Source organism: Balaenoptera acutorostrata, chromosome 1, assembly GCF_949987535.1.
Source record: "Balaenoptera acutorostrata chromosome 1, mBalAcu1.1, whole genome shotgun sequence".
NCBI lineage: Eukaryota > Metazoa > Chordata > Mammalia > Artiodactyla > Balaenopteridae > Balaenoptera > Balaenoptera acutorostrata.
This window is the reverse complement of record NC_080064.1, coordinates 38,910,106-39,018,867: the sequence shown is the minus strand read 5'-3', so window position 1 is coordinate 39,018,867 and position 108,762 is coordinate 38,910,106. Positions and strand designations below refer to the sequence as shown.

The 108,762-nt window shown below is 46.5% G+C and overlaps 4 protein-coding genes across 10 annotated transcripts; 3 read left to right on the top strand and 1 right to left on the bottom strand.

Moving 5' to 3' along the window:
- Positions 1 to 1,381: 1,381 nt before the first annotated feature.
- TEX38 (testis expressed 38) lies at positions 1,382 to 2,727 on the bottom strand. The gene is made up of 2 exons (XM_007164764.2): positions 2,624 to 2,727; positions 1,382 to 1,989 (listed from the first exon to the last, which is right to left on the bottom strand). Exons 1-2 carry the CDS (start codon positions 2,658 to 2,660, stop codon positions 1,382 to 1,384), a joined length of 645 nt encoding a protein of 214 aa, XP_007164826.2. The 5' UTR covers positions 2,661 to 2,727.
- A 3,661-nt stretch (positions 2,728 to 6,388) lies between these two features.
- Positions 6,389 to 32,313, top strand: ATPAF1 (ATP synthase mitochondrial F1 complex assembly factor 1). The gene is made up of 9 exons (XM_028164129.2): positions 6,389 to 6,762; positions 11,181 to 11,289; positions 14,397 to 14,447; positions 15,634 to 15,696; positions 18,438 to 18,488; positions 19,670 to 19,717; positions 23,207 to 23,302; positions 24,990 to 25,097; positions 31,396 to 32,313. Exons 1-9 carry the CDS (start codon positions 6,440 to 6,442, stop codon positions 31,588 to 31,590), a joined length of 1,044 nt encoding a protein of 347 aa, XP_028019930.2. The 5' UTR covers positions 6,389 to 6,439; the 3' UTR covers positions 31,591 to 32,313.
- A 17,739-nt stretch (positions 32,314 to 50,052) lies between these two features.
- On the top strand, positions 50,053 to 58,643 carry MOB3C (MOB kinase activator 3C). Of its 3 annotated transcripts, none has more exons than XM_057542921.1 (4): positions 50,053 to 50,185; positions 53,751 to 54,219; positions 56,384 to 56,489; positions 56,814 to 58,643. In XM_057542921.1, coding segments are annotated over exons 2-4 (525 nt in total). In that variant the 5' UTR covers positions 50,053 to 50,185; positions 53,751 to 53,801; the 3' UTR covers positions 56,815 to 58,643. The 3 variants fall into 3 exon arrangements, with proteins under 3 accessions (XP_057398904.1, XP_007164567.1, XP_007164568.1); XM_007164505.2 differs by having other exon boundaries at positions 56,287 to 56,489; XM_007164506.3 differs by having other exon boundaries at positions 50,058 to 50,189; positions 56,287 to 56,489.
- MKNK1 (MAPK interacting serine/threonine kinase 1) lies at positions 50,056 to 103,784 on the top strand. Of its 5 annotated transcripts, none has more exons than XM_057542899.1 (15): positions 50,056 to 50,189; positions 71,286 to 71,467; positions 77,882 to 78,043; positions 78,900 to 79,006; positions 81,179 to 81,280; positions 83,678 to 83,775; positions 86,520 to 86,599; positions 88,159 to 88,232; positions 90,298 to 90,402; positions 93,489 to 93,544; positions 96,574 to 96,669; positions 98,795 to 98,989; positions 99,668 to 99,832; positions 101,076 to 101,119; positions 102,479 to 103,784. In XM_057542899.1, exons 4-15 carry the CDS (start codon positions 78,991 to 78,993, stop codon positions 102,711 to 102,713), a joined length of 1,266 nt encoding a protein of 421 aa, XP_057398882.1. In that variant the 5' UTR covers positions 50,056 to 50,189; positions 71,286 to 71,467; positions 77,882 to 78,043; positions 78,900 to 78,990; the 3' UTR covers positions 102,714 to 103,784. The 5 variants fall into 5 exon arrangements, with proteins under 5 accessions (XP_057398882.1, XP_057398891.1, XP_057398895.1 ...); XM_057542908.1 differs by lacking the exon at positions 102,479 to 103,784 and adding an exon at positions 101,310 to 101,464; XM_057542894.1 differs by lacking the exons at positions 50,056 to 50,189; positions 101,076 to 101,119 and adding exons at positions 61,614 to 61,732; positions 101,310 to 101,467.
- The last annotated feature ends 4,978 nt before the right edge of the window (positions 103,785 to 108,762 follow it).

The window sequence follows — 108,762 nt, the reverse complement described above, 5'->3', positions numbered from 1 at the left end:
GGAAGAGTGAGCCCCTGCCTCTGTATCAACCAGAGAAGTTCCACTTAACACCTGTTTTTTATTTTGAGATTCAATGTAAGAGCCTGTTTACAAGAAATATTCCAATGTCTTTGGAAAAAAAGAAGGAAAAAGGCTTGAAATCCATTTCAAGATAAGGGGTCATATAGGGAGGGGCTGGGCTTTTTTCACACACAGGAAAAAAAAATTTTTAATAGCTCTACATAACCGCTAGATTCTGAGATTGCACACATACTCACACACACACACCATCTGGGTGGCCTTTCCTCACAGGAGGAAAAAAGCTTAGCTCATTTACAAATATGGTAAGATGATTTTCTTATTTCCAAAGTGAAAGGGAAAATTTTATATCCTGGAGCAGAGCTGGGTTTTCTTATCTTTGAACTGGGACCAAATAGCCAGTATTATCTTTGTCTCTCCTTTTAGAATAGTTTCCAGAAGGTACAAAAATTAATATTTGCACACAGTGGATCTTAACTTTGGGAGAGACCATGAATCCCTTTGAGAAAGATTAAAGAAAAAAAAAATACATTTTTTAGGAGGTTCATTGACCAGCCCTTCCCCCAAGCCAACCCTTGAACCAAGTTAATTACACCCCACACACACAATAAATCATTTTCCAAGTGTCTTCAAACAAGACATCATTAGGGAATGGACACCATGGTATATGGTGGGAAGATCAGGAAATTTGATGCTAGACAGACATAAATTTGAGACCTTGCTCTGCAACATAAAAATGATACGGCAAATGCCCTTGGAAACTTCATCTGTAAGAGAAGGATTGTGATATCTGTTTGGCAGTGTTCTTGTATTAGAAATAATGTAGACAACCACACAAGAACGCAATACATCTTAGATGTTAACAAAGAATGCAGTTCCAGCAGCAGTGCAGTGTGGCTCATGGGTTTCATACTGACTTGTTTGGGCCACTACCAATCACCATCGCCCATGCATCCTCAGTGGCTGTCACTCTTGTCACAACTGTGCTTAATGTCCCACAGAATGGCAGTGCCTTTGGGTACGTAGCCCAGGGTCTGGCATACGGTTTTGTCTTTAAATACTGGATAGAGGGATGTTGAGCCCATCACAAGTACTGGTTCAGCGTGTCTCCCCACAGCCAACCCTCAGTTCCCATTGGTATTGGTGAGACTCTGACCTTCAGCTTGGTTTGCAAAGTGCCCCCCTCAGACATTTTCCCTCCTAACAGCAAATGAGACACAAGGGAGCCTTGTACTTTTTTAAATCTTTGATTATGTGGCATCTAGATGGGCCCTGGCCTCTGTGTCAGTACCACCTCCCTGAGGTCAGCTCCATTTCCTGCACTGCCCCGCTACCTCCAGCTCCCATCCTCAGTGAGAGGAGGCTACAATTCTGAAGCAGACAGCTTGGCATTTAAGCAGTGGTCCCTCTGGGCCAGCGTGGGGAGGGAATGGAAGTGGACGTTCCTTTCAGGACAGGTGGCCAAAGGGTAGGAGGCTGAGTGGTTCAGCATCGGGGGTAGGTTACACAGCGAGAGGGCAAAGGGCACCTCCTGAAAAATGGGAATCGGGAATGGGGGCCTGGCCTGGGGCCGCAGCACCGGGGAAGGTAGGGGCTGCTGTGGGATCAGCTGCACTGCACGTTGCAGGGGGCTGGGGGCCTCCACCTTGGGGCTGCTGTCTTGAGTAGCATAGCTCCTGCTCTCAGGGACATCCAACTCCCACGGGTGATCTGAATTCTGGGTGTCAGTCTCGGTCTTGGTGGCATAAGGGGGAGGGCCCGTGTTGATGGCTGCGTTCATGCCATAGTGCCGTCGCTTGTTAATCCAGTACAACAGCGGGCTATAGGTAAATGTGGCCGCTCGCATCACCTCCATCCACTCCTGGGCACGCTCTTCCCGCCGCAGGTTCTTCCTCCAGTGCAGAAAGAGAATGCAGCCGCCAGTTATCACAGAACACAGCCCCAGGAATCCAAAGTACAGTGACACCCACACTAAGGAAGGCAATAAGAAAAAAAGCAAGCTGGCTGATAGTTGTAGCTTGGGGTCTCAGCTGTTTCACATTCCTCTCCTCAGCCCTTTCACCAATCGTTCCCTCCACTTAACCACTCTCTGCATTCCTGCCTTTTCTCCTCATTGACTGGCCTCATCATTCTTTTATTCAGTCAAAGCAGGATTTCCAGGGAGGTTAAGAGGCCACCTTTCACTCTTCACAGATAAGGGAAGCTAGGTCTAGAGGGGCACGACCTGCCCAGGCTTACTCAAGCCTCTGGTTCCCAGCCCTGGCCCCATCCGATCCATCAGAATGAGAAGCCTCACTAAAGGCAAAGCCCATCAAGAAAGTAAAAGTTTACCAGTCGACGGGACACCAATGTCCCATCCCATTCCACCACACCCCTAACCATTCAGCTGTGATGTCCTGGGGTATTTGTGGTACCCCCGCTGGGCCGGCAGAGAGACATGGTCTATGCCCTCAAGAAATCCATAGTTTTCTAGAGGAAACCCTGTCCTAATCATGCTTCCACGCAGGCAGCCATCACCCCCATCCATGCAAAAGGTCTTCCCTGAGTGCCCCCAAGCCTAGGTCATAAAGCAAGGGGCAGGGATTTGGGGAGGGAGCACATTTACCTCCAGGGAGGCTGAGGTCCTCCCTTTGGGAATCCATAAGGTCAAACCTTGGTACCTAGCTAGCCGATGGCTCTGGGGAGAAGGAGCTCACCTACCCATCTGTCTAGCCAATAGGAGTCCCCAGAATGCCCAGACCCCACTGTTCCCTAAAGGTGGGTCACCGAGTTCTGAACACTGAGTATCCAAGGGCAACGCTTGTGAAGTCTAATGGAAGGAACAGACTCTACCAGTGGTGTTTCCTAGGCATAGTGCATCTCTACTGCTTCTACCAGGGAACTGACCCACCCTCTGAATTGTCAGCCCCCTACCTCTGACCCACAGAGCAGCCCCCAGGGAAGGGCCCTAGATTCCTCGGGGGCTTATTTTGTCCCTAGGCTTTAAGGAATAGTTGATGGATCCCTGGGCAGGGAGCACCCAGAGCAGTGGGCAGCCCTGCCGTCAAGTCAGCTATGACTGACTTGTCAGGAGACAACCCGCTCAAGGGAGCTATGTGGTCAACACCTCCTTCCTTGGCTCTTACAATTTCTCTTTTGTTTCTGTTTCATTACCTTCCTTCAACAAGTATTGGCAAGTGCTTCTGGGGCATCAGGCCCTATGGGAGCTCCCCACCATCTGGCCCTACATGTCTTTTCAGCTTCACCTTCCTCCCCATCCTTCACACACCTTTCCCTTCTGACCAGACCCTGCTTAACAGACCCTGCTTATTCACATCTCTGGAGCTTTGCTCACACTGCTTCTCCACCTAGGAGTGCCCCTCCCCACTCTCCCCCCACTGAACACCTACTTATCCTTTCAAGGCTCAGCTCAACACCCCCTACTCTGTGACAAAGTTCTTTCAGTTGGCTTCCTAGAATCACACCGTCTCCAGTTTGAAGGCACTTTGAGAGTTGTCTAGTCCAACTCCCAGCACATGATTGAGCCCTAGAGGCAGATCTCCCCTACCCAGCACTAATCCCTGGGGAATTGCTTGGGTCAGGGACTTGCCCACACTTCCTGAAGCAGCTTGATCCATTTATGGGCAGCTCAGTTAGAAAGCCCTCCCCTAACTAAACCCACGTCAGCCTCCCTGAAGTTTGCACCACTAGGCCTAGCTCAGCTTCTGGGCACCATCTAAGTACTTCCCTCTTTAAGCCCCCAGCATGGGACTTGGGGCACTAATGAGCACAGATTTCTTTCCAGGTTCCACTTACTCTGGGCTCTACCTCACTGGCTTCTGCTTTTCAGTCTCCTTTGCTAGTTTCTCCTCTTTTCCCTGATCTCTAAATGTCAGGTGCCCTAGGGCTCAGTCCTCAGCCCTCTGTCCACATTCATTCCCTCAGTGATCTCACCCAGACTCATGGCTTTAAATAGCATATCTATCATATCTATACTGTCAACTCTCAACGTTGTACCTCCAGTCCAGACCATTCCTCAGAACTTTAGACTCATACTCCCAAAAGCCTGGCTGACATCCCTCCTTGCCAGTCTGTTATCTCAAACTACCATGTCCAAAACCAAACTCCTGATGGTCCATCTCCAAAACCTACTCCAGCCTCCTCCTCTCTGTAAGTGGCAACTCTCTCCCTCCAGTTGTTCAGGCCAAAAACCTGACAGTCACCCTTGACGCCCTTCATTCTCTCACACCCACATTCACTCCAGTAGCAAAATCTTCAGGCTTTGCTTTCAAAACATACCCAGAATCTGACCATTTTTCCATCACCATCACTTTAATACAAGTACCACCCTCTCTCACCTGGTCTCCCTTTAGAGTGATCAACCATCCCTGTTTGCCTGGGACTGAGGGAGTTTCCAGGACATAGGACTTTTGATGCTAAAATCAGGAAAATCCCAGGTAAACTAGGACAAATTAATCACCCCGGGAGAGCTTGCACCCTTGTCCCCCATGCCCTGTATTCCACCAGCAGTCAGAATTAGCCTTTTTTATATTTTTTATTTTATTATAAATTTATTTTTTTTAATTTATTTATTTTTGGCTGTGTTGGGTCTTCGTTGCTATGTGCAGGCTTTCTCTAGTTGCTGCAAGCGGAGGCTACTCTTTGTTGCCGTGCCCGGGCTTCTCATTGAAGTGGCTTCTATTGTTGCGGAGCACAGGCTCTAGGTGTGGGCTTCAGTAGCTGTGGCTCACGGGCTCTAGACACAGGCTCAGTAGTTGTGGTGCACAGGCTTAGTCGCGCCACAACATGTGGGATCTTCCCGGACCAGGGATCGAACCCGTGTCCCCTGCATTGGCAGGCAGATTCTTAACCACTGTGCCACCAAGGAGGACCCTCACTCAGATTTAAAACCAAAGTCCTTAACCAAAGCCTACAAAGCCCTGAGCGATCAAACTACCCCTCCCCACGCCTCCTTCGCACAATAACCTTCTTGCTGTTCCACAAGCAGGGCAAGCATGCTCCTGCATCAAGGCCTTTGCACTTGCTATTCCATCTGGAAGGCTCTTCCCCCAGATACCTACACAGACCATGCCTTATTTCCTTCAGGTCTCTGCTCAACTGGCCCTTTATCTCTGTCTTAGCCTGCTTTGTTTTTTTCATAACATGTATTATCACCTAACATTATTTATGTATGTATGTAGGTATGTATACATACTGTGTCTCACCCCACTAGAATGTAAGCTCCATGAATTAATGTAAACAAGGAAATAAATACATAAGAATTTCAGGTAGCCTTAAGTGCTCTGAAGAAAATAAAATAAGGTAGTGGGATAAAGAATATAAAGTGATGGGGGTGCATCAAGAAAAGTCCCTTTGAGGTGCTGACTTGTGAACTGAGCCCTAGATGACGAGGAGATAGCTATGTGCAAACGGAGCCGCCAGTGCAAGGATGCTAAGGCAGGTACAGGCTGGCCCACTTAAAGGACTTGCTAATCTCAGGGTTCACCACACTACTCCCAGCACAGGCCAGGACCCAAGGCCCATCTCCAAAAGTGCAGGCTGGACTGAGCAGAGTTGAAGGCACTGTCCCTGCCCCTGAGAGGTCCATCATTCAAGAGGGGTTTCTATCAGGTAAGACCCAGACAGGAGGACTTTTATGAGGGCAGACTGATCAGTGCCATCACAGGGGGCCTGCTCCAGGCCTGGCCCTGTGCTGGGCGCAGGTGAGACCAGGTGTTGATGTCACTGTCCTTGACCCCAGGAGTTCACTCACACCTGGTTCAGGGGGTGAAGAAGATGGTGGCATTGGGTGGAGAGACAGCATTCCAGGTATAAAGACTTGTCAAGGACAAATCCAGGTGTCTCTTTGGGGAGAAGCGTAGTTCAGTTTGGCTGGAGTTCAAGGTGGGTGTCAGGAAGCAGAGGAAGAAAAGGCTTCGGAGGCAGCTGGCATCTTTAAAAGAATTCAGCCCTTGGACAAGTCTGGGACAAGTCTCTTAATGATTCTCAGCTTCAGTTTCCTCGTCTGTAAAATGGGGATAAAACCTGCCTCTCACAGTATGAAGCAGATAGTGTCCTGCACATAGAAACGCTCAATAAAGAGAAGCTGCTACTGTGATTACAGCTGATGAAAGGGCCTTCGATGCTGAAGGATGACTACTCCAGCATGTGCCTAAAGAATTTAAAAGGGAGCAAGCTCGGTGAGGACCAGTAAGTCCGAGCAGCTTTCAAGAGGAGACTTGGCCCGCAAGGGCTGCTGGTCGCAGGCTCGGCGAGAAGGTTGGGCGGGGGCGCTAGAGCTGCAGAGCTCGCGGGGCGCGGGCGGGGGCCGGGGCAGGAGCGGCGAACCCCCTGCCTTCCACCACGCCCTTCACCGGCTCCCGGAACCTTCAGCGCCCGGAACCTCGCTGCTGGAGCACGGGCGCGGCGGACCCGGAGGACGATGGAGTGGGCGCGCGGGCCGCGGGCCGAGGCCGACGCGCCTGGGGAGGAGGAGGCGGAGGCGGTCATGGCTGCTGTGGTGGCGGCAGCGGGTGGCGCGGGCCCGGCCGTCCTGCAGGTGGCCGGCATCTACCGCGGCCTGTGCGCGGTGCGCAGCCGCGCCCTGGGCCTGGGGCTCGTGTCACCCGCGCAGCTGCGCGTGTTCCCGGTGCGCCCCGGCTCGGGCCGGCCCGCGGGGGGCGCCGAAGGCAGTGGTGTCGAGAATGAGATCGAGGCCAACCCCTTCTACGACCGCTACCGCGACAAGATCCAGCAGCTGCGCAGGTGCGGGCCTGGCCAGCGGCGGGCGGGGAGGAGGGGCGGAGCTCGACCCGCGCTCCTGGTGTATCTGTATCTGGCGCTCTCAGCCCTTCCAGCAGCCCTGCCAGAGGACCACTGGCACTGTCCCCACTCTACAGATGGTTATCTAGGCTCAGAGAGGCTTGGTCACTTGCCTAAGATCACACAGCTAGTGTGAGAGCCGGGAGTCTCTGCGAAGCCCCAGTTGTCTTTCTGTCTGCTTTAGTTCTCAAAACGCTGAGGTCGACTCTTACGACAGCCCTTAAGAGGCAGGCAACTCTGAGAGACCTGTCCTCATTATCGAAATGGGAAAATGGAGCCTTCCAGAGAAGGGACTTGACTTGCTCAGGGTCACCTATTGAGTCAGCTGAGCCCTGTCCTAGGACTCGGGTTCCCAGGCTTCTAGCTGAGGACCCTGACTGTAAGGAAAGGAGATTGGGTGGGAGCAGAGCATCAAAGATTAATAGTGTTACAGTTGGCTCTCAGTTGAACTCTCTCATTAAGATGAGAAAACTGAGGATCAGAGAGAGTAAGAGGCCTGCCAAAGGTCATACAGCTGGTTGGGATTTGTCTGACTTGGAATCGGGGTTCCTAACACTACCCTTCACCTTCCAGAGAGAAGAACCTGGAGATTAGAGGAGGTTGAGGTGGGTATAAGGGGGCCGTGGAGGGTCCAAAGAGTTGAACTGGGAAGAGCTGAAAGAGATCAAAAGTGAAAATTGAAGGGACTTGGGAGAGAATCTGGCAGGGTGGGCAGACAGTTGTCTTAGGAAAGGAAACCTAAGACTGATACTGTAACTTCTTTGAGTTCTAGCTCATCTCTACTTCCACAGCCTTAATTTACTCTATCATCTTCACCCAGAATATTGCAGTCATCCTCTAACTCAGTGGTCCCCAACCATTTTGACACCAGGGGCCGGTTTTGTGGAAGACAGTTTTTCCACAAACTGCAGGAGATGGGGGCGGGATAGGGTTTCGGGATGATTCAAGTACATTACATTTAATGTGCACTTTATTTCTATTATTATTACATTGTAATATATAGTGAAATAATTATACAACTCACCATAATGCAGAACCAGTGGGAGCCCTGAGCTTGTTTTCACTTGCCTCTCACTGATAGGGTTTTGACGTGAGTCTGCAAGCAATTGATTTATTATGGTCTCTGTGCAGTCAAACCTCTCTGCTAATGATAATCTGTATTTGCAGCCACTCCCCAGCGCTAGCATCAGCGCCTCAGCTCCACTTCAGATCATCAGGCATTAGATTCTCACAAGGAGCGCACAACCTAGATCCCTCACATGCGCAGTTCACAGTAGGGTTCGCGCTCCTATGAGACTAATGCTGCCGCTGATCTGACAGGAGGCGGAACTCAGGCGGTAATGCGAGGGATGGAGAGTGGCTGTAAATACAGATGAAACTTCGCTTGCTTGCCCGCTGCTTACCTCCTGCTGTGTGGCCCAGTTCCTAACAGGCCACGGACTGGTACCAGTCCGTGGCCCGGAGGTTGGGGACCCCTGCTCTAACTAGTCTTCCTCACTTCTGGTCTTAGACCCATCTACCCCCAGTCCATGTCACTGCTACTATAATGATCTTTCTTTGAAAGAATGACAGAATAACTGAATGAGTATTTTTGCTCTCCTTCAGCAGAATTCAGATATACTCAAGTATTTGTCATCTTAAAAACCTTTTCTTGACCTACATTCCTCTTCAGCCTTTTCTCACTGATCCCTTTCACAGACGAGCATCTCAGAAGAGTGGTCTACTAATATTCTGAATACTTCACAGCTCCTGTTCATTCTTATTCATGAACAAATGAATGACTGGTTTTACTTTCCTTCCCCACTAGATCATTCCTGTGTCAGTATTTACACATACTACTGCTGTCTCCTAAAGAGTGGCTTTCCAAGGCCACTCCATATCCTTAGTGTTCCATGCAAGGCCCTCGTGCTCTAGTACCTGCCAGTATCCCTAGCTTTATCTAATACCAAAACTTCCTTTTAGCTCTATGGCCCAGTGCAAAGGAATAAAGGACTGATGTTGGGGGCAGGTGTTCCAGGTAAGGGGAGCAACAGAGCCTGAAACCACCTCAACCATTTGGGAATATCTGAGCAAATTTTCATCATAATACCTGTAGCACTCTAATGTACTTATTTACATGTCTTTCTGTCCTACTAGATAGTAAGCTCCTTGAGGTAGGGACTCTTTCTTATTTATTTCTGTATCTCTGAAGACTAGCAAGTTAACCAACAGGCGAGAGACAACAAGTCAAGTTTGCTGAATGAGTGAAAGGGAGAGAGGAAGGAATAAGTCCTAGAAGAAGTTGAGTGAGATGGGAGGGAAAACTGAGGCTACAAAAAGGAAAAGAACATGAGGTAGAGGAAAAGGGAGGTATGAAGTGAAAGCAGGGCCAAAAAAGGATCAGTAGAACCTGGGCCAAGTCAAGGAAAGAGGCAAGACAGAGCTTCGCTGTGAGGCCCAAGACCAACAGGTAGGCTATCGTGAGATATTTTAAAAGGAATTATAGTCCTCGATTGGTTAGTGCTGGAGCATACTCACTAAAACCTGGGCTCTTGGAGCACTTATAACCCCAGTTCAGTGTGAGCCAACGACAAGACAAGGCTGTGTGCCCTGCTGACCCCACTCCAGTCCAGTACCTGGGTTTTTGCATCACACTCTACACTGTTGAGAGCTTTAGGCCCACTGTATCTAGAGTGTGCATAAACGAACATGCCCAGAGAGCAGGTCCACAGTAAGGAATGATTTACAAATCACATATATGAAGAGGGGCTGAAAAACCTGAAGAAATTCAACCTAGAGAAGAGAAACTTAGGAGGTGACATAAGAGCAATTTTCAGGTACTCATAAAAAGAATTAGACATTTTCTCTTGTTCCTGGGGGAGTGAAAGATACAGAGAGGTAGACTTAGACTCAGAATGTTTTAATAATAAAAGATGTCCAGGGTGCGAGTACACAGGGCTCCACTGCCTGGGCCACCCCTCACCGTCTCCATCTGCTCACTGGCAACACTGACCTAGGCCCTGGTACTTGCAGCCCTGGCCAGGCAGGTGCCACACCCTACCAGGTGAGGCCCTTGGTGCAGCTCTTCATCGAGGAGGAGCTGGCCTTCTCTGGAAGGGAGGAAGATCTATCCAAGTACATGGCAGTGAAGGGAGTGGTGTTCAACATCACCTCCAGAAAGGAGTTACATGGAGGAGGAGCGCCCTACGTTGCCTTGACCAAGAAGGACCAGAGGGGTGACCAGGATGCCCTTGGAGCCTGCAGACGTCACCCATGACACTACAGGTCTCATGGCCCGGGAGCTGGAGCCCCTGGATGACATCTTCACCGAAGTGTACACAGCCAAATATTGTCAGCTACACAGCCTGAAGCATTCTTAACAGATGGCAGCCCCAACCTGGACTTCACGCCTGAAGACCAACCCCATTTTGACATAAAGGACAAATTCTGATGTTCCATCAACTGGAGCAGGTTCTTTGGAGAGAGGGTCAGGGAGAACTCAGGTGCTAAATCTGCAAAATAGGATGCCTGAAGCCTCTGAATTGCCGGGATCTGAATAAATAGAGATTTGCCTAGTCGGGGAGGGAAGGGAGATGTCTAAGAATCAGATATGTTCCAGTCAAAGCTTGACACCTGGGATTCCTGCCTGAGGATTCTTTCATCTAACCCAGCAAGATGACCACAAAGTACCTTTCCCATCTTAAGGATTTAAATTCCAAATACCCAGAGTGTAAGTACCTGAGGGAGCAAGCCCTGTGTCACCCTAGGGAATATCCTGCAGGAGAAAAATGTTACACAGGCCCCTTGAGGATTAATAACAGTTGAATAAGTGGATTTCTTTTTCCACTTTTTTGATTTGTAGGCCTGTGCTCAGGCCTAACTAAATTAAGACAAATCCTTCAGCCTCTGACTGTCTGTGTCCTCTCTCTGTGAAAGTGGAACATGGTGCTTTGTTATTTCAAAACCCAGAAAGGCGGGCTTCCCTGGTGGCACAGTGGTTAAGAATCCTGCCAGTGTAGGGGACACAGGTTCAAGCCCTGATCCGGGAAGATCCCACATGCTGCGAAGTAACTAAGCCCGTGCGCCACAACTACTGAGCCTGTGCTCTAGAGCCTGTGAGCCGCAACTACTGAGCCCACGTGCCAAAACTACTGAAGCCCGTGCGCCTAGAGCCCATGCTCTGCAGCAAGAGAAGCCACCACAATGACAAGCCTGCACACCACAATGAAGAGTAGCCCCCGCTCTCCACAACTAGAGAAAAGCCTGCGTGCAGCAACGAAGACCCAACGCAGCCAAAAATAAAAAAATAAATAAATTTATTAAAAAAAAAAAAATGTCCAGGAAGGCCCAGGTGGTTTATCCTTTGGTTTACCTTTGATCAGGTCTGACCCAACTGCTTTTGAGTCCCGACTGGAGAAGTGCAGTGAGTTTCGGAAGCAGCCAGTGGGGCACTCCAAGCAAGGTGACTTTATCAAATGTGTGGAACAGAAGGTAAGACCTGCCCCTTTGGGTGTTGTTGGCTCACCAGTGCTCTACATCCCCACCACTGACCCTTATCCTGGGAGTGGGCTCATTGATGGGATCAGCTCCATCCATAAATGGTATTCTGCTCTTTCTGGCAAGGTACTGTAGTCATGGTGGAGATATAAGGGGATGAAAAGGGTAATCTCTGCTCCCAGGGGGTATAGTCGAGTGGTCAAGGCAAGGCACACATGTAGGGATCAGGGAGGAAAAAGTGCTTAATACATGTTAGCTCTTATTACCCTTAAACAAGAATCAGAGCTGGGGAAAAGCATGTTGAAAGCTGTGTATAGTCAGCCCTCCCTATCTGCAGGTTCTGCATCCACAGATTTTGCATCTGTGGATTCAGCCAACAGCTGATAGAAAATATACAGGGGGAAAAAAAAACTGTAGAAAGTTCCAAAAAGCAACACTTGAGTTTGCCACTTACAGGTAGCTATTTACATAGCATTTATTGTATTTACAACTATTTACATAGAATTTACATTGTATTAGGTATTATAAGTAGTCTAGAGATGATTTAAAGTGTATGGGAAGATGTGCGTAGGTTATATGCAAACACTACACCATTTTATACAAGAGACTTGAGCACCTACAGATTCTGGTGTCTTCAGGGGTCCTGGAACCAATCCCTGACTGATACCAGGGGACAATTGTATAGGAAGATTAATCTAATGCAGTGCTTCTCAAACTTTTTGACCATGACCCACGGTAAGAAATATATTTTACATTGCAATTCATTACACATATATGTATATAATTATAACTGAAGCAAATGCTTACTTTCACTATTGATACATGCAATACACTCTTATTATTATTTTCATCTTTTAAAAAACTTTGGCCACAGTCCACTAAATTGATTTCACAACCTATGATTTGAAAAATACTAATCTAAGGTGGTGCACAAAACAAACTGGGGTGGGAGAGGCCAAAGCCAGGGAGAATATGTCCAGGTGTGGGCTGCATGGGCCTGAAATAAGGTAGTTACAGTGGAAAATTGGGGTTCTACATTGTAAAAGGAGAGATGTTTATTTTACTTGGAAAATAACTTTTTTTGCCTTGGGTATCCTAAATTTTAAGAGAATCCACTCAGTCTTTTAATAACTGGTTGAGTTAATTAGAATAAGAATAGTTAATGGGCTAATCATTACAAGGTTGGGGAGCAAATTCAACCTGTGATAAACGTAGTTTACAATTTTATATGAACAAATTACTTTCTACTACAAGTATTTTATCAAATGTAATTTCCTTTAGCAAACATTTATAGTGTCAATGTTACAAATCAATAGCTATGGGAAATATTACTGTATTATAAACTTTCAATATTATCTGGGAAAGCTTTTTGCCCCATTTTGAAACAAGACTTAGAAATTCAGCTTTGTGATGACAAGAGCAGAATAAGTAAAGATTTAATTTAAATTATGGCAACTTTAGGTAAATATTCACTTACTGTCTTTCTTATCTAGCTAGAGGAAGGCTAGTGGCTAATGGCTCCATGTCTAAAGCCTTTTCTTTACTTTGAGTCATTGGTTCCCTACCATGTGATACCCAACATCCCCTTTTTATAATAAATTGTATTTAATTCTCTCTAATTCTACCCTGAAATGAAATGTAGACAATATAACCCACCTACACACATAATTTCAGGGGGAAAAAATAAATATAATGCCTTAACTGTAATAAAGGGAAGTATTTTTTAAATAAAATACAGATTTCAGCATGTAAGTTCTTGGGCACAACTATGCTGTGAGACCTAGTACAGTCATCAGGTTCTTTTACCTCTGTATGAAATCGCCATGAATACGCAAGCAGCAAATGCAGACTGGTACGGGATGTTATGTTGGTAATTATAAAAACTCCCAAACCATAAGCAGTGTTGTTATCAGTGACCCTCATGAGATTCCACAATGTACAGTCTTCTCTTAAGTTACATAGTAGTTGCATTTCTGAAAAATTCAGTATTGAATAAAACTGTTTTACAAAGGAGAAAGAAAGAGAAAGGAAAGGAAGGAGGGAGGGAGGAAGGAGGGAAGGTCTGGCTAGAATTGGAAAGTTGTGTGGGGTGAGGGAAAATTCATTATGTAGAACTCATCTGCAAAATTGCAGCTCATTTAGCACCGCTGCCTCTCCCATAAATGCAGGTGAAAACATCCAGTCAATTATTGTGATAACAAAAAAACAGGTCCCCATAGGTTTCCAAAGCATCTGCAGTAGACATGCTTTAAATGTTTCATTAATTGCTCTTGAGACTTTGGGCACATAGGGTGTATCCAGTAGGTTCTTCTACAGCACGCTTTTGTCTAATTTGTGGGTACTGGTTCTACGGACATCATTTATGAAAGGTTTGGATTCATTAAAGCACAGAGTAATGAAAAACAGGGTTTAATGCAGAAAGTATGTTTCAGCTTCAGAATCCCAGGTGTGGATTGCACTCCTCTCTGAAAGGCACAGAAATTGAATGGAAAACTCAGAACAACACATCCATACTGTCAGAAACAGCTCAAAATTGGATTTCCTGGCCATGGCCTTTATCTGAGAGTGGGCTAGGAGAGAAAATAATCACTTTCAGTTGTTCTTGGCCTTTTTTGAGGGGGAGTCTAATTTGAGGGAGGGAATACTACGATGGAGTACTGGAAAAGACTCAGTAGTCTGCTGAGGTTGCCTGACTTCAGAAGTGCTGTCACAGATAAGAAGCAGCTTGGAAAATACATCATTCCATTCTTACCTCCTCTGTGGCTCACTGGGAAGGAGAGCACAGGAAACCCAAGTAGGCTTGTTCTGGGAAGGATTCCCTCATCCATGGTGGCAGGGATAGAATGGACTCTCAGTACCAGTAGATGGTGTTTACTAACAGAGAACTCCTTTCTCATCTCTGTATCTCAGAATCAGTCAAAGAAAAGTTGTCTCACAAACAGTAACTCTTAGAACAGTGTGTACAGTTACTGTATAGAGTGGAGAGAAGTGAGTTCTGAGGTGCAGCATTACTAAATGAGGTATTGGGCACCTCACCTAGGGAGGGTAGTCTTCTTAAGAGTAAAGTATAGATTAATATCCTGTCCCATTGTATATTTCAGACAGACACATTGGGGAAACAGCATATGAGCAGAGGATTCACCAAGGACAAGGTAGGTTTCTAATTAAATATCCAAGCGTGAATTCATATGGAACATCTATAACAAGTGGCTGCAAGTTTGAACATATTTACTGTGGTTCAGTGATTTTGTGATTTTCTAACTGTGGAGATGAGAGATATTTCTACGAATTTTTGTTATGACCTTGATACGACTCCTAGTATAGTGTGGGTCCTGGGGGTGCTAGAGGAAGTGTGAAGGAAATGTAGTGTACTACTTCCTACTTTGTATAGGAAGTAGATTTTTTTTTTGGCCACGCCGCGCAGCATGCAGGATCTTAGTTCTCCAACCCGGATTGAACCTGTGCCCCCTGCAGTGGAAATGCGGAGTCATAACTACTGGACCGCCAGGGAAGTCCCAGGAAGTAGTCTTAAGTAAGTAAGTCAGAAAGAGAAAAACAAATACAGTATGCTAACACATATATACGGAATCTAAGGGAAAAAAAAAAAAAAAGGCCATGAAGAACCTAGTGGCAAGACGGGAATAAAGACACAGATCTACTAGAGAATGGACTTGAGGATATGGGGAGGGGGTGGGGTGAGATGTGACAGGGTAAGAGAGTGTCATGGACATATATACACTACCAAATGTAAAATAGATAACTAGTGGGAAGCAGCCTCATAGCACAGGGAGATTAGCTCGGTGCTTTGTGACCACCTAGAGGGGTGGGATGGGGAGGGTGGGAGGGAGGGAGATGCAAGAGGGAAGAGAAATGGGAACATATTGTATATGTATAACTGATCCACTTTGTTATAAAGCAGAAGCTAACACACCATTGTAAGGCAATTATACTTCAATAAAGATGTTTAAAAAAAAAATCAAATAAAAACATGTTTACTCTGTCATTTAACTTGCAAATAAGGAGCCACTTCTGGCAGAATAGCAGTTAAAGGTAACAACCAAACTTTCTCCTCTTAGGAGCTGCAAAGTGCTGCAACGCATATTAGTGAGCGTGAAACATTTGGGAAGTACCAGTAGATATTCCCTGAAAATAGAACTGTGAAACCTGCCCTGGGGGCTCCCTTTTCTGAGCATGTGGGTTTTCTTATACTCATTCTCCACTTATTGAAGATCTGCTTTACTGTCCTCCCATGTTGCTTCCCACAAGGCTTACAGATAGAGTTAAACTGTTTTATTTTTTTAATTGTGGGTGTTAATTGCCTTTTATTTTCTCTTTCAGACTCTCAGTTCAATCTTTAACATTGAGATGGTGAAAGACAAAACTGCAGAAGAAATAAAACAGGTAATGAATGAAAATGAATTGGCATACTTTATGAAAATGTGTGCTCTGTGAACCAAATCTGAAAGTAGAAAGGAGCATACATTTCCTGACACCTCTTTCTAGCCAAAATGAAAGGCAATCATTGAAAGCAGAAGTGATGAATTACATGAAAAATAGTGCATACAAAAACTTGGTCTCACTCCTATATATCTAATCAACTCACATTTCCCCTTTCTTTTTCATTCCTGTTGTCCACATCTTATTTAAAATCATCACTACTCTATGCCTGGATGACTACCTTTCTAAATAGGTTTCCCTGCTCTTACTTCTCCCACCCCCTCTCCCCCTATCATATCCTCACCAGTTCAATCCTCCTAAAGTTCTACTTCACATAGTGTATTGGTTAAGAACACAGACTCTAGGACCAAGCTGCCAGTTTTAAGTCCTAGCTCTGCCACTTACTAGCGGAATGACTTTGATAAGTTAGTTCACTTTTGGGGCCTCAGATTCCCTATCTGTAAAGTGGACATAGTAATAGTACTTACCTCATGGAGTTATTTGGGGAACTAAACGAGTTAATATTTATGAAGTACTTGGAACAGTGCCTGGCACAGAATAAGTGCTATATTTGTGTTTTTAAATAAATAAGTAAAAATAAATATTATGTTAGTAACCTGCTCTCAAATATTCAGTGACTTCCCATATTCCTTTGCTTGACATTCAGAGTCCTCCATTATTTTAGGACCTTCTGCAGGAAGCTTCCTGGACACCTTCCTTCAAAGCACGTGTGATCTATTCCGCTTGTTTGGTCATTCCATATACCAAGCATTCCATATTGCTTGAATTAGCATTTGTAAATGCTATTTACATTTTCACATCTGATTCTTTTCTCTCTAATTAGAATATAATAAGCTATTTATTGGCATTCCTTATAGTTCCATGAATTATATTTTAGGTATGTTGAGAGAATCAAAATAATAATAAAAGCAGTATACTATGTGTCAGGTACTGTACTTAGTGCTTTATATACACTATTTCATTGTATTCTCATAACCCCCTTATAAAGTAGGTGCTATTATTCCCAATTTACAGCTGAGGAAACTGTAACTTAAAGACATGAAGCAACTTAGTGGCAGAGCTAAGACTCAAACCCTTGTCTGTTTGACTCTACATCATATTCCCTTATGGGAAGCTGTGCCAATTACTGTGGGTGTCCTTGAGCGCTGTGTCATTCATTTCAGCAGACAGTTATTAAATGTCAGCCTCTCTGCCAGGCATAGAAATAAATGAGAGAATCCCCAACTCTCAAGGGGTTTCAGCCTAGTGGAAAGACAGACACAAAAACAAAAAGAGAACAGCGCAGAGTTCTAACTTCTGTTAATAGAGGCTTAATGCAAAGTCTCCAGGAGACCTCAAACTGCCTTTGGGAAGAAGTGCCAATAGAAAGTGGACACCAGGCATGTCCTTTGGGGAGAGAGAAGCCAGGCCCAGGAGGCCTGATCATCATATGACAAATATCATTTAGACCTATATTTTTAGATAGGAATTTGTGTTCATTAATATAATTTTGAGTAACCAAGGTCAACTATGTTAGGGAACATCTGTCAGTCTCATAAATTCAGTGTTGATTCATAAACTATCTACTAATATAAATTAAATAAAAATAAGCAGGATATGCTGTCCTTAAAATGAGGAGAAAGTGTTTTGACATGCAAAAAAAAAAGAAAAAAAGAAAAGCAACCTTACTGCATTGATAGAGTGATTTGCCCAGGTCCTAGGAGGTAATAGTCCTTCTGTGCTTTGTGTTGGTGAGATCACACTTTGATTAGTATCTTCAGTTGCCCCCCTCCACCCCCATTTTCATGGGAATGTTGACAAAGCAGAGCAACTCTAAAGGAAGGTGACCCAGTCTTCAACACCAGCTCCCTCAGGTGTCACCTTGGCTATGATGCCTTCCCCAACTTCTATGCCTTTGCTACTGCTTGTCATTCTCTGCTTAGAATGTGTCTCTTATCTTCTCTCCTACCTGTTTATCTTCCCAGACTCCCTGTTCACCTGGCTAACTCCTGATCATTCTTCAGGATACAGCTCAGGTGTCCCTTCCTCTGGCACTTGTTCCCTAACTTGGATTAAGTGCATCTTTTTTGCCCTCAGAGCACCTTGGCTTTGGTTTGCATTGTAATTCTGTTGTGCTAAGCACAAACATTATTTCAGTAGTCTTCACAGTAATCCTCTAAGGTTAATATTACTGCTATTTTATTGATGAGTATATTGATATAATTTAGTGATTTCCAGTAGTTTTCCCAAAGTAGCATAGCCAGCAAATGATAGGAGCTGGGATTTGCATCCAGATCTGCTTGACTGCAGACCCTGGGTTCCGAATGACTGATCCTGGCTCTCTGAGAGGGCCCACAGTTGGCCGGACAGTGCGGGTTTTGGGAGAGGAGAGAGAAGATATGATAAAAAAAAAAAGCTTGTCTATTACACACAAGGCACACCTTGGGAGAAGTGATTAACAAGGTCTCAGAATCTGTTTCTCTGATAGGAATTTGTTATTAAGAGTTACAGTTTGATCATCTAGAAGATTCGGTGGTATTAAATCTTTTTTGTAATCATGTACTAGTAATAAAAGTATTAACGTTGGGATTTCCTCCCTGTTATCAAATAGCATATTACTCTGAGCAATGAAAGCTGTCACCACTTCTTGGTACAGGTTGAAAGGATTACTGATGTGTCACAGACACTCTCTCTTTTTTGTACAGATTTGGCAGCAGTATTTTGCAGCAAAAGATACAGTCTACGCAGTTATTCCTGTAAGTAGTTTGGAGGGGAAAATGAAAGTGTTATAACAAGAAGGTCAGGGCTCTAACCTTAGCAGGCAGTTGCTTTTACTTTTCCTATGTTTATTGCCTCTTGAGAACTTACATTTATAGCTCTGAGGGTTTTTATTATGCCCTGAGCACCAAAGATTGGGAGCTCCATATGGTATATTTATGGCTTTTGTTTTTCATCTTTCTGGTTTAGAAATGTCTCTTTGAGTCAAGTCTCTGACAGGGAGCATGGTGTAAGTTTATGTTGCTGAGCAATTTCCAAGTGTCTTTTATTTCTTTTTGGTGTTTTCCAGCCAAGCTGTTGGAATTTAGGACAGGGCCTCTGGCCTAGCTTTCTTCCCTTCCTGTCTATGAGTGACCTGTACCTGAGCTCACTTGGAGCTTCCTCCTAGTCTTTTTCTGGCATTTCCCCTTAGCAAGTGGCATTTTTTTTTTTTTTTCCTTTCTCAAAGTTGCTTTCTTGGAGATAGTAACGGGCCACTGCTTGACCATTAAGATCTGTGACTGGAAAGGAATGCTGCTGACTTCTTCTGGTTTATGTCCTGCTGCCTTCTACCAGAAGAAAGCATTTAATGTACTGGGTTATCAGCTAGTTCTTTAATTGTTCTTCTCTGAAGAGGAAGTAGCTTTAGGTTAAGTTTATATCAAGCACCCAAATATATACTGAGCTTACACGTGTAAGTTTAAGGAGGAAAACTTACAGATGGAAAAATAAAGCCAGACCTTTTGGTTATTGTGAGAGTATTGCTATCTTTTATTTTCTTCCTCTTTTACATATATACCCTTTCCTTTCATGAGTCCAACATTCAGAAGAGTCGGCACTTTTCATGATATTTTAGGTCTCTAATGCTGACTCATTGTTTGAACAGGCCTTCTTATCTCTCCCTGGACAAACTCAGTGACCTGTTGTCTCTGACACTGGGCAGAGTCCCCTGAAGAGTTAGAGCATTTGCAGTGTCCACTCTTCACACATAATTCTGATATTGAACAGGAAAGCATACCTCTGCTTTTTCCTCTTTGTTGTAAGAGGGATTTGTAAATGATGGAACTTGGGATTGTTTTAGTTGTATTTTAGTTCTAGAGTTCAGTCTTGGTGAATTTAAATGTGATTGTGGCCTTTTATGTTTTCTTGTTTTTGAATTTTATTCTTTTCTAACCTACAGAAAGAGAAGTTTGATTTGATCTGGAACCGGGCTCAGTCCTGTCCAACAGTAAGTGTCCAGTGACCATATGAGGATTGCTTATCAGTGCTGCCAGACAAGGATGTTTCCTAACCAATCTCTTCATGCTCCATAACATCTCATATGTTACAGTTATTTAACAAAGATGCTCACATGTTGATTGTACTGATAAGTAAGATTTTTAGCCTTATGAAATCATGTGGGTTTGGCCCAATAAGCGTGTGGCTGTTTAGCTCTCTGAAACATCTCAGCCCTTTCTGATGTGGATCTTAATTTATTAATATAAGTGAATGTTGGAAGCAACACCTGAGACCTTAATCTTTTCAGCCTCCTTTAAGTTTCTCTTTTATTGACAGTTTCTTTTCAGTTTTGGCCATGCTATTTTGATTATATATACCTAAAAGGAATTATGAAATTGTTGCTGGGGTATTGAGCTGCCAGAAGACCTAAGAGAAAGGGAATAGGTGAGATGGATCAGCCGACTTGGTGTCTATACTAATTTCTAAGATTCTCAAAAAATGCTTCTAAACATTGCTGAGAGAAAATAAAAAACATCTAAGTAAATGGAGAGATATACTGTGTTGGACGACTCAATATTGTTGTCATTTCTCTCCAAATTGATCTCTAGATAAAATATAATCCCAATCAAAATCCTAATAGGCTTTTTTTTTCTTTTTTTTTTTTTAAATTGAAAAGCCAATTTTAAAAACTAATTTGGATATCCAAAGGACCTAGAATAACAAAACAATTTTGAAAAAGAAGAACAAAGTTAGAGAACTTACATTACCTGATTTCAAGACTATGTTTTCATAAAGCTACAGTAGTGAAGACAGTGTGGTAACAGCATAAAGATAGACAAATAGATCAATGGAACAGAACAGAGAATTCAGAAGTAAACCAATGTATGCATGGTCAGTTGTTTTTCAGCAACGGTGCCAAGGTAATTAAATAGAGAAAGGATAATCTTTTCAACACATGTCCAACAAATTGTGCAAAACAATTTGAGTATCCATATGCAAAAAAAATGAACCTCTACTCTTACCTCACACAGTATCCAAAAATTAACTCAAGATCTAGAAAAAAAAAAATCTTAGATTGAATCTTAGTGACCTGGGCTTGGCAGAGATTTAAGTATCGATACATCACAAAAAGCACAAAACCATAAAAGAAAAAATCAATAAATGAGATTTCATCAAAATTAAAATTTTGTCTTTGTATACCCATGTTCATAACAGCATTAGTCACAGTAGCCAAAGGGTAGAGGCAACACAGGTGTCCACTGATAGATGAATGGATAAATAAAATGTGATATATACATGCAGTAGAACATGATTCAGCCTTATAAAGGAAGGAAATTCTGACACATGCTACAACATTCATGAACCGTAAAGACATTATGCTAAGTGAAATAAGCCAGTCACAAAAGGACAAATACTGTATGATTCCACTTATATGAGGTACCTAGAATAGATTCATATACAGAAAGAAGGACAGTGGTTGCCAGGGGATGAGCGGAAGGCAGGGTGGGGAGTTATTGTTTAATGGGTATGGAGTTTCAGTTTGGGAAGATGAAAAAAGTTCTGGAGATGGATGGTGGTGACGGTTTCACAGCAGTGTGAATGTACTTAATGCCAGTGAATTGTGCACTTTAAATGGTTAAAATGGTAACTGTTATGTCTATTTTACCACAATAAAAAAATTAAAAATTTCTACTTTTCGAAAGACAGTGTTGTGAAAATGAAAAGGTAAGCCACGGACTGGGAGAAAATACTTGCAAACATATATTGACAAGTTACTTGTATATAGAATATACTAAAAACTCTTACAACTTTATAAGAGGACAAGCAAACCAATTTAAAAATGAGCAAAAGAGTCAGACAATTCACCAATGAAGTGCAATGGAAGTTATAAGATGTTCGACATCATTTGTCATAATGGGAATGCAAATTAAAACCACAGTGAGATACCACTAAGATGACTAAAATTAAAAAGATTGACCATACCAAGTGTTGGTGAGGATATGGGACAGCTGGAACTCTAATATATTGCTGGTAGTAATGTAAAATGGTACAACCACTTTAGAAGACAGTTTGGCAGTTTCTTTAAAAGTTAAGCATATACCTGCCGTAAGACCCAGCCATTCTACTCCTAGATATTTTCTCAAGGGACTGAAAGCATATGTCCATTCAATGACTTGTTTTTTATTTTTAATAACCAAATACTGAAGATACCCAACTCCATCACAGGTGAAAGAATAAAGAAATTGTGTGTGTGTGTACATATACATCATATACAATACATATATAATGGAGTAAGATTCAGCAATAAGAAGGAATGAACTATTGATATATGCACCAACATGGATAGATCACAAAACAATTGTGCTGAGTGAAAGAAGCTAAACCAAAAAGAAGTATAGATTCTGTGGTTTCATTTATACGAAATTCTAGAAAATGAAGACTGACCAGTAGTGACAGAAACCAAGTCAGTGGCTGCTTAGGAACAGTTGGAGAGAGGGAGATACGAATTACAAAGGAATTTTTAGAGATGATAGATATGTTCATTGTGTTGATTGTGGTAATGGTTTCACTGTATACATATGTCACAACTATTCTAATTGTACACTTTAAATATATGCAACTTATACTTCAAGTATACCTCAATAAAGCTGTAAAAAAAGTGTTTACCCATTAGGTAGGCACTGACGTTATCTCATTAATAATAATAAAACAGAGCCTTAGTGGTTAGCAGTAAGGAGACAATTCCCTGACTACTGCATATTGGACTGATGATACTTTGTTTTGTTCTGGCACCATTCTCTTCGCCACTCCTCCCCAATTCATCTTGAGCATAAAACTTATTATTTCTTGGTGTTTAGAGACATGCTTCAGTATCAGCCTCAGATAGTAGAATATGAAGTGATTACAATAATTGTGACAAAAATTAATGCAGCAGCATTAGAAAGTTTAGAAATTGAAAAAGACCCAAAAGTTCATCAAAAGAAGGATAGATAAAATTGTGGTAAATTTCTGTAGTCACATTCCATATCACAGTGAAAATAATGAATTAGGAGTTATATTTATCAACATGAGTAAATCTCAGACGTATGATGTGAAGTAAAAAAAGCGAGTTGCAAAAGTATACATATAGTTTGATACGATTTAAGTTTTTAAACATGCAAACAGTACTATTTCTTGTTTATGGATGTATACCTATACATTAAAAGTATAAAAAACTGAAAGGGAATGACAGACACCAAATGCAGTTTTAACTGTTATACTGGAACGGAATTATAATGGGTTTACAGAGAGAGCTTCAATTGGATCTCTAATGCTTTCTTTCTTAGGTGGGTTGGGTAGTGTATGAGTGTTTGTTATATTATCACATATGAATTTCATAATTTAAAAAAAGTTTTTAAAACCAAACTTTGAAGAAATGGAGTGAATGACACAGGTGGTTGGACATAGAGCAAATGATTTTATTTATTCATCTGTCTCCTCATGTATTTGTTTCCCACAGTTTCTGTGTGCACTACCAAGAAGGGAAGGTTATGAGTTTTTTGTCGGGCAGTGGGCAGGTACTGAACTCCACTTCACTGCACTTATAAATATTCAGGTAGGTGGCCTGTGCTCAGCCCCTAGATGAAGGAGGCCTACCCCTTTGTGGTATTATGAGCCCTTGCTGAGGCTTGAGGACACAGAATATGTACTAACTACCAGCAGGATTTGCTGTAGCACTGATGAATTGTCATACTTTGTTGGGCTAGCTTTTTAGGCCCCACTCACTACCTAGAAATTGAAATGATCCCAAAACACATTCTCTGACTATTTCTGGCTCTCTCCTCTCTTCCCCATACATCTATAACATTTACTGCATGTACCTCACTTAACAAACAAGGGTGAGTCATGATGGTTATCTTTATAACCTTAAGGTAGGCTCTGTGTCTTACATGTGTTTTATTAACCAAGTCAGCACTTTCTAAGGTGCTAGATGCATAGTTTTCATTTCACAGATGTCATTTTGTTTGCTTCCCTCCTTCCTTTTTCTTTGTTTTACTCCCAAGTATTAGATTAAGAAGTTTGATCCAAAGCATTTGAAGCTTTTGAAATAAAAGTATTTTAAATGAGATCATCACTAGGGTTGACATTCTATATTTGGAGGCTGAATCTGGCAAAAACAAGAATGTATTATAATGGCTTTGAAGTTGGGGTAAAGGGAGCACAAAACAGAATGAGAATTTGCTCATGACTGTAGCCCTTGTGATTGTATCCAGAACTTGTATTGTGTTTGTTTTAAAAAAAAAAAAAAAGTAGAAAGAAAAGAAAAAAAATAGTGGGCTCAGAGAAGTTAGTTCACAGTGCTAGTAAGTGGTAGAGCTGGGTTTGCTTGACTCCAGGTTATTGACTCCAAAGTCTATGAACTTAACCATTATGCTGTTGTGTTGGAAACTATGCTAGGACTGCCTTCGTGAAGCTCATATACAAGTATAGGAAAAAGATCCAGAAACATAATTATGACCAAAATGATAGTGTATTTGAAGTATGTTCGAGAGAACTGAGGCTGAACTATTATTAAGAGTACCCTAGCAATAATTAGGTATTGATAATTAAAAGGACTTTTGCTGAAATTTTAAAGATGAAACCCAGAGATCTTCTGAATGTACAGTTATTTCCTTCTGTACTATGTGATGGCTTAGGCTTTGAACCTAGCCTCTCTTCCTAGTCTGGAGTGAGGTCTAGTCACCACTGCCCTGTCCATTCTTCATGAAATTATGATGTTCCCATTCTTCTTTCCCCCCTTCATCCCACCCAGATTATATTTTAAAACTGCACGTTACAAATCTGGCCCGTGTGCAAACTCTCCAGCTGTTTGCTACAGCTTAAAAGAGCTCAGTCCTCAGAGCCAGCCAAGGGGAGTAGATTTCAACTGTGAAATGCACTAGTCCATAAAAGCGGCAATTACACAGGCATATTGCTTTCTTTAGGACTTGACTTGGTAGCTGCTTGTGCCGTTTTGTTTTTAAATATATGGCCGTGATGTAGGATTCACTGCCTACTGTAAACATTTTCCGGGAGAAAAGCCAAACCTTTTTCAATTGAAGACACAAATAACACTGTGCAAGCTGTCAGTTTCGATGTGCCTTGGCAGACCTGGCCACCGCCACGTGCCAGTCCTCCGACTCACCAGCCACCCAAGCGGCTGTTAAGAGCCAGAATTCCCTCCAGACTCTCTATTGCTGTGAAGTCGCAGTTTTGTTGTGGTGGCACCTTATTGAGCCTTGATTAAGTGTTCCTCCTTACAGACCCGAGGGGAAGCTGCAGCCAGCCAGCTGATTTTATATCACTACCCTGAACTTAAGGAAGAAAAGGGCATAGTGCTGATGACAGCAGAAATGGATTCCACGTTTCTGGTAAGAATCAACTTTTACCTTTTTGGATTTACCTGGTGACCCTGAAGGTATTCAGATACAGTTATATGGTATCTGCACTTGTTACCTTTCTAAAATCCAGTAATTCTGACTCCAAGACACATCTGGCCCTAGGGGTTTCAGGCAAGAGACTGTGGACAAGTAAATGGCTTCTTAAATGTAGGGAAGAGTTCAAAGTCTAGAATAGTTCTTAATCTTTTATCTTCCTCCACACTGTTCACATGTACAGCATTCATCATACATAGTGAATTTCCTTCCTCCTTTTCCCATTTCCTGGGATAGAGCATTGACCATATGCCCATTGGTAATGATGTCTGTTGTGTTTGTTCTTTACATATCCAGGGCCAGGAGCAGTTTTATGATTACTGTTCAGCCTGTTCGTGTAGTCCTTGCTCATGTCAGTCTCATTTATCTGGCGGGGTTTAAGTTCAGGATGTCCTCAAGATAGTGGGCACTTAGTGCCTCTTCCTCCTGAGGTTCTTTATTACAACACCCACTTATTTTTCCTCTGTCTCTTAATCAACTGCAAACAAGAAAGGGAAAAGTTATGGTACTCAGCTAGTATCTCATAGTAGCAGTAAGCCCCAAGTCTAGGACATAATTGAGACTCTACTTCCTTGTCTGTTATTCCTGTAACTGTTCAGTCCCATTTCTCCCATTCTTCCTTCTACCCATCACACTCAACTGGAAGTCACCCAAAATCCTACCCAGAAGAATGGAGTTGCCATTAACTGAGACAAACAAGATTGCAGGCGGAAGAGGTTTGGGAGGAAGATCAGGAGCTCAATTTTCAACACGTTAAATCTGAGATGCCTATTAGATATCCAAGTAGTAGGCAGTTAGATATATGAGCTTGGAGTTCAGGGGAGAGGTCCAAGCTAGAGAGATAAAAATGAGAGTAGTCAGCATACAGGTTTTTATTTAAAGCCATGAGACTGAATGAAATCACCAAGGAAGTTAATGAAGGTAGAAAAGAGAAGAGGTCTAAGAACTGAGCCTTGGAGTGATGAGGAAGCATCAGCAAAGAAGATTAAAAAGGAAGAGTCAGTGAGATAGGAGGAAAACTAAGATGGTAGAATCCCCTGGAAGCTAAGGTAAAATGTTTCAAGGAACAAGGGTGCTCAACTAGCCAAATCTCACTTGCTGGTAGGGCAAGTGAGATGAGGACTGAGAATTTACTAGATTTCACAACATGGAAGTCATTGGGGACCTTTATAAGGGCAGTTTCAAAGGAGTGGTAGGACAAAAGCATGATTGGAGTACATTTAAGAAAGAATGGGAAGAGAAAGAGTAAGCATAAACACGTCTTTCAGGGGATGTTTTTGAGAAGGGAAGGAGAGAATGGGGTGTAAGAAGTGGGGATGAGAGTGTGTTCTTGGTTTTGTTTTAAATGAGAGAAATAACATTATATGTATATGCTGATGGAAAGATCCAGTAGAGAGGGAACTATTGATAATGCACGAGAAGGAGGCTGGAGAGTTGTTGAAGTGGTGTTCTTGAGTGGGGTGAGTCTTGGGAATGAGGGGTTGATCTTTGCCAGAAGTGTAACAACAGGAGAGAAACCAGGATATAATGACACAAATACAGTTAAACGAATAGAGGTGGTGGTAGTTTGTAAGAAGTTCTCTTCAGATTGCTTAGTGAAAAGAAAGATCGTCAGCTGAGAGTGAAGATGGAAGAATAGGTGTTGGACTTTTGAGTGGAAACGAGAAAGTGTGAAATTGTTGTCTAGGATAGGCCCATGAGTTGAGAACGTGTTCTACATCTTTAAGTAGTTGAGGAAACAAACAAACAAACAAAAAACTAAAAAAGAATGATATTTCATGGCCTGTGAAAAGTATATGAAACTCAAATTTCAGTGTCTGTAGATAAAATTTTATTGGAACACAGCCATGCTTATCATTTACATGTTATCTATGGCTGCTTTACCTCTACAGCAGATAGTTGAGTAGCTGCAACAGAGACTATAGGGCCGTAGAGCCAAAAATATTAACAGTGTCTCCCTTTCCAGAAAGTGTTTGTTGATGTGTGATCTAGGAAAATGGAAGAGAGAATGGCTGTGCAGGTACAAGCACAGAGAGGGAAGATCGAGAGTTGGATTTAACTAGGATTATGGTTTAGCCAAGTGATGTAATGAAGTAAGATAGGGACCAGGAAGTTAAAAGTGAATGCAAAGGAATGATTGTAATTATTGACAATGGGGTGCAAGTTGGATAAAGAGGGAAGTGGAAACATGAGAAAGGTTAGAGACAGAACTGCGAGTCCTACTTGAGTTAAAGGATTTTTAAGTTTGGGAGTGAGTGTTAAATACAGGAAATAGTAGACACAGTACGGATGTTTCAAGTTGAGATTTGGAGGGGATATAGTTATCAATAATGATAAGGTTTAAAATTTGACCACAGGAGTGAGTGACATAGATATTGTACTGCATTTTCTGATCTTCAGCAAAGCATAATATCTAACTGTATTAGAAGTGGACTCTAGAGGTCAGAGGAGACCCTTTCTGTTTTAGCATTTATACCACCTCACCCTAGTGGTCTCAAACCCATAATTATTAAAATTTGCTTCCTAGCCTTATAACATTTAACATCATACCAGACAACATACATTTGCCTTGTATAAGTCAACTTGACTATGAGTTTCTAATGTAGTACAGAATTAGACATGTTAGAATTTAGTGTAGAGATACATGATTCAGAGATGGGAAACCTAGAAATGTAATATAAATATATGATCCCCTGCACACTCATGCATGAGTTTGCACTTTAGGCATAGTGTTTCCAAATACAGTAAAGCAAGTGGATAGAAACACCTGGAAACTAGAGGTTTCTTCTGAACTGATGAACTTTAATGATGAAAATTTAGTATAGTATTAGAAAGCCTTATTTGGGTCCACATGTGTGTCAACAGATTATTTCATTGGAAGGTAGTAAGTGTTAGGATAGAGACATGCACAGCGTTGGGGGAGGGGGCAGGGGGAACGTTCCTGGCCCAGAAGGAGGAAGAAGCCTTCCTAGAGATGACACCTGAGCTGAAACTCAAAGATTAGCAGGAGTTTAGCAGGGTAAAGTGGGGAGGGGGAGGGGAATGTTCCAGGTGGTGGAAATAGAATACATAAATGCTAGGAGGCATAAAATGACTTGGGGTATTACAAACAGTTTGCTATCACTGGTATGTTAAAAATAGAGGTTTGGTGGGTTGTGTTTAAAGGATCAGCTTTATCCTGTGGGCACAAAAAGATCATTAAAGGGTTTTGAATGGGGGTTGACCCATAAAGAGTTGGATTTTAAGACCATTAACCTTAAGTATTTGCTTCCTAAATATTTTTTAGTTCTAGCCTGGTCAGTGTGATCATTTAAAATGCAGTTGCAATAGTCTGGGCAAGAAGTAGTAAAGACCTAAACTAGAGCAGTGGTAGTAGGGATGGAGGAGAGAGAATGACTCCAGAAATATATAGGGAATAAAATGGGCAAGACTTGGTAATTTGATTGTAGCTATTAAGATTGAAAGAGAGGGAGAAATCAGGTTTGTTAATAAACCTCCTTGTTGAGCAACATAGGGAATTAATATGTTTATCTTCTTGGGTCTTGGAACGGGAAGAGACTACTGTTTCATGTTGAGAGAATAAAAGGCAGGGAATGAATAAGTGGGCAGGGGTTGGGGTGCAGGGGAGCTTTCCATAATCCTCCATGAGAGACATTTGCACATATCTCCATATCTTAACTCTCTACCCACCATTCTAGTGGTCTTCAAACTAGTGGTCAGAGCCCTTTATCCACACAGAATCTTATTATGTAAAACCCCAGGATATAACAGCTGAAAGAGAGGTGAAGGGACCAGAGGCACCTCCACCTAGGACTCTGCAGTTTGAGCAGCACTGTTCTAGAATATACACAACTGAAATTACCCTTACCTCCACCATCCTAAGCCTCAGATAAAAGTTGACTCACAGGCCCTACAGTTCAGGGCCTCAGAGAGTGGTGGGATCTGCCTCAGATTATGCACTTGCTTTAGAGATGGTTTGTTCTTGAGGCATGTTTGAATATAAGAAAGGTAAAAATGATGAAGTAGAGTTATCAACCTTGATCAGTCTTAATTATTTGCCCCACCAGAAATACTATCAGGGTGAAGTGGAGGGAGTACCAGCCTGGGAGTCCAGAGGTCTGGTCCTTGCTCTGCCACTTGTTAGCCATATGACCTTGGGTCCATCCCTGACCCTCATCTGCTTTGGTTTCCCGGTCCATTAAATGAGGACTGGGTGATCTCTAAGGCCCCTTCCAGCTCTAAAATTCTATTAATTTGAAATAGCCAGCATTTTGGAAAATGGCTTTTGATTGAAGATCCAGTCTCAGAGATCAGTGCCTGCTTGTGAGAAATGACCTGCAAGGCCCATGGGAGGGAATGGAGGTGAAGCAGGCTGTGGTATTTATAAACCTATTTTCATCACTGTAGCTAGACATAGCACACTTTTGACAGTTTTAGTAGGAATTCCATTATCGTTTGGGGTTGGGTTTCGGCTGTGTGAACATTGTAATCGTGAATAAGTGCCTCTGATCAGCTAGCACTAGAGAATGTATAGGAAGCAAAAGTAAGAGTTTTTGAAGTAAATCTCTTGTAAGGTTTCAAGAGTGTAGCCTGTGTCCTGACCCCACTTCTGTTACATAGAGTGATCTGGTCACCATTTCCCTGCTACTGAGCTTTAGAGAAGGTGGCCCCTTCTTTTCCCTGGGGCTTTGCGGGTTGATTAGTTAGAAATGACTGCATAACAAATTACTACTCCAAAACTTAGTGGCTTAAAACAACAAATATTTATCGCCTCACATTTTCTGTGTGTCAGGAGTTCAGGAGCTGCATAGCTGGGTGTTTCTGGCTCAGAGTCTCTCATGAAGTTGCTGTCAAGATGTTGGCAAGGACTACAGTCATTTGAAGGCTGATTGGGCTTGACGATCCACCTCTGACCCCACTTGCATGGCTGTTGGCAGGAGGCCTCATTTCCTGGCCACACTGGCTTCTCCCTAGGCTACTTGAATGTCCTCATGATATGGCAACTGACTTTCCCCAAAGCAAGTGATTAAAGAGAGATAGCAAGACAGAAGCTACAATGTCTTCTGTGACTGAATAGCAGAAGTCATTTTTCATCATTCCACTTTAGTCCATTTGTTAGAAGCAAGTCACTACGTATAGCCAACACTCAAGGGAAGAGAAACGAGGCTCCATCACAGGGAAGAAAGAGTGTCATAGGGAATCCCCTGGCGGTCCAGTTGTTAGGACTCCTCACTTTCACTGCCAAGGGCCTGAGTTCAGTCCCTGGTCAGGGAACTAAGACCCCACAAGCCACGCAGCACGGCCAAAAAAAAAAAGAAAAAAGAAAAAAACATTGTGTCATAGACTTTACGGACAAATTGTAAAACTGCAGCTGGCTTTAGCACTACTTTTTTTTTTTTTTTTTTTTAATTTTATTTATTTATTTATTTATTTATTTTATTTATGGCTGTGTTGGGTCTTCGTTTCTGTGTGAGGGCCTTCTCTAGTTGTGGCAAGTGGGGGCCACTCCTCATCGCGGTGCGCAGGCCTCTCACCGTCGCGGCCTCTCTTGTTGTGGAGCACAGGCTCCAAACGCGCAGGCTCAGTAATTGTGGCTCACGGGCCCAGCTGCTCCGCGGCATGTGGGATCCTCCCAGACCAGGGCTCGAACCCGTGTCCCCTGCACTGGCAGGCAGACTCCCAACCACTGTGCCACCAGGGAAGCCCCAGCACTACTTTTTTGACTGAGGTGGTATGAGGAACAGGTTTTATTCAAGAGTATGTCTGGTTAGTCAAGAACTTAGTAGTAACTCACAAACTGGTTCATGGAACTGGGTAACTATTGCTATTTTTTTCCCCCTTGAGATAAACTTAACAGTTACTAAAGAACTGAATGAAGAGGGAAATTTTTAACATATGCATTAATTTATTAGCAAACATTCACCAAATTTCACTGGGTGCAGGATGTAAAATAAGCACATACTTTGAGAAATTCACACAAAGGAAGACAGACAAAAAAGAAAAAGAGGGGAAAAAAAGGACAGATACAATACGGTATGATACATACTATGTTAGAGGGATGTGTAGGGTAATTTGAATACACAGAAAAGGGGCACCTCACCAAGACTTGGGATGTCAGGGAAGCTTTCTGCAAGCAGTGACTCCTGGGTGAGGGCCCCCAACTGCCATAGGACTTAGACACAGAGCTTCATGGCCCTGTGCTGGAAAGGACCTGACTGTTCTTTTTACCTTTCAGAATGTTGCTGAGGCACAGTGCATTGCCAACCAAGTTCAGCTCTTCTATGCCACTGATCGAAGAGAAACCTACGGGTTAGTGGAGACCTTTAACTTCAGACCAAATGAGTTCAAATATATGTCTGTCATCGCTGAATTGGAACAAAGCGGACTTGGAGCAGAACTGAAATGTTCTCAGAACCAGGATAAGACTTAGAGCTGTAAGGTTGGTTTACAGAGTCTGCTCAGCCCTGGATAGTCCTGAGCCTACCCACCCCTTGACCTCTCGGGAGCTCAGCATCTATAATGAGCAGTCTCTAAGGAGCTGCCCTGTATGCCTATTGCAAGAAGTAACATGGAGGTGAGCCCCATTACTTGATTGTCAGGAACAGAGGTACCCAAGCATTCTGATCATTATCTCCCAGCATACTTGAGGTTTCCTTTTTAAGTGTTTGAGGTCATAACCAGAGACAGCCAAGGATCCACAAGATGGTTGATTTGATTTTACACACTGTAATAGTATATTTGTTTTCTGGACATTTTGACTGCACAGCTCCCAAATGATTAGTTCCTCATCTTTATAAACTGTGACAGGATAATAAGCTTGAAGACCTGCTGTAGTTAGATGTGGGCTTTACATACTCTTCCCACTTGGGTGGCCAAAGGCATAACCCAGATATCCTGTTAGACTCTAGAACAACCAGATATTGCCATCAGGATTAAGACTCCGTCTAGATGCCCCCAGAGATGGCTTTAGTGTAGCTGGTTTGAAGTATCAGCAGATTTCAGTTATAGTTAAACGGGTACAGTGCCTGCTGCCTGCATATTTTTAAACTATGGCTTGTGGCACCTGCTTCTCTAACTCTGCCTGTTGGAAGCTGTGTATTTGGAGGGGCTGAATCAAGTGCAGTATAAATAAATCAACACTTTTGTAAAGAGAGGATGAATCCAGATTTGCTTTTTTTTTTCTTAACAACTCTAAACCACGCCAGTATTATAGAAAAGGTTGGCGGAAGCAAATGTACCCATATTGGGTGTGGTAGCAATAAAATAAAGTCTGGCTTATAATCTTTGTTACACTAAAGAGTGAAATCTAAGCTGTGTGCTATCCATAGCGTCAGTACTGTGGGCTGATTTCATCAAAACTCATCTTTGGACTCAGCAGTTGCTTGAAATGCCAGAAGTAAGAAAGAAGCTCTCCAGCGCAGGAAACTCGGGTTTGGTTAGTAGTGCCACTGTCGTGGCTCCAAGCTCCGCGATAGAAGCGGGCGGCGGTTACGCACCAGCCTTCTGAACGCGAGGCCCCAGAGCGTGTCCCCGCCCCCGGTATCGTCGTCAGCCGCCTCGATTATAATACCTTTCCTTTTCTTCATCTAACATGCTCCACTTTGCTGCTCCTGCCTGTGGTGTGGCGAATGACAAAATACGGTGAGTGGGAATGTAACCAGGATTTGCAGTTTGTGTGTGTGTTTTCTTTATTACAGGAGACTTTTTATAAGTTGGGCTTGTCCCCAAGTCCTTTAAATGGGGTTGGACTTCCCATTATTTTCTGAGCTGTGTTTATTTTGCTGTACTTCTGAGTCTGTGTGTAGAAAGAGACAGATAGTGTTTGTTTAACCTGGAAAAGTTGCTGGTCTTTCACAATTTCTCTTAAGGCTGAGCTGTTTCCTAATGCAAATTCAGGCCTCTGTTCCTGACAGTTAATTTTTTTTGAGAAACTTGAGTCTGGATGTTTGGAGTCCCAGGAATCTTTGATATCAGGTGGAGTTACTTTCATGGATATGTTTCCTTTTCCCTCCAGATGGACCCAGGCTTTAGCCATAGTACCTTTCATAACACCTCCACCAGAAGGTGAGAAAACGATGGGGAAAGAAGTCAGAACTGGATGCTCATTTTATTGTTCCTCCCAGTTTGCCCTGAATCCCCCACTCGCCAAAGAAGGATGTATCCATGGCCAGTTACATTGGACATGATCAGAGTACCATCTGGCTGTTCTTTATATTTACCTAGCAAGATCTGGCAAAGGACTAAAAGAAAATTGTTACATTAATCAGTCCCCTGGTACAACATGGTGTTATGGAAAGTGGACAGGCTTTACGGTTAAGTGAATCTAGATTCAGTGTTGGGATTCATTAGCTCCAAATGTTGAACAAATTATTTAAGCTCTCTAATTCTGTTTCTTTATCTGTAAAATGAGAGTAATAATATCTATCTCACAGGATTATTGTGAGAATTAAATTAACTTATATAGAGACTATATAGAGCTTAATAAATGTCAACTCCCTTCTTCCTCCCTTCTTGCCCTACCTCTCACCGAAGGCCAATACAAATTAGCATTTCAGATGTGCAGATCATTCTTCATTCCAGTTTCATAAGCAAACCTTATCTCACAGGTTCTCAAACTAAGTTGCAGTGGAAGTACCTAGAGCACTTTAGAATGCAGACTCCCAGGTCCCAAAGGCCAACCTGCTGAAGTGCTGGGAATCTGCATTTTAATATGTGCTCCAGATGATTCTGATGTAGATAACTAGCCAGCCACACTCTGAGGACCACTACCTTATCTGTTCTTCACAAAAAATACCCATTAGCCAGGTCTCTCGTTCCTGCGGACATGAACCGTAGAATCCGGTGCCTCTGCTCTTTGCCTCCTGTAGGGGTCCCCTCGGCATACGCTACATTATATTTACTCATGTATGTATCTTTCCCCCAGACTGTGAGCTCCTTGAGGGCCAGGGTTTATCTCCATTCTCAGCACCAAGGACATGGTCTGGAACAGAGAAGATACTCAGGTTTTTGTTGAATAAATAAATGACATGGATTTTAGCCAAAACATTATCTTGTTCTGTATATGCTTATATTTAAATAGTTTGAATTTAAGAGGCTCTCTTGACACACAAAGGTCGAAAACTTAACTGAGTAGGAAGATAGCAAGTTAAACACAAATTCTCTGTATCTCAGCTAACCTCCTGCACGTCTTTGGTGGGCTGTCTGCTCAGTGCAATTCAATAGTCGCTCACAGAGCACTTCCTCTGCAGCCTCTGAGTTAGGTGCTGACACAGTGGAGTGAGTACGATGATCCCTGCACTCAGGCTGTGTTCCAGCCAGCCACCACCTGTGTCTCTTGCCTCTGATTCTGTGCCTCACATCTAGCGCCTCGTAAGAGTTTGCCTTGTCTTGTTCTGATGATGTTTATTCTTTCTTCCCCAAGCAGTTGGGAAGCAGGAGCCACATGGTCTGTTTTTTGCAATCTCTGCAATACTGACCTGTTGTTCAGTCTTGGAGAAGAAGTACAAAGGCCCACTCCCCCAGCCATTTAATTTAGAATCAATTCAGCATTCACTAATATTTATGGAGCACCTATTATATGCCAAGCACAATTATAAGAAACTGGGGAATACAGCAGTGAAGGGGACAACTAAGGCCCCTGTTCTCATGGAGCTTATATTCTTGTGGAGAAGACAAATGAATAAACCAACAAGATTATTTCAAATACTGAAAATTTTAAAATATGATAGAATGTGGAGTGAAGGCAATAACTTAATGGTCAGGAACACCATCTCTGCAGAGCTGACAGCTGATGCTTGAGCTGGGGAAAGTACCAGGTAAAGAGATCAGCAAGTGCTGAGGCCTTGAAGCAGGGCCAAGCTAAGCATGCTTGTTTCTGGGCACAGATTTAAAGGTTCAGTCCAGCGTTGATAAGCTCAGAGTTCAGTGAGGCAAGACACTGACATGAATACTAACTACAATACAAGGCAAACTGACCAGTGCCATCTCAGAAGAGGGGCAAGGAGGGTTAGAGAACACTACTGGGTGCTGTGGGGAATGCAAATCTTGCTAGACCATGGTACCTGCCCTGAAGCACCCATGGCTTAACAGGGAATAAAAGGTAGATGATATTAAAATCTCAAAGAATGTATGTTCCATCCAAGAGACAGGAGGCACTCTGAGTTCAGAGTTGGTCTCAAAATATATACACGTTAACAATACCACTAACATCTATTATTGGGGGCTTATCAAGAGCCAGGCATGGTACTGAGCCCTTTACTTGGATTGTCTCAGTCCTTCCAACAACCCAATGAGATCGGCAGGAACCTGCTGGTTGGTGGGATCTGCTGCTGCTCTCCTTGCACGCCCTGCCTTCCCCTACCTCCAGCTCAGAAAAGAGGGCAGCTTCCCAATCACCCCAAACCCCAGCTCCAATAGCCAGCTCAGGCCTTAAGAAGTCATGGGTGTCTCTTGAACAAGCCCTTGCTCTGAGAAACAGGTGTGCCAGTTATCCTGCCAACAACTTAAGAACAGAATGCGCTCATTATAACATTTCTGATTCATCCAAACTTTCTTTCAAGGGACATCATGTTCTACCTAAAGGAGGACCTTTTTGTGCTCTGTTTCATACCACATGGAACATTTTGGTCTTGGCAATTCTCTTAATGTGGCAGGGTGGTGGCAGCACTTTTACCCCTATTCTGCTAAAGGAGAGACTTGGTGCACGAAAAGGCAAGAGATGACCTGAAGGTCGCTGCATGAGGAACCAAGCCAGGAATAGAAGGCCGTGCTCCAGACTTCACGGTATCCTTTGTCACGCCCACGGAGCAGGCTCATCCCTCAAATCCACAGGGCAACTTCTGAGCCCTCTGGGCCCCAGGGACTGCAAGAGCTACAACAAAATCAGTTCATACGACTTACGCGTCCTCCCAAGCTGCCTAGAGCTTTCAGAACAAAGTCCCTTTGGATCACCTCACAAGAGCTTTAAGAACTGGTCTCTGGTGACTTCTCCAGGCGCATCTATTGCTAGGCCCCTCTGACTCCCTTAGCTCCAGTCAGTCCGCATGACCGGCAGTTCCCCAAATACACTGTGCTGTTCTTCCCTCTGCTCTGATCTTAGCATAGACTTTGCCAGCTTTTCCCCCGTCATCAAGTTAATTCTTATTTGTCTTTCAGAGCTCCACTGAAGCATCTCTACCAGAGCCTTCCCTGGCACTTAACCCCCTCTACGCTGTCCCCACCTGGTTGTGTACTCCCCTGAGCTTCCCCAGCATTTTGTGCTCTGCCTTTACAAGGCTGTCTCTCCCATAGACTGGACACTCCTCAGAGACACAGATCATATCTTACTGGACATTGTATTCCCAGGGTCCAGCATGAAGCCCAGCACAGAGAGAGAAGATACCAGTGACTGTTGAATAAATTCCTCTTGGATGACTGCTCAGCTCAGACCACCTGTGTCCACAAACATCCTTGTACAATGAGACCCAGCCCTGGCAAACCCATCGTGATTATGCCCCAGGCCAGCCCCAGGCAGTGGCCATTTCGCTTGTTCTTACTGCAGAGGCTGCATGTGAAAACAAAGCCAAGGAGCCAAAAAAGGAGGCAGCCAGTCCAGGGTTTGTAAGCAGAAGGAACTAAGACAGCGAACAAACTTGGGGAGCAAAACAATTATTTTTACCAGCCTGGCACATTCAAGCTCCTGTCTTGGCTTACCAGGGCTTAGCATTAAAAAGATCTCATACGCTTTCTAGTAACTAGTTTTCAACTGTACTTCAAGAACATCCCAACAGTTCCTAGAGGTGGGGATCCCGGGAGCCTGGTCCTTATCCCCAACTCAACCAGAGAGAAGCAAGGTTTTTTGTTTTTGTTTTTGTTTTTACTGGGCTTCCCATAAGTTGTCATTTGAAGAAACCGTTTCCAAGAAAGACCGAAAAAAACCTGGTCAAGTTTAACCTCCCACCCACCACAGCAGCCCTGCCTACAGCATCTACAAGCCATTGGGCAACTGTTCGAAAACTTCCAGGGACTGCAGGCTCTCTACCCTGCTAGCTGACCTGGGCCCTGCAGAGACAGCTCTGAGTGATTGCAAGTTTGTCCCCACCATGCAATGAAATCTAACCATCTCTCCCTCCCCTCACGGGGCTTTGTTCTGCCCCACATAGCTGGAGCCTCCCAGAAAAGTCTGTTGGCTTTTCTACCCCACAGCATCTCCTGCTGATGTGTGAAGATAGCTCTCAAGTTGCCTTGGAGTCTTTTCAGCAGATGGAGCAAACTTCTGTCTTTCCTTATATGACCCAAAACCCCAGCCCCTGCTTCTGGACCAACTCACCAGTGTCTGCCTCACCGTTGGGGCCTGGAGTTAAGCCAAAGATAATCTTGTGGGGTGACCAGAGTGGATTTAGGATGGAAGTCCTTTGGGAGTTGGCCTGGCCCACTCCGAAGTCACCTCTCCACTTTGCCTCTCCACCGTGCCCTCCCCTCACCCTCATCCCCACTTCCACCCTCAGCTGTCTTCCCAGGATCTGCTGTCAAACATGGCTTTTCCTACCTGGAACTCTTGACTTTTGGGTCTCTACACTTATCCCTATATCATTTCATCTGGCTGGTTTCAGCCCAGCATTCCCATCACATCTTGACTTGAACCTTGCCTGTTGCCCGGAACCCGTGTCCCTCCCTACAGATGTGATACTCGCTTTTCCTTGGTGCTCTTCTACATCTGCCATGACAGTAATCAGAGGTAATCAGAGGTGTCCCCTCAAGTATTTCACTTACTCCACCCCCTCCCCCCACACACACACAAAAATCCTTGCCTTGGTTTGAAGCATCATTACTGGGTCATGTTTGACTTTTGGTCCATTGTGATCCCCAGATCACTTTTGTTGTTATTGTTCCGATATTCATGATTTGGCGTGAATCCCCACCTTGCATTCTTATTTCTTCAATCTACATTTATTTTTGCATTTTGGCCCTGCCTCTGGTCAGGTGGGAAGAAGTTGACAGATCTTATATTTTGACACTGATTTCGCAGGGGAAAAGAGGAAGCACAGAGGTGTTTTCCTGAGTCTCACTTGGTGCATGACTTCCAAAAGACTGAGATATTTGCTTCCACTACCTAAGTTTCTTCCATTTGACGTTTTTCAACAATACTATGAGGATAACTACTCTCATCTTACAAATGAGGACACTGGGGAGACAGCATCGTAGATGTTAAGAGTAAGGACTAAATTAGAATCTCAGCTCTGCCTTTGGACAAATTACTCAATCTCTCTGAGCCTTTTTTTTAAAATAAATTTATGTATTTATTTTTTGGATCTGTTTGGTCTTCGTTGCTGCATGCGGGCTTTCTCTAGTTGTGGAGAGTGGAGGCTACTCTTCGTTGCAATGCAGGGGCTTCTCATTGCAGTGGCTTCTCTTGTTGCAGAGCATGGGCTCTAGGCACGCGGGCTTCAGTAGTTGTGGCACACGGGCTCTAGAGTGCAGGCTCAGTAGTTGTGGCGCATGGGCTTAGTTGCTCTGAGGCATGTGGGATCTTCCCCGACCAGGGCTCAAACCCGTGTCCCCTGCATTGGCAGGCGGATTCTTAACCACTGCGCCACCAGGGAAGTCCTCTCTGAGCCTTTGTATTCTCACCTGTAAATTTAAAAATTAATGGTCCTATCTCAAATTTAAGAAAGAATTAAATGATATATGTAAAGTACTTAGCTCTATACTTCACACATAATAAAAGTGCAGAGTAGTAGCTGTTAGATTAAGTACTTTACCTTTTCAAGGCACACGTCTCCTATATAGACGAGGTGGGAACTTCTGCTTCTGGAACATAGATCTTCTACTTCTAGAACACAAGTTTCTGTTGTGCTATTTTTCCTGCACTGTATTGCCATTTTCAGAAATTCTCTTCCAAGAATTTAAAGAGGCTTGAGCAATAGTAATCATGCCAGAGAGCATGACATTAGGAATTGGGGAATCTCAAGGCTGGATTCACAAGCTGGCGGGCGGGAGCAAGGAGGGGAAGGCTGGGTTAAGCCCAGACCAGAGCATACAGGTTGGAGTGACCACTATTTCTCTCTCCTTAACCACCAGCTGGCTGGACCCAGTGCCCATACCTGGACAAAGAAAGGGAGGCGTGAATGCAGGACTCAGAGCCCGGGAGCTGACATCTGGGTCAGGAGCCAGGTGGCACTTGAAGTTCCAGGCCAAGGTGCAGGGCCTGCCAGATTATTTGGCTTATCAGACCAAGTTACTCCTGATTACAGACCACTACTTACTTAATTCCTTGTCGACTCACTGCACATAACAGTTTACAGCTTAAAGAGACCAAAGCCTGTAATTTACCCACCTGGCTGGGCATCAGAAACACCTGAAGAACTTGCCAAAGATGTCGATTCTTGGGCCCCACCACTGAAATATGGATTTTTTTGGTCTGGGTGGGGCCTAGAAAACAATTTTTTTAAAACTCTAGGTAATTCTGAGGCTCAGCCTGGTTTGGGAACCCCTGCAAAAATTAGTGATTTTATAGCTGAGGAAAAAGACCCCAAACCAGGTGAAATGACTTCCCCTACATCATACAGGGTATTGGTAGCAACATTCCTTCCATCCTTTTGTTGCAAATTTTCTCTGCACTTTCGTCCCAGGCAACACAAGTGGAAGATATATGAAAAATAAGGATTTGATTATTGTCTGCTTCTAGGGACAATTTCTGGGAAGAGGCCAGCTGTTCCTAGCATGTCTTGGGTGAGGACCTTGAGGGACAACAGAGGAAAGCAGAGGCCTTCTGACTCTTGAAGTCCAGATAGCTTCCTCGTTCAGTTGTGAGAGCTGAGAATTCCCCAGGCCCATGACCCCTGGAGCCCAGTGCTGGATTATCTGTTGCACTGGATTATTGTGCCTGGCCCCTGCAGCTGCATGGAGAATTGTGTGTTGCCTGTGTAGGCTGAAGCTCTCCATCCATCGTATGTGCATTTGCTCTCGCCTGTGGTGAGGCAGCAGAGGCGGATGATGTATGGAGAGCTGGGCAGGCAGCAGTGATGGAGAATGGATGGAAACTCAGCTACAAAGCTCAGCTGGGAGACTCACACCCCACTGGAGCTGGGATTGATTGGCTGGAACTTTCTCGCCCTTCTCACTTTTTCTCAGAGACAGCAGCCTGCACTGTGTCCTCTGGGTGCCCGGGTGGAGAAGGAATTGCTCTCAAGGTCAAGGAAGCTCTGGGTATCTCAGAGGTGATCTACCACGTGCCTTATTCCCAGAGGCAGGCGACCCTCCACCCTAGAAGCCAAGTGACCCTCCAGTAGCCTTCTGTTTCCTGAACCCCTTCTCTCTGTACTTGGTCTCCTTCCTATCTCCTTCTCCTTTTCTACCCTCGGCTCACACTAAATGACGTTCTTTCTTGGGTGCTATCTGTATGGAGTATGACCTGTCCCAGCAGATTTTGCCAGGGTATCAAAGAGTAAGCAAGAAATCTAAGGTGGTGTCAAGGTTACTGAGGATGGTTGATGATCTTAATGCTGTTAATTGCATTAACACGGATCCAGGTACAAATGTCTGCGTTCATCTACTTTCCCAGAAGAACACTTTTAGAAAAGTGCCTACCCCCTTTCAAATTTGTTCTCCTTTCCCTAACTTACAGGGCGGGTCATGTGACTACATCTGCTAAGCGCTCAGGCAATGTTGGGCAAGGGGGTGGACCATGAATGGAGTTGGGAGGCGTGGGTTTGAGTCCCAACTCTGCCACTTTCAGGCTGTGCCCCTTGGCCAAGTCATTTCACCTTTTGCTGCCAATACTCTCCTCCCATGGTTGTTGCAGGACTCAAAACCTGGAGTGATGAAAGCACTTTGTAAACCAGAAAATTCCATACAACAGTCAGTTATTGCTACAGTGTTCCAGGGGAGAAGGTAAAATAAATAAGAACCCACTTTTAAGGGTTTACAATCCAAAGGGAAGACAATAATCTCATGGGCTTAAGCAAGGAGCATTTCTGCAAAACACTAAGAACTTTCTGTGCCAAGGGCTCCCCCCTGAGGAGGGTTGGTTCCAGGCAGCTGGCATAAGGCAGGAAGACTTCCTGGAAGAGAAGAGCACACGCCCTTAGTTCTCTTAGCCTTGGGCAATGCTGTGCTCCTACAGATGCTTCTTGAAAAAGGCCCAAATTCAGCCCATGACCAGCTGGATAACAACTTCGGGAAGTCACAGGCTGTACTTGCCATGGAATCCAGACTCCACGGAGTGCAGTGTGGGTCTCCACCAAGAAGTAGTTCCTGCCCACTGCCTGAATTGCTGCTTGCTGGATGTGGGGGACACAGTTTTCCCACTTCCAGGAAACGAAGCCACGATGGCACCTAGGGGTTCTCCCAAAGAGAACTGCAGGGCAGAGTTTGGGGTGTCATCCTAACATGTCCAAGGCGTTCTTCCCCCTTAGGGGGATCGTCTTTCTCTCTTTCATGCCCCTCCATCCCTCCCTCTGGAGGGAAGGACAACTTAACAGCTACAGAAAGACAAATCTCCCTCCTTCCCAGGGTTGATGAGAGGAAGAAAAGAGAAAATGCATCTCCAGCACAGGTGTAGAGAAGGTTCAGAGAATGTCTATCATCATCAGTATTTATCGGTGGGCTGATCCCTTTTGCTCCCTGCTCCTCAGTTTTCTCATGTACTCTGTTGAGCTTAGACTGAGTGATAGCCAAGGACCCTTCCCCTTTAAGAACCACCCCCTCTCTGACCTGCTGCTTACTAAGCATCTTCTGCAGCCTCAGTCTTATGAGCTATGAAGTGGGACACCTGGGCCTAGTGGAAGTTCCTCAGAAGACTGAGGCTTTGTCATCACCTACAAAGCAAGGGCAATATCTGCACCTGGCCCCAGTACAGTGCCTGCCATCTAATGAGCCCTCAGTAAATACTTATGGAATAAATGAATGAATGAACAAATGAATGAAATAGATATACTGTTTCCACTCCACCATGCTGCCTCTGTAAGATGTTAAAACTATACTAATTTACCACTTCTATTATTAGAAGACATCACCCTAGCCCTCTTGGAAGTCCCCCATTTTTACCCCACCCCACAAGTACCAATAGTATGGGGAACAGGAAGAGGTTATCTTAGTCCATCAGGCTGCTATAACAGAATACCATAGATGGGGTGGCTTATAAACAACAAATTTATTTTTCATAGTTCTGGAGGCTGGGGAGTCCAAGATGAAGGCATCCACAGATTCAGTGTCTGGTGAGGACCTCCTTCCTGGTTCATAGACAGCTGTCATCTCACTGTGTTCTCACATGGTGGAAGGGGGAAGGGAATCCCCTGGGGTCTCTTTTATATGGGCACCAATCCCATTCCTGAGGGCCCTATCCTCATGGCCTGATCACCTCCCAAAGACTTCATCTCCAAATACCATCACAGTGGGGGTTAGGTTTCAACATATGAATCTGGGGGGACACAAGCATTCAGTCCATAATAGAGGTTCTCAAACCTTAGTCTTCTATATAAACACCACTGGGGCGCTTGCTAAATGGCAGATTCATGGGCTCACCCCAGAGACACTGAAACAAAATCTTTATGAGAAGAGGCCCAGAAATCTGCCCTTAGTGTGGTTCCTTTTTTAAACATTTTATTGTTGAAACGTTCAGACATTGAGCCAATAATAGCATGAACCCAGGTCCCTATGATCCAACATTTAAAAATTTCAACACATGACAATCTGGTTTCATTTATATCCCCACCCACTTTCCCTCCAAATCCTGGATATCATATTGTTTCATCCATATATACTTCCATTTATATTTCTAAAAGACAAGTACTTTTTAAAAATTCCTAAAATAAATAACAATAATTCCTTAATACTATCAAAAGTGCAGTCATATTCAAATTTCCCCAATTGTCTCATAACTGTTCTTAACATTATAGGAATTTTTATTGAAATCAGATTAAATTTATTCATTAACTTAGGGGAAAATCAACATCTTTTTTTTTTAATTAATTAATTTTTTGGCTGCGTTGGGTCTTCGTTGCTGTGAGCGGGCTTTCTCTAGTTGTGGCGAGCGGAGGCTACTCTTCCTTGCAGCGCTCGGGCTTATCATTGCGGTGGCTTCTCTTGTTGCAGAGCACGGGCTCTAGGCGCCTGGGCTTCAGAAGTTGTGGAGCTTGGGCTCTAGACTGCAGGCTCAGTAGTTGTGGCGCACAGGCTGAGTTGCTCGCAGCATGTGGGATCTTCTGGACCAGGGCTCGAACCGGTGTCCCCTGAATTGGCAGGCAGCCTCTTTACTGTGCCACAAGGGAAGTCCCAACATCTTTAATAATGACAGTGTTTCTATCTGAGAATGCTATCTTTCCATTTGCTCATCTTATTTTGTATCCATCAGTGTTAAAGTTTTTTCATGTAGGTTTGCATCTCTTGTTAGATTTATTATTAGTTATTTTTTGTTGCCATTGTAAGTGGGACTTTCTTTTTCCATTATATTCTCTAGCTAGCTGTAGTTTGAATATATGAAAGCTATTAATTTATGTATACTTTTGTACTCTGCTACCTTACTGAGTTCTCTTATTGTTTATAGTAAATTTTTAGTTGACTTCTTGCGTTTTCTAGGGAGACAACCTTATTGTCTGCAAATAATAGCATTTTCCTTCTTTTCCATTTTTACACTTCTAATGTCTTTCTCTTACCTAATTGCATTGGCTATTACCTCCAATATAATGTTAAATAATAGACGTGGGCATCCTTATCTTGTTTGTGACTTTAGTAGAAATGATTCTTGAATTACCGTTTAACAATTAGCAGTTTTTAAACAATTTTTTTTTTTTACTAGCAGCCTTTTATTTATTTATTTATTTATTAAATTTATTTTATTTATTTATTTATATTTTTGGCTGTGCTGGGTCTTCGGTTCGTGCGAGGGCTTTCTCTAGTTGCGGCAAGTGGGGGCCACTCTTCATCGCGGTGCGGGGACCGCTCTTCATCGCGGTGCGCGGGCCTTTCACTATCGCGGCCCCTCCCGTTGCGGGGCACAGGCTCCAGACGCGCAGGCTCAGCAGCTGTGGCTCACGGGCCCAGCTGCTCCGTGGCATGTGGGATCTTCCCAGACCAGGGCTCGAACCCGTGTCTCCTGCATTAGCAGGCAGATTCTCAACCACTGCGCCACCAGGGAAGCCCAACAATTAGCAGTTTTTAAAAAAATAAATATTAGTACCATAACTACTCCGTTTGGCTCTGAAAAACATATATTTTATCACGTTAGGAAAAATGCCCTTGATTTCTATCTTATAGAGTTACTTTTAAAAATCAAGTGTTGATTTTGTCAAATGTTTTTCCAATACATATGGAGATGATAATTTGATTTTCACCCTAGATTTATTAATGATGAATTTTATTAATAGTGTTCCTAATTTTTTGGTGGTTTTTTAAAAAAAATTTAAGTATAGTTGATTTACCATGCTGTGCTAGTTTCTGATGTACAGCAAAATGATTGAGATATATATATATATATATTTTCAGTTTCTTTTCCATTAGAGGTTATTAGAAGATATTGAATATAGTTCCCTGTGCTATACAGTAGGTCCTTGCTGTTTATCTATTTTACATATAGTAGTGTGTATCTGTTAGTCCTATAACTTTTCTTTTTACAGTTGGTTTGTTCAAATCAGGATCCAAATAAGATCCATACCTTGCAACTGGATAGTCTTTTAAGTCAGTTTTTTTAAACTCTTATTTTTTAATAATTTTAGACCCACATAAAAGTTGCAAAAATGATACAGAATTCCTGTGTACCCTTTACCCAGCCTCCTCCAATGATAACCTTACATAACCATAGTAGAATTATCAAAACCAGGAAATTGGCATCAGTACAATACTATTAAAACTACAGACTTTATTTGGATTTTACCAGTTTTTATATGTACTCATTTTTCATTTTTTTCCTTTTTTATATAAGTCTATGAAATTTTATCACATGCATAGGTTTGTCAGGATACAGAACTGGCAGGATACAGAACTGTCACCCACAAAGTCCTCTGTGCTATGTCCCTTTTTCAAAATTTATTTTATTGAAGTATAGTTGATTTACAATATTGTGTTAATTTCTACTGTACAGCAAAGTGATCCACATATATATACACACACATATATATATGTATATATATTCTTTTTCATAGTCTTTTCCATTATGGTTTATGTGCTATGTCTTTACAGTTGCATGCACCTTGCCAACTCTTACTTCTGGCAACCACTGATCTGCTCTCCATCACTATAATTTTGTTATTTTCAGAATTTATATAAATGAAATCATATAGTATATTACCTTTTAAGGTTGGATTTTTTCACTCAGCATAATGCCCTTGAAACCATCCAAGTTGTTACAAATATTAATAGTTGATTTGTTTTTATTGCTGAGTAATATTCCATATTGTCACTTTTAACTAATAGGTGTCCCCTCATCTCTTTTGTTTTCTTGCTATTTATTTATTGAGAATCTATCCTAGAGAATTTTCCTCATTCCGGATTTTGCTGATTTCATCCCCAGTGTCATTTCACTTGTTCCTCTATTCCCAATCCTTCATATAACTGATAGTTAGATTTCCAGGCCTAGTCAGAATCAGATGGTTCTCTGTAAGGAACCTCCATCCCCACTGGCAACTCTGAGGCACATGTTACTGAACACACTTGGCCAAAGGATACTGCGGAGGAAGGAAGAAAATGCCATGGGGACTGGGGCAGTCTGCGGAGGCTTGCCTGTAGGAGAAGGGCTTTGAACTGGGGTGGTGCTCCAGGGAGGCCGCTTCAGAGGCTGAATGTGAGGCACCACTGTGGCGGAGGAGGGGTTAGGGTTGGACAGAACGTCCTGTGCAGGCTTCGTGGTGGGTTCTATGGAAGGCTGAGCCTGGGACACTGGTGAACCTCCCCCCACCCAGCTATCACCTCCACTCCTGGGGCACTTCTGAGCTGAGAACAAACCCAAGTGTTTGGAGGGCGTGCACCTGGGGGAGGGGGCAGTGCCTAGCAGGGCCATGTTGGGGGTCAGGTCGGGGGGCTGTGAAATTGTCCTAAGCTCTTATGCACCCCAGGCTTCCACCACAGCCTCTAGAGGTCTCCTTGCCTCCAACTCAAGAGGTGGATGGGGAGCTGAGAGGGAGGAGGACCTTGGAGCATGGGCAAGGTTCTCAGGGTCAAGAGGGCACTCCTGCTCTTCAAAGGGACTGAAACCCTCTGAAGCCCATGTCACAGGGGAGCTGTGCCATTTTCACTTGCACACTTCCCTCCGGAGAAGTGAGTGTAGCCATCCAGGCTGCATGGTTGGAGAGCTCTGATGTGCCCGTGTCTCCTCGTGTTATCCTGGTCTCTGCCCCGTGCCCGCCAGGACCACAGAAATAAGTGCAATCCCTCTTCTACACAAAAGCCTGCAGGGTGCTTGAAGGCAGCACCCCCAGAAAGACTGGCTGCAGCCTTCTGCTGTTTACGAGGACTAGCACATCTGGTCCTCACAGCTCTTCCATGGGAGGCTTATCATTACTATTTTTGCTGTTGTTTCTTTGTTTTGTTTTGTTTTGTTTTGCCATGCCACTCGGCATGTGGGATCTTAGTTCCCCGACCAGGGATCGAACCCATGTCCCCTGCAGTGGGCACGTGGAGTCTTAACCACTGGACCCCCAGGGAAGTCCCAGTTGTTTTTGTTTCTGTATTACAGAAGCGGAAGTAGGCTCAGAGAGGTCTTTGATGTACATGCTTCTCAACCTTGTCTTCCCCTGTCACATTCTCTTGAAACTTGTCTTCTTCAAGCTAAAGGAAGTCCAACCTTAATTCCTCTTACTGCCATGAGGGTGTCCTTTGTTTTTCCTCAGTGTGCTAGGATGGAAGACCCAGGATGGGAGATCCTGCCTTCTGGGCAGGGAGTGGCAGAAACTGAAATAGAAACCTTTTCTTGGGCGAGTGAGGAGAAGGTGGGCCCCATCAGACTACAGGAGCAGCCAGATGCCTGGTGGGGTGAGCTGGGACTACTGTTGCTCATTCTGGGAGAAGTTTGGGATTGGGGGGCCTTTCCTGGCATTGGAGGGGCTGGGGAGTTCCCAGGGAGAGGTCACTCCGTATCAGTGGAGTCACTGGGTCCAGGCCCACAGAAGCAGGAGCAGGAAGCTGGTCTTGATAAGGCACTTGGAATGGTATGGCTGGAAGATGTTTTGTGGTACAGATGGGGAAAAGTGAGGCCCAGAGAGAGGCAGAGCCTTTCCCAGAGACAAGAGCAGGGCAGGAACCCAGGTCTAGACACCACTCCACTGCCACTTGGCTCTCCCATCAAGGAGCCTGGGCTGTGCAGTGGGAGAGGGTACATCTTCAACTAGGTCCTTGATGACTCCTGCCAAGCTTCAGAGATGGCCTTATGTGAGCACTTATCATACTCAGGACACAGTGTCAGGAAACAGTGCCTGTCCTGTGTAGGTATGCAGTACTATGGTATTACAGCATGCCATCAGAGAGGGCAGGAGTAACCCAAGGACACACAGCTAATACATGGTAAAGCCCGGACCTTGTTCTCCAAGGTCTGGGTCTTCTCAGCCCCAACAGAGCCTCCTGGAAGAACACAGTCTCTCTAGCCCAGACTGAGAGTCACAGGAAGGGGGTACAGATGTTTGTAGGATCTGGGCTATCTCTGGCTTCTCCCAACCCTTCCACCTGCCTCCCATCCCACATGCCAGCCTGTCAGCTTGTATTGAGGCAGACACCCAGGGGCTCTGTTGATAAGCTGGGAACTTCTGAAGTTTCTTCAAAATGGATCATCTAAATTTCCCACAGTGTAAGATTCCATGCTTTTCACTCTTCAGCAAGCAAACTCCTGCCTATCTTATAAAACCCAGCTCAGAGGTACAGCAAATGACCATGTACAAAGCCACAGAGGGAGTCCCATCACATTCCAAAGAATCTTACAGTCCGTGATCTCTGACCACAATGAAATACAATTAGAAGTCAACAAGAGATATAAACCTCCCATAGGTTGAGAAACTAAACACTTCTAAATCATCCTTGGGTTAAAGAGGAAATGACAATGAAATTATGAAATACTTAGAACTGAATGATAAGGAAAGCACAAGCAGTTTCTACTTCCTTTGTGAAGTCAAAGTCTCTGGGCCCACGTGCTGAGTATCTTCCGCTGCCCCTCCAGATGCACTCCAACCTCCTCCTCCAAGCTCTAGGTCCCAGGATGCCGACCTCTATGGGCTGCATCAACTGGTTCCCTTGTCCTTGGCTTCTGGTAGGATTTGGCCAATGGGGAAATCTTGCCAGAAATCAGAGGGAGGGAAGTGGGGCCCCTTTTTACCCCCAGTCCTTTGCAGTATGATTGCTGTGGGCTGGGTATGTCCCTCGGGCTCGGGCCACAGCTCTGGTCAGTAGTGCCATCCTCATGGCTCCCACTTTTTCCCTTCCCTCCAGCCTAGGATAGACAGCAAAGGGCTACTAGTCCTTTGGTGATAAGCTATCCCTGTGGTTTCCCTACACCCTGTCTATACCTCTAAATACTGCTTTCTTTAAACTCTCCTCAAAGCACCCACTTTGGGTATTCCATGTGTTTCACGCCGATAACTCCACACTTACCAAGTGCTCGCTGTCAGTCCATAGCCATGTTCTCACAACTGGATGACTAAGCTCTGACCCTGTGTTATCTCTGTGTGTTGACCCCCCAGCTGACCTGTCAGCACCTGAGGTCAGCAACTGGGTCAGCTCCGTCACCTGATCCCCTGCTCTCAGTGCACAGCCATGCTCAATAAAGGGTATTAATTAGGATATCAAACAAATGAAGGACTAGGTTTGAATTCCTTCTGCATACACTAGAGCATGCAAATGTTGGCCTATAGAGGATCTGGGGCTGAGTTAAGACTCAGACATCAAAAAAAAGAGAGCTTTAGACCGGGATAAAAATAGGTATTCAACAAAAGAAAGAATCTTCAGTTCTATGAGCTAAGATTTTTAAGGATCCAGTGTGTTCTCATGCCATCCAGCAAGCAGAAGATCCAGACACAAGGGGAGCCCAGTGGGGCTTCTGTGCCATGTACATGCCCATCTCCTGCCTCGAGCTCTCCCTTATCCCTGCCTGCTCACCTCTCATACCCCTCCAAGGTGACTTCTGTAGCCCATCTGTCTGCCTTGGCTCTCCCACCCTAGAAGGCCTCGAACCTTCCCTACCACCCTAGGGCAGAGCCAGCCAACTGGTCCCTGGGCCTGGGGCGCACCGTGTGCATTTTGTGCTGCTGCAGAATATTTGTCTGCCCTCAGGGGAAGAACCCAAGTAGAAAAGTAGCAAAAGCAAATCAGGTCTTGAAGGCTTTGGATTTGGCTGGAAGAAAGGAAGGAAAGAAGATATCCCAAAGTGGGAACAGCTGGAACAAAAATGTGGTGGGGGGAAATGGGGTGACTTCTGCCAGGAGTGAGGAGAATCTGCCCAGCCTGAGCCAAGACCCCAGCCCTGGTGGGGGAGGTGAAAGTCTGTGATTTGAGCACTCTTGAGGGCCAGTCCTTTCAGTGCTGGGGTAAGGGACTCAGCTCATTGTACCCAAGGCATTCATTAAGTGCCTGCTATGTGCCAGGCACTATGCCAGGAGCTGAGGGTATGGGAGTGTATAGTGATCTCGAGCTCAGGGACACTCGAGACACAGAAGATTCTAGGAGGGCAAGGAAACCACCATTATCCAGCTCCAGACAGAAGCTGGGCTTGTCCCCATTTTACAGTCGACGAAGTTGAGGCTGCCTCCTTGGCCCTCCTGAGAGGGCCAGCTCTTAGTCCTTTGCCCCTGGGAAGCGGGGAGCGATACAGACTTTCCGGAAAGGCGGGGATATTGGGGTTGGGGGGGGTCCCCTCTCCCCGCCCCTTCCCCGCCCCCTGGCCGCAGCGTGGCCAGGCAGGGAGGGCCGGGGCGGAGTTGGCGTCGCCTGGGGGCGGGAGGGCGACGCGGGCTCGGCAGGCAGACTGGCGAGAGGACCGGCGCGGCCGGCGACGAGCAAAAGGAGGGGACCGCCTGCTGGGGATGTGACCTCGCGGCCAGACAGGACTCGCGCTAGCCCACCCGGCGGACCCCGTGAGTGAGTGCCCCTCGCGCCCCGCCGCGCACACGGCCCAGCCTAGTTTCCACTTTCATTTCTCCGGCCGTCCCGGCGTGGCACCGTCCCGAGGCAACCTGTGCCCAAGCAGGCTGGCCACAGCCCTCGGTCCGGGTCCGAAGCTCTGGGCTGGAAAGTCGGGGCTGAGGTTAAGGCGAGTCGGTTGAGGAGGGCGTGTCTTCGGAGGCGGAAATTTCAGGCCTGCTCCTCTGGGTCCTACGACCCGTCTGTCCTGGCAGCTGGGCTGGGGAGGGAGGGGCGTCAGGGGTCCTGGGAGAGGCCGAGGAGTGGTCGTAGGTGGCCAAGCGCCGCGGGGAAGAGCTGGGAGTCCTCGCCTCTACTTTTCTCTTGGATCTCTGCCCTCAGCCCTCCCGCCTGCCCCCACCCCCAACACACCAACACACACACACACCCACACCAACACACCCACACAACACATACACACCACACACACACCAACACACACACCAACACACACACCACACATACACCACACACACACACCAACACACACACACCCCAACACACACACACCCCACACACACCAACACACACACACCCCACACACCAACACACACAACACACACCCCAACACACACACACACAACACACACACACACAACACACACACACACATACCCCCCCCCCCCACACACACACACATGCACTACTCTAGGCTGGATTCTGGTTTCAGACTGGGGCCAAGACCCTGGGTCAGGCCTGGGGGAGTGGCAGGTGTGGCTGAGCATCAGAAGCAGGCAGGGCGCCTCGGTGGTCTTCATTTGGGAAACCCAGATGCTCACCCAGGGAGCGAGCCATCACTAGCCACTTCAGGAGTGAAAGGACAACCAGATTTAGGAAACGGGGGCCGAGAGGGGGAATGGCCATGGTTCGGAAGTTCAGGGAGGGGACAGAGATTCTGTGAGAGTTAGAAACTCAGTAAAGGGATGGGAGTGGGAAGTGAAGACAGACAAGTGGCATGGATACAAGGGCATCTATCCATCCCCCCACCCCCAAGCTTTCACTTTCCTGGGGAAAGACCCAGGCCTTGAAATTCTGCAGCAGGAAGGTGGGACTCTAGCTCACTGGTTAGGACACCAAAGTTGCTGTGGGGTGTGGGGAAGGCTCAGTGTGCTGGGGGAACAGGAATTAGGTTGGTCTAGTTGATGGGAAGATGCTTCCCCTTTCCCTCCACTCCCTTCCTTTCCCCTTATTTCCACCAGACCAGCGACCAGCCAGTGCAGGAAAATGGCCCTTTACTAGTTGTCATGCCCCACCTTATCCCAGTGTCCAGTTCTGCCGCTGGAGATCCCCTGCCTGTAACTTGCTGTGTGAATGCAGTCTCCTCAAGTCCCCTTAGTGGGCCTCAGTTTCCCCATCCATACAAGAAGTGGGTTGGGCCAGTTGATTTCTCAGGGCTATTTCAACCCTATGATTCTTGATTTTGAGCTTTCCTTAAAGCCTGAGCATCCGCTATGTGCCAGGCCTTGACCGAGGCTGGGGGGTGGGGCTGGTGGGGGACCAATGGCCAAAGAGTAATCTCCACCCAAGGACAAAGAGATCTGGGTTCAGTAGAGGGGCTGTGGGAGGAGGTAGCATTCAACCTGACAGTGTGAGTCAAGCCAAGGGACCAGTGTAAGAAAACACACAGAAGCAGGAGTTGGGGGCGTTTTCAGGGATCAGGAAGAAGCCCAGGGTGGTTTCTGTAGGGAAGTGAGGCAGGAAAGCTAGGGTGAGGTGTTGAATGCCAGGGTGAGGGTCTGTTGGTAGCTGTCACTGAGGGGGGCTGTGCAAAGGTGGAGAGCCCAAGGACCCAACCTAATTGCAGTGTGAATGATTTTGGAAGCTCCTGCCCCAAGCAGAGTTTAGAATGCAGGCTGCAATTCAAGCATGGAAATCTCCTCTTGGATCAGGAAGTCCCACACTGGGGACTTCTTTGGGTGAGAAGTTGAGCGGTAGGGGATGGATGACCTACCACATCTTTGAGGTTTTTTCAAGAGGACAAGATCCTGCTGGGAGACCTGCCCCTACTCTCCAAACTCCTCTCATTTTACTTGACTTTCCCTTCTTGGCCTGTGTGTTGTGTGTTTCAGACTTCTCCACTAGCTTGACTTGTCTGACATGATGATCCACATGTACCTTTGGTTACACCCAGTTGTCACCTTGTTCCCACCCTCCCTTCCTCAAACCTGTCCCAGTATTTCTAGAGATGTGAGAAAGGAAAATACTCCAGTGTCAGCTCTGAGGTCAAGGCCAGGCTTTGTGGCTGTATTCAAGCCTCAGTCTAGGGTCGGAATCCAGGACTCAAATTGACCAGGGTCAGGGCCAGGTCAGAGTTCAGCCTGCAGCCAAAAAGCTCAGTGTTTAGCCTACACTCAGCCTTAGTGCTCAGTCTGGGGTCAGGATCAGTGCTCATGTGGCTAAATTCCAGTGGGTACTTGGCTCTGCATTTCCCAAGAGCTCACACACTCACAGGGGAGATGAGGTGACTACCCTGGAAGTCCCAGGAACTTGGCCTGTGAGTGACCGAGGAAGTTGTATGGTCCAATCCATACCTGCTGCAGGGGTCACCCAGCAGTGGTGGATGAGACTAGAACCCAGGTCTCCAGCCTCAAAGCCTGGGGCTGTCCCCATCACTGTCCCCAAAGTCTGTTCGGAGACTGAGATCCTTCAATTCTAAGAGGCAAAGCAAATTCTTCTGAATTCTGGATGGGCCCAGCTGGGTGATTTGACTGCATTTTCCTACCTTCCAGTGCCGGGCACATAGTATGTGCTCTAGGAATGTCTACTGAATGTCAGGTGCAGTGGGAGGGGCCAGCGCTGTTCTGGTTTGTGTTTCAGGCTGGAGGAGGTTAGCTTGGGAGGAAGGATCTCCAGCCACTGCTGGAGGAAGTGGTGCCCTTCTAGACCTGCCAGTTCCCCCTCCCTCCAGTGCCTGCAGCCACACTCAGAGGCCACCCAGCTGGCCATATAAGAGCTCTTTCCTTTCAGGGTAATAAAAGGAAAGGACATTTTTGGTAGAAAAGTCCCTCCTGCTCCCTGGGAATCCCCGGTGGCCGGATGGACTGCGGGATATCTCAGAGGAAGCCGAGGGCGGGGGCTCTCCCCCTACCCCCAGGACAATGCAGGCCGGCTCTCCCACGCTGTACCAACTAGCCCATGGGATCCCCAGAGGTCATCTTGTGCAGGCCCCTGCCTCCTGCAGGGGCCTCTGCCTGCAGGAAGCCTCTGCCAGCTCTCTAATGGTTCACAGCAAGTCTGAGGAGCACCTGTCTGGAGCCCAGGCCCAGCCCTCTCTGAGACACAATGAAAGTGGAGAGGAAATTAAACAAGATGGGAGGGCTGTGGACGCTTGGCAGGGGGAGCTAGGGTATCTGGAAATAGGGCAGGATGCTGGACTGTGGGGATGAGGAGGATTTAGATTCCAGGCAGAGAATTCCAGGCCAAAAGCCGAGAGGTGGGAGGGAAATGATGTGTTGGGAAGTCAAGCCCGTTTGGTAAGGACCTGACCACCATGCTCCCCCATGCCCTTGGCCCTGGCAGGGCATCCGTAGGGCCTGCCCCTGGACCCCTGGCCCTCGACCCATCCTGGCCATGGCGCTGTGCCTGAAGCAGGTGTTCGCCAAGGACAAGACGTTCAGGCCGCGGAAGCGCTTCGAGCCGGGCACACAGCGCTTTGAGCTGTATAAGAAAGCGCAGGCGTCGCTCAAGTCGGGTCTGGACCTGCGCAGTGTGGTGAGGCTGCCACCGGGCGAGAACATCGACGACTGGATCGCCGTGCACGTGGTGGACTTCTTCAACCGCATCAACCTCATCTACGGTACCATGGCCGAGCGCTGCAGCGAGACCAGCTGCCCGGTCATGGCCGGCGGGCCCCGCTACGAGTACCGCTGGCAGGACGAGCGCCAGTACCGGCGGCCGGCCAAGCTCTCGGCGCCGCGCTACATGGCGTTGCTCATGGACTGGATTGAGGGACTCATCAACGACGAGGATGTCTTTCCCACACGCGTGGGTGAGTGCCGCCTGGCAGGCAGGTCAGGCCTGGCCAGGGAGGAAGGGAGCCAGCGGGGCCCATCGCGCAGATGAGGCATTTAGCTTGATACAGCCATGTTGTAGAAGAGGAAACGGAGGCTCAGGGAGATCGTGTCTGCTCAAGATCAGGCATCTTGAGCTAGGGCGGCCTGGCTCCCAGTTTGGGGCCTCTTTTTGTCTGAAGCTTGAGTGTCCCTCCAGGGAACACCCTGGCAAGACCACTATGATTCTCAAAACCTTCCAGAACAAGTGGCTCAAGGTGCTCCTAGCAGGGCGCCCTGCTTGGGCTGATCTGACTTGCTGCCTCCTGGGAGTCCCCTCTGACTCCTGGCCCCAGGAAAGGGAAGGGGGTGGGGCCCCATGGGGGCCAGACGGTATCTCCTCCTCAGTGGGCTCTGAAGGCAGAATTTTCCCTTGTCAAGCCCAACCCATGGAGCCTTTTCTTTTCTCAGCTGGGCAGCCTGGGCAGGTGAGGGTGGGGAGAGGAGATGAATGATGTCATCCTGGCCCAGCTTCCCCACCCAAGGGCAGCAAGAGATGGTATTGGCTCAGGAGCTGAGTAGGCATGACCCTGTGTTCATCCCAGCAGCCCCGCCCCACCTGGCCTCCTGTTCATCTGTGTTAAGGCTATGGGAATCAGAGATGGGTGGGGCAGGGTGGTCAGGCCCAGAGGGGAGAAGTCTGAATGCTGAGGGCCTTGAGTCACAAATCAGTGCCCACGCCCCTCCCCAGTCGGTGGCCTTCCATTTCCTGCACTATCATGTCCAACATGGGTATCTTCATTTCACATGAGAGGAAACAGGCCGAGAGAGGGACAGTGCACTGAATCAGGAGGGACTCAGAACCAGCTCAGGTCTCTTGAGGCCCAGGGCCCCGCGTCTAGATGGACAGGACAAGTCTGAGGGACTTGGGCTGGGCCTGGAAGGGCTCACAGGGAGACAGGGCTCAGCCCCACCCGAGAGCAGTGAGGAAGGGGAAGGGCCTCATGGAGTGGGGTGAGTCAGTGTGGGCCTGCGTCTGAGCGCTTGTTCCCTTCTAGCCTTCACCCCCAGACCTGTGAGATCCCAGGTGCCTGTGCCTTAATCCTGGGATGGCTCTGCCACAGCAGAGAAGAGGGTGTAGCCACCAAGATCTCCACCGTGAGCATGGGGGACTGTACAGAAATTGTGCCTTTTTCACAGGTCCTGGACCTTCTCTCTGGCAGAGTCTGTGGCATTTTTCCCTGAGGGGTGCTGCAGTGCAGTGCAAAGAGGGCTTGAATCCTACCTCCAGTCTGTACTAATTAATAGTTGTGTGGCCTTGGGCAAGTGGTTCCACATTTATGCACCTCTGTTTTATCATATCTAGAATGGCTGCCATACCCATTATCATACCAGGCTAAAGGTGCAAAGGACCCAGCACAGGGCCTGGCTCACAGATGGAAGGTTCTTGTAAGTCTTATTGACTATTTGAAGGACTGAGAGATATACGAACTTGTTCATGAAGATTTCGTAATTCTCAGGATTGGCGTCTGGGGCCTGCCGTGTGAATGTTGCGAAGGGGAAGGAGTCGGTAGGGCTGGAGAGGCAAGTCAGGATCAGATCATGAAAAGCCTTGAGCAGGCACCAAGCTGGGAAGTTAGGACTCAATCCTGAAGGCCCATATTTTTAAAAATGGACCCCAGATATTGATGAACTCCCCTTGGAATTGCATCCAAGGGTGTTGTGTGCGAGCACCTACAGATGCACATGTTTCTGGGGAGAGTTTTGGCATAACTTCCATTATAGTCTAAGAAGGGTTGGTCAGTGACCCAACAAAGTTGCAGAGTCCTGTTCAGGGTGATGGGAAAATCAGAAGACGATTTGTATTTCAGCAGAGGAGAGGCACAGTGCTTCATTAAAAAGGGAAGTATGGGAGAAAGCAAACTTTGATCTCTGTTTCCCACAGGGAAGTGTGCTAGGGAAGAGGCCATCTTGGGCAAAGGCTGCCTGTGTGGGGGAGGGCAGGGTTGGGCAGAGTTTCATCATCAGATTGCTGATGCCCCATATCTGCCCATCCCGCCCCCTAGGAGTTCCCTTCCCCAAGAACTTCCAGCAGGTCTGCACCAAGATCCTGACCCGCCTTTTCCGCGTCTTTGTGCATGTCTACATCCACCACTTCGACAGCATTCTCAGCATGGGGGCCGAGGCGCATGTCAACACCTGTTACAAGCACTTCTATTACTTCATCCGCGAGTTCAGCCTGGTGGACCAGCGGGAGCTGGAGCCACTGGTGAGGCCAAGCCCCCACTGCCCTCCCCCACCAGGGCTAGCGTCTGAGTTTTGAGATCCGAAGGCTACCTGCTTTAAGAAAATCCAATATCCAAGTGGATATGTTAGGGGACCGCAATTCATTTAACAATGGATTTTGTACTTTAATAGCGACTTCATTCAAGTATCAGTTTACAAACACAGATCTGCAGCCTGGAGTTGGGAGGCGGTGGTGGCGGGAAGGGGCCAGGCTCAGGCAGAAGAGTAGCCGGGCCCTGTGGTTTGGAAACGGGCTGCCTGGCAGGTTGAGCTCTGACTGACCCCTCCCCACCTTGTGTCTCTGCAGAGGGAGATGACAGAGCGGATCTGTCACTGAGCCCAGACCTGGACCTTGTTGCCCATCAGATGGACCATCTGAACACAGAGTGGCCAGGGAGGGGACCCTCAGAAGTCTGGTAGCAGAGGGACCTGAAGGCCCTGGGGCCCCTCCACACACACAAAGCCCCTGGACTTCTGGTTCTCAGGAGTCTGCCCACATGTCTCCCTGACTGTTTGTGAGTGGAGCAGGGAAGAGCTTAAAGGTGGGCAGACAGGTGAAAAGGAGCAGCTAAACCCTTAGCGTGAAGTCTAGTCTGCTCTGACACTTGACCCTTCCACGGTGGTTGCCAAGCCTGTTTGGGGAACGTGGATGTGGCTGAAGTGACGGCAAGAAAGATGCAAGAGCATGAGCAGCCTATGTGTGAGTGGACATGGATGACGTGTATATCGGTGTGTATGTGTATGATTTTGACTGTGGGGTGTGTCTGTGAGAGCTACCTGCCTTAGACTGTTCCTGGCACATAGTAGGCCCTCCATAAATGTTAGGTAAATTGATGGATGGATGAATGGATGGATGGAAGGGAGGAAGGAAGGAAGGAAGTAGGGATTAGGGCCATCGGACCATGACCACTTAGGAATGATGACAAGTCAGTCTTCCCATTTGGTGTGTCTGACTATGTGTGTAAGTGCACGAACTGTGGTTGTACATGTAGCTCCATGTTTGAATCTTCCAGGTTACCATCTTCCATCAGCATGAGTTCTGGGGAGCTACTGATGGGGGCAGGTAGGAAGGGGGGCCCCGCCCTGACTAATATCCTGGCCCACCATAGGTTCTGATTTGCTCAGCTAGAGATGCCCAGGAGCTGTCATTTCCTTCATCCCCCTGCCTCCAGGAGGCCTGATTATAGATAGCCTCATGGGCGTCGGGGGTGATTCTTCATGTCCACAAAGATCCCCAGTCCTTAAATCAGGAATCATACACTCCAATCTAGCTTCCTGAATCTCCAGATGTGGTTGTGAGGATCTGAAGCCCGGCACAAAATAATCCTCCAACCCACAAAGCTAGTGAGCTTGAATTGGGAAGCTCCAGAGCCTTATCTCCTGCCTGGGACATTGAGGACCACATAGCTGTGAATGGACTCTTCCAGGCTTGGAGAGCCCCCATCCTGCTAGTACCTGCCTCCTTCCCAACCATCCCTGAAACATTCCAGCTGGTTGGATCTCACAGCGTAGCTATCCACAGAGAAACTGGCATGTCCATTCAGCACTTATTACTCAGCACTGCCATGCCCAGCCCTGCGCCCAGACCCACAGGTGGGGAAACTGAGGCAGGGACAAGGCCCTCCTCTCCTAGAGACTCCAGGCTGGGGGGCCAGGATGGAGAGCCAGAAGGAATCTGAGGATCATCCAGTCTCACTCACAGAATCATCCACGTACATGAGAGAAAACTGAAGCCAGAGGAGAGGCGGGAGAAACTGTCCAAGGCCTCCCAGCAAAGCTTTTGTGGAGCTGGAACGGAAACCAGGGGTTCTGACTCCCACCCCAGGCCTGTGGATTGCTACACAGGGAGATGAGATGCACTCCAAAGGAGGGTTTGACAGCCCCTCTCCAGGATACAACTGTTCCTGCTTTGAGCAAGGATTTCTAGCCTGATGTCAGAGTGCCCCACCACCCCTGTGGTCTGCTGGGGTTGTCTGCTGAGCCTAAACCTCCAAAATCATGCCCCTCTCCATGGCCCCGCAGCTGCCGGATCTCTGGGGAAGCAGATGGGGCTCCTGGGTCCAGCCAGCTGGACCTGGGACAGCTGCCTCCAGAGAAGTTCCCGAGGGAAGCACTGGCCCAGCAGCTTTGCCAGAAGCTCTGGTGTGAGGGGGGCGGGGGGGGGTGTCAAAGATTCTGCCAAGGAGGACTGTGGATTGGAAGATGGAGTCTAGGCTATGGCCAGTGCTGATTACGCAGCAGGGGGCGGGGGGGTGTATTTTTTTGTGAAACAGAGGGAAATTTTATTGTTGTTATTTTTGGTAAAATAAAGGAGGCAAACTAAAGGCCCTGGTGGGAAGCTGTGGTCTGGGTGCCACATGGCTCCTGGGCAGGCTGTGGAAGGAACTGGGCCAGAATGGGGCAGGGAGGGCTTTTTGTCCAGAGATCCTGGGCCATGTGGAGGCCTGGCTGATGTGGTCATGTCTGGCCCAGCTCTCCAGGGTGGAGTCACCAAGGTTTTCCCAGGGCTCTGAGAATCCTAGACCCAGAATTCCTGGGCTAGGCTAGGAACCTCAGAGTGGAGAGGGCTGGCCCTTACCTTCGGGGAACTCAGTCTCCTGGGAAAGTCTTTCCTGTTTCAGCTCAGGTCACCTGGCACTGGCTACTCTCACTCCATCCCCTTAATCTGGGTGGTTTATTGGAGCTAATGGGTTAAGGAACAGGGCAGAAATACAGCCCTAACTGTAATCACAGTAGAGGAAACACTTCTCAAAAGAAGGCTGTCTGTCGGGTGCTGGCTAGAGCTCCAAGTGGTGGCAAGACATGGGGCTGACTCCTGAGCTTCTTCCCCAGGAGACACCTGATGCTCTTAGCTCAGGTCTTGCCGTCAGTCTACTGCCCCTTACCCTCAACTGCCCAGCCAAGAGTTGAAAACCAGCTTGGTTCCTAAGAGTCAGCAAAGGCCCACCTAGAGCTCTTCCTTCTACCTGAGGAGACAGCCTGGCTTTGTGCAGTGCCTCTCCTGGGAGACAGAGACCTGGGTTCCAGCCCCAGCCCAGCCCCCAAGGTACTCTGGCATGTACTTCATGATCAGGTGTGGGAGTGAGGGACTTACTGATCTCTAAGCTCCTTCATTACAGTCTGTGGATCATTCACAATAATAACTAATACTATGTGTTAGGTGCAGCTCTAGATGCTTGACATATAATAGCTTGTTGAATCATTTGTCTTTGGCTAGTTGCCTAGCTCCCTTCCTGGTGCCCAGTATCCCTCCTTTCATTGCTGTAGGATCTGTAAGGCCCTGCACTCTGCAGCCCCTTCTTCTGGCTTACCAGAGGAGGCCCCGGTCCAGCATTCTAAAAGGTGGCTCTGCTTGCATACCTCCTATGACAGGTCACGGACTACTTCCTCAATTACTGGACAGCTTAGACTCTTAGAAACTTCAGGCTCTGGGATCATAGTTGTTCTGGAATACACCATATGAGTGTAGGCTTATCTCAGAACTGTGTGGCCAAGGCCTGCACCTTACATGACAATGTCTGAATACATCAGGAAGCCCTCACAAAACTATTTTGAGAAATTCAGAGACAGATGCTTGGAGAAGACTAGACAGAGAAAGGAGAAGATAAAAGAGAGAGCTGAGGCCTCAGCTACACAGAGAAAAGAGCCCCCCATAGGGCAAAACTTGGCAGGAGAGGATCCTGGGAGAGGCAATGTATTGAAGGTAGTGGGATAGTTTGGCTCCCTTCCTCATTCCCTGCTCCAAATATTTTTACGGCTCTTGAGCCAACAGGAAAACAAAGCCGTCTGCAGCCTAGCTGCCCAGCCATTCTCCCCACCTTGGAGCAGAGCATTCACCTGCTGAGTAAAAGATGCCCCACCACCCTTGGCCCCCAGGAACACTGCAGCCTCTTGGAAGTTTCCTGCTGTCACTCCCACTGCCCCATCATCAGGAGCTGTGTGGAGTGTGTGGTGAAGGGAGCCACAGGCATGGCTGGAGCTCCATCTGATTTGGGGAGCCCTTCCTTAAGCCATTCTTCCTCTGAGCCCCCCAGAGCCCTCATCTCTGCTGTTAACTGAACTTGGTTGCCATGCAGGGAACACAGCAATTTTGAGAACTTGGGTTGAAACACAGACCTAAGGATCATCTAGCTATTGAGACATTCAGGGAACAGAGATGGGAACAGGCCAGCGCGGCCTCTGAGGACTTGAAGCTTGGATGGGCCTGGAAGGCGATGGTGGGGGAGGTCAACTTACACAGGGGCTTTCAGGTTGAACTGAGAGATTCTGGAAGTGACTTACTTAATACAGAAGCTTGGGAGAACCCGCCCCCACTCCAGCCGTCACCCAGACTGGGAAATCTAGCAAAGCCTTGAATGTTCCCTATTGTTCCAGACCTCCTTCCATCATACAGATGAGAAGACTGAGCCCAATAAGGGAAAGGGAACGAACATTGGTCGGGTGGATGATGGGAAGGAAGTCCAAGAGGCTCTTTCACGAGCATTGCTCGCCAGACCCTCACAGCAATCCTGAGACAGGCAGGGAAAGGATGTTTACTTCCATTTCACAACGGAGGAAACACACTCAGTTAGGGCCTGACTTAACCCCAAGTCAGCACTCTCACTCCCTCATCACACTTGCAGCCTGGGGGAGGGTCGGGGGCTGGTTGAAATATTAATTTATTTGCAGGTAGTTTTCTGCAAGAAATGAACTTTTTACGTTTTTTTATTTTAAACCACCATTACCCACTGGGGGTAATACTTAAGGAGAAACTCTCACGGTGAAATTACAGGCACGCAAACCTTTTAAGAAATTTTACAGAATTCGTTCTCGTTTTTAAAAAGACTGGCAGCATTTCCCCATATGTAAAAGGGATTTTAAAAATTCCTTCCCGGCATGCAGAAGCGCTCGGTAAATATAATTATACCTGCTGCTGCCGGGCCTCCTCCTTCCTGGCACTTCCCGGCTTTCCCGACCTCCACGCAAGAAAGGTGCTGCCAGAAGGAGCTAAGCGCCCCCCCGCCCCATCCCAGCAACCTCCCCGCCCTTCTCCCGTCACGCCTGCGCAGTTTGCTTAGCCCCACCCCACACACTCTTGCTGGGCGTAGCCATCAGGGCGCAGGCGCAGCTCCTCCCTACACGCCGTCGGGCCCACCCCCTCGGGGCTAAGATCGCCTCTTCCGTGTTCTTGGCTGAGCGAGCTGCTGGCTGGGAGTGTGCGACAGGCCCTGCCGGGAGTCAGCTGAGGTAAAGTCCAGAGAGCGAGGTTTCCCTGCCAGTGAAATGGTGCGGGGAGGGGCGGGGGGGTTTGTGACTGAGTCGTGTGCCTGGGACGGAGCAGTCGGGGCTTTCAGAACTGTCCGAGGTCACGACCAGATTCTGCTGCGGGGGGCGGGGGGGGGCAGGGACAGCCGAAGGGGACGCTTCTTTAGGGCTCTCCTTTGGCAGGGCTCCGTCTGGGACGAGCTGTGGGTGCAGCGTGTGCTTCCGGTCCGGGCTCAGCCTGTGCCTAGGGTCGAGGCTTGGGTTGTGACAGGTGTCTGAGGTCGGAGTTCAGCCTGCGGCCAGCTTGAGACTCAGTCCCTATCAGGCTGTATGGCTGGGCTCAGGGCTCAGGCAGTCCAACGTCATGAATAGTTTTTCATGTGAGGAATTTATCATATCTGTGTACTCCATTATTTTAAAGTTAGATGTTTTCATTTAAAAACTCCTGACATAAGTGGGTCGCTGTACAGTGAGGAGAGAGAATAGTGTCAGGTAGCGTCTCTCTCCTTAGGGAGTTTCCAGGCTACCTGTCAGATGGTCAGTAGCAGATCAGAGGCCATCGCTGGTGACAGGATTGAAGTGTTGGAAGTGCTTGAGTTTGGGTCAGGCAGTCCTGGGTTCAGATCTCACCTCTGCCACTTCCTAGCTGTGTGTTCTCGGGAAAGTCATTTCCCCTCTCAGAGCTTTAGTTTCTCCTGTATTAAAAGAGCTTAGGAGAGTCCCTGTGAAGGTTGAACGGGATTACGTGAGTCACCTTGTATGGCACCTGTCATGAATTGGGTGCTGAATATTTGGCGCATGAAATGGGTGTGATATCTAGGAATTAGGTCATTTTGGACTGGGGTATTTTAGAGAGGCCTTGGGGGAAGAGTTAAGGTGACTTAGGTCTTGAAGCCTTAGTGGGATTTATAGGTGGAACTGACCTTGCAGGTTGGGTCAGTGCTTACTGACCAGTGCCCATGTGCCCAGCACTGTGCTGGGCATTTCATATATATTGTTTCCCTAGATCCTCAGCCTCTGACCAAGTGCTTTCAGCCCCACTGTACTTAGCTTCAGCCCCTGTAAAGAAGGCTTGGCTGGAAGTGATGTAAAGAGGAGATCCAGGGTTGGTTTTTTATGTGGAGCTGGGCCAGCTGGAGACTTTGGTGCTCCCTCCCCAACTTCTCCCACATCAGCTCTTCCTGTTCTGTGATCCATAGGGTTAATTGGGTTTTTGACTTTGTCTGGAAGGCCTGTTATGCTAGCAGATTTTGATGGTTAAAGGGCCTGGCAAGGGAACACCTCTTAAACTCAGATTACATGAAGCTGAACCTGGGCAGTGAGAAGCTCTGTGAACAGGAGCTGTTGGATTCTGGCACATACTTATGAAGCTTCCCGTAGTAATCTAGTAATTTGGTTCCTTTTGCATCCTTTTCATGGGTGCCCATGTGATCTTCCTGAGACAGTGTTCTCATCATGTTATATCTCTGCTCAGAAACCTTGGTGGGCCTCGTTGCCTGCCATATAGACTTAGGACTCTTCAGCCTCATGGATGAGTCCCTCCATAATCTGTTCCCAAATCTCCCTCCTGCCCTGTTTCCCTTTGTTCTCCCAAACCTGCACCCTGTGGCCCAGGCAAAATAAACTACTTTTTTTTTTTTTTTTCTCAAGTACTCCCTGCATGTTCCTTTGCCTATATTCCGTCTTCCTGAGGTTCCCACCTCCCCATCTTTCAAGGCCTGTGTCTCATGTAGCTTGTCATTGAAGCTTCTCTGGTCACCCCTACTGGATTAGTTGCCCCCTTCCCATCTTCCGTAGCAGAGGCTACACCTCAAATATAGCTCTTATTACAGTCTGCTTTGGGATGTGTCACCCCATATGTACTCTGACTACAGTGGTGGAAAGGGATCATGTCTGTTTCATACCTCCTCTGCCTAGCACATAGTAGGCCTCTGCAGTGTGTGCAGTCGAATGAGTCAGTGACATTTTTTATTTACTCGCTTTGGTCTTTGTTTTATGAGCTTTCATGTTCAGAGTGGGCCTTTGTGTTCTTCCTTCTCTTTGTGCCTAAGGAGGGCCCTAGTTTAGACTGATGGTGCCCTAATTACAGGCATCAAAGGTAAGAAAGTGCAGGAATTCTGCACAAGGCAGGATTCTTCATTGCTGCTATTGTTTTCAGGCTCTTGTCTTGCCTTTGCTGTGAGTTTTGTTGGCAGGGAGGTGGTGCTCTGTTCAGGAACCTGCACTGAATGTGTTATAGTTCACACAGGGGAAGGTACACAGGTGGTTTACTAATCAATTGTCCTGGCCTTGCCTTGGTCTTGGCCCCTCTCCTCTGGGAACCAGCAGCTACAATTTTTCCTTGCCAACAGCTTCAGCATCTGGAACAGAAGGCTGTTTGTTGATCATAGAAAAATATACCTCGTTAAAGGTAGAAGGAGCTTGGGAGCCGTCTGGTTCTACTTTAGTTTTACAGATGGGGAGAGGCCCAGAGAGGGGAAAGGACTTGATCAAGATTGGATGAGACATCAGTCAGTGGTGGAGATAGTACTAGAAGTGAAAAGTCCTGACTCTGTTTTTTCCAGTCTACTACATTATAATAAAATTCTAACATTTATTGAGTACTTACTATGCGGCAGATACTGTTTTAAGCGCTTTTTATGTAACATCTCAAAACTCTATATTTTACAGACTTAGAAACTGAGACAGCTAGAAATCATTCAGATCTATTTTCAGGTTCCCCAACTCTGCTTTTTAATATGGTTTTAATGACTGTCGTCTCCTAACCAGTGGGGTGGAACAGTTCTCCAGGGTCACCCTACCTCCATGAGTGAGAGACGTCCTCCCAGCCACATCTCCCTGTATCCTGAAGAGATGTCTTGAGAGGAGTCCAGAGTGTGTTGAAAGAAAGGATGAAAGAATGAAGCAAACCAACATGAGTATTGGTAGCTCTTAGTTTAGGAATATTAATATACTTTAAAAATTGCATGTTGATCAAGTCAGGCAGTGAAAGCAGAATTTTAGAGTAAACTGAGTCCAGGATCTTTCTGTAAAGATGCCCAGTCAGTGGTGGCAAGATTCAGTTTAGTAAACGCATATTGAGCTCTTGCTATGTACAAGACCCAGGTGTTGAGAAATATACACAGAGGAGAACAATGCATTTCCTGCCTTCCTATAAGTAGTTCTCTTTTTTTCCCAATGCACATTCATTTTTTTTATTAGTTATCTATTTTATACTTATTAGTGTATATATGTCAATCCCAATCTCCCAATTCATCCCACCACCACCACCCCCAGTAATTCTCTTCTTAGAGCCTTCTCCCTCCAGTGTGGTTGGCAAGATAGGTAAGTACATAAATAACTGAAATCAGACTGACTATAGTAAATGTAGTAAAGAATGTAAACAAAGTGGGAGTTTGGGAAAAGGAGAAATCAATCCCAACACGACCAAAGAGGGTCTAGAAAGGATTCCTGAAGGTGGAAAATTTATGTTGGGCCTTAGAGGAGGTTCATTCCTGTGAGAAAGAACAGCTTGAGCAGGGGTCTAGAGGTGGGGTGTGTGCGTGTGTGTGTGTGTGTGTGTGTGTGTGTGTGTGTGTGTGTTGGGGAAGAGGAATGGAGTTGGTGAGGAAGGGAAATAAGCTGAAATGATTGATTGTGGCCAAAATGTAGAGAGGGGTGTGGGAAGAAGAACGCTAACATTTATCCAGTCTCTACTCTGCTTTGTGGCCAAGAATATATTAGATGCACTATAATTTATTTAATCCTCAGAATCCTGTAACAAGGAGATATTTAGCCCCAATTTAAAGATGAAGAAACTGGACCTCAGAAAGATTAAAGTGATTTGCCCAAGGTCAGGTAGCTAGTAAGTGACAGAGCTTGGTCCAAACCTATGAGTGTTGGGTTCAGAGATCCATGTTCTTTTCATTATGCTGCAAGACTCTAAATGCCGTGACTGGGGCTCTGTTTATTCTGGCTGCAGAATGGAGGCTAGTCTGGGGCAAAGGAAGTCCGAGAATGGGGACATCAACAAGGAAGCTGTTGGAATAGTTCAGTCCAGGCTTAAACTGTGAGCCACTGACTTAGTATGGTAGCTGCCTGGTCTAGGTCTGCTTGATGAGTTTACTATGTGAGCATTTTGGCAGCTCCTCTAGTACCATTAATCAGTTCATGGCCATCTCAACTACTAGAATCTTAGAGTCAGTCTACAGAGGCTGCTGGTGCCTTGGTATTTCAGGCACACGTTCTAATGTGAGTTTAGCAGTTCATTACAACAGTGCCTGGGGAGGGAGCCCATTTGGCACATACTGTTCCTTCATTTTCTCACCCTCAAATTCAACAAGAATCTATAATGGAGGAAAGAGGACTCCACTTGCAGTCAAGAGGCTGGCATTCAAGTCCTGGTTGTGCTCATTAGCATCTGTGAATCCTCACATCTTAGCTTCTTTCTCTGGAATATAGGGGGTGTTTTTGGTTCACATCTGAGATCTCTTCTCTTGCTGATGTCATGTGTTGCTTTGTTCTTCCTGGCTTGGGGCAGTATAAGGAAGTAGCTGAGAATATGAACTTGGATTCAGAGGGGCTAAGGTTTAAATTCCAGCCGATCACCCTTCTTACAGGGAGACAGTAGTTAGTAGACTGTACGTTGAACTGCCTGGGTTTGAGTCCTGGCTCTGACACTTCCTAGCTGTGTGACTTGGGCAAGTTATATAACCTTCCTGGGTCTCAGTTTCTTCACCTGTAAAATGGGGCTACATATATAACCTACCTTATGGGGTTGTTATGAGGATTGAGATAGCTTATGTTAAACACTTAGCACAGTGCCTGGCACCTAGTAGGTGCTCAGTGGATGTTAGCTTTAATAGTAATACTATTAAAAATTATTATTAATATCCAGTTAGATATTGTTTTTATAGAAAGTATTTTTTAGGGCCATTTTCCCTACTATCTTATTCTGACATTGTTGCCTTCTCTTTCTTTCCATTGTCCCTTCAGGAAAATTTGAAATACAGCCATACCCCATTTTATTGCACTTCGCAATTATCACGTCTTTTACAAATTGAAGGTTTGTGGCAACCCTGCATTGTCAGATGATGGTTAACATTTTTTAGCAATATTTTTAAATTAAGGTATATACATTGGGTTTTTTAGACATAATGCTATTGCGTTCTTAATAGACTACTGTATAGGGTAGATATAACTCTTATATGCACCAAGAAACTGAAAAATTTGTGTGACTTGCTTTTTTGTTGTAATTTTTTTATTATGGTGGTCTGGAATTGAACCTGCAGTATCTCTGAGGTATGCCTATACTAGGTTGTTCCATCACAGGACTGCAAAACATGACATGACAGAAAGTGCCTGTAGAAAAAAGGGTCAATTAAAAGGATATGGGGAGGGGGAGGGGTGAAATGTGACAGGGTGAGAGAGTGTCATGGACATATATACACTACCAAATGTAAAATAGATAGCTAGTGGGAAGCAGCCGCATAGCACAGGGAGATCAGCTCCGTGCTTTGTGACCACCTAGAGGGGTGGGATAGGGAGGGTGGGAGGGAGGGAGACGCAAGAGGGAAGAGATATGGGAACATATGTATAACTGATTCACTTTGTTATAAAGCAGAAACTAACACACCATTGTAAAGCAATTATACTTCAATAAAGATGTTTGAAAAAAAAAAAAGTCAGTGGCTTATTAGAAAATCTTACCCGACTTGTGTTTTCACCCACCTGGTCTCCACAGCAAACAGGAACAGAGCAGCATATTCATTTCCTTTTGCACAGCCTTCAACAAAAGTGCTCAGCGGGAATTCCCTGGCGGTCCAGTGGTTCGGACTCTGTGTTCTCACTGCCGAGAGCCCAGGTTCAATCCCTGGTCCCGGAACTAAGATCCCACAAGCCACACAATGTGGCCAAAAAAAAAAAAAAAAGTTTTCAGCAAAACCCCTCCAATTCACTCGTCAAAAAGTACAATAACAGTATCTTTGGAAAAGTGGTGCCTAATTTGGTTCTTCTTTCTCTTTAGCTTAAGCCTCTCTGGCCTTAACTTAAGCTATTTCTTCTTGTTCCATTTTCCATGAATATGGAAAAGTTCCCTCTGATTATAAAGGGAGGATGAAATCAAGGTTTTCTCATGAGAACCTTTTGTAGACTTAAATCCAGAATCGAGTTGGGCCTCATCTTCTCTTCTGCAGGCTAAACAGCCTTGGTTTCTTTTACTTCACTCTTAAAACCTATTTTCCGTTGCTTGGATCACATTGGTCATGCTTCTTTTCTTTTTCTTAGGTCTTTCTACTTCTTGGCAGTGACCCAGACTGCGCTTAGCTGCTAATAAGAGTCCAACTAAAACAGTTTAAGGGAGGAATAATTTCAGGTGTTTTCATTCATTCATTAACATTTATTGGATGTTTTCCCCATGTCAGGCACTGTGCTAGGTGTAGGGGACCCAGAGATGAATCAGACACAGTCTCTGCCCTGTTGCTAGCTCACAGTCTAAGGGGAGATGTGCAGTAAAATGTTACAGGTGCTATGATTGAGTTATGCACAAATGTGGAAAGCTGGAAATTGTTTAGGGTAGTTAGGTAGATACTGTCCGTTTTGCCTGGGCTATAGGTGAGGACGTCTATAGAGGAGTGGTAAGATATAATGCAGGAGGGGTGGGTTAGGGCAAGATTGTGGAGGCCCTGAGTGACAGCACAGGAGCTTGGTCATTCCAGAGGCAGTAGACCCCCATTAGACGTGTTGGAGCAAGGAAGTACCAGGCTCAAATCTGGCTTTTTGTACCAAGGACAGAGATACCACAAGCTTGTCTGTCCTGTCTGTCCACCGCTGATGTTTTATGGGGGGAACCCTTGTTTGTATACTTGGTTTTTTTTTTTTTTGCTCTAAAACTTCTGTAGAGAGACTAGTTCTTGACCTCTGAAAAAAGTTCATTCTCTGTACAGCAGGAAATTCATGAATAATTGAGAGAGAGTTGGGTGCCTGGCCTGTTTAAGACCCAGTGGCAGGCCAGTCTGTGAGGTTTGGTCTGGCCGCATTCACCCTTTCCCAGCCCTATACGAGGAAGAGGTGCAAGAATGAGGAGAGGGTTCCAGGGCTCATATGGGTATTTGGTAAGGAATGCTAAGGAGATTCAGGTAGTGTGAGAGTCAGAAGTTCTTTCTGAGGAGGAAAAGAGGCCCAGTGGAATTTGGAATGGTGTCAGAAGGAATCGGGGCAAACCAGGCACTTAGAATCCTGGGTCATGTGTCTGAAAACCTCCAAATTCTATCCCTGCCTTTGTACTTTGCTCTCAGTTCATTCTCTCCTGCTGCCCAGTTGTGGTTTACAGAGTGTCTGGATTGCTTTCCAGGGTCACAGCTGATCTGGGGAAGCCATATCCCAAGCTAGAGTAATAATTACTATTTATCGAGTGCCTATTATAAACCAGGCACTGTGCCATGAACTTGATACACATTAGCTCGTTTAATTCTCACAAAATCCCTGTCATGTAGGTGTTACTGCCCCCATTTTATAGATGATGACAGTGAAGCACAGAGAGGTTAAATATTATGTCCAAGGCTACCGCATTAGTATATGGTAAGGCCAGACTCTGAATCTAGGCCTCAAAAGCCCATGCATTTTCTACCTCCCCAGCCCTAGAGTGGCTCCAAACAGCAAAGTAACAAAGTCCGTAGAGGAATTGTGAAGGTTGTTTTTACTGTAGGCCTACTAGAGATGTGTGTGTGTGTGTAGCGGAATGGAGTTGGTGAGGAAAGTAAATAAGCTGGGTTGGTGCACTATGGCCTACAGGCCATATCTGGCTCACCACCCGTTTTTGTCTGGACTGCAAGCCATTTGCATTTTTAAATGGCTGGGGAAACTTCAAGAGAAATTAATATTTTGTGACACAAAAATCATATGAAATTAAAATTTCAGCATCCATAAATAAAGTTTTATTGAAATACAGCCACAATCACTCATTTTCCTATCATCTCTGGCTGCTTTCACTCTGCAAAGGCAAAATTGAGTAGTTGTGGCAGAGACCATGTGACACACAAAGTATAAGATATTGACTGTCTGGCCCTTTACAGAAAACAAATTGCCGACCTTTACTATAGGCAACAAGAAGGGACCAAGGGGTTTAAACCTGTGGCAAGACTGAAGGCAAAGAGTTAAAGTCAAGGTGTTCAAGTTTGTCCCTGGAAGCATTGTGGCCATAGGGAGAGGGAATGCAACCTGAGCTTCTTTGGGCCCTGGAAATAGTTTCGTTGGGCCACAGAGATTTGTTTGGGAATGAAAAGCACAATATGAAGGATAATTCTATGTGCTAACATTCTCTTTTGAACAATAAAGAAATATTTTGTGGATGAAGTAATTCATTCAGATATTTACTGGAGCCCTTTTTTGTGCCAGATACTACATTAGGTGCTGGAAATACAAAGATGAAAAAGACATGTCCTTGCCTTTGAGGAGGTTATGGCCTCATGGGAGAGCCACATGTGCATGAGTATAGCCAACTCTAAGCATTACAATAGTATTTAGATGTGGTTTCAATTAAATGCAGAATGAAGTAGAAAAAAGAGGGACTATTCCTGTAATTTGTGGGACTACTTTCAGTAATTTATGATAGGCCTGGAAGGATGAATAGGTGTTGTTTGCAAAGAACTATATACCAGGCTGAGGGAGAGCCTGCCAATGGGAATATATAGAGTTTATGAGGTTGGAGGAGAAAGCAACATTAGAAATGATTTAAAGGTTCTGTGGCTGGGTGACTTGGCAGAATGATATAATCTGATAGAGAAGAAGAGGAAAGGGGAAGGAAGTAGTAGACAGGGGTTGGGGATAAGTCCAGTTTGGGACATGTGATTTGAGGTAATGGTGAAACACATCTGGCTTCCAGGGCCTAGAATTCGGATTTAAACTACATTTTTAGAGCTTTTCCATTGGGAAAAGGGGAAGTACATATTCATTGAGTAGAGAAATTGACAAATCAACTTTGACACATGGTAACTAGAGCCATGAGATTAAAAATAGCAGTGGACATACAGAAAATGAAGTCAACAGATGGAAAACTAGCAATAGTTATGCATTTGGCATAAAACCTTGTTCTTGTTCATGCCACCTGCTGCTCTCAGCATCTACTTTACCCTTCTGACTCTGGTGCCTCCTGCCTGTGAGTCTTGGACCTAACCACTAGGAGATGAAACCAGAGCTCATTCATCTCTAAACAAGTGGACAACAGAAAAGTGGCAGCTTTTACCTTCCGTGTGAGTCTCCTCAGCGAACAGAGGTGCCCATATCTGTTATTCAGGTCCAGTTACATCTTTTTGGTTCTGGAATCTCACAATGGAAGCATAATCCGAAAACTTTTACCCAGACCTTTGTTAAATCTTCAAATGCTTTGTGTCAGCATTTTAAATGCTCCAATTTTAAAGACTGGGGAAATCTGTGATTGCCTTGTGATTACTTACTGGTGTAACACATAGATTTGGGGAACACAAGTTGATCTTTATCTTCTCTGGTCATTTTTTTTAAGTCAGCATTTTAACATCCTTTCTGTTTCTGCTTTCTGAAGATTTTCATGCCAGGTATGATGAAGCAGAGGCCAATGGAAAACTGAAGAATGTCTGCTATGTACAGAGGCCATTGAAACACTTCCTGCAGCTGGAAGACAGCAGCCCCCTGACAGGAGCATTATTGCATTTGGAATTTCAAGTTTACAGAGGGTCTGCTTTGCAAAGTTGGGCAGACCTATAGGTAAGATTGGATGCACGTTTTATTTAACCTTTTAGATTGCATCAAGTTGAAATTGCAGGTTCCCCCACTATCTGAAAGTAGTGTTCCCATGAAACCTTTCTTAAGCAGAAATGGTGTAAAGCAATTATCTTAGGACACTTCTTGCTAACAGATGCACAAAATAAACGGAGGTCAAGCGCAGATGCTCACAGACACAGTTCCAAGCTCTGTCAGCTTGATGCTGAGTGTAGTTCCTGGGGAAGGAGCTTGGCAGTGCCACTCTCACTGCTCGTGGTGCATGGTGCCTCTGTAATGTTCACTGGAAGACAAATGCTGAACCCTATTTTCACTTTTCACCCTTTCTCGTAAATATGAAAATCCTCTTAGTATGTCTTGAAAACAGGTACATACTAATGTAGGTCTTTCAAAAAGCAAAGTGGTGTGAAGCGAACTTTCTGAAAATTGGGAGACCTGTGTCTGATATTTCCAGAGGAAGGGGTGAGTCAGAGACTCCAGTGTTCAGTTGGGCAGCTAGGATTAGCTGAGCTTTCTGGCATGCCTAAGACAGTTACTCAGTAGGGTGGAGCACATTTCTACCAGAATAAACTGGCAGAGAGGGTCATAAGGAAAACTATGCAGTAAGGAAAACATATTTATTCCCTTTTAATTATAAAGATAAAACGACTGTATCATAACAAAACAAAATCAAATACAACAAAAGTATAAAAAGTAAAATTCTGTACCCACTCAATTTCATTCTCCCAAAGTAACTATTGTTAATAATGGCTTGAGATGTATCTTTCCAGGGTTTAAAAATTTGTGACATATCTGAGGACATTTTGAAGTGTTCTATATGACACACTATCCTGAGGTCTCATCATGCCTGGTGGGTTATAAACAATGCCTCATTTGTAGATTGTTTCAGATGAGGGCTAGGTGAGAATGGCTTTAGCCTGTTCTGAGAGTTTTCAGACTTTGCTGCTATGTCACCCTCCTTCAACTGAAGCTTTCCAGGGGCACGGTCTTCCCCTGCTCCCCATCCCCAACCAGCTTCCCTTCCTGAATTCTCCCCTTCTTTGATGGTACTACTGCTCTTACAGTTACCTGATTTTGGTTAATAAACATATATCGAGGTCCCCCTCTGTGCCTGGTTCCATACAGGGCAGTGGGGATAGAGAGAAATTAGACTCTGTGCCTTCCCTTCAAGGAGGATAGTGGTCTTGGACTCCTCCACCATCTCCAGTCATTGGGCAGGACCAGGAACAGCTTTGCCTCTCTGGCTTCATTCCCTCTCCCCATCACACCCCTCACCTCTTCCTCTTCCTTTCTATCCCCACCTCAGCCACACACCTTCCCTGCCTTCCTCCGGGTTGTTGCCACAGCCTCGCTCTGCCCTCTAGTCCCCCTCCAGCCTCCAGTTTGTTTTGCCATCACAGCTGGTTTGATGGCCCTAAAGTATAGCTCCAGTGGGGCCCAGTCCCTCCCCATTGCCTAGAATAGTGGTTCACAAGTGTGCTCGACAGACCCTGGGGATCCTTGAAAACCTTTCAGGTATCTGCAAGGTCAAAACTACTTTCATAATAGTGCCAAGATGCTATTTGTTGTTGCAAAACAACAGTGGGCAAAACTGCTGATGCCTTAGCGCAAATCAAGGCAGTGGCGCTGAACTGCACCAGCAGTCATTGTATTCTTATTGCTATGCACTCACAGTTTTTAAAAAATGCCGTTTTCACTTAAGTATGTCCTTGATGAAGCAGTAAAAATTATTAATTTTATTGAATCTCAGCCCTTGAGTACACATCTTTTTAGTGTTCTGCGTGACACAGTGGAAATGCTCGAAAGCACTCCTGCTGCATACCAAAGCACAGCGCTTGTCTCAAGGAAAAGCACTTGTGAGGTTGTGAAGCTGAACTGCAAGCTGAACTATCTACTATTTTCATTTTTCCTTGAAAGAATGACTGACTGATGGTTAGTGAGGCTAGAAAGTAGGCAGGCACTGGATGTTGGAGGGCCTTGTAGGCCGTATTAATAAGCTTGGATGAGTTGACTTCAGCCTTTTTCAGCTTTTTATACTGTCCTGCTCACACAAATCCAGTCCTTTACTCCTACTTACTATTTCTTTTTCTTTTTTTTTTAAATTAAGGTATAATTGACATAACAACATGATACTAGTTTCAAGTGTACAACATAATGATTTGATGTTTGTGAAATGATCACCACAATAAGTCTCATTAGCATCTATCACCATACATAGTTACAGAATTTGTGTGTGTGTGATGAGAACTTTTAAGATCTACTGTCTTAGCAACTTTCAAATATGCAGTACAGTATTATTAACTGTAGTTGCCATTCTGTACATTCATCCCATGACTTATTTATTTTATGACTGGAATTTTGTACCTTTTGACCGCTTTTACCCCCAATCTCACCTACCCTCCACCTGCCACCTCCAGGAATCACCAATCTGTTCTCTGTATCTATAAGCTTGTTTTTTGGTTTTGTTTTTAAGATTTCACATATAAGTGAAATCCTACGGATCATATAGTATTTGTCTTTCTCTGTCTGACTTATTTCACTTAGCCTGATATCCTCAAGGACCATCCATACTGTTGCAGACTGCAAGATGTCATTCTTTTTTATGGCTGAATACTATTCCATTGTATGTATATGTGTATGTATGTGTGTATCTCCCACTCTGTATCTGCTTATTCATCAGTGGACACTTAGGTTGTTTACTTATCTTTGCTATTGTAAATAATGCTGCTGTGGACATGGGGGAGCAGATATCTTTTCAGGTTAGTGCTTTCATTTTCTTCAGAAAAATACCCAGACGTGGAATTGCTACGTCATATGGTAGTTCTGTTCTCCTGCTTGCTATTTCTTAAGTACACACTCCTTTTACCCCCTCCACCTTTCCTGTTCTCATTCCTTCCACCAGGTGATGCAGTGACAGCTCTGAAAGCTGCATATGATCCCAGAATCAGAACCGAGGAAGAATATGGGCCTGAAGCTAGACCTTTTGCTCCTGGGAATCTTACCATCCCAGCCCTGTTTGAGGCCTGTTGTGAATCACCACCCCTCTGGCACCTTAGTGGGCCTCAAGCTGCTTTCACCGTAGTTGAGTAAGAGACTGCAATCTGCGTAATGCTGCCCAGCCCCACTACACACTGGACTCTGCAGCAAACCTGTGAAATACCTTAGCTCCTTGGAATCACATTAACAGACCGTCCTTTGATCAGGACAAGCTGATTTCACAGGGGGCTCCTTTCAACCACCGTGTGTTAAATTTGACTAGCTTCCATTTGAGTGTACCCTTGACCTTGTCCCCTACGTGGTAATGATACCATCAGAAACCAAATCAACCAACTAATAGGTCAGACAGAAGAAGAATACAGTAGCCTTGTCCTGATACCAGAACTGCCATGGAATAATGTGGTTGGACTGGCTTGTAGCTTATCCTACAAAACAGGCCAAAACACAAAATACAAAGCTATCTCAGAGCAAGGAGAGGAAACTTCTGATAAATTAGATTTTAGATTAATATAATAGTGATAATGTGGTCGTAATGCCCTTGTGTTTAAGCTGGAGCAGTGCCACCCAACCTTTTGGACATCGTAGCACACAGAGAAAATGATGTTGTTCAGCCTGGTGAGAGGATCAATATCTCACTCACAGCACATCAGTGGGGAGGCTCTGTGCTAAGATTTCTAAATTAAAGCATTCTTATTGGTGCCCCACTAACTCTGACTGGCTGTCCCCTTCTGCCTTTCAGCATTAATGTTTAAGTATGCTGTAATAGTCAAAAGCTTGAATTCTGAGCCAGACTGTTTAGATTTAAATCTCAGCTCTGCCACTTAACTGACGATGCGATTGTGGCAAAGTTTTTTGCACCCAGTTTCTTCATCTGTAAAATGTGGATAATAATTATACTTACCTCATAGAGTTGTGAAGGTTAAGTAAGTCAGTATATGTAAAACTGTGGTACTTGTAAAATGCTTAGAACATTGCCTGGCATGGGGTAAGCACCATGTAAGTGTGTGTACTACCACTACTATTACTACTGCTTCAGAGAGGTAAGTGTCCCGGGCTAGTCTCCCCATTCCTCCTCACTGCCTCCTCCTCTGCTCAGATTTCTTAGTCTTGGCCTCTTCCTTAGGAGTGTCCATCCCCCTTCCTTTCATTTCCTCAGTTTCCTTTCGTTTTCTCAGTTCTCCATTTGTTTTGGGGCCCTCAGCCAGCTGATGACTGAGAAGGCAGATGAATTGATAATTACCCTCATCAGCTTACTGTCACCGCTATTCCTTCTCTAGAAAGCTCTAGCGACTGAGGGAACTAGCTCTCACACGTTGAGAAGTGAATCATAGATCTTGAAAAGAACTCTAGGGTGGTTGGGAGAGGAGCATGAGCTAAGTTTGTCAAGCTGAGTTAGCCAGCAAAGTCATGTTCTTGGGGAAGAAGGATCGTCTTTGGTGTGACATACCAGATGTTAGAGCTGGTTAGTTCTCTCTAAGCTCTACCAAAAGGTGGAGAACAGATCTGGTGCCTTTGGGGGCGATGTGGCTCATAAGACCTCATGGAGAAATGCCACAGTTCTTTCAGAAGGGGGGCCTTGAGGTCAGCTTGTGGGCTGAACAGTGGCTCGGTACTGGCATGTTAGGAATATCTGTGGCTCTTGTAGTCCCACTGGGTGAGACCCCTCAGCCGCTCCTCATCTGCTCTGTGAGTCCTCTGGGCCCTCTCCCCATGCAGGAGCCAGGTTGGTGGTTGGATCTGTATCTTTAGCACCTACTACGCCTCCAGTGAATACCTGTTTTACAAAGAAAGGAGAATATGCATCCCTACACTTATTTTAATGGAGAAAACAAGATAAACTTATGCCTAGGAATAGAAACACATAATAGTGATGATGGTGATGATACTGTGGTGGTGAAGCTGCATATGATCTGCCCTTGCTCACCCCTTCAGCTGACTTGTCATCATTCCCCACATACTCTGTGCTCCAGCCAGCCTGAACAATTTGCAGTGGCGCTAGCCGGCCACGCTGCCTCTCCTTCAGGACTTAGCTCATGCACCTCCTCTGTCTCTCTCCCCAGCCCCAACCCTGGCTGGTTCCTGCTCATCCTTCAGGTGTCAGCTTAGCTGTCCCTTCTTCTAGTGACCGAACTAGTCACTAGTGACCTATAGTGAGTTAGCAGCCTGTCTTTTGCTCCACAGCACCTGGTACCCCTGTCATAGCACTTGTCCCACTGAATTGAAATCGTTTTACATGTCAGTGGATTTAAATTCCATAAGGGCAGAGACTGTGTCTTCTCTTGTGTTCTCACTGTCTAGCACGGGGCAATCAGTAGGTGCCAAATAAAAAACAGTATTTGTTGAATGAGTAAGTCAGCAGTGCTTTCACTTCTCCTTTCTTATTTGATCCTCACAAAAGCCTTGTGATCTAGGGAGGCCAGGCCTTACTCTGACCTTATTTTGTATATGAAGAAACTGATACTCAGAGAAGCTAAGCAACTTGCCAAAGCTCACACAGTGTGAAGACCAGGATTTAAAAGGGTGTATCTCAGGTGCAGATGTTCAATGCGTTATTTGAGGGTTTTTTCACAAAGTTTTTCCTTTTAAAAAATAGCATTTATAAAGATAAAAGTTAAAATGCCATTTGTTGTTTTTCCAAGATTATAAAAAATCAGGGCCCCAGTATTCCTGAAATATTTTTTCTTTACCTACTGTTGAATTTCAATATAAAGAAATCTAGGTATAATTTGTAAAACTGTACAATCACACTCTAAATTCCAGTGTGCATTGGAGAAATGTTACTGTGTATTTTGTTGAAAAATGAAAATGGACTGAAACAATAATAGCACTTTAAAAAAGTAATAAACATCATTGTATACAATTTGGAGAATACTGAAAAATATAAAGAAGAAAATAAAAATCACCTATCACACAGAGAAAACTACTATAGATCAGATGTGACGTGGACTTGAAAGGGCAGCATTGTGTTTGAATCCAAGTTAAATCACTAACTAGATGTTTGGTGTTCGGTAGATAATTTAACCTCTGAGCCTCAGTTTCCTCACTTGAAGTATGGTGAAATATTTACTTTGGAGATTAGTGTAAGAATTAGAGATAATGTATGTAAAATACCTGTGCTTGGCACATAATAGGCACTATTTCAGATTGTAGTAGTTTAACAATTTTGTGTATTTCTGTCTAATCTTTCTACTCTGTTGTGTGAGCATACAGACTTATGCATACATATATGTTTTTTTGAAGTGCACTTATATAAGTAGCTCACTGGGTCCTCACAGCATTGCTGGAAAGGGCAGGTGTTATTTTTAAACCTAACCTGTAGATGAGGAAACGGAGACTCTAAGAGGCAAAGTAACTTGGTTTGGGTGCTACGTCTGGTAATATCTGAACCGGACTTTCACTTAGGTATCCTGATGCCAAGCCCACGAGCCTTCCCTGTCAGCAGTGTGCTTCCTCTCCAGCTCTTCCTCGCGGATACACAAGTAGTGGACCGACCGCCAAGCCTGGCCCAAGAGGAAAGCAAGGGCTGGAGGCAGTGAAGTGCTGGGAGCCTCCACGACAGCTGAGGTCTGTCTACAGACATGAAGGAAGTGCTCACTCCCTCCTCTGAAATAGCAGACACATCACCCAATCCTATAGCAAAGACCAGGCTTCTTGCTAGAAAGTTAAGGACCTTTTGAGTTATAGGGCTTTGTTGAGAGGGAGTTTATCAGGGAATTCATAGACTGAGTAAAGTCTTACTCTGTGCTGCCTGCAGGGCAAAGGTGTACCTCCGTTTCTTTCAGCGTGTGCACTCGTTACTTAGAGGGCCTGGGTGACCGGCCTGCACCTAACCCCGAGGATGTGCGTCCTCTCATATCATTCTCATTTCAGTGCACGTTTTCTGATGCCTGGTACATGTCTGACACCACACCACGACTTATAGGAGACGCAGAGATGAACAGGCAAGGATAGCCCTGGCCTTTAGGAACTGTAGAGAGAGCTCAAGGCCAAATAAAACCAGTGCTCTAGTATAGCTGCTAGCAGGGTGTTTGGGAACAGAGGATGGAGCACCGGATTCGAGTTCTGTGCAGTAACGCCATCTATTTGCATAGATTTCAAAAGTGTTTGTGCAAACCTTAACTTACTCTAAGGTGGGGAGACTTTTGAGCTGGGTTTTGATGGCTGAGAGGAGTTCTTAGTCCAAGGGAAGGAGGTAAGCCAGCTTGATTGTGGAGCCTCGCACCCTGAGGAAGCCTTTCTCAAATGATTGCGTGCATAATAAACTAAGGTCCCAATAGAGTGTATGGACAGGCTCCAGGTGAAGAGCTTTCAGCCCTTTGGTAAGATTATGACCCATCTCCATCCCACTCCCCTGCTATAAACAGGGAAGTTAAGCATGTTTTTTTCACTTCACTGTCTTCCTACATTTTTTTCTTCCTAGTTTCAAAAACAACTCTCCTTCAACAAGTTCTGTTTCCAAGGAAAGTCTTAACCATTTGTCCCTTCTGGCGCACCTTCTTCCATTGAAATCCATGCAGAATAGACCAGGTACTCGATCTTTTTGTGTGTGAAGCCATAAAATCTAATATCGTGTATGCGGCAGTGCTCAGAGGTATGCTTCTTCCATGAGAGGCTCCCTCAGCCCTGCTGTGGTGAAAACCAAGTATAAATTGCAGCTAACGGGGTTTTCTAGCTAGAGTCATAAGTATGTCTGAGCGTCCCCCATGAACTGTAACACCGCCAGCTGTCTTGCTGCTCCTCTCCATTGCTGCCTTTGGGCTGTTTTGCTCGTCCTTCGGCCCTCCTTCAGAGTGTGCGCAGGGGAAGGAGGAAGAGAAGTGAATCCCAAATCTGTCCTCTCTGCACTCAGCTCGCAGTGCTGGTGAGAAAATAGATGGGGTGGGGAGGGGTGCCCCTGGACTGCACTCAAGGGCAGGGCAAGAGGGACAGTGGTCCCTCCTTCTCAGCCTGCTGTCCCAATGGCCAGTACCCCTTTCCTGGGGGGCTGGAGATGAGTGACCCTGTGTTTTATTTCTGTAGAATTTCTCACTATGTTGGGCAGCTTTTTTCCTTTTAATTTCCCTTGGTGAGGGTGGATCTTTGGCTGCTGATGTTTAAGTTCAGTTCTTTGAATTCATAGCATGTTGCAGTCCCCAGGTATATCTTGTGCTTGAAGCTGTTGGCTAGAGTAATACTTTGAGATCCTCTGTGGATTCCTTTTCTCCACATGTTGATCTTCTCTAAAGTGTAAATGAAAGTCTGCTGTCACCAGATCCTAAAAATGGGAGGAAGAATGCACCTCAATTGAGCTGTCAGACACTTGGCTGCTTAACCAGGTTCTGGATTGTGGTATTGAAACATGCCATTGTTCTGTGTGCTTTCTCCTAATGGTTGTGTGTACTTGCTTCTGAGAACAGTGTGCAGTAGACATGCATAGGCTCTAATCAATCTTCCTGAGCAGACTTGCCATTTTTCTGATCATGTTCAGCTGGGGTCCTCTGAGAAGAGAGTGGGCCTTTCCCCTCAGTGGGCAAAGAGCCAGCTTCCATTTCAAAATCTCAGAAAAAAAAATCCAGCAACCCAGAGCCTGTGTTTATTGAAGGTTGGTCTAAAAGTCTCTCACATTGTATGCCCCATCAGTGCTCGACCGCCTCTATTTTAGAAGGATGTAAAGGTTTAATCACCCTGGTGGGGATTTAGACCCAGAGACTTCAGAGAAATCTTATTATTTCTAACTGCAGGCGAAGAGTATTAAGGCTCCACTCTGGATCAAGGGCATGACATGTTCTATAAGTAATTTATCTTTAACATGGGAAGGCCCTTACTCGAGTGTCTTAGAAACAGGACTATGATTGGCTGCTGGTTCATTATTCCTCCTTTTCTCTTTCCCCCTCTCAGTCTTCATGCTTATTCTTTCTGTCCCCACCCTTTCCTGCCCAATCTGTCCAATGTCTGAATGTCTGCCTCACAAATCCTCCCTTTAAGGTGGGGAGCCAGGTGCTTGCCAGAGAGATAATAATGTTTTTGCAATAAATGACTGCATCCAGCAACCCGGTGTAGACCCGTCAACTGCAGGCTTCTGAATGGACCCTACCGCCTCCTCTCAAATAAGGAGCTGAGGAGGGAGAGTATGCGCTGGCCTCCCAGGCACTCAAGTCTGTGCTCTTGGACATGAAGGAATTTAGGGCCATCCTCAAACCCACCCCCTGCCCTGTTGTACCGTCACAGAGGCAGCCTCCACTGAGGGCCTTTTGAGTCCCTATGCACATCCACAGGGATGTTATTGAGCAGCATGTGATTTCATTTGCATGGACCCCCCCCCCACAAACCCACCTCCCTTCCTGCTTAAGCTCCCTGGGTCCTGCCTTTCTGGTGCTGAGGCTGAAGGAGGATGTCACATGTGGGATTCTGCTTAAGGATTCATTGTTCAGTTTGGGAGCAGATCTAAATCCATGTGCTAATGAGCTTGGTTACAGCAGGCTTCTGCTATCCTCTTTTAATCTAGCCTATCTGTCTGAGTTCCTTTCCACAGTTAATGATCTATAATGGTTTTGCTTTTAGTTTTGCCTCTTGGGTCAAAACAGATAAATAGCCCTCATAGATATTTTAAAAACGTGAGTGTAAAGCTCCTGGGTCCCCCCCTCCTTTTTTTCCTTTTGGGTGAACTTATCGCTTGATCAGTCCAGTGATATTTCCCTTCCATCTCCTCTTTTCTCCCAGAGATGGGCAGCAGTGAACCCATTCCCATTGCAGAAAGTGACAAGAGGAAGAAGAAGAAGCGGAAGGCCCGGACCACTGACTCCTTGCCAGGAAAGTTTGAAGGTTGGTCACTCTCTTTGATCTCTTAGAGCTGGGTTGGTGGCTTCCCAGACGTGGGAGGAGTGTCCTGGTAGCCCAGGGGTAAAAGTCATAGGCTGCATCATCTTAGAGCCAGCTTCATGGTTCTCCGTGTGATAGGCGTGAAAGATAGGGGTGAGAGAGTTTACAGAAGGAGGTGATAGAGTGCAGGGATGGGAAAAGCTCTTGGATGGTGCACAAGCCTCCTCTGAATGGTCTGAGCATTTCATCAGGGAACAGAAAGGCCAATGTGTCACAGTTGCACATGGAGTGAGATCACCTGGAATGTTTCAACCGCTTTTCAGATGTGATCTTTCCCTCAGCTTGTCTTGGAGGAGCTGCCGAGAGGTAGAACAGCCATGTCAGAGGAAGAGGGAACATCAAGGGCCATGGCTGCAAATGAAACTGAAATCTTCTAGGGAATTCCCTTACGGTCCAGTGGTTAGGACTCTGTGCTTTCACTGCCGTCGCCAGGGTTCAATCCCTGATTGGGGAACTAAGATCCCACAAACCACGTGGCGCGGCAGAAAGAAAGAAAGAGAGAGAGAAAGAGGGAGGGAGGGAGGCAGGGAGGGAAGAAGGAAGGAGGAAAGAAAGAAAGAAGGAAAGAAACTTCAGTCTTCTATAAGCAGAGAATTCAGCTTATAGAGATTGCAACTACTTGTGCTGGATGAGTTTGACTCTGTTTTAATAGTGCATGTTGTGTTCAGGGGACACGATGTTGAGTCGTCAAACATTTTGAACAGTGTGTGTGAGGCACCAGGCTCAGTGCTGGTCCTGTTATCACTGGGCACCAGATGGGATGAAGTGACTCACTGGACACTCCTGCGAAGGACTGAAAGGATAAGTAGCTACTCCTAGGAGTGACCGAGCCCCCATCATCTATTTTGTTTCTTTCATTGTGAAACTTGAAATAGCTTCTCTTTACGGTCCCTCTTTCCAACACTGCAGACATACTAGTGAATTGACTGTTTTGTAGAGTGGTCCTAAAAACAAGCCCTTTATGAGTCAGGAATATTGGACCTCCAGCTACCAACCTATCCTGACACATGCAAAGGCTAATACCCAAGTGTCCATTGTAAGAGAAACACGTCATTTAAAATACTTACAAACAGCAGTGTGCTTTCTTACAAACAGCTGTGAGACCAAACCTTGATGGAACCAACAAGGTGCTTAGTGTAGGTTTTGTCTGTTTGTCTTTAACATTAGATGTGTGTGTATGGCAGAGGGGGTTGGGGAATGAACAAAAGTCCCAAGGTTTTTTAGAATAGTTTCCAAATCAACAGGTCTTTCTCTTTCAATGAACACGAGAGTATTTCCTGTTATTCAAGGATGGCTTGTGCAGTTATGGGGTTTCTCATGACTAAGAGTGATAAAATCTAATTTCACGGTTAAAAGTATTCTGCTCAGTAGTCTGTGGGTTTAAATGCTAGGCTGCCTCAAGAGGAAAAAGCTGACGAATGGAGACCAAGGGAGGAGAGGCCTCGGCAGAGACCATGATAGAGCTATGGCTTCCTTTGGAAGGGGGTCAGAGAGCTTGTGCTCTTTGTGAGGAGCGGGCCTTGGGCAGGCCACCAAAATATACTTTCACCCAAGCCTGTTGCTGTGTTAGAACCGCTGTGACTCAGCACCCTAAAAACCTCAGGGCATCCGTTTGCATCTTACTTCTGTCTCCTATTTCCTGTCGGTGATTTCTGAAAATGTCTCAAAAACCTCCGACTTCCATTGTGTGTGGTATAAAATAAAACAGTGCTTTATTCCCCTTTGTATCACCAGTTCCTAGCACAGAGCTGGGCACATAGCAGGTGCTCAACAAATGAGTAAATGAATGAATGATGTCCATTCAAATCACACCCCTTCTGTGAGGATCCCCCAGACTCCCTGAACAGATTTAACCTTTCCCTTCCCCCACTCTTTTTTACTGTGTCTTGTCCCTCTGTGATAGTAGAGTGCTGACCACTGCCTGGTTTATTCTGGGGTCACTTGTGTATGTGTCTGTCTTCCCCACTGGATCGTGACTCTCAAAGGGCAGGGACTATACTTTATTCCTCGCTGTGTCCCTATCGTGAGTCTAATATGTCGTCTGGCGCATAGTAGGTACTCGGGAAGCATGTGCCGAATTGAACCTCTTTCACTGACCTCATCTCTAAAATGAGGAACAAGATCCTTCAGCGATGTGGCCTGGTTGTTGTGAAGCCGAGTCCCGAGGCGGCGGGGAGCACTAGCCTCTCTCGTCATTGAGAGCTGCGGAGTCCTCGTGCGCCTGCGCTGTCAGACTGGGGAAGCCAAGTGACACAGCTCTTCTTTCCTTCTATGCAAAGGGGTGACTCTATGCAAAGGGGTGACTCATCCTGTTATTCTTCTCACCCATTTCACCTCTAGATACGTACAAACTGACCTCTGAGCTGCTTGGAGAGGGAGCCTATGCCAAAGTTCAGGGTGCCGTGAGCCTGCAGAATGGCAAGGAGTATGCTGTCAAAGTGAGTGTCTCATCTGGATGCCAGGCTTTACTTTGCAGGTAGTCAGTCTTAGCTTGTCCTAAACCAGATAAATTTTATATTCTGTGATATAGTGGCTTAATAAGAATGGGAGCTCTGAAGCTGGATTCACTGGATTCGCTGGTTTCTCTGCTTACTTGCCGTGTAACATTGGGCAAGTTACTTAACCTCTTTGTCTTTCAGTTTTCCTCATCTGTATAATGAGTGTAATAACAGAACCTATATAGTATTGTCATGAGGATTAAATAAGTTAATATGTGTAAAGTGCTTAGCACAATGCCTCTAATGAATGAAGTTAGCTTCAGGGAGCAGACAGTCAGATTTGGAATTAGAGGGCCTATCTGAATGTCTCTTTTGACAAACTACTACTGTTTGACTTGGAGCAAGTCACTGAACCTCTTTCAGCCTCAGTTCCCGCATCTCTAGAATGAAGATAATAATACCTGTCCTTCCTGTCTCATGGAGTAGTTATGAAGATGAAAACAAAAATGAACTGGTAGAAGTAGAAACATTTTATAAATTACAAGATGCTCTACAAGTGATGTACAGCAATGTGGTGATGAGGACGGAGCACTCGGCTTTGTGGCAGGAGAGGTGACTTCCAGCTGCATGACCGTGGAGTGGCTCACCGTATCCCTCTGTGCTTCCGTTTGCTGACTCTACATGGAAGAAGAGGTGGATCTAGAGCAGTGGTTCTCAAAGTGTGGTCCCTGCACCAGCAGTACCGGCATGGCCTGGGAACTTGTTAGAAATACAAATTACCTGGCCCTATCCCAGACCTCCTGAATCAGAAACTAGGGGTAGGCCCCAGCAACATTAATTTTAACAAGCTGTCCGGGTGATTCTGGTGTCCAGCAAAGTTTTCAAATCATCTGCCGGAGCCACCAGGTCTAAGTGCTGCCTCATATGGGCAAACTCAGCCAAACTGGCTCCTGAAAGAAATGTTTCTTCTTTTAACCAACTGGTCATAGTCCTAGTCCCAGCTGGATTTATAAAGGAGAACGCTTCTGCTAAGCCATGTCCCTTTTTGCTGGAGTGTTGCTTCATATGGTAACAAAAGCAATATCTCGATTCCTTGTTGGAAACAGATCAGTATAAATTACAAGTAATTTTTTTTAAAAAATATGCCTAAGTGTGGTAAAAACCACAAATGTAAATTGATTTTCAAAGATGTGAATACATTTATGGATGACAGAGCTATTTCTTCAAGGCTGCCCTTCCTTCATGCTCCGTGGCATCTTTGGGCAAACACCAGACCTGGTCTTGGCAATTCTTTGGTTTCAGCAGTTCTGCCCATGTCTCACGTCTCTTCTGTTCTTTGAAAGCTCCCCAGACATGGGCTACTTCTCCAGCCTGACTCCACAGTACTTGGTTTTATTAGGACTTTCCCTACAGGCATCCAACTGATGAATCCTAGAGTCTCACGGTTGGAATGGAATTTCAAGGTAATCTGGTCCTCAGCCTCCCCTGTAACTCTTCACATAGTTTTCCGTGTTTGGCACCCGCCACCCCCATCCCTGGTAGCAGGAGCTCATTACCTCCTCAGAGAAAATTATGCCATTGCTGAATAGTTGCCTGCTAGAAAGTTCTTCCTGACTTTGATCTGCTTGGTGAACAAATGAGCTGAATAGCTTCTGTGCCCCAGCACCTCACCTCTCTGACAGCTCAGAAAATGGGTCCAGTGGTCTACTAACAGACGTGTACTTATTTAGAAAATTAGTCGATTGTGGATGTTTGTGCTGCTGCATATTGGAGAAGTGTGAAGTGTCCTTGACAGCAGTCTTGGAATGAAGGAACCGGATGTCTGCCCACTCCGCACATGGGACTATAAGGCAGAGCCAGTTCTGCAGAAGACTTGCCCACAGGCTCTACTAGCAACGGTCTGGGGCTCTGGATGGGTCTGTAGAGATGTGCACAGTCAGCCAGTCCCTGTGTAAACCACCTGCTCAGCTGTTGGCTCCCCCATTCCTTCAGTCAGTACTTGCCAAGCATCTCCAGGTACAGGTGGGGAGAGGGAGCAGCCCACAATATCATAGGAGAGACAGAGCCTCTAGGTTCTGTGAGAAAAAGCTGTGTAGGATATAAGCAGGTATAGGACAGCAAGGGCTTTGGAGGCAGCTCTGGGCTTGAATTGCAGCCCTGCCACTTACCAGAGATGGGGGCAAAATGTTTTACCTCTGCCTATCTTTCGGGATTGTAAGGTTTAAGGATTAACTGAGATTATGTACCTAAATGACTTAATACGGTGCCTGCCAAAGGTAGATTCTCAGAAGAATTGCAGAGGTGGCATCTGAGCTGGGCCTTGGGGCTTTAGTTCCTCTTCACTGTATCCCTTATTCCCCTTGCTCTTCCTCCAGCACTAGAAGATCCTTTAGTAGAGCTTGTAAATTCTTACCCTTAAAGCAGAGAGAGATGCCTTCAGGGTAGGAGCTTGGCAGAGCTGGTTCTTTGTCTTGCTGGCTGCCTCGGTCTCCCCTGGGCGGCTGCGGGTAGCAACTTCACAGGCTTCGATGGTGATGTACTTGGCCAGAGTCAAACAAGCCCAGGTGGGCTAGAAAGCCCTGGGGCCTGTTGGTTGCTTTGCTGACAGAGCCACAAGGCCTACTCCAGACTTGCGCTTGAAACTGGATTTGGGCTGAATTTGGCCTTGCACTCTCCCAGAGGGCACCCGCTGAGGGGTGTTTTGACCAGGTGGGTGTATATGACAGATTTTATTTTTCACACAGATCATTGAAAAACATGCAGGACACAGTCGGAGTAGGGTATTTCGGGAGGTGGAGACGCTGTATCAGTGTCAAGGAAACAAGTGAGTATAGTGTTGGGTTACTTGCTGCTTCTCTGGGGGGATGCTTGGCTGCATAAAAGGAAGTTATTCTTACCATCTCCTGACCCCAGCAGTTAGCTCTCACTCTTTCCCCCACAACTGTGTATAACTCCTTCCATCTTTCAATGTTTAGAGAGAGAAAGAGAGAGGAGAAGCAGCAGCAGCAAAGAAGCTGTCTTCTATTTAGGCTGAAATACTGTACATATCAGGAATTTATGCAAGTTAGAAGAGCAAGCAATCTGAATCAGTGGCTGCTTGGGAAAAAATGGGGTTTTATTTCTTTCAAGCGCCTGTGGAAAGCAGGCTCACTGAGTGTTGCCTAGTAGAAATCTGTAGGGACCTGCTTTAGTTAATAGATGAGGATGATGAGAACTGTTAAGACTATTTGCGCTGTTTTCTGTTCCTCGCATATTTACATACGTGCAGCTTCTACTAAGGGTCCTGAAACCTTGTTTAACACTCGTTGCTTGATAACTGGGCCAAGGTGGTCTCTAGCCCCGTCTTAGTCTACTCACCACCCTCTCCAAATGAATGGCTCTCCCATTGTGGCTTTAAATCAGGGTGACCTCTAAGACGCTGCTCCCCCCTCTCTCTCCATGGCAGGGTCAGCAGGGAGCCAGTGGCCAGTATTGATGGCTTTGTCATTAAGCTTGGAGGAAGGGGGCTGCTGTTGATTTAACTCCAGGCACTGCCTCTACAATCTTCTTTCAAATTAGGCCATTTGGCCATCTTATTCGGACACCTTTTTGCTAGTAAACGCCCGGTGTCTCCCAAAATGGTCAGCATTTTTTATGAGGGACAGATTTTTATTTTCAGCCCTGCAGCTTCTGAGTTCAGCATTACAGACTCTACTTGGTTTATTTCGTTCTTTAAAAGAAAAAAAGCCCCCAACACCTCCAATATCCAGGCTGGTGGCTTCCCTACTGAGTTACAAGACGACCTTGTTGGCAGAGCGCAGTAATGCTCAGGCAGGCAGAGAGTGCTCACCGGGGAAGGCCACAAGTGCTACAGTGGCCGGGAACGCGGCCGTTTCATTAAGTAGCGCTTAGCAGTTAGGGTCTAGCGGTGCCCACGTTAGGCCCCAAGTCTATTTGACAGATGTTTCCATTTTCTCCAGGCAATGTAAATACTGCCCCGTGATTTATGGGCAAGAGGGAGGGCAGGTAATTATTTGCTGCTTGCCTCCAGGACACACACCTACTATTCAGTGTTATTAGCCGCAATTGCTTCCAGTCGGCTGCAGATTTTATTCAGTTTAATGTGACCGGGACTTTTTTATAACTCTACCTAGTGGGTTTTAGGGTTGGGGTTTGACAGCACAGACTTGGTGAAAACACCAGAGACTAAACATTATGGAAAGATAAGGTGACCTGAATCTTGCTAACACCATTGGCTACTTCTCAAACATGGGGCTTTAATAAGCATTCTGATTTCAAGTTGATTTCTGCCCTGTTACAGGGCATTGGTTTTTGTTTTTGTTTTTTTTTCATTGTGTATTTGTAAGTGGGCTTCAATATATAATACTATTTTCCCTATTTAAGGAACATTTTGGAGCTGATTGAGTTCTTTGAAGACGACACAAGGTTTTACTTGGTCTTTGAGAAATTGCAAGGAGGTACTTACTGTTGAGTATGTGTTTGGACTTCTGATTAAGACCCAGGGCGGTGATCATCCATCATGAATCCCAGAGACTTCTAAAACGAGTCAAGCTAATAAAAAGGATGAAGGACTTAAAACTGCCCTTGATTTGGGAGAAGGGAGGCCGGAGGGAAGGATGTAATTAGCATTTTGCAGAACTCAGAATGTCACCTGTGTGGACGTCTATAAATGCCTTCTCATTATAATAGGACTCATATATAGATACATTTAGTCATCAATTTATCAATCCATTGTTTTGACACATTCACTATTTAATGAAGTTAGTTATGGGGTGGGAGCTCTTGCATTCACTGTGAAGTCTAAAAAGGCTCACCAGAAGGTGCCATCCTTCAGATGGACAGATGCCATTCTCGGCCATCACCACCATCACCCACACACATGATCACCGGCATATATATTTAAGTTGCTTTTCTGACATAGAGAAGCCCTTTCTCTCCCCATCACTCACCCAGCCCTAGGAAGCATTTGCAAGGTGAAGGTTAGGGAGGATGTCTGGAGCCTAGTGGAGGGCTACACGGAGGGGTTTGGTGGTTAAGGGAGCTCCATCACTTACTAGCTGTGTGACCTTGAGCAAGTCACATAGTCTTTCCCAACAGTATTCTCTATATCTGTAAATAAGGATAATGACAGCACTGGGACACTGTGAAGATTAAATGAGATAATTCATGTGAAATGCTTAGCTCAGTGCCCCGTAGGCGCTAAGGGTTCAATAAATGTCAGCTGTAACAATTGGGTATGCTGGGGGCTATCTTAGAAGTGTGTAGAGTATTACTCGCCACTCTCCCTTTTAACAAATTTGAAAATAAGAGACTCACTACAGTAGAGCAAGCCTGAGACCTAGCCAAGAGCCAGTTTTCTCAGAATGTTCCACAGCATGTTGGGATCCTTTGATTATTTAATCTGGCAAGTGAAAGATCTTTCATCCCCTCCCCATGACAAAAACCAGAGATAATAAGTAAACATGTGCCATTTTTAGGATACAGAGATGACACCTTCTGCCCAAAAATACTGGCTTCCAGTGGTGAGCACAGACCACATGGAGCCAAGCCATATGTTCGTGCCTGTGTCTACCCCACCCCTCCCAACCACACTAGCACCGTGAATTACCTATCTGAGATGCTTGATGCAGCCAGGGTCATCAGTAACTGTATCACTTAGAGCGCAGCTCTACTGAGGGCCGACTCAGCGGGTAAAGAGAGTGTGTGGTTGGCTCAGGAAAACCCATCCCCCCAGGAGTCAGACCATAGGTCCTGATGAGGAGAAGTCTGCACAGGCTCCGAGACCTGACTTACTGGGCTTGGGTCCTGATGATGCCACCACTTCCTGGTGTATGATCTTGAGCAAATTGCTTAACCTTTTTTGGCTTCAGGTTCCCCATCTATAGCTGTGTAATGGGGATGACTCTATTTTGTACATCTTGTACAATTGCAGTGAGGATAAGATAATCTATTTAAAGAGTATCACATAGTGCTTGGTATATAGTTAACTACCCAGTAAATGTTAGCCATTGCCAACAAAATAATAATAATAATAACAATAATAATAATAAATGGGAAAGTTCGGGGGGAAAGCCATTTTTTTCCCTTTTACTAGACCTTTACATAACGTGTAAAGGTGTGGCTTTTCCATTTGAAGGCATCTGCTTTTGTTTGGACTGAGATCAGATGCAAGGGAGGAAAAGTTCCTCTAGAGAGGCCCCCAACCCCGTGTGGATTCACTTTTAGTTCTTTTCGATTTCAGAAGCCGAATCTGCCCCAGTGGCATTAATATTTTTTGGTCACTTAAATGGTATTCTCTCTCCCTTCTGTGCTCATCATAGACAGGTACAGAAGATAGGCTTCCAGTTCTGTTTGGTCCAGTTTTGTGCTGGTACCTGCTCTGTGCCAGGTACCACACTGGTGCTGGACATTTAGCGATGAATAAGCCTATGTCCCCACCCCAAACTTTTGAAAACTTGGCCTCTGAGAAGTTACACTTACTAGAGCCTGAAAGGCATTCTTCTGTGTCCCTCTGCTCTCCAGGCTCCATCCTGACCCACATCCAGAAGCAGAAGCACTTCAACGAGCGAGAAGCCAGCCGAGTGGTGCAGGATGTTGCCGCAGCCCTTGACTTTCTGCATACCAAAGGTTAGCCAGGCCTTGGCTGTGGTGGGTGGATTGGGCTGGTTGCCTCTGAGGACCAAGGGAGAGGGGCAGGCCAGGTAGAGGGCTGGGCCAGGAGCTGGTACAGCTAGCAGGCCCACCCAGGAGGGTGAGGGGGCAGGCCAGGGTGGCTTCTAGATCTCTGATGTGAATGGTGGGTAGATGTGGAGCTATTAAGCAGGATAGGGATACAGGAGAAAGAGCAAGGAGTAAAAAAAAATGAATTTCATGTTGAACAAGGTATGTCTGAGTGTGTGTATGTGAATGATCTTTTCCTTTACTAATGAAGAATGCAAAAATCATGCATAATATGACCTAGACTCTAGTATAAATATTTGGGTATTATTCAGTCTAGTCTTTTAAAATATATCACCTGTATCTCTCTTTTCAAAATTGGCATGGTAGTATACGTGTAGTTTTATATCTTGTTCACAATAAATGGGAAATGCATTTTTCTATTAACATGGTGAGTTTGACGTATCTGTTGAACATTGTGTAAATAGCAAGCTGCTGTTGTTTGAATTACACTTCAGTTTACAGTTCCTTAGCTAGAACTTTTGTAGTAAATTAAATATTTTTGCAAATGATATGTTTTTGCATTTCTTGAAATATGTTTGACTATTACATATGTTTTTAAAATTTGCCTAACAGCAGTGCCATGGCAAAAATGAATTCTGGCTTCACCTTTTTACCAGCTGTGTGCTCTCTCAGTAACAATGCCTACCTCCTAGAGCTATGGTGAGAATTAAGAGAGATAATAATGACATCATCAACAGTAGCTAACACTTACGTAGCGCTTGTTATGTGCCAGGCACTATCCTGGGCCTTTTATATATATTGATTCGCTTACATAATTGTGTGTCTCTTGCGTATGTGTTGTATACTTATAACATATACATATATAGGTGGAGCATAGTGCCCGGCACATAGTGGTTCTTCAGTAACATTTCCTCCACCCTCCTCCCCCGCCAGGCAGAAGGCATTTTTACTCCGCATACTGATTCCCTTAAAATTACGCACTCTGCCTGGCGGGCATGGGGGTGGAGCGCATGCCCTGAGGCTTAGTTCTGCTCCCTTCACTTCCATGGACGTTGGCCAGCCTCATCGTTTGTGAGCGCTCAGGTCCACTTGCAGGCATGCTGCTCCCGCATCCCGCTATGTGCCAGTGATAACCGTGCAGACTGGTGAGGCATGTGCCGGAGGGGAGGTTCACCAGTCCACCTCGCTTCCTCCAGTGGCTGAGGAGAGCGCTCCATGCTGACGCTGCCCAGGTTGGGGGCCTGACTTGCACATGGGATGAAAATTCCTAGAAGGGAGTGTCTGTACTTTGCACAGCATGATGAATAGCAGTAGTTCTGTTTCTGAAAGCTGGGATGCATGTACGTAACACCTGCCTGACAGAGATTTACAACTGCTCCCCAAGCCGCCTCTGTAGATTGCAAAACTGGGTCACACTTTTTATAAGATCCATACCTTGGAGGGGGGTAAAGGCGGGTTTTTTTGTGTTTTTTTTTTTACCAGAATGCACTACAGGGAACAGAGGCTGGTGGTGTCTTAGGAGTTCTGAAATGCTAGTTAACATCTAGCTGGCCAGCTGCCCATGTGACTAGAAGTTGGCGGTGATGAAAAACAATTTGCAGCTGAATTTGGCTGTTTTCTAAATAACTTCATGCTGGAAAGATGAATTGGGTTAGAATGGGTCAGCCTGAAACAAGCTCCATACTTTTAAATGCTGGACGTACTGCAGCTCAACCTCTGGGAAATGAACTGGAGCAGTTCGATGGCTGGTGTGCTCACTGAGGCAGGCCCACTATTACGGCCTGGCTCTCAGTTCGCAGGCCGGGGGACAACGGGGCCATCGGCACCTATTTGGAGAGTAAGGCTCCACATGTGGCTCGTGATCCTTCTGTGGGAGCACTTGCTGTAATGGAAAATATCTTTCACTTTTAGCGCGGCGAGCTGCAGCCCAGCTCAATTTGTGCAGCCTGGACGTAGTCGCTCTGGGTTCTCATTCAATTAGGTGACTGATGAAGTTACTTAGCCTGCTGGAGCTCAGGTTCTTCTTCCCTAGTGAAGTGCCTCCTGCTGGGGATCTAGAGAGCTGCCTGAGAAGTTGATCAGCAAGGGAGTTGTAGTGAAGCAGAGTCTGCTTTTCCCCATTATTCCACGAATCCTCTGCTGCTTCCCAGTACTTCCAAGCAGTAGCCGTTTGGCTTTTGCTTGACTTTACAGCCCTCTATCTCTGCGCCGTACACTCTGCAGGAGGAAAAAGGAACGGGAGATTTCTGTGTCCACCACTAGAACACCATGGCCATGAGTTGGTTCTTTGTCCCTGTCTTTGGTTAGAAGGGGTTTGCCCCCAGGTGCCTTCTTGGCCAGGTCAGCAACTTTTAATGCCTCACGGGGTAGGCTGTAAATCCGCAGTCTCCTTCAAGGAGGTCTGACCAAAATACAGGAGAGGTTTCTCTTAAGAACAGCACCCTCAGGCCAAAGCAGTCCTTGCTGAGCTTCTGGCAGGACTGTCTTGGACATGCAGAGCAGGTGAGAAAGGAACCAGACAAGCTTTGGGAGACTTATTAACTAATGCTTCATCCTCTGAACATTCAGGGAGTCCCACGGAAGGAATCATTTTTTTTTGATTCAGCCACACAAGAAGAAATGAGGTAGAGCAGTCCCAGCCCCCTGAGATGCTCTTAAACAAGGCACTAATTATTTCTTCACTGCTGTTCCAAGCATCGCTGTTTGCAGGGCTCTTTGCTGTGCTTCGTATTAGGCTGCTTATTCTGGGTTGTCAGTGCAGTGCTGAGAGGTAGGCTGGCTGGGATTCATTTAGCCCTTCTTATCCCTGACTGACTTCTAAAGCTTCCGCTTCAAAAGAACTTGCAGAATCAACTGTGCTTTTGGTCTGTGTTTCTGGTTACTTCTGCCTCCTGCAGCTCGTTGATTTTTTAATGTACCATAATTGGGAATTAATCTGCAAACAACAGCATTTGGAAAAAATTAATTGTGTGTGGAATGTTTGATAATCAAGTGCATATGTTAACCGTTTTCTTTGCTCTTTGTCATTTCAGGCATTGCTCACCGTGATCTGAAGCCAGAAAATATATTGTGTGAATCTCCAGAAAAGGTACTTAGGGCCTGATTTGGGATGTCACAGTTCATACTGACTCAGGGAAGCCACCCTTACTTTCAATGTAAATCATTAGCAGCTCTCTCGGCCTCAGGTACCAAGTTGAACTGATTATTATAGGCACATGAGAATATTATACCTAACGTGTAGTGTTTCTACATCCCAAGTAGGGCTAATCCTTGGCCCTTCTGTGCTCTTTATCAGCAGATTGGCTTAAACCTGAGTGTTTGTAAAATATATGAGACCTGCACAAAATGAATGTTTTCTAATCCAATGCACCTACCTTTAGAGCAGTAGATGTGAGTCAGACAGCAACTCCATCTTACATCAAGCAAATCTCTGCCTGTAAATGATGTTTATGTTATGGTATATATGCCTGCCGGTGTCCACCACTAGAAGTGATAATTAGGAAGCAAGTTCTTGAAAAGGGTTTCTGCTTCCATTTTTATTTCCAAAGGTGCCCATTAAAAAGAAGACATTTTTACTTGGTGTTGAACAAATGCAACCTATTTTAATCTTTATCTTAACCTACTAGTAAATGGAAGTGTTTGCATCTTCATAGCATGTATGAATTTGACAAAGTCTTTGTTTGTTAGGAGGGACTTAGGCCCAGGTGGTTTTGATGGCCCACATTCCTAGCTGTGTGTGTATACATGTGCATATACATGACACACGTGTCTTGGTCTGGATTAGGGGAGAGCTCATAAATAAGGAGTGGCTGTGAGGGAACATGTGAGTCAGCCTGCTACTTACAATGCTTTTGTGGGGAATAGAAATGTATTCACTCAAATAAATCTTGTGACTTCCTGTCAGTGGCTCTGGCATAAAACTTTATAATTTATCACGATTATCACTATGGTTATTATTAATAATTATGTTTAACATTTCTTGAGCACTTAACATTGTACCAGGCACTTACACTTCTTTTATCTAGTATTTATAAAATCTCATGAGGCGGACACTATTATTATATTCATTTTATGAGGATAAGGAAACTGAAGCTTAGATAGATTTAGAAACTTGCCCAAAGTCACTCAGCTGATAAGTAGTAGAGATTAAAACTAAGGTAGTCTGACCCCAGACTCCACTGGTGCTCTGAACTACTCTGTCATAGTGTCTCTGGTTTACAGTGTACTTTCATGTCCTTTGTTTCATTTGATCTTCATGACACAGATTTGTTCCCCTTTTTTATGGCTGACGTTAAAATTAAGAGAGACTGAGTGTAAAAAGGCATCATCAAGAAAGTGAAAAAACAACCCACAGAATGGGAGAAAATATTTGCAAATCATATGTCTGATAAGGGTTTAATATCCAAAATATATAAAGAACTTCTAAAACTCAATATCAAAAAGACAACTTAATTTAAAAATGGGCACAGGGCTTGAAAAGACATTTCTGCAAAGAAGGTATGCAAATGGCCAGTAAGAACACGAAAAGATGTTCAACATCCTTAGTCATCAGGGAAATGCAAATCAAAACCACAGTGAGATACCATGTCACACCTACTGGGATAGTTACAATACAGAAAATAGAAAATAAGAAGTGTTGATGAGGATGTGGGGAAATTGGGACTCTTCCCCATCACTGGTGGGAATGTAAAGCAGTTCAGCCACTGTGGAAGACAGTTTGGCAGTTCCTCAAAAAGCTAAGCATAGCATTACCATAGCACTCAGCAATTCCACACCTGTGTATATACCCAAAAGAGTTAAAGACAGAGACCTGAACATCAGTGTTCATAGCAGCACTAGTCATAATAGCCAAAGCTGGAAACAGCCCAAGTGTCCATCAGCAGATGAATGGGTGAACAAAATGTGGTATATCCATATAATGGAATATTGTTCAGCCGTAAAACAGAGTGAAGTTCTGACGCGTGCTACCACATGGATGAACCTTGAAACCAGTATGCTAAATGAAATAAGCCAGACACAAAAGGACAAATTTTGTGTGATTCCACTTATATGAAATATCTGGAATAGGCAAATTCATAGAGACGAAAAGTAGATTAAATGTTACTGGGGCTGGAGAGCAGGGGAATGGGGAGTTATTGCTTAATGGGTAGAGTTTCTGTTTGATGTGATGTGACAGTTTTGGAAAAATACTGGTAATGGTTGCCCAACAGTATGAATGTAATAATGCTACTGAATTGTACACTTGAAAATGGTTAAAATGGCATGTTTATGTTATATGTATTTTAACCACAATGAAAAAGAGAAGCTAAGTGAAAAAGAGAAGAAGAAAGCTAGAATGTAAGGCAGAGAAAAGGGAGGGAGGAAAGAAACAGAGGTGGGAGCTGCAGCAGGTAAATGGCGAATGGTGACTAGCACTTTTTTTTTTTTGACTCGCTCGCTGTGCTACTCCACCACGCAGGCTGTTCTCATGCATGCACACAGCGCCTCCTGCTCGGCTCCAGAGATGACTCACGCTCTCTGCAGTCTCGGGTGCAGCATCTAGTCCCAGTGGACTGGGCTGCTATGTTGATGCTGCCTAGAGTGACCAGCCATCCCAGTTTGCTCGGGCCTAAGGGATTTCCTGGAATGCAGGACTTTTCCGTGCTTAAACCCAACAAAACCCCAAGTAAGCAAAGACAGGTTGGTCACCCTAAGCCACCTGAGGTGCTCAAGGGTTTTATGCAAAACTCCTTTGCCCTGCAGTGAGTGAGCTACAAGGAGTCTTTCAGGAATACGTGCTAACTTCTCTAACTTCTGAGTTGCAACCTACATTGTTGGCAAGAGTTCCATAGGTTTGCTCCTTGTCTTATACGAAGTTCACAACCACAGTCTGACCCCATGTAGTGCACACATTTTCTCCTAGTCGGGAAATAAGGAAGGAGCATGGAGAAGAGGACACCTTAGGACAAATCCTCAGGCGATTTCTAGTTCACTCAAGAAGAGGGAACATGACTGCCAGGTGAAGCTGGGCTTCAGTGTGGCAGCCACACTGTGGCAGTGTACCCACATAGTCACGCTGTCTCCTCACGCCCTTTGGCTGCTCCTATTTGTAACTTTGCTTCCTGCTTTCCTTTTCAGGTGTCTCCGGTGAAAATCTGTGACTTTGACTTGGGCAGTGGGGTGAAACTGAACAACTCCTGCACCCCCATAACCACACCAGAGCTGACCACTCCAGTATGTATGGCTGGGCACCTGTGCCCTCTCCTTCTGAGCTCCTGTCCCTAATGCTCTGCAGACCAGAACAGAGGGCTAAGGAAGGGAAACCGAGTGTATCTGCTGCTGCCTGAGTTGTTGTTTGGCCTCACTTCCTATCTTGACAACCACCCCCATCCCCCACCCCACCCCTGCTTAGGTGCTAGTGGAACTGACATTAGAGCTTTCAGTTTGGGGTGGGTCCACTGCTCATGAGGAGACGAATTATATCCATAATAACAGGCTGAGCCCTGACTCCTGACCCAAGTGAAGACAGACACTACTCTCAGGCCCACGCTTTTGCATATGAGCGTGTGGACAGCTCCCATTCCCATGGCGGAGTCGGGGCGCGTCCACCTTACAGTGAAGGTTAGGAGTGTGGCCTCTGTGGCAAGAACTGAGAGGTCTTTGCACGTAAGGGCCTGGCTGAGTTATCCTGTTGCTTCTCTCACTTCCCATTTCCTGCTCAGATGGTGCTGCTGGGAGCTATTTCTTCCTAAGACATCTCCTGTACATACTGGATATACTATAATTATTATAATTCTTTTGAGATTTGCACGCTTCAAAAGTGAGTTTTCCTAATTTTTTTTTGGCTGAATTGGGCCTTCGTTGCTGTGCGCGGGCTTTCTCAAGTTGCGACAAGCCAGGGGCTACTCTTCGTTGCAGCACGCAGGCTCAGTAGTTGCAGCACGCAGGCTCAGCAGTTGCGGCGCACGAGCTTAGTTGCTCTGCGACATGTGGGATCTTCCTGGACCAGGGCTCAAACCCATGTCCCCTGCATTGGCAGGCGGATTCTTAACCACTGCGCCACCAGGGAAGTCCCTAATAATCTTTTTTTAAGACGTTTTTAAATATGCCCATGTCTCATTCTAAGCAACATTATTAGAGATGTCTCTGTATTAGCTTCTACTACACTGAGCTACCTTATTCTCAAAGTCATTAACTCTAATTGCCAATAACAAAGAAAACCTCCTTTCTCCACTCACCATCTTCCCATCCAATTAGTTGTGTATGTTGCAGGGCTGTGGGGAGGGTTGCCTCCTGGTGAGCCTGAAATAATGAAGAGGGAAGCAAAAAGAGTTTGTTTTGTTTTTATCAGCAGTCTTCCATGCAAGTATGGGAGGAAGGAATCCTGGATTCTTGACCTGGGTTTGCCACGGATGTGCTTGAACAAATCCCTGTCGCATTCTAGTCCTTGGTTTTCCCATCCATAAATGGGAGAAGTGAGGAAATCAGCTTTGTTCTAAGAGCTCTCCTAGCTTTGATGATCTCTTAATTCTAAATTCTTATTCTTCCATGCTCAAAGCTAGCAGGGAAGCTTGGCAGGACTTCACTTTAAGAAATCCTTGCTGGGCTTCCCTGGTGGCGCAGTGGTTAAGAATCCACCTGCCAGTGCAGGGGACACAGGTTTGATCCCTGGTCCAGGAAGATCCCACATGCCACAGAGCAACTAAGCCCGTGTGCCACAACTACTGAGCCTGCACTCCAGAGCCCGTGAGCCACAAGTACTGAAGCCCACATGCCTGGAGCCTGTGCTCCGCAACAAGAGAAGCCACCGCAATGAGAAGCCCGCGCACCGCAACCAAGAGTAGCCCCCACTCGCCGCAACTAGAGAAAAGCCCGTGCGCAGCAACAAAGACCCAACTCAGCCATAAATAAATAAATAAATAAATAAATTTTTTAAAAAAAGAAAGAAATCCTTGCTTTATGGAATTGGATCTCCTCCCAAGAGCTGTGCTCCTGGTACATTGACGTACCTGCTCATTGAGTGACTGTTTACAGAGAGCCAGGGCAGGGAGAGATTCCTGGAGCTTCTTGACCAAGGGTCTCTGCCTACTGGCGAAGGACCTGAGAAGGTAAGAAGGTGACCTGGAGCTAACTCGTCCGGTGGATTGTGGGGAATGATAGGACTCAGTTTACACATGTCCAGTGGCCCAGCTTTTCTACGTGCCTGCGTGGCACCAGTCAAGCTCTCTGGCTCACTTTCTCGACAGCTTCTTACTCTGCAACTCCATCCTCTTGCTCAAGTCCCGTTACGGTCCCCTGCCTGTGACTAAGCCTCTCTCTTCTCTGCCATTTCCCCCTCTCCACCTCTGGCCCCGCCCAGTGTGGCTCTGCAGAATATATGGCCCCTGAGGTGGTAGAAGTCTTCACGGATGAGGCCACTTTTTACGACAAGCGCTGTGACCTGTGGAGCCTGGGTGTGGTCCTCTACATCATGCTGAGTGGCTACCCGCCCTTTGTGGGTCACTGCGGAGCCGACTGTGGCTGGGACCGGGGAGAGGTCTGCACAGTGTGCCAGGTGAGCACAGGGCCTGCTGGGAGGTCAGGCGGCTGGGGGAGGCCAAGCAGGACTGGGCTTGGTGATTGTACCTGATCTGGAATGGGGTGTATCATGCCCTTCCCTCTCAGTCCAAGAGCAGCCACCAGGTGAGATGGAGATCATCAGGCCCTCAGCCCAGAGAGGAGTTCAGGGGAGGATTGTTAGAGAAGATCATTCCTGAGCTGAGTGAGTCTCAAAGGAGGAGTCTGGCCCCCTCCAGGAGGGGAAGAGATGCAAGAAATGCAAGTAGAAGGAACAGCACGAGCAAAGATAGGAGGTTTGAAACAGCGGTGTATGTCGAGGGAGGAAGAGGAAGGATAAGGATGCTGGTGGCGGGAGATGAGCCCGGTTATCTGGATGGAGGGCCCTGGATGAAGGGCCGAGGAATTGGGCATTGTTCTGTAGTGGACATTCCTCACTCATCACCCACCTGGCCCTCCAAGTAGCATCGCCATCCCACCCACCCAGGTCATTCTGTGTGGTTGGATGATTTAGGGGAGGGTGGGGGTTGGGGAAGGGGCCCTAGTCTGGGAAATACCCAGGCCACTAGCTGCAGGTGCAGCTGAGGTCGATTGGACCCACGTGATCAGACCATGACAGGCAAATCCTGCCCATCCCCTGGCCAGTGTGGCCTCACTAGGAATCTTCTTTACCTAGAACAAGCTGTTTGAGAGCATCCAGGAAGGCAAGTATGAGTTTCCTGACAAGGACTGGGCTCATATCTCCAACGAGGCCAAAGACCTCATCTCCAAGCTCCTGGTTCGAGACGCGAAACAGAGACTGAGTGCCGCCCAAGTTCTGCAGCACCCGTGGGTGCAGGGGGTGAGTGACTGGTTGGGGGGGTGGGGGCGTCCACCTCTTCAGGGCTGCAGCAAGGCATGAGGAAGCTCTCACACCCCGGGGGCTGATCTCAGCTGGAGGGAGCCGGATGGCAGCTTCAACCCCTGTGCACGTAGAACTGAACTGACCCCTGACCTAACCCCACACCGAGCGCCTTACAGATATCACTGACTCGGCTCTAACCTTGGCCACAGACTAAGCCCCAGGCGGCCCATGCCCCCTGGAATGGAAGAGGCCTCTGGGAGATTCTCCGTGTGCGTCCCACTATTGGCAGAGGCACACAGCAGAGGGAGCAGCCTGGATGGTAGCACCATCCCCTAATACAGAAATTTCGTTAGCTGAGAGCGCGCAGAAACAAGGCCTTCCCACCCTGCTTGCTGTGCGGCTGCATTGGGGGCTCATAGGTTCCCCTTGTGCTGCTGGGGTCTGGCTGCAGCTTTCCTGAAAGGCAAAGGCTGGTGTTTTCCCCAAAGGAAGGCTCCAAGTCTTCACTAGAAAACATTTTTAACCATCCTCCTCAGTTAATCATGATACCAAACCTCTGTCCCTCCAAGGGGTCTGCCAGACCTCCTGTGATTTACTGTGTCTCCTTGGTCTGCCAGTCCCTAGCCAGCCTCAGTGGCCCTGACAGTGGAAGGAAGCAAGCGTTGCCAGCCCGTTACAGGTGGGAACCCAATCCGTGGGTCTCCAAGTGGCTGATTCCCAGCCACCCAAGAGCTGCTGCAGCCACCCAAGTGCTGCACCGCTGAGCGCTTACCACATGCCAGACACTGGCAGTAGTGGGAGGAGCGAGAACCAAGCCCTGTCTTCATGTTCTGATGGGGAGAGGGAACCAAGGGAATGAATGATAGGATAGTATGACAAAGGTGTTATCAAAAGCGTTCAGGGCACCAAAGGACAAGGACCCACCTCTGCTTGGGACAGGGGTTGGGGGGCAGCAAGGAAGGGGGACTGTCTCATGGGGGAAGTGACCCTGGAGCTGGGTCTCGGAGGGTGATTAGGACTTTGCCAGGTAAAGAGAGGGCTCTCCATGCAGAGGCAGCTGGATTGGGGGCTGTACCTTGCTTTCTGTCTCCTTGGAAGGTCTGACCCTGCAAGCACGCATGGGCAAGTCCCTGTGCTGGGCCCGAGCCTCTAGTAACCTACCCACTCCGCTGGCTTGGGTGGGGGCAGCTCTCGAAAGAGGGAGCAGCGCTTACCCACACATCTGTCCTTCCCGTTCTAGCAAGCTCCAGAAAGGGGACTCCCCACGCCGCAAGTCCTCCAGAGGTAAATGCTCCTGCTGCACTCCACGCCCTTCCTCATTTGGCTTTGACTTTCCCCTCAAGCTCTCAGCCACACTGGGGCCCATCCCCCCGTGGGGGACGGGGAGCCCATCTCTAGGCTCAGGTATCCTCTTCCTGAATGGGCTCCTGGCCTCCCTCTCCTCACTCCTCTTCCTTGTCTCCCTCTACACTAGGTCTGGCTCCCTCTCTTCTCTTCTTCCACCTGGATGGCTTCCCCTGCCCCAGCATCTTTAAGATCCCGCCTTAGGCTATTTGCAGGAGGAAAACCTGTTTTGTGGATCCACATGAATCCTAACTGGAAATCACTATTTACAGCCCGAAGCATACCAAGGTTTCCTTCTACTGCTGCGGGTTGGTGAAAGTAGCAGGAACCTGGGGCCTTGTAAGGCAGAGGGACCAAGTGTCATATACACTACTAGACAAACAATAATAATGGCCACTGTACAGGAAATACTTAACCACCCGCCAGGTATCGTACTAAGGGCTTTACATATATTGAATCTCATAAGCTTTACGATACATTTAAAAGAGAGGTGCTCCTATTGCCCCATTTTATAGATGAGAAAACTGAGGAATAGATAAATCAAGTTAACTTACTCAAGGCTACACGGTAGCCTAGGGAGTGGGACTTTGAACCCAGATGTGTTTGACTCTAGTGCCTTTTAACACTAGATCATGTTCCCAGTGAGCACTCCCTATTCCCCAAGGGCCAGGGCTAAGTAAAGCCTCATGGGAAGCCCTCTGGGAACCAACCTCCTGGCCAGTTTCTGGGAGTTAAACAGGGAAGTATTACACCTTTATAGTCACAGTTCATTTGGGCCCAGCTTGGGTTCCTCCCTGATTCTCTAGAGCTGCATCCAGATGCCTTGAGGCTCCAAACCTCAGATCCACCTGAGAAAACTGATTCAGCAAACCCAGAGTGCCCGTTACATGCTAGCCCTGAGCTGGGTTCTGGGGACACAGACGTAAAGGCACAGCCCCTGCTCTTGGAGCCCCCTGTCCTGACGGGGGAGAGGGATGTACATGGGTGAGTTTCAAGTGCCGTGACCCTTCCTCTGGTAGAGCGTGTGCAGGGCTCAGAAGAGGGGGCTCTGTATGGAAGGCGGTGTTTGTCCCAACTCCTAAGTCCAGAGACTGTCCTTGAGGCTCAAAGCCTTTCCAGCCCCAGTGAAGTCAGATTCCAAACCCATGCAAGAACTTCTTCAGAGAGCAGCCTGTGCCAGCTCAGAAAAATCCAGTGGGAGCATAGAACTGCAGCAACTGGTGCGGGTGTCGAGGAGCTGGCTGGCGGACCCCGCTGAGCCCTGCCTCCCTCTCTTCTCTGCTCCCCCGATCCCTGCAGAAATAGCAGCACAATGGACCTGACGCTCTTTGCGGCCGAGGCCATCGCCCTTAACCGCCAGCTGTCTCAGCACGAGGAGAATGAACTGGCGAAGGAGTCAGAGGTGCTGGCTGAGGGCCTCTGCTCCGTGAAGCTTTCCCCTCCCTCCAAGTCACGCCTGGCCCGCCGGAGGGCGCTGGCCCAGGCAGGCCGCAGTGGAGACACGCAACTGAGCCCGACACCCACAGCGCTCTGACCCACTCCGGGCCCCAGGCCTTGCCCCACTGGAAACCTGTGAGGGGCCTGCTCTGCGGCTGCATCCAGGCCTTTTCATCCCCAGAGGCTCTCGTCCTCCTTTCCCCAGAGTCCTCAAGGAAAAAGCTTTTTCCGAAGGGGTTGTCTTTGAAAGGGAAGCTATCACTTGTCACTTTGCATAATCGCCTGCGGCAGGGACATCTCTTTACTGGGCTCCTGCCCACCTGCTCACCCGCCTGCGGATCGAGGATCCAGCCCGCTCTCACTGGCTGGGGCTGCGGCCTTCAGGGAGCCAGCCTTGAGAAGCGTCAGTTGACAGAGGCTCTTCCCTCTCTCTGCACTGTCACCCCCCTCTGGCGGTCCTTCCACCTTCCTCTGTCCTCCGGACGTCCTCCCCCTTGGCTGAGCGAAGCCATCCCCTCAATTCAGGGAAGGGCAGGGAGCCTTCTGCATTCAGGAAGCCAGATCAGTCTTCCAGTCGATAGCGCAGAGAAGCACATAATCTTTCTTTGCCATGACCAAAATGTGTCCGTCATTTATCATCCTCTTCCTTGTTTGGGATTGCTGCTAAAGTCAGTATCATTTCGTTTTTTTTACAATATTTGGCATTTTTTCTAACCGTGCTCTTCCGACAAAGATGAGACTTTAAACTCCCACTGTGAGCCCATGGACTTTCCAGAGCTCTTAGGGTTCACTCTTCTCTCCTGAACTTCCATGCATTTGGAAGGTTTTAATGAGCTATTTCCTATTACTCTAACTGGTTTTAAGCTGTTCAGATGATGAGTGACTTAGAGACCAGTGTGTCTGCTGCTTCCTTCCTCGAGCCCGGTGTGGAGGGCAGCGCAGGTCTGGGGCACTGAGGAGCTCTGTGCCTGCTGTGGAGCCAGTCCGGAGGCTGCCCAGCCACCCTGGTCTGAGCCATGTGGTGCCTTCTGCTGGGGAGCTGATAGCTGAGCATCAGCTGAGCTGCTTAGTTATCTAAGAAAATCGATTTGCATATGTCAGATGTTTTTACAACACAAGGATGCTATTATGCATTGTGCTTATTTTAATAAAACTGTTTTAAATTCTAGTGCCTTCCTGGTGGTCCTTTCTTTACCTGCAACCCTGAGGAGGAGACAGGCCTTCTAGAGAGGGGCTGGGTCCAGCCGAGTGGGGGTGCCCCTTGTCGAGACCTCTGAATATAGCACTTCAGAGGATCCATAACACAAGGTGAAGGAGAGATCATTGCTTCTCTTTTTTAGGTGAGGAAATGAAATTCATCAAACATTTGTCGATCTCCTTTTCTGTGCCAGGACCCAGAGATAAGTGGGAAACAGCCTCTGCCTTTTAGGCTCTCCCTATCCAGTGGAAGAGGCCGTGTCAGCAACCATCACGCAAGCTGGCTTCAAAAAGCACTTTAACAGGCGTGCCCTGTACCCAGCCCAGCCCACCCACCCAAGTGGAGCAGAGTCCCGTCTGTCTGAAGCAGCACTAAGCCTTTCTTGAGGCTCCATCGTGTGCCTGGGACTGTGGTTGTCCTGCCAGAGTTGGCAACAAAGAAAGATGCCGCCTCGATCCACAGTCCTCATGTTCTTCGAGCAGAAGGCTTCTGTGCGCGTTGCCTTAGTAATCCTCAGAACCAGACTCAGAGCACTGTATGGGGAGCGCCTTTAGAAATTCCCAAGGAGGTGGCAGAGGGAGCTCTGAGTGTCAGGGCAGAAGACTGGGCGCTGCTGCCAACTTTGCTCCCTGGGGGAGCAGAGAGCCCAGATGGGGAGCGGGGCTCTTCCCTGTGGGGGCAGGTCATGGGCCAGGCTGCCAGGTGTTCTACACTGTGAATCCTCCATGTCAACGAGGACATACTTTTTGTTGATGGTCCTTCCTTTGCAGGAACCCTTACCATCCTCATGTCCCTTCTTCATCTACCCGGTGTGGGATGGGCTGGATAAATTGGCCTGCAGAATCTGAGCCTTTTGACCCAAAGTCTCCCTGTCCCTGGGGACTGGGAACCAGGGTGTGACTTGTCTCTGGACTCCAACCCCACCCTGGTCAATCCTCCAGGTTGGCCCAGCAGGGATGTGACTTACAGGAGCTTCCTGGACCGAGTATTCCACCCATCCCACTCCCCAGGTCCACCTGGCAAGGCCTCTCTCATCCACAGCTCTGCTTAAATGCTACTGTGCCTACTTCAGTTTTGCTGGCATTATTGTGCACTTACTAAGTAACAAGTACTTTCTGAGAAGCTCACAGGCATTATCTCATTTAATTCTCAGAGCAGTTATATGAGGTAAGGTGCTATTTTACCCCACTTAACATGAAAAACCAAGCAGAAAAAGGAAAAAAATAGCTTGCCCACAGCTGTAGAGCTAGGAAGGTAGAACTGGAATTCTTCCCAGAGAGACCTGATACCCAGAGCTGTGCTACCTGGGTTCAAATCCCAGCTCTTCCACTTACTGGCCTTGGGCCCTGGGCAAGTTACATAATCTCTGAGGGTCTCAGTTTCTTAAACCAAAAATTGGGGAGGCTAGTGCTTACCTCGTGGTGGTACTGTGAAAGTTACAAATTAATAAATGTAAAGTGTTTAGAGCAGTTCCAAGCACACATAGTAAGTGCTCAATAAATATTACAGTAGCCGTGATGGTTGTACTTAGTTTTATTGTTGTCTCCTGGGGCAGAATTGCTCAACTGGGCCCCAGTGATGGAGATGAAGAAAACCTTTTTCTTGGCTTGTGTGGGTGGAGATGTGTCTGGCCTTTCCACACGGGGCTGGCCTCTGGCCCTTTGTGGGATCCTCCTGCTGGCAGGCTGCTCTGTCCGTCTTGACGGGGGTCCCTGTCCCCACGGGGCAGCTGTTATGCCACAGGAAGAGCCAGGTTGGGGGCTGGGGCCCTGGGTCCTAGTCCTTCCTCTACCACTGTTCACTAGGTGACCTTGGGAAGTCCCTTGCCCTTTCTGGGGACCAGGCCATGTGCCTGGCTGTGCTGGGCAGAGGCAGACGTGCTGAGGGAGGCTCTGGGGCCTGGAACTGTGGCAGCCAGAGCCCCAGCTCTAGGGCTCACATGCGGGCTGCCCTTAGGAGAGGGCTGAAGTGTCCTGGACCTCAGGCTTCTTGCCTCAAATCCAGTCTCGGCAGGCCTCAGCCCCAGCCCATCCTGATTCAAGTGGACCCTGAGGACTCCTGTCTGAGCTCCATCTGGGGGCTCAGGTACAGGGATGGAGTCTTTCTCCCTCCAAGTGTCCACCTGCCTGAGCTCTGAGGGCCCCTCCTCCCTTCTGGCTGACTGCCCCTCTCCAGATCCAGCTCGGTGAACAGCAGTGCCCTAGTCCCACGCCAACTGCTCCAGCTGCTGAGGTCTGACGGGAGCAGCGAGAAACAAGGTCCCCCCAACGGCTGGCACTCTTGTTGCCATGGTAGCAGTTGCCTTGGAAGCCACTTCCCCGACTTCAGCTTCCAAACAGTCCGGGAAAGCTGCCTGTCCCCCAGGGGATCGGTGAATTAATCAAACTCTTTTCCAGGGTCCTCATCCCTCAAGGAAAATAAACAGAACTAAACCAAGCTGAGGCCTTTTCACCCACTCTTCCTCCCCACCCCCATGCCACCCTTGGATTTGGTGCTTCCGGGAAGGAAAGAGCATAGGCAGGCACCCTCCAGCCCTGGCCTCCCAGTCAAAGAGATTTTGTGACAGAATTCAGCAGTGACTCACGGCCTAGCCACACTCTGGATCCGGGGGCCTGGAGGGCCGAGGCTTCAGCTAGGAGGGCTCTGAGCTTGGGGATGGGGAAGTGTGGGGTGGTCAGGCTCTAGAGCCTTGGGCTCCCATCTCATCCACCTGTGACAGTAAGCTCATCACCCAAGGGCAAGCATGCACTTTCTTTTTCAGAGCTGGTATGGCCAGTATTGAGGAAAGAATTGGCAAGCCTCCCTCTCTACATTTGTAATCAACAGAGGAGCAGGTGTCACAAGTTTCCAGTAGCCTTTAGTGACACTCCTGTCAATGCGGGAACGATGCAGGCCTTGACTGATTCTTCTGAACACCATGTCTCCCTCTGATGATGGGGTTGCCAATTCCTCCCACCTCAAATAAGATAATTTAGAGATGTGCTAGCGTACTTCCCAGCTGAGCGGGGAATCTGGACGTTGGGTTCCATCATGGACTCTGAAGCCGTCCTTCCACCTCCCCATGTCTCGGTTTCCCCATCTGTTCTGGAAAGGAGCTGGGAGGTTCTGTGATCTTGTAACTGACGGTGGCTTAATGTGTCTCTCCTCCATATGCTCTGCTCTGCCTCTGTGCCCTGAGAGATTTACAGTGTCAAAGGAAACTCTAATTTAGAATTTGTCTCCAGCTTTTAGAGGTCAGGGTGTCTGGAATCTGAAACTCACAATGCACAGGTATCCCTGACTGTGGCCCCTGCCATCCCCATCCCCATTCACCAGATGAGCAAAGTGAGGCGCACAGTGCAAGGTTCCCACCTCGGAGAGGTGGCCGGGGAGCCTCTGTCTTGCTGATGGTTTGGGAGCGTCGCCCTCAGCCTGACAGCAGGAGAGGAGCCGGCACAGGCCCTGCCGGGCCAGAGTTACGCAGACACTTAATAGGGGCTGGGGGCGTTGTGGAGGGTGTTCAGGTTCCCAAAGCTTCATGTCTCAGGAACACGTTTTCATGGACAACTATTTTGATGGCTCCTTCTAAAACTAGTCAGTGGGGGATAAATTATGTGTGACAGAGACATGGGCTGTCATTTGATGCCTAATTAGAGGAATAATCAGACCTCATCCTGGCGAGAGGCACAGGGGATGTTGGCAGCAGCAGCTGTGGCTGGGATGCCCACCTCCAGGGCCTTCCTCGTATGGGGCCGGGAACATGGCCCTGGGGCCCATCGGTGCTCTGTGGTCACCCCTCCTCTCTTCACACCTTTGAGTTCATACGTGTCCCCGCCCAGGCCTCACTCCAGCTTCCTGACAGGGCCTTCCTTCAGCTGAAGCTCAGTCAGATGACCCTGGCCTTCCCAGACCCCTACCCCCACCCAGGAAAGCCTCCTGTTAGAGACAGAGGTCCCATGGTGCCCGCGGCCCTCCTCTTTGCCAACCCGAGGTGGTCGTACAGGTCCAAGCCCTCCCCGAGCTCTGTCCTTGTGTCCAGAAGCCCAGCCCAGGTGCCCTCTATCCATTCAGTGGTGCTCACTCCCTGAACCTGCCCTCAGGGGGCTCACCGTCTACAGAGGAGACAGAGCGTAGGGACAGGTGGCAGGCACTTCAGTGTGGGGATGCAGCCACTCAGGTGCCATCAGGAATGGCTCTGCAGAGTTGGGGCTGCCCAAGCAGGGTCCTGCAGAATGAGACTTCTCCAGATGGCAGAGGCCAGGTACACACTCAGCAGAAGGGCCACAGAGGAGAAGGCCCAGGTGGGGGGTGTGTGGCAGGAGGAGCTGTGGAGGCAGGTGGAGGCCAGAGGCCTTGGGCCTGGCTGCATCGGACGGCAGACATGGAGGGGAGAGATGGGAGATCCAAAGAGAGGCCAGTGGGGCTGGTGATGGGACCCTGGGAACTGTGCTGATTCATTAAGGGCCAGAGAATGCAATTAGTGATGAGGGCGGGCACTGGGGTGCGGGGCCGGGCTGGGCTGGGTTACTGCTGCCCGGCCTTGACTTGGTGGCTTCTGCAAGTAGGTCAGACAGGCTGGGCAGAGCTCAGCCCGGAGGTCAGGAGGCGCCAGCCTTGTCCCCGTCTCCTGACCCCAACTGCTGACACCCAGCCCCTGCCAGTTCCTCTTCCCAGCCCTAGCCCCCTAGCTTGCATGTGTTTCCTCCCACCCCTGCACCCACCACTGCTCTTCCCTGTCAGCCCCCCGCCAGGGATCCCAGGGCAGATGGAAGGCTCACCTTCTCAGCCCACTGGCAACTGAAAGGAAGCCTACCTGAGGAGAAGAGGGTCGCCTGAGATCGTCCTCAAACTAGGACCTCTCAGCCCTGCCTGGGGGCCCAGAGGTTGATGGGAGGGGGGAGGAGGGAGGAGAGGCGGGGTTAGCGAGGGGACTTGGAAGGACCCTCTCCCACTCCTCCTCCTGTCCCTG

Coding starts and splice junctions, on each gene's coding strand:
- TEX38 (XM_007164764.2), bottom strand. CDS start 2,660: ATGGATTCCCAAAGGGAGGACCTCAGCCTCCCTGGAG. Junction 1,990..2,623: donor GGACCTCAGCCTCCCTGGAG/GTAAATGTGCTC, acceptor TGCCTTCCTTAG/TGTGGGTGTCACTGTACTTT.
- MOB3C (XM_007164505.2), top strand. CDS start 53,802: ATGGCGCTGTGCCTGAAGCAGGTGTTCGCCAAGGACAAGACGTTCAGG. Junction 54,220..56,286: donor TGTCTTTCCCACACGCGTGG/GTGAGTGCCGCC, acceptor CCCGCCCCCTAG/GAGTTCCCTTCCCCAAGAAC. Junction 56,490..56,813: donor AGCGGGAGCTGGAGCCACTG/GTGAGGCCAAGC, acceptor GTGTCTCTGCAG/AGGGAGATGACAGAGCGGAT.
- ATPAF1 (XM_028164129.2), top strand. CDS start 6,440: ATGGAGTGGGCGCGCGGGCCGCGGGCCGAGGCCGACGCGCCTGGGGAG. Junction 11,290..14,396: donor TCAAATGTGTGGAACAGAAG/GTAAGACCTGCC, acceptor TGTATATTTCAG/ACAGACACATTGGGGAAACA. Junction 25,098..31,395: donor AAATGGATTCCACGTTTCTG/GTAAGAATCAAC, acceptor TTTACCTTTCAG/AATGTTGCTGAGGCACAGTG.
- MKNK1 (XM_057542894.1), top strand. Junction 81,281..83,677: donor CTTGCCAGGAAAGTTTGAAG/GTTGGTCACTCT, acceptor TTTCACCTCTAG/ATACGTACAAACTGACCTCT. Junction 90,403..93,488: donor TGACTTTCTGCATACCAAAG/GTTAGCCAGGCC, acceptor TTGTCATTTCAG/GCATTGCTCACCGTGATCTG.